This window comes from Vigna unguiculata, chromosome 7 (genome assembly GCF_004118075.2).
Source record: "Vigna unguiculata cultivar IT97K-499-35 chromosome 7, ASM411807v1, whole genome shotgun sequence".
Classification (NCBI taxonomy): domain Eukaryota; kingdom Viridiplantae; phylum Streptophyta; class Magnoliopsida; order Fabales; family Fabaceae; genus Vigna; species Vigna unguiculata.
In genome coordinates this window covers 19,804,405-19,948,583 of record NC_040285.1, presented here as the reverse complement: position 1 = coordinate 19,948,583, position 144,179 = coordinate 19,804,405, and the positions used below count along the sequence as shown (strand labels likewise).

The following is a 144,179-nucleotide window of genomic DNA, read 5'->3' as shown; positions in this document are numbered from 1 at the left end:
CGCGACTTTATTGAAGTATAAAATAAAATGAAACTAGATAAACATAGTCCCACAAATTTCTTTTTATTAAGAAATCGTGTTTGGAAGTTCAATTTACTCATGAATAATATTTTTTAAGATATATTTATTTTAATAATTTTTATTTAAAATTATTATTTTATCGTAAATTTTCTAAATTATAATTAAATCCATTTATATATGACTTATTTTATATATTTATTATAATAAAATTAAAATGGATTGACTCAACTTTTTTTTTTTTAAATCATACAATTTTAGTGTTTATATATTATACAAAACATTATTATAAATATACTAGTAAAAATTATAGTGTCTACTATATAATTGACAAATAAATAACTTAAATATTTAAATTATTTAAATACAATTAAATAATATTATAATATTTTAAAAAATCAAATTGATAATTTAATTTAGTTCACAAATTAAGTGATCCAGTATAAAATATATTTAAAAAATTGATCTTTTTTCAATGCAATCCGATTTGAATCCGTTATCAGTCTCATAAAATTTCAACCTATTTTAATATTTTTAATTTACATATAAAACTTACCTATTATATAAATATTTATTTAAATGTTATTACTGTTATTATTGTTAATTAAACTTGTATTTTAAGAAATGATGAAAGCAAAAGTCATGTGCATCCCGGTCTATGATGCACAAATATGATACGTGTATCGGATATGACACGTATCCAATACGTCGATATATTTATTTTAAAAAATAATAGAATACGATACATGATAGATACGTGATATATGAATATTGAAAAATGTACAATAATTCTTACAAATATAATAAATATATGATTGTTAATGTGTGAATCCAAAATTTCTAATTAGAGACTAATTATTTTGGTAGTCAAAATCTGATAGCTAATGTTAATGACCAATTTAAAAACCAATTCATAATTGAAATTATTTTAATTATTAATTTAGAGACCATTTATAATTTTTTGGAACTATTTTAGTTGTCAATTTGGTTACTATATAGTGACTAATTATTTTTTGTTACTAATATTATTCACTATTCAAAGATTTTATTATAGTGTACTACAATTTTATAAAGTAGATATTTCATTGATAAGTATTGTTAAAGTATCCTAAAGTATCGGACACGATATGTGTCGGATACAAATACGTAATCCAAATTGAAGTATGGGTGCATCATAGATCCCGATAGTTAAGATTCGAATTCTCATTTTTGAAAATGCTAAAATTTAAATTGACATAATTGTATAGAACATCTCTAACCATTCTTAATATTTGACAGAAAATACTTTTTGATAGAAATTTTTAGAGTATTATTATTTTGATATCAACCAATTTTTACATACACTTTACATATACTATTTTATGCTTCAATCTCTTTTTTTTTTCTTTATAAATTCGAAAATTAACTTTTTTTAATCTTTTTTTCTCTTTGGAAATAAGAAAATTAATTTTTTTTAAAGACCAAAATATCTCTAAAAGTGAATTGTCACACTATTATTCACTATCTTTCATATAACTCTAAACCTAAATCTTAGCCTCCAAAAATATTCATAGGTCATATATAAGACTTTTTCTTGTGATGGTTGGATAATAAAGTAACAATCTTCCATCTAATTATGTTTTAGTAATTTGCACATAAAATAGAAAGAGAAGGGCAATAATGAGGATTTAGATTAATATATGTAGTGTGTCTATTTATAACCTATACATAAATTCCTCTAATTTTAGTTTACTTGATTGGTTGTAGGTTAACCATATGATGATCAAAATGCTTCTTCTTTTTTAACTTTATTTAAGCACTCTTCATAATGATTTGCCATAAACTATGTTCCAAAATAGGGAAAATTTTGATTTGGGTTAAAATTCTTAATAATGTGTGCACCTGTTGACACCAAACCACAAAGTGAATACGACGTGCAAGATCACACAAATATCAAATCAAAATTGAAGACAAAAATGGGTGCCCATTCCTAGATGCCAATATGAAAGGGTGGCATTTATACTTCGATTTTGGATAAAAAAAATCCAAAAATATTTTCTACTCATCTAATAAAGAAAAAACATAGTTATTCATAGATATTTTCATAAGGAATAAGTGTTTATAGATATTGCCAAAATTGCAGGGAGACTCTATCTGGGTTCAATGATGAATCTGTACTATTCCTGATCAGGTGTTTTACCTTCTACCTTTCCTTTAATTTTCTCAATTCCAAACCTACAACATATACATGGAAATAAAATAAACTTTACCACCAATAACTATATTAATGCTAACCAATGACTTTTTCCTTTCGTTTTATGACCATTTTTTATATTTTATATTAATAAAAAGAGAAGTGGCTGATTTATTTTAAAATTAACTTTAAAAAGTGTCATTATCCTCATTCTTCATTCTCTTTTTAATTTAGCATTCAAATTAAAATGTTTGATTAAACATGAGTCAGAATCATCAGATTAATTTAAAATTCTTTTTAAAAAAATTCAATAATTTTTTCATTACGTGAGATTAAAATTTGAAAATAATTTACACTATATAAAAGTGAATATTTTTGTTGGTGAGTCTTGAAAAAATATCTCTAACCAATTTTAGTTTGACTGAAAGAAATTGGTAAAAACAAAAAATGTTAAGCCTAAACAGTGTTGGTCCAACTGGCGTACACCTTCGGTAGTAAAATAAATATAATAAATTAGAATTTGAATATTTAACTAAAAAAAACAAAAAAAAATTCTTAATTTTAAAACTGTTATTTTCTATAAGTCTTTATAACTGATAAAATTTACTTTTTTTATTAAATCAATGGTGATACAAAAGTTCCGACCAAAATATAACAAATATATATCTTTTTATAATACATCGCCTAAATTGTTCTCGACATCTATTATTAAGTATTATTGAAACTTTGCATTGTAGTGAATTCTTATCATATTATTATTTATGAATAATTTTTACTTGAAATTGCATCAAAATATCTTAATAATACGTTTTAACAAATTCCAACGTGACAAGAAGGTTTTTAGAATGATTATATTTCCTTTCAAAGAGTTATTTAAAAATATTTTTTCGTGTGGTAAGTAAATCTTATAAAAAAACGTAATGTAAGTTGAATAATGTATAATAAATAATTTGAAATGCTTATAAGTATCAAACACATCCTAGAAATTATGTTAACTTAAAAGATCTTTAAACGGTAGAGTTAGATGCAATCAAGGTGTGATGTCAAGATAAAATACTCTAATATTTTAATAAAAAATTCTTAATGTACGAAGTCGAGTTAGAGATGATCAATAAATGAGATCTAATTAAAGATACTTAAGATGTTAACCTGACTAAAAATGCTTAAGATATGAAAGTTTAAGGTGATGAACTAACTTTGAAATGCTAAAGCATGAGATCAAACCTAGATGCTCAAGGGTCAAGAAATAAATGTCAAACATCCAATATTAGATAACTACAGTTTGTTAGACATAAATCGACCTTGATAAAGTGGGATATTAATCTTTTATATATATATATATATATATATATATATATATATATATATATATATATTGTTTTTAAGTAAAAAAAAAAGGCAAAATAGATTTTGTAATATGCCAAAATAAATTAGTTTAGTTACTTTTAAAATTTAAGCTGTGATTGAGCTTGTAAATGTGAAATGAGTTAGCTACATTAAGTATTAGTTTTTGTATTTCACCATCTATAAGTATTTTATGTACGCAAAACATATGGAGCAATATAAATACATGCAAAGTTTAATAAGGAGATAATTCATGACTTGTATAGTTAATTTCTTTACCAAATTTTATCTTATTTAGCGTACTTTTGAAATCACTTGAGTGTGGTTGTACCCATATAGGTACATGAAACACACTTATAAAGAAAAGCTCCATGTTTACACCTTGTAAAACATAATTTTTACCTTTTAAATTTATATTGTATAGTATTAGAATTCATATAATATAGTGTGATACTTATATGTTATAACTCAATGTTATATTTTAGTGAAGCTTAAACTTTATTTTTATTACATGACCTTTTAATAAAATGAGTGTGTGTGTAAAGTTGAGTTAAATATACTCAAGTGACGAAGTGGTGACGAAGTCAAATTAGAGATGTTTAAGGCATGAGATTGAATTAAAGATGTTCAAGGCATGAAATCCAGTTAGAAAAAAGACTTAAGGAGTTAAATAAAGTGAAAATGTTCAAAAAAAAAAATAGAGTTGAGCTAGAGATATTCAAGACATAAAAATAATCAAAGATATTCAAGGATTGAAAAATAAAGATCAAACATCAAAGAATTGACAATTAGGAGTTTTGTAGACACAAATCACTCGATGTACCAATTCTATATTTTTATTAAATAAAAAAAACAACACATGACAAATAAATTTTATAAAGTACTCAAATAAATTAGTTTAACCATTTCTTAAATTTAAACCGTGGTTGAAAATCAATGTAATTACGAATGTGTAATTAATTTTCTTATATTTTATTTAGTATAAAGTTACAAATTACATACATCCATACATGATTCACTTTGCTCACATAGGTGTCAAAGACATGTTATAAGAATAAAGGAAAATGATTTTTTGACAACTAAATTTTGACAACTTTCTCTTACAATATGAGGTGTAATTTTCTAAGTGGTTTTTCATTTGTTCTTGTTCTCACTTTTAATATTTTAAAACCACTTAGAAGATGACACCTCATGTTATAAGAGAAAGTTGTCAAAATTAAAAATCATTGTTCAAGAATAAATTACATTAGAAGAGTTGCACCCAGCCAGATGGATAAGAGAACTGTGATAGTATAAAAATTGCATTAGAAGTTATCCCACATGAGTGTGGTTGCACCCATTATGGTGTGGGAGACACACTAATGTAGAAAACTAAAAATTAAATGAAATGTGAAATTTTCTTAAGATGCATTTTTACCTATAAAATTTGTGAAATCATCATTAAAAATTTCGAATGCATAATGCGGAATGTAGTTGTCCTTTATGTATTATTGAATTAACAATTGCTAAATATATTGAAAATAAATCAAATAAAAGGTGAAACCGCGATCATTTATTTAGAAGAGATAAAACGTTTTCATTTATGTGACAAGTAAAAGGTTAATTAACGTTATATCGTGGACACAAAAAATTCTTATAGAAAATTGAATGTTTTTAAGTCAAACTCTTTATAAAAGATAGTATCGAAGAAAAAGCAAGTTTAGATTGAGATTTGTTTGAATTATTCTTCTTACTGTTCTCAAGTATTATATAAACATGTATATAAACATGAGTTTTATCTCTTAATAAATTATATGATATCTTTTATAATATTAAGTCATATCAAATTGTTCTAACAAAATAATGTTATATATTTATTTGTTAACTTTTATCCATAGGTGTTGGTTATGTAACTTATAATAATATTAGAAATAATAAATCAGATTCTTGGACTTTATGTCTTACAGACAAAAAGAAAACTAATTATTTAAATATATAAGATAAAAATTAATTATAAAATAATATTCAATTTATAAAATAATTAACTGAATATTTTAAGTACGATTAAATGTTAAAAAACTCATTTGAACAATTATCTAATAGTAAGTCGGACACACACTCAAAGTTACCGTAATTATTATCAAGAAGACTATCATCACAATAAAACACATCTTATTAATAAAATGATAGTCCTCAAAAATTTTTTTATACGCCACATTTAATAATACGAGAGAAATGAAAAAAATTAGTTTGATGGATATAGAAAAAAATCGGAGAAATAAAATTAATTTGAAAGATTCAAAAAGGAAAGTGGAAGAAGTTATGGTTCAACTATCTTAACAAAAGTTAACAAATTTGTCGAAAAAAAAAACTTGTTTTTATAAGATACATGTAAGAACTTATTACAGTAAATTGTCATGAGCTAGTAAAAAAGTATGACTTTTTTGGGTGCTTTCAGACCAAACTTATTTGGAGTGAGACAAGAAAATGGTAAAAGGTGAAGAAGGTAGTCAAAGGTTGCATTGCATTGCATCCTTAACTGTACTTTGGCCAAAGCATCTTCTTCTCTAGGCTGTAATATTGCCTTCTTTCTCTTTCTTTTACTTTTTCATATTTGAAACACCCCTTATTAAGTCACCATTCCCTTTTCTCCTACACTGTCTTCTTAACAGTTTGATTTGAAGCTCTTGTTGGGACCATTTTGTTTTACTTTATTTTTTTTTTCTCATATGTAGTCTAAATCTTCTAAATGCTTATTTTTATCCCTTTACTATTTTTTTTTTTCACAATCTTTCAAAAGACAGATACGCCTCTGAGTCCATTGTACATGAGTACTTACTGATGTAGACATCAAGTTTTCAAACTATGCAGTTCTCTACACTTCAAAATACAAATACAAATAATAATAATGTATACTTATTTATATGAAAATAAAGAAGAAAGTGTAATATTACATTTTTTTACTAAGCCAACAGCACTATACTTCTTTTGTTGGAGAATTTGCTCAATCCATTTAACGACAACAAAACAATTCTCTTGTGTCTGAAGCCTCGTCAAAACATAAATGTTAATAATGGAAAGAGGACAACAAATGTTGAGTTATAATCATATTATAGGACACTACATTTTTGCACACATAGGATCCCACTCATCATTATTTGTCAATTTGGAAACGTAATAGTGTGCAAGTACTATTAGCCTCTTAAGTCTTATAATTCATATCTCATATGGGCCCTTTTGTTTCTTCTTCTATCTCTTAAACTCGTTGTTTATATTTTATTAAAAATTATGATGAGTAAGAAGTGTCCTTGTAAAATCACTGTTTGTGTTGGAATTAGCAGAAAGAGAATTTTGAAAATGAAAGAAAAGAGGCAACATCTCATCCAAGGGACAAAACATTGCAGGAGGCAGGAAGAAAACCAGTAAAGGATAGGAGCAATGAAATGATATCATATGCTTTTTTAAGCTAAAATTAAGAATAGATAGATCATTGGGGTTTTTACCAACACAAGTTGCAGAAATTTCATACGGTTTTGTATGAAAACATGTTGAAGAAGGAAAATAATTTAGTTGACTTTACTTTTTTTATTGGAGGGAGAACTAAAGGGAAAGACTGATATTATTGATGGGAGAGTTTTCACATTGGGGTAGAAAAATTACAAGATTATTGCATTCAGTCCCTTTCCTCATTTCATTGAACTAGCTACAAGGCAAAAGATCTTGTCACTGTCTTTCATATATCATTTTCCGAGCTTTCAACATTTTTGTTTTTTTAATCAATAATGAGGCCAATGGGCCATTTCCCTTTTTCTTTAAACCCATAACAACGGAAGCAGCCTAAAGGCAAAATCTGGCTGTTGTTATCAGTGTTATAAATCACATGCTTCTTTTCTCCTATCATAAATTTTCACAAAACTACTTTCACTCTTCAACAAGGTATGATGATTTTGCTGAAAACATGGCATGGCACGAACATCAGGGACTACAATACTATAAATTTAGTTTCTTACGAGGACTCAGTTTGATGAAACCAGCTTGAGTATAAGTGTGTATCAGTGTGTCCTTTTCTTTCCACACCAGCTGTCACTATTTTTAGACCCAACAGTAGCCATAGGAGAATTCAACTTTTACATTTTCGAGATATGTACACTAAGAATTAATTTGGTCGCAATTTGATACAGTGTAATTCCTAATTAAATGTGTGAAAATTGACCGGTCCATAACCGAGAAGAATTTTTCACAAGTTAACACATTGTCGCGGTCTCAATCATTCCCGCGAGTTAGATTGGTCATTAAAGGCATTGCATAGCACCATGTTATTTTGAATTACACATCTTTTTCATGGACGATGGACAACTTAACTGCACCAGAACATTCCAAGAAACATTTTGGATAATCTTAATAACGACTTACAACTACCAAAATTATTGGACATACCAAAACACTGTGTGGGAACCTCAATGCATAGCAATAGTTCACTATATATAATATTTTGTGTTCATCTATAATATATAAATTGCAGCATGTATCGATGAAAATCATGTAATAAAGGTAAGGAAGAAAAAGAAACCAAGAAACGAATTTAAGATTATCTTAACCTTACAAACTCGGCTTATAAGATAGATTTGTATTCATTTATATATTCTAAACTGATTTTATCACGTGAGACTCCAAGATAAGTGATTTAACTAGAGTATTTATGTATGAGGTTCTATCACAAGTATTGCTAACTAAACATTAACTGAGGCACCGATGTTTCGTTTTTTTCTTGAAGGACCACCTTCACTCTCTGGAAATTTTGTCCACATGCAGTCACATGGGGTGTGACTTGTAAGACTAAAAAACCTTGAGGGACGTAAATCAGAGAGTAATAACCAAACACATCGAACACGATAGTCCCAAGGGAAAATGGGAGCAATAACCAATGCTTGTACTTGTACAAAAGAATATGGCAAGAGCAATTTAGTTTTGTCAGATGAATATTTGTAGGTTTTGGTAATGTTAGAAACTACTACTACCTAGAATCCCAGTAAATTATTTTCTCAATGTCAATCTCACTAACCTGAAGATCTTATTTTACTTCTTCAAACCCAGGCCTTGATTTTTATGAACAAATTTTGGGACCATATATATAGGCTTGTACTGTGGGGTTCTTCATCCAGGTACATTTATGAGTACTGACCAACAATACGCATGGAAGTAATGCCACAAGCAATTCAAAATTTATGTTTGAGGGTGGAAAGTGAAAATTCTCAAGTATATATTCCTATAGCATTTTGTTTCTTCTAATCATGTTCTAAATAGGGAAGATATTGTAGGACAATATGTTTTTCTCCATTTCAGATTTGACCCACCAAAAATACGTCAGAGGAACTAACCCTATAAAACTTGGTGAACTACTTTGCAAGCTGTCAGGTAAATTTCTTTTTTAATAAAAATAAATTCAACAAGATTATTGACAACACTCCTTTTTCACTCCTAAAAGTAAAGATTAAGTATAAGCCAAATGATGTTAAATAATAAGAAATTTAAAGATTGAGAATTTCTTATCTAAGATAGAAAAAGAAATAAAATATATACTTTTAGTTGCAAATATACAAGTTTAAATAAATAAAATATTGAAAATATAACAAAAATAAGAAGGAAGACTCTCTTTGTACACGTTTCTGTATGCATTCTTTCTTCTCACGACTTATACATATCTAACATGGTATCATATTTAAATCGCCTACCATATTTTCTCCTTTCTTGTTGATTTCTTGCTATGACGAATCCAACTTCATCCTTTAGTTCTCCCATAAACCCTGTAAACCCTAACCCATGTTTCGATCATCTCACAAACCCTGCAAATCCCCTATTTCTTCGCCCTAGTGAGAATCCTGATCTTGTCTTGGTGTATTCTCCTCTTTTCAATAACAACTATCCCAATGACGACATGATATGCTCGTTGCGTTGGAAACAAAAAACAAGGATTGTTTTGTTATCAACACCTTTCCATGTCCACCCATTCCTTGCACGAAGCTTGGAAACGTTGTAACAAGATGGTAATTTCGTGGCTCACTCGCTCAATAACGCTTGCCATTAAACAATTTGTTATGTGGATGGAGTTTGCGTCTGATATATGGATCAATCTTCTTCAACGGTTCTCTCATGGTGATAAGTTTCTCATTGCCGATTTATAGGAGGAAATTTAGAGTTGTTGACAAGGTGAGTGACAGAACGACAATTTTGTAATTATGTAGAAATGTGGTGATGTGACCACGAGTTTCTAGGTCATTTTTGTAATGGGCAGCCACTTGTTCTTTCTCATTCTCCATTTTTACGTTTCTAAGCTTTGGTTGGTGACCATGGAGGTGCCTTTTCACTTTTCACGTTTTAGCACTCGTTTTTAGCGTTTTTATACACCATTGACAACACCCAATGTGGGTTTTACGTTTTGAACTCATTTGGTAGCTTGGGCATTTCGTTTTGTGGATTGTATTGACTTTGAACAACACCCATGTATGGGTTTTCATTTTTTTTATATTACAATAGCCATTTGTTTGTTCCATTAAAGCTTTAGAATTATCTTTTGCTCTTGAATTTGCGTTTCAATAAGACCCAAGTTAGGGTTTGATGTTCTATTTTGGTGAATTCCGTTTTGAAGTGTTTAATTGCTCCATTTTCATGTCTTGCTAAATTCGTGTATTGACTCCTTGATGAAAAATGCAATGAAGCTTTAAGGTTGTGCTTGTTTTGTGAAATCTGTCATGTCTTTATCTTGAATTCGTGGAATGCATGTGGTTCATTTGTTTATGCTTAATTTACATATTAATTGCATATGTTTGGGTTAGGTTATGTTCATGCTTAATGTATGTAGCTTGACTGTCACGAATTCATGGATGTATGCATTGCTTAATTGCATAATGAAACTGGATTGTAACTTTTGCTTAGTAGGTTATTATCTAGTGGATTGAGAGTAGGCAGAGATGTTAATTTGGTGGCCTATGATAAGTGAAATTGTGCATGAATCAAGGATGTTAGTACGTTTTTAATCAGTGTTGCATTTAATTTAATCTGTTGATTAACATTGTGAATCTGCCAACCCCCCCCCCTTGTGTTGAATTGCATCTGAAAAGCTTTTTGAATGAAAAGTTTGGTCATTGAGAGACGACATTGGTTGAACTAATGAGTATTACATTTACATGTTTTATTTCAGGTATGACTTTGATCAGATATCTGGATAGATATTTAGTTAAACAACACAGAAAGACAAATATATGAGATAATTTGTATGAAATTTTTCTCCAAGCTAGCTTCTCTCCTAGATTTACACAAGATGCACATTGTTTTTTCTTTCTTTCTTAATTAAGTCATACATAGGTCCCATATATTTGCAGCCAACCTCACAAATCTCCCATTCACCGACCAATTAATTAAGACCTAAGTCAACCAAAGTGATTTTCTCCTTGTAAATATCATGTTTTCCTACATATGAAATTTTTGTGATCATATATGAGTCATTTTTCTCTGTATAAATTTTCTTTAATGATAATTGTTTCATTTATAATGTATCTCATATTTAATGATTTCTTAGTTTAATATGATTTGACCTTAAATAAGAGATCAAGTTGTTACTTAAATGAATTACTATACCATTGCACTTTATACGGAAAAAATTAAGTAAAAATGAAAATTTTGAATATACAAAATAGAAGATCAGTGACAAGGATTTATATTAAAAGTGATATCACTCTTTTATATACATTAGATTCATATTTTATTGATGATTGGTATAACTAAATTTAATATTCAGTGATAATTTTTATTTTTATAAACCTATGTGAAAATATTTTTTTTAGTACAAAACTAACGGAATAAAAATTTATCTTTCAAAAAAAAAATAGCGCAAGGACAAAAGTTTAAAGTAGAGAGACTAAAATCTTTCGTTAAAAATATTTTTACTTAAAAAATCATTGCACACATAATAAAAAGAAGTGAAAAGGATAGTTAGATTACAATACATAATTGGAGATCTAAGAAAAGACCTAATGAACTGGACAAATAACCATTATCTTATTCCCTCAATAATCAATTGCATATAGATGAAGTGTGAGGAGAAAATGAGTGGTTGAATTACCACATGCATTAAAGAATAGCTCTTTCAAAGAACATGGAAATCAATAGCTTTGTCTTGTGGTGGAGTTGAAATCAAGATGAAGCCAAAGTGTATACGACAGGACCTACACAAAAATAGAGTTGCTCATAATATATAAAATTTGGGTAAGAATAACAGGACCTGTGGTATGAAAAGAAAATGTCCTTACCCACTGAATTTGTAAAATATTTATGTTAGTCAAATACCATCAATAAAGTACACGTGCAATTTACCAATTGCACATATAATCAAGAGACAAAAAGTATATATGAAGTGACAACAAATATGTACTTATTTAATTAAAATCAGGTTAATATTTAAGCATGACATTGGTGCAAAAAAACGTATTTGAAAAATCGTTTAGTAAACTTTGATTCTAAGAAAAACAAAAAAATTTTAAAACGCGGTCACATTTTTTAAATTATTTGTATAACTATAAGCTTTGGTTATAAAATAATTTAAGCCTATACTAATATATGCTTTGGTTTTTCATAGAACCAAATTCTATAATTATGCAAATAATTTTAGAAATGTCACTAGTATTTTTGTAAATATTTGTGCAGCTATAGACTTTGAAAGAACCGAAGTCTACTCTTCTGCCAAGAGTTAAATTTTAAGAAAAGTTACTTCCCTGCCTAGGGTTAAGCTCACATGCTTGGTGTTTTTCTATAGTGAATCTTTCAAGATTATGTTCCAAGGTTTGTATTCCCCTCTTTTGAACCCTAAAAATGATATGATGATATGTTTGATTTATTTATTTCCGTATATGTATATTAAAAGCATGAAATTTGTATGAAAATATATATTTCAAGACTAGTTCTCAATTTTTATCTATGCTGCTTGTTTCTGGTTCATTTGGTGGAATTAATTTAGTTTGATTTTCAAGTTGTTTAATACAGTGTTGGAATTACTCAATGATTTTTTTTTTTAAATACAACAATAGCCTTCGGTTGCCCAAAGAACCGACTGAAGCCTATAGTTGAATAGGCTTCAATTGTTTTTTAGAACCGAAGCCTATTCCTTTTTTTTTATTTAAATTTTTTTATTGTTTTGGGCTTCGATTTTAGAGACAATTGAAGCTCAATGTCAAAATTTATGCTTTGACTTAGAATCGAAGACCAAAGACCCCATTTTTATCTTGTCTTGATATGCTTCGGTTTGAAAATCGAAGTACAATGTCAAAAATAACCAATGTCAAAACCCTTTGATGCACTACTATGAATAAGTTTTAGATTGATGATTAATTTTAAGGTGATTAATACAAGGCCAAGGTAACATTAGGAATTATGGAAGATTAAAGATGAAGGGATGAATCACTTTCGTGAGTGAAGATTTGCTTAGACAATGTACGTATGTTGGTGAATTTTATGTTGGAAATATTTTAATATAATTTAAAAAATAAATAATTAAAATAAAATTATATTATTACTAATATTCTTCCTAGACTTTTAATTTTATGGGTTAATGTTATTTATGATTAACGACTATATTTTTATTATAATTTACTCTTGTGTCTCCTTTTTCTACCTATAAATACCACCTAGGTACGTGGGAAAAGACACAACAAAAACAACAAACACTAGAGTTTTCTCAAAAGTGTTCTTCTTTTCTTCTTTATACTATGTCTTAAAAAAATGGTGTTCATAAGGTTTGGAGATCCTTCGTTGCACTCGATCGATGTAACGGGTTGTTGTATCTCGAGAGAGAAGCGCATATGATTTTGTTTTGTCTTGTGCAGTAGGGGCGTTTTCTGTCTAAGGATAGTGTTATAAGAATTATTGGATCTTTGATTAATATTATTTTGTTCATATATATGTCAGTATTATTATTGCTCTAATAATTATATTATAATAATTTTATTATTAATAGTATTATTTGCTTAATCATTTTCTAACATTTTGTACATATTTCCAAAAAACAGTTCACCTTCTTTCACCCCCTTCTGAAGTAGAAGTTGTGCTAGGGCAGCTGCGAAACCCTCCTCCCATCTAGCGGAATTGTCTTTCCTCCATGTAAGTTGAGCTTAAACTTTCGTGTTTCTCCTTTTCCAACTTTGTGCATTGGTTCTGTCATGGGTTCTTTCTTAGAACCTCATCTTCGTTCTTGTGTTAATCTTTTTTTCAGCCCTTTAATTGCTTTTGGACCTGTGGTGTTCTTTTTGTTAGTGTTTTCACCCATTAAGTTTAACTCTTAGTCAAAGTAAGGGAATCTACGGCATTAAAACATTTTATTTGAGTTTCTTGCATGTTTTTGGTTTTAAATCGTGCTTAAAATGCTGGTTTGATGTTCGTGGTTATGTTTTTCTACTTTTTTTATTTGGGATTTTGGGTTTTTGCATGCTAAAACTAGTGAAAAATGCTATTCTAGCTTAAGTGAGAATTTTTGGCTTAAGCGAGATCAGTCTAGCTTAAGTGAGAATTTCTAGCTTAAGCGAGAATAACAGAATTTCACTTTGCTCTCTGTTCGACTTTTAGCTTAAGCGAGATCAATCTAGCTTAAGCGAGACCATTCTAGCTTAAGCAAGCCCATTCTAGCTTAAGCAAGACCAGTCTAGCTTATAGTCTAGCTTAAGCCAGAATTGCTGCTAAATTTTAATTCCTTACTTTAACTTGTGATTGACTAAGTTAATGTTAAAAATATGATGTATAAAGTTATGCATGAATGATGTGGCATTTGACCTGTACTTGATGTGTTTAGCTGGGATGATAATTTTTCTAAGATAACATGTGAAATGTTGAAGGTAAAAGAGTTTTAAGGGAAATTCTTGGTGGTGTGTGTAAGACCCGAGAAATTTAAATAATTATTTAATAAATACGAGTAATGGAAGTCTTTATGACACTAATTATTAGTCTTTATGACATGAAAAAATTACTAGTTTAAGTGGTTGAGAGTACTTAGTTGAATTGAGACGACTTGGGTTCAAGTCCTATGTGTATCAATTGTGTGTTATTTTAATGATATGTTTTACCTTGATGCGTTTGACATTGGAGGGTTGTGTGCTTGAACCTTGGCTTAAGCGAAATAGACTTCTTTTTGCCAAATTTCTTTTGTCATGAAAGAGAAGGGTGAGAAAACCTAGCCGTCAAAATATGAAGCTAGGAGGTCTGTAAAACCATCAAGTTAATGAGAATTGATGGCTAATAAACATTACAATGATTATTTTCGTTTTTTTATTTAATTTAATTAAAATAGAAGTGGAGAAGGGAGAGGGAAGGGAATTAGTTCTGAAAAAAAAAAGTGCAGAGGAATTGGGATTGAGAGGGGAGAGGTTCTAGGTGTGTGGAGGAGTCAAAGAGGAGGAGATTTCTTGTGGTTATTAGAAGTAAAGGGAAGAAGGAGCGGGAAAGGAGAGTAAGGAACTCAATTGGAGCAAGGATTCCAAGTAAGAGGAGTTGTTTCTGTATGTTTTTATTCGTGCATAATGTATTGTACCTTGCTGTGATCAAATTGCATGAAAACCCCTTCTCTCCACGCTGTTTTTCAAAGTTTCTAGGTTTCTGCCTAGAAACCGCCTAGCGGTGATGAAGGTGCCGCCAGGCGACGCATCCTTTGACCCAGTTTTCTGGGTTCTATCATGAACTCCTTGGCGGCGAGATGGAACCGCCAGGCGAGGCATGTTGTTTGTCACTGTTTTGCTGTGTTTTTGTGTATTTCATGATATGTTGATCTTCCAGTTAGACTTCTATGTCTGTGTGATTGCGCAATGCTATGATATTCCTATTATTGGGGTGCTTGTGAATTATAAGTGGGGATGTAAACATGAAGAGTTCAAGTTGGAATTAAAGAATTAATTTAAGTGGTTGGATTTAGGGGTTTATCGAGATGTGATTGTAAGTGTATGGTATTGATTAATGTATATATATAAACGTTGAATTGAACACTTGCGTGCTTCCACTGCTATGAGATAACAAAACTGTGAGAAGTGGAAATGGATTCTCACGGGTGCGAAAAACCTAGGTACTTACCCAGGTACTGATGCACCGCCTGGCGGCAGTCGTGTCGCCACCAGGCGACACTTGCAGACGTAGGGAAGTTGGGAAAATTAGTTGGGTATCAATGATGGAGGCTTTGGGGAGTTAAATTGAATTGTGAGTAGGCTGTAATCATGGAAATATTGCGAATATAGGCCATTTCATGAAGGAAATTTAGTAAGATGGGAAGTATTAATTGAATGGTTAATTTGGTTATTAAATATGGAGGGTAGGGAAAATGGAATGACTAGACTTGCAAGTAGGACTAGAAGTAAGGAATGGTTTGGATTGGGTGTGGTAATTGAGTTATGACTGTGAGGTTCCTAAATTACAGTGGCATGCCTAAGTTAATTGAAGAGAATTAGGTTTGGAAACTTATGTGATAAAAATAGGTTGGTTAAGTATAGGATTTGTTAATGAGCTGAATTTCGTAACAGGAATTGAGTTAAGAGTGTGGTTCTGTCATGAGTTGTAGGTAGCCTATGGTTGTACTGTTTTCCAACTTTTCATTTAGAGTTAAGTTTAATTGGAGGAATAAAATGGGGGTGTACTCGAGACTGAAGCAATAACGTGTGTAAGGCATTGGGAATCAGGTATTGCAAATTGGAGGTGTGTCTTGAATCAATTAAAAGGCATAGGCAATGTGTTAGGGTGCTAAAACCAATAAAAATCACATTACTGGTATGCTACTGATATAGCGCTTGGCGGCATGAGGAGGGCCGCCAAGCGATAGGAGCAATAGGGATGTCGCTGCAACGCGTGGCGCCTAGCGGTAAGGTGTGATCTGTCAGGCGATAGACTTTAAAACAATGGGTCTAGGAGAAGCCTGGTGCCTGACGACAATGGTGTCCCGCCAGGCGGTCTACACATGATTTTTGCCTGGCGGCGCTTAGGCAGCGCCAAGCGATATTGTTGTAGGCAATGGTTTGCGTGTGTTGTTTGTACACAATTATGCGAGACTTGGATCAGGAGATATTGTGTCATGAGCGGGTAGGTTCATGGATTGTGGTGAACACGTGATGATATGAGCCGGGAGGTTCATATCCTGATACTCTCGTGTGGGGATACGAGCGAGTTGGTTCGTATGATCCGTGCTCACACTTGAGAGATGCTGCGAGCGGGGAGGTTCGTAACTGGTGGATCACGTGTGTTGGACTACTAGTGGGAAGGTTCGTAGAGTTGGACTATGAGCGGCGAGGTTCGTAGAGGTAGGACTACGAGCGGGGAGGTTCGTAGAGGCAGGACCATGAGTGGGTAGGTTCGTGAGAGCATCATATATCCTGAGTCCATGGTCAAATTAATTGTGTGAATTGAAGGTTGAAAAGCCTTTGGGTATTAAGGTCTTGGCCAAGAACTAACTAGAATCAAACAGTTGGGTGTATTTTGATATTATTAATTTAAGTGTTAATTATTTATGAGTTCACCCTTTCTCTTTGTGCTTGGCGATGATCGTGTGATTTATCATACGAGAGCAGATGATATTCTAGGTGATATTGTTGATGCATAGCGATGGAGAAAGGGTTAGCTTGGGGGACTAAGTTAGGGATTTTATAGTGTTTTCTACTATTTTGTCGGATTTTGGAACTTGTAGTAACATTATTATTCTAGTTTTATTTAAATTATGGTGCGTTGAATAATGTTTCAAATTTTCCCGCGTTTGGGATTAATAAAAACTTTCAAGTTTGATTTTCAATTATTAATTATTTATTTTAATTAAGTAATTTCCAGTAGGGACGTTACAGTGTGGTTAGTGTATGTCTTGATATAGAAGATGTCTAGATAAGGAAGATATTATGAGATCTAATAATCACTCATACTCACGTAGAGTAGAGTGATTATATGATGAGAGTGGTAGGAGATCCTAGTCTTGGGAGGTGTTTGAGCTTGAGACATATTGGGATTAACCTTGTGATTGATTGGGTGATAACCCCTTTTGGTTAGATTTTGCAGAGTTTAGAAATCAACGTAGGTGCATACTTCCTTAGAATTCTATATTAAGCGCATAATCTGGATATTGCGTCAAGAGTCAGTTGAGTGTTTAATTGAGTGAAAACTTTGTGAGTTAATGTTTCTTTTCTCCATGTATGTGTGTCTTGAGTGATGTACTTAAGTAACTATTATTTACGTATAAATGCTTAAACACACTAGCTTACCCTTCTTTCTTTTTGTGTTTGTTTCCTTGTTGTGTTTTCCTTTTTGCAATGATCACCAAATGTTGGTGTAAGCAAATGTGGAGAACCCTGGTGATCATAAGGACGACAAAGATGTTGATGTGTAGTTTATTCTTGTTGGTTATTACTCTTTTGAGCATCTTTTGAAAAATTGGTCTTACGTAATTCCTTGCTCTTTTGAGCAATCTTTTGCCAATCTGATTTATGTTTTAAGACATGTTTATGGCATTGTTCTGTGCCATGGCATTTCTATTTTAAATATATTTTGGGATGACTGTAATGGTTAAATTCTGATATACTTTCTGGTATTTGCTCTATTTTATTATAATATATGATGTTTTATTTATTATAGTTATTCTATTAAATGGGATGTCACAATCAATATAATATTCCTTGATGAAGATAGATATGATACAAAAATTTAAAACTCGTTAAATATGAAGATGAAGATAAGTTTTCATTTCGAAGGTGAGAATGAGATAGTCGAAACCACACTCCTCCAACTCTGCCTATTGCAATACTAGTCCAAAACCATAAAGAAACGTCAAGAAAGAAATAATATAATCAGTTAAAAGTAATCATTGATAATGTATATAAATATAACACATAATCAATAATTATGTCAATCAATTAATCTTCTTTTGTAATATAATTAATTTTATTATTAAATATATTTTATAAATGAATAAATGGAATTAATTAATTTATGTTTATCAAATAAATTTAAAATATTTTTTCTAATATTTATAATGTTTTATAACTTGCATTATTTTTTATTAATTATTGCATTTTTAAATTAGTTTAATATGAATGATTTCTATATTTTTTAAGGATATTTAAAATAATTTCACACTAATTAGGAACATCTTTCATATACAAGCTAATTACAATTGACAATAATTATAATCCTAATATATCTTTTATTATGTAACAATCCATCATAAGTTATATTATGTAAAGTTAGGAAAAGAGCCTTTATGAAGACATATGTTAATTGTTGATCAAATGGGATAAGTGTTGTTCAAAATTGTCTCTCTTTAATTTTATCTTGTATAAAATAGCAATCAATTTCAACATCGTTTATGAAAAATTGGGTTGTCTGTTATATGAAGAGCAACTTTTTTATCACAAAATAAAGTCGGAGGATGTGGCAGAACGCCTAACTCATGGAGAAAAGTGTGTGTTGATGCTCAAGAAACAATCAATTCTAGCAGGTGTATTGGGTGCATAGTAATATCAAACAAGTATCGTATCTACAAAGATTTGTTAATATTTTCCAATATTTAATTTTGGATTAAATTGAATGGAACAATGTTTATTAAAAGTGCAATGATCATAAAAAAAAACTTTAAGAAGATTTTGAGAAATATAATGATAAAATGTGTTGATGTTGGATTTTATCTCTTCTTCTATTGTACTACTACTCATCTTTTATATTTAGATGCAATTCATTCAATATTCTGGAAGTAATCTAAGGTAATTCTAGACTCATTCCTGTAGTATAGAACCTAAGGACTCCAAACCCAATGTGATTACTCACTCTTGGTTGAAAGAATCCTTGCCTTAAGTGCAAAACTTTATATCTAGCCTAAGCTTTAGATCATATATACTAGTCTCTAACAAGAATGAGACTAAATCTTGAGTAGTGGATGAAGGTGTGTTTACAAATTCTCATTCATGTTGCAATATCATATAGAAGGTTTTGACAATGGAAGACATTAGGTCTATCATCATCATGACCAGAGATTGTAACTACGAGTAGTCATCATTCAAGCCTTGTAGGAATCAAGTAACACAATCATCCTCCCTTTCTTTCTATAATCTCGAAAGAAGTCCGCAAGAGTAGGACATGGAGAATGTACAAACCAGAACGCACCGATACAACTTTATTTCTTTCCATAAGATCTTTAATCTTGTATAGTATTCAGAAACACTCGAGTCACCTTGTTTATAGTTTTGTATTTGATCTTGAAGATCCGCCACACGAAATTTATCTGAATGTGAAAACATTTCTTTGAGGTCGTTCCAAATTTCAGATGCAATGTCCATTAACATCATGGACTGTTTCATGGAGGGCGTTATAGAACGTATCAACCAGAACATGACCATTCAGTTGGAATGTCGCCAACCATCATGGAGGAAATCAGTTGATAAGAGGGTGATAAGTGTATAGTATTAATTAAATTTCATATCATTTAGACACTTATCTTACACTAAATCATTGTAAAAATCATTAAAATTGCCTTAATTTTACATAATTACGTAATATGGTGATGAGAAAGTATAAAAAGTGGAATTTAATACATTTTGTGCTATTTTACAGGTAAAATGAAGTAAATTATAAAGTTGGTGTTGAGCCCTAAAAGTTGCAGCTCAAGCCAAAAGATGAGCTGATAAAGTTAAATTTTAAGCCTACGGTTGAACAATGAAATTTGGCGCTTAAGCCATATTTTAAGAAAAGTTAACAGCAAAATGAAGCTCTAGATTTGAAGCTGAGTACGAAAAGGAAATCTCCATGGCAGGGAAACCTCCATTGCTGGCCTGCAAAAGATGGATGCCCAAGGTTGGGAAGAAACCCACTTTGAAAGGAAACCTCTGTGGCTAAACTTCAAAGATGGAAGTTGGAGCAACACTTGAAAATCTATAAATATAGGGCATGACCCTTGGGTTTTATATGTTGATTTGAACGTTGATTCTAATGTAGTTCTATACTATAGTCTAGAGAGAGAAACACTTATATTAGTGTAGTTTATAGTAAATATATTGTAAAACCTATGGAAGGAAGGATGCTACTCCACATTCATCTTGTAGAGATCATCATGAGCAACTAATTTCTCTATAGATGGAATTGAATGTAACTTATAAACTCTCTCTGTATTACATCTTATTATATATGTATTGTGTTCTTGTTTCTATGTGTTAGTTACTTGATTTGCGTTTCACTCCGTATTGATTTGGTCAATTATCATACCTCATCAACACTAGATGCAGAGACATCTGGTCTAGTGTTTAGATCCAATCAATTCTCCTGACCCTTGGCATATACCATACATGGATATGCAGGATCAGTTGGTTTAAAGAGTCTTGTTCTCAAAGCAAGGGTTCCTCCACCTACATTGGGAAATCTTGTGTCTAACACCCTTAGGTTCACTTTCACAGACATGTAGTTTGATCTACAAGTTAAGCATATTTCCATGAATATTAGAAATAAAGAACATGATATATAGATAATTAAGGGTAATATAGTAGAGTTAAGAGGCCAACTTCAATACCAACGTTTTTATCAGCATCATCTATCTCAAATATAGTTTTATTTATCTTTAGCAATATAAAAACCAAAACTCATCTATTGTTCTATTGCCAAACTTTGAGTCAAATTATAGAGCACTGATCTAGTTACCAAATCTTTGTAGATAAGACCTTGTTGCACTACAACAGACCCAATATACTTACTGGAAAATTTGAACCTTTCATCGGGCCATTAACGGAGGGCAAGGAAGACTTTCATTGACAAATCTTTTCTTGTTCTTGGTTTATAGGGCTACCAACATTTCATGTTGCCTTTGATGGAAATTAGTCTTTGTGCAAAAAGGATAAGACAAGAACAATTGATCGGTTTTCACCAGGGTGTAGGTAGGAGGAGTTTGCTGGATTGATAAGATGATCTGGTGGTATGTTGTTTTGGCTGGAATGAGCCATGGTTGATAACAAGCAGCAAAGAAAGATGTGGAAGCAAGGACATAAATTCCAAATTTGATACCATATCAATGCTTATGGTATGGCCTAAGATTGTGAAACTTTGCGTAGCTCTTTATTGATCAACTCAATTGTATCAGTATAAAGGGAAGACTTTTATAAGGCATAATTTACAAAAGAATGAAGAAGAACTAAAGGATTTAACAAAAGAAATAACTAACGGTATAACATAGAAGAGCCAATAGAGAAAAACAAAAACTGTTTGTATTTCTAACTGTAATAACTCAAGAAGCAATCAATTCTAGCAAGAGTATCGAGTGCATAGTAAGTGTCGTATCCACATGGATTTGTTAATATTTTCCAATATTTAATTTTGGATTAAATTGAATGGAACAATGTTTATTAAAAGTGCAATGATCATAAAACCAACTTTAAGAAGATTTTGAGAAATATAATGATAAAATGTGTTGAGGTTAGATTTCATTCTTCTTCTATTGTACTACTACTTATCTTTTATATTTAGATGCAATTCATTCAATGTCTTGTAAGTACTCTATGGTACTTCTAGACTCATTCCTATAGTCTAGAACCTAAGAACTCCAAATCCAATATGATTCCTCCATTTTTGGTTGAAAGAATCCTTGCCTTAAGTACAAAACTTTATATCTAGTCCAAGCTATAGACCATATACTAGTCTCTAACAAGAATGCGATAGTTTGATTGGACCACAATTTAAGATTAGTTTCCCAACTCAGTCCAAACTAGTGGAATAAGATGAGTAATTAATTCACCCTAGCAATAAGCATAAATCAAACCATAAATATTTGAATACAAGCATACATAAATATAAATGAGGTAATAATACAAAGAATTAGAATAAATTACGTCCAACCTTTAACACATGAGAGTTCAACTTCTCATAATGATGATAAATGCTAAACTCATGGAGTTTGTTGTACCTCCCATATATGCCCCTAACTAAGATATTCTACTTTATTTCAAAGAGAGTGTCTAAATAAGCCAAGAATGAGATGATAAAACTAAAGGCAAGGCCCTATTTTTATAAACTATTTTGGACGGTGCTTAACTTCATTTTATGGTGCTCAACAACAAGGGGTTTCTTCCTATGTTGGGTTTTGTTTTAGCTCAGCCCTCATTTTTGATGATTTGAACTTCAGTTTTCCTTCTTTGGAGGGTTTCCTAGGTAACTCAAGCCTTTTGTTTGGTGCTTCAAGTTTTCTCATGCAGAGGGTTTTATTGTGTGGCTCAACACCAGTCTGTGTCGCTCAACTTCAATGTTATAATTCAATTCCTTTCTTTGTCGCCTTGAGTGCTCAACGTCAATACTTGTGGCTCAGGTACAACATTACTATTTTCTCCCCAAAGTCGTTGCAATTCATCAAAATAACATTAAATTCAAGAACATTTAATTCTCTATACCTCATTTTTTCAAACTCCTATGGAAATTTAGGCATTCTTTACACTTATCAGTGTGCAAACTTGTTAGTTCACTAACAACATTGAAATGACATGAGACTCGACTTTCTGAGATACTAGTGACTATTTCTTGGTTCACATGACACGAGACTTACATCTAAAAATTACAATAACTGATAGTGGATATTTCAGTTGTGGAGCAAGATGTCCAATCCAAATCATTATATGCCCTCAAGTAGATAGAGGATCTAATGAAAGTAGTTTGTCATGGCTTGAGGTAGATTTGATATATCACACCATTCTAAGTGTTGTCTACCAATATGAGTCACAAGGAGAAGACATAAATTGTGATACTAGGTCCATAACATTGACAAATCTTTGATGTTGGCTTAATGGCAAAAGTATCTTATGACAAGTGAAATAATCGATACATAACCTAATGAATGCACTTGAAAAAGTCATAAAATCAAAGTGTACAATTTCTCTTTTAGTCCATAAATTGACATTTTAAGTCGACAAACTTAATTCTTTTCCTATTTGTGAAACCTAGAAAGAAGTCACATATAAACTTCTTATAATTTTTCATGTAATCAATCTAATGAATTGGCTATTTTTTTATTGATGCAACACTACATCATACCTTTACGTGTATAATTATTGTACAAAAGTCATTTCCTTCAACAAATTTGGCATCAGTGAGTATATTTAGTTACTTAAATTTTTATTACTCTCTACAAGTTAAAGATTTGTTGAGCAAAATCTTATTTGTTAGACAAATTATACATAATTTGTTAGGGGAATAATCATTTGTTGAGTAAAAAAGTTTATAACTTATCATTTACTCTCTAAGATTTGCTAGACTCATGTAGAACCTAAAATCCTTTTATTTAGTCCCTATATTTCTTTTTATATGCAATTTATTCCCAATTTTGAGCAATGTTATTTCCTTCAAATTAAGACAAAATTTATTTTTTGTATAAATCTTATGTTATTATTTTTCTTGAAATTAATTTTTTTTATTAAATATTTTTGGAAAAAAAATTAAATTATAACCTGAAAATCTATACCAAATGAAAACTAAGAAATACTTTTTGAAAGCAATAATAATTATAAAAAATGAAATTTTATATATATATATATATATATATATATATATATATATATATATATATATATATATATATATATATATATATATATATATATATATATATATATATATATATATATATATATATATATATATATATATATATATATATATATATATATATATATAAAAGTATGTGAAGTCAAGATTTGAATTTTGAAAAATTATACTATTCACTTATTAATTTTAATTTTTTTTCATGTCGTTTTTTAATTTGGTATAGATTTTAAAGTTAGTTTAATTTTTTTTTTCAAAAATATATAATAAAAACGTTAATTTTAATAAAAATAACAACATAAACTTTTTAAAAAGAAATAAATTTTGTCCTAAGATGGAGAACATTATTCTATTTATAAAAGATTGAGACTAAATTAAATAAAAAAACGTAAAAACTAAGTTAAGATTTGTCAGGTTACACTATTACTTGTCATGTCACATTGATAATATCATACGACACAACTTTAAAATGATAGGTAAAAAAAGTTTTTTAAAAAAATAAAAAAATTCATACAAACTAAAAATAATATATAAATTGACATAGTGTCTTTAACATTTTTTTTACAATATTAAGAAAAAATTTAATCGAATATTTTTCAAAAAAGTTAGAACTAAATTAAAAAAAATGAATAATTAATTTAATATTTTTGAGAAAAAACAAAAATTAAAAGAATAATGAAACCTTAATATTTTTATATAATAAATTTAAATATATCGGAACCACTACAATTATAGTTTTCTCGTAGATTTAATTCAGCTTATATGCAAACTGCACAAACATTTAAACTAGATAATTAAACAAATGACTAATCTATTTTAAACCTATCGGTGTCAAGAAGAAGGTTTTAGTTATTATAAATCTAGTTTCTGTCGTATTAATCATTAATCCTACTAATGACTAAGTAATATTAGGATAAAATTTATAAAGTTATGTGAATTATGGGTCAAAAGACGTGAAAAGAATTTAATGAATTGTTAAAGTAATAAGCCTAGAATTATTACCCTTTTAACTTTTTTATCAATTTGTGGAATTTTAGACATTAAGACCGTGTTCTTTTCAAGGTGATTACTGTTTATAAAAGATAGGAAGCGATGATTTAGAGAATATTTTGTGTTCTTTTTGGTGGAATTGAAAGGGAGAGAAATCGTTCATTTGCGAGATGGATATCCATTTTGTATCGTCAAAAGAGATTTGAGAATGATTTGAAGCACTTTACTATTATACCCTCGTCTAAAGAGAACTATGATGAAACACATGGCACAACACGGAGGGGAGAACAAATCTATAATATTTGGATCTGGATCTGTTGTAGTTAGAATCAGATATGTTTTAAGAAAGAAAGTGTAATCGGATCTGTTTTTGGAAAGGAAAACTAGAATAGGATAAGAAACAAATAGATCCGATTCTCTTTTACTTGGATGTATTTGAACTAAACTAGCTTTGCATGCATGTTTTGTTTAAGTGGTTAGCTTTTCATGCAACCTAATCACTTCTTTTTCTATATTATTTAAAATTAAAATATTAAATTTTTCAAATCAAATATATTATAAACTTTTTTTCAATTAATAAATATTATTAATAATTTTATTCATGATAAAATAAAATATCAAAAATTAATTACAATTTATCTAAATATCATTTTATATTACTTTCAACACCAAGGACAATTAGGTAATCTGACTTTTTCATCTATTAAATTTAATTTTTTTAGTCATATCAGTCAAATTCTTCACAAATTTTCACAAAATTACTCTCAAATCCACCCTACTATCACCTCCACATTCATAAAAAAGAACAACATAAACATCACCTTCTAATCAACCTAAATCAATCATCTTCCTCTTCCTCAAATCATTATTCACATAAGAACACACCCTAAGACTGTGTTCGCTTCTACTGATAGTACTATTACCATAGATTTGTTGCGATGGATTTGTGAATGAAATCATGTTCACATCCACCAATTTGAAAGAGAATGAAGGAGCGGATTCGGAAAATAAATTTTTCATTTCATCCTCTTTAAACATCAGAGATTTGAGTGAATATATTACTGTTTTACAAATATATCCCTATATATATAATAAAACCACTAAATTATTTATGTGAACCCTAAACTATCATATTTTTTAAATAATTATATATATAAATATATTATTATTTATTATTATATTTTTATATATAATAAATAATAATATATGTATATATAATAATAATAATTATTAATAATATATATATATATATATATATATATAAATATATAATAATTAATATATTAATATATCACAATTAATATATAAAATAATTATTATTTTTAAGTATATAATAATTAATAATAATAAAAATTATATATAAATATGTAGAATAATTAATATTAATTAAAATTATTAAAAAATAATAATATATATAATAATTACTATTATTAATTTTTGTATAATTTTTTTTTAAATTTAATTGTATAAATTTTTTCACATTCATAAAAATTTAAACTTTTTTATTTTAAAAATTCATATAATTTTAATATTTGTTTTAATTCGTATTAATTATTTGTAATTATTTTTATAACATCAAATTACAAAACCATTATCTTTTTTTCATCAAGGATATTTTGGTAACTTTTTAATTTTATCTACTTTTACAATTTATTTTATCTATCACATCAATCAAATCTCTCACTAATCTTCATAGAACTTATCTCCAAATTCACTCATTTTATCCTCTAAATCCACTCAAAAAAACACATATATCCATTCATTTAAATCCACACAAATCCATTTTCACACTCTCCCTCAAATCCATCTACACAAAAGAACACGCCCTAAAGGATCTCATAAAATTTTCTCTCATTTTTTATTTTTATTTTAGAGACTTGATTTGACTCTTCATTAAAATTTCTAAAAACCAAAAGGCCATTTTAATTTTGAAATTCTGGATTATTTTAACTAATTATTGCAATTTCAAAGTTAATTGATAATTAGTTTTCCTCTTTGTCACGAGATTAGGTTTTCCTTTTCTTTCTTTTTTACTTACAAAAAGTTAAACCGAACCGCAATTAGGATATGTTTTTATTTTATTTCTTTTTTCTGCAGTGGAAACTGCAGAATTCTAAATTCGCAGCTGAGAAATCCCTAAAAAGGGGTTTATAGCAGAGAGCGTAATCAGAATCCAAATTCCGATTCCGAAAGCAGCCACCAACGACCACCGAACCAGTGTCGGTACTCTCTCACTTCCCTTTCCTCGGTACTCTATTTTTTCAGCTTTTTCATTTCTTTCTTCTTTCCTATTTTTTTCCCCAAAATTCATCACCGTTTAATTCCCCTGTTGTTACTTACGGCACGCGCATGTTTAGTTCTCTGTTTTTTGTACAGTTTCTGAAAATTTTTCATCGGTCTGCGTCTTTGAGGGCAAGCTCAGCTCAGCTCAGCTCCTAATAATTCATCACTTTTTTGTTATCATTTTAAATTTCAAATTTTTATTCTTAGATTGAACGTGTTGTTAGTTTCTGTGGAGCGGTATTTGAGCATGGCATCTTTCACTTTTTAGTTGCAGAGAAGCATCATCGGGGGTTGAACCCTTGTTTGTATCCGTGGTGATTGTGCCGTGGCATTATCCGTACTATGAAGAGGACTATGCCATGGAGTGATGATGACGAGTCATCATCTTCACATTCAGACTCTGAACATGATAGTGAAGCTGGAGCGGAAAACTCCAAAGGTATTATTTAATGTACATCCTCTCTTTTTTGTCTGGTAGTTTTTATCACTCTGCTGATTGCTCAAACTTTGATTCAATGTGAAAGTTATACACTTTGCTTGGTTATGACAATAATTCATGGGGGAGTGACAGGTGCACAAAGTATCTTGACAAATTTGATTCAATTCAGCAATGGATGTACATAGGCTCTTGTTGGGGTTATGTCGCACTCCCATGTTTTGTGTTTTGTGCTGTGGGTGTATTTCATGAAATTCACAACATAAATAGCGATTGGATTATCTTTACTGCTTTTACAGTTATCTTCTTTGTGCCTATAATGTGGATTGATGCTGACGCTCATCCTAGCAATATGAAACTCTGTCATTGGTTTAATCCAATGGTATCGTGTTGCTGTGGAATTTTCTTAACTTCTGGAGAAGGGTATATTGGATAAAAGTCCCTTGTAAAATCACACTGATGAATATCTTTTTTTCTAATAAGTCGTCCTTCATTGGTAGGCATCTAATAGCTTAGAAGTATTGGCTAAAGCAAAAAGATAACTGAGGGATAATCTTATGGTTGAGAGTTGACACAATTTGATCATGCCCTACTTTAGAAGCGATTATCTGTTTTTAACTGATATCGATAGTCTCTACTGACGTAGATTCAGTTGTTGAGGGTTTAAACTCACCCGCAAGTTGAGTTAGTGCAATATAGTTTCTGATCTGTCACTATTCAGTTGCTGATTGACAAAGTCTTTGGCTAGGATGAATTACCCATCCAGGTAATAATACATGGACCCTCCATTATTACAAACACCCATTTGATCCATCCATTTTTCTATATCTTCTTTTTTCTTACCATATATTCTATTGGATCTATCACTTCTCTCTTTTATTTCCATATCTCTCTAGGGTGTCTGCTAACATTACTCTCACCTATCTGTTGCTAGCCTCACTATAGGAGTTGATTCTGATTTCTCTACATCGTACATGCATTAAAAGGGTCGACTAATTTAAGCACACAATTAACCATGTGAACTATTGTACTATTTTGGCTTCACATAAATTGTTGCAAGAATTTGTTTGGCATCTTGAACTGTAATTTTCCGGGAAACAGAAAATGAGAATATCAGAATCGTTAAACCTTATCCTGACTTGACTTGATCATAGTTGGTGGCATGGGGTTATTTCATGAAAATACTGGAGAGTACCATATAGCTTTAAAAGTTGTCTCCCTAATTTTGTCGCTTTATTAAAAATTTTTGTGTTCAGGTAAATCTAGGAAGCAGAAAAGTGGTGTAATTGACTTTGAGGCTCTGAGGAGACATGGGTATAGAGGTGGACCTTCGGTCCTAAAAGTACCAGCACCCAGAGAAGGGGATGAGTCGAAGCAAGATTGGTCGTGGTCCAGTGGAAAAGAAAAGCGTGCAGAGAAGGAGATTGAAGAATCATATGAAGAACGACAAAAAACAAGGGAGGCTATTTCCCAAGGAGAGCAGCTGCCAGCTGCCCTGACTAGGAATGACAAGAAGAATCTTTCTTTCTCTCAGAAAGAAAAGAGGAAGAGAGAGTTGGGTCAAGCTAGCAGGGGCAAAAATTATGTTGAAGAAGAGAAGAGGCTGTTGAGAGAGAATGGTATCTATTCTGGTTTTGATGCTTGATTTTCCACAGAACAATACCCTTCATATTGTTGTACAAAGATACTCTCATTTTCTTATACTCAAGGACTTGGTTGCAACTTGTAGTCAGTGGTTTAAAACTTGACAGAAATTATTAGGGGTTGATCATACCCTTTTATGATGTGGCAAAAATATTAAAAAAAACTCGTATTGTAGGAATTGTTTCTGATGGTTAACTTGTTTCGTTGAGGTGATTTTTTGGACAAAGATTTATTTTTTCAATTTTAAATATTGTGAACTAATAGCATTTTTGTTGGGAATTGTTTAGGGGGTTTCGAACTTGAAAGTTGCTTTTCTAATAATTTTTTCTTTGAACAATTGGTGTTACGGTTGCCATAAACGAACATATATTTTGAAAGATTTAGGACGCAATTTTAAGACAATTCGAGTTTCTTGAAGATTATACTGAACTAACGAAGTAAATACTATCATTTAAAAAAATTACATTTGTTTTTTCAATTAATTTTCTTTTATTTTTAAGTTTTAAATTAGCATTAATCGCTCATCTCATTTCATTCCTCAAGTGTATATATGTATAATATACGTATGGCTTGCATAAAATTAAGTCCTTACATACCAAAATAGGTAAAGTAATTAAAAATCTTTTACTAAAGCATGCTTTTTTAACGGATATATGCACACCCAATTTTCAACTCTCCTCTCCAACCTCATTTGAAAGAACGTTGTAATTTTTTGATACATTTTGCTATTCATTTGTTGCTTGTTATTCATTTACCTAATTTTTAGTTGATAAAGCGTAATTTTTTTTTTTTTTAAATATACCAGATGTCGACATTCGCAACATAGTAGGAGGTATTTGTTGTTTGATATTAACTGGATTTGGACATCCATTACATTTGATTACCGGTTGTCAATATCCAGTGCTCATTAAAAAAAGTGTTCTACTTGTATTGGAGGTGGACATCCGATATCAAACATAATCGGATGTCAACTTCCGGTACACTTTGATGACGAATATCAATTTTACTGAAACATATGTGAACATCTGGTATATTATGGTCACGGATGTCGACATCTAGTAAACTATGAAAACAAATGTTGCTTTTAGCAGGTCACGGATATGGACTTCCGATTAACTAAGTTACCCGTTGTTGAGATCGGATCATGGTTTTAAATATATTTTTTTTTCAAAATATTGTTATTTAATTTGTTGGTGATGATGTTATTTTGTTTGAATACTTTTTTTACGCTACCTATATATTTGTTTGTTGTTATTAAAAAGTTTTATTTTTTAATTCAGTTTTTAATTTGTTTTATAATTTTTTTCATTTGGGCACTTGAATGGTTATGGATGTCCACTTTCGTAATTGTCTTTCTTTAACAAATATTTTTTCTTTTTTTTTATTTTTTTTACTTCTTTTGTTAGTTTTTCCAATAATTATTTAATAATTGTTTTTTTATTTATTTTAATTATTTGATAAATGTATTAAAAAGAATTTAAAAAACTAATTAAAAAAATATGTGATTTGGATATCTGGTAAATGCGCTTTAAACGAATGTGAAATTTGTTGAACCCAATAATCTATAAAGGTTTTGTTAAATTTTGTTTTGAAATTTTTTGTGATTTTCTTTTTTAAAGTATCGGTGTGTTTGTACTTTTTGAGGGAAAGAAGAGAAGAGGAGGAATTTGGATTCTGTGATTTTTATTTTTTTGGTATTATTCTTCTATTATATTTTTATAATACATTCCTTATTATTAGTTTTAATTTTTTAAATATTAAAAAAATATTTAAAATATCAAGTATATTTTTAATGTTCAGATAAGATAAAAAAAAGAACTGATAATTTTAATTTTTAAATATTAAAAAGATATTTAAAATATCAAGTATATTTGATAAAAAAAAAGAACTAATAGAGAATCTGGAAAAGAGAAAGAAGAAAAACTGTAGATTGCGCATTAATTAGGAGAGAGAAGTTTACTTATATTTTAACAAGTTCAACAGAGGGTAATTTGAGAATTTTAAAATTTATTGGAGGTAATGAAGAAGTATTGAAGGTGCATAGAGAAACCCTTAAAATTACTTGCTAGTAATTATAAAGGCTTTGAGATAGTGTGAATTGAGTTTATAAATTACAAATCACGAAAGATGAGCTTATTAAATTATTGGCTGTAGAAGAAAAACAATTAAACTGTGGATACCAAAAATTACTCAATACAGAGCAGTTTCTTTGTGGACTTCCATAACTTTCTTCATGCATTTTCAAACTTCTTTATTTTTCATTTTGTTGTTTTTTGAATTATACAGTTAGAAAGTCATTTTTTTTACTCTCAATCCAGAAAGTATTCTAATTGTATAATTCAACAATTACTTTTTAATTTTCAAACTACAATTTTAAAACTTTTCAAATTGTACAATTTAAAAATTTCTTTTGATTTCAAATTGTGTGACTTTCAAATTGCATAAAAATGACTTTCACATTATATAATTCGGAAAGGGAAAAATGAGAAAAATTTATAGGGTACAGAAAGAAAGTTATGGAGGTGTAGGAAGAAAATGCTCATAAGTTTCTCCATAATATTCTTAGAAGAAAACATGAAAAATAGAAAAGTGTTCCCATGAACTACAATGAGCTTATACATAAATTGATAATCTGATTCTGTAAAAGTTTCTCATACATTTTACTTGAGTATGAACTAACTTTAAGTAACAAAATTATTTAATTTTTTTTCTAAAATTATTTATGTTAAAGTTTGTTATACAATGTGATAAGTTGAAGAAAAAAAAAACAGTTTATCCGGATCCGACGATTAAACACTTGGCTCGGTCTTCAGGTTAAAGTTGGATTTCAGGGGTACTTTCTTTGCAATATAAGAAAAGAGCTCATGCATCTCTGATCTCTATGCCTAAACTCCTAAACAATGTACTAATGAAAATCTCACGCTGTTTGTTGATCGAGCAAGCAATGATCTCTCTCATCTTCGGAAGAAGAAAACATTGTGACCCAGAACATACTCTACAACACAACAGGCATCTGCCGAATGTATCATCACATCACTTACAGTTATAATGACAATATATATATATATATATATTCCAGATTTGAAGTTTCCTCTGAAACTCCAACAAAACATATTCAAATAACAACAGCATGTTTAGGAAATTATGGAGGAAAAACCTATGGTTAAAAATCAATGTGTGATTCTATTATGAGACCAAAGACGTGAAAGTTTAAATTTTGGCTCTTCACTTTGGTAGCAGTGTCCTTGTTTTCCCCAAGACATGGTGGTTTCTGACTATCCCATTATTTTTAGGCGTATGCGCATGGAAAAAGACTGATGGAAGAATATATAAACATGAAGCAATTTGTGGTCTTATTATTTAGTTAGTGGAGGAACTATTTGCATTATTGTAGAGTACATGTCATCCTTTGTAACTTGAAAAATTAAGTTACAAGGACTTCTAAGTAATCAAATTCAAGGCGTTCGGTTGTCCCTCCTCCTGTGTGCAAGCAAGTATCCATTCAGATAGAGGCCCTGTTGCCAAAATCTTGACATAAAGGTAAAGCTGTAATCCGTGTGAGATTTTATTGATCCTGTCCAAGCACCACAATCAGCATTACTCATGATCTAAGAAGTGTGGACACTAACATACTTTATTACCAGATTCAGTAATGTTGAAGAATAATATATAATGAGAAATGCTAATTAAACATATAAATGTTGCAAAAGAATAATTTATTTCAACACACAGTCCACATAAATTCACATTTCCATCTGCATTGTTATTTTTACCTATTTAAACAAGCAGACTGTCTTTAAGTATCATTAGTCATTGCAAAACAAAAAATGAAATAAACATCAACATCATAACAGAATAATATTGAAACAATGTGATACAATTAGATACTGAAACATGAAAGCAAAAAGAATTGGTAGAATAACCTGGCCATGGCTAATGAAAAGAATAACAAAGGTAATTAACTAACCTTTACACTGAAAAGAACACTGCCATCTGAAACCTGTTCACCAACCGTGACTTGAAGTTCATGCACATAACCAGAAGATGGTGCCTTTACAACATGCTAGAAGTACAGAACATTGTTGGTTATATATAACGTTCTGAATATATAAATAAAGCAGATAAAGAGAAGTTTCCAACGTCACAGAGCAATTGTACAAACCTCCATCTTCATTGCTTCTAATACTAACACAGGTTGACCTTCCTCTACTCTTGTCTTGTTCTCCACTAGAACTTTAACTACCAAGCCTGCCATGGGTGCCACAACTGTCCCTCGAGGATTGGCAGATGTTTCAACTTTGGGTTTATCATGTAATTCTCCATCCTCAGATAAATCCAGGCCTAACTTCTCTTTGAAATAATGATGATGGGATCCTTGCCAAATATGAATGTGCCTTATTTGATCCTGAGTTCCAGGAAAATCAAACTTGTCTTATAAGCTGAAGAAATGTATTTGACAATCAAGATGTTTTTACCAAATCAATCCACATAAACTCAAAATTCAACTATGCGGTGGAAAACATTTACCTTTGAATAAACAGCTACATTAACATCATTGATTACACCACCAGCTTCAACTCTAAAATGGCGATCTTTTACATATGATGCTTTGACGTCTAAAACAGGATATCCATTTTCTTCTGTCTGGAAGAAACAAACAATATCATCTTGAATCAACATTTTAGATAATACGTGGCACAATTAAACAGGAAAAAAAATTACTATTTCACACAGTACCTCAATCAGGTATCTCCCAGCAGGCTGACAGGTGATGGTAAGCATCATGGTCTTTGAGCTACCACTATCATATTCATTTTCCCATTCAAGTTCCATTTTACGCTTAGCCTGATGATGAACTCTAAAAGGCGGAGAAGAATACCATATAGGGAGTAAGCTGCTACCCCCTGAAAATACAGATGTAAATATCAAGGAAATAAACAAAAGCAACTCCGTACTTTACAAAACAAGAATGAGACAGTTTACCAGGGGGATTTCTTGCCGATATGAAATGCTCTTTCTCAATGAGACATGCGGCCACTAGAGATGCATTATGTCTAGCAGCTTCGTATGCTTCTTTGACAGACACTGAGTTGTTAGCATCTCCAAAGAGGTCTTCTTTGTAATTATCAATAAAATGAGTCTCCACATTGCCATTTGCAAATGCCCCGTGGTTAGCTAGCTTTAGAATGAAGTTGACATTGGTTGGTAAACCTGCAACCTGTACAGGAAGATATTAGCAATTTAAACATGAGCAAATTTTAAAAAGACATGATACAGCTAGAAAGTGTTTTTTTACTTAAAACTACTTCAATCTCTATTGTATACGGAGAGGGGGATGAAATGTCTAGTGTTTAGGATTTGACTTTTGAAGGGGCTTTTGTTTATTTTTATAAAAAATATAACATAACTACTAATTTAAAAATAAAAGTTTGCCCTTCCTTCCCTTTTTCTCCAAAACCCAACACAAACACCCTTAGTTTCTTACATGTCTGAACACTTCATCACCCCCATCTGGACCATGTCCACCCTTGCCCCAAAGGTTATAAATATAGAATCTAATAAAGGGTAACTAATATAACATCTCAACTTAGAAAAAGTCAATTTACTGCAAAATCTCACCAACATTTCACATAGTACACAGGTAATACAAAAAATTTTAGTCTACCTGAAACTTTGACAAACTATCCTTCAGTTTGACCAATGCAGAAGCACGATTGTCTCCCCACACCACAAGCTTAGCAATCATAGGATCATAGTGCATGCTAACAGTGTCTCCTTGTCTAACCCCAGTCTCCAACCGAACTGCCAAAACAGCAGATTTTAAGTAAGCAAAAAAAGAAAGATCCACAAATCTAAATTGGAGTTTCATGCTCTTCAAACAAAGCACTGAGGAAAATTTCTAGATCCACCATAAATAAATTAGCAATTTAATTTTGCATATCTGACCTTCAGATGAGACTGGGACATGATAATGGTGTAGAACTCCAGTTGCTGGAAGAAACCCTTTTTGAACATTTTCAGCATAGATTCGAGCTTCAAAAGCATGGCCTGCCAATGCCATCACAAAAAGAATTATAATATACAGAAACTTTAATGTCTGCATAATAGATGGATGGAACTTTACACATGTTCTCGCGATAGTATAATAAAGAGTTGACAAACCACAATTCAATAAATAGTGGTTTACAAAAAAAATTCTAATTTTGTTAATTTTCAGAAATACCAGCTCAGTTTGCCTAATCATTGCATACAATTTTAGAGGATGTCACTAAGATGACCTCCAGTAATTAGTCATAAATATTGGTAAGAGTTCTTTTTCTTTTTGCTGAGTATATAACATAATTTAGGCCTATAGTTTACACTCAGATTAAATCAAATATTTAAACCTATTCATACCAGTTATACAGATTATTTTACACATATTGTGACTTTTCTGTCTTCTGGCTTAGTAGCTGAGAAAGCAACCAAATGTATAATCTAAGCACATATTTTAGTTGAACAAATACAGATCCAACTGTCAATTCTAAGACATCAAAAACTCATTATGTTTAATATGAAACTAAGCAAAGCAAACTCTCAAATTCACCCTCACTGCTACACTTAAAAATGAAAAAAGGGTAGGAAGAAAGTAAAGATAGGAAAGGAAGCATCACCTGATATGGGTACCTGTGATTGACTCAATGGAAGAGTTTCTCCATTGGCAACGAGAATTTGCCATTCAACAAGATCCTGACCAACAATCATTTCTGTGACAGGATGCTCAACCTGTATCAAATTCCCCATCTTACACTTCTTGCAAGCGCTGATTCTAAGATGAAGTGACAGCAAAAATTAATACAAGCACCTGAAGACGTGTATTCATCTCCATGAAGTAAAACTCGTCAGAGACTGTATCAACTATAAACTCCACAGTCCCAGCACTGTAATAATTAACTGCCTTCAGCCATAAAAAAAAATATGAAATCAGTGGCTAATATAAAATAGAAAAGAAAAATTGCCAACAAAATTCTAAATCAATCTGGTCATGAATACAAGTTATCTAAAGATTTTCAGACTCAGCCAAAATCAATGAACCAATTACTTGAAATCCTTTAGCACTTGATGAAGCTATTGCATATGGCTGAGAAAGTACAATTTAACATTTTGAAATAAAAGGACTTTACCTTTGCTGCAGAAACAGAAGCCTCACCTAAGTGTGCATGAAAGTCATTTGTATATTTATGCTATTAAGCGAACAAATAATTAATAACTATCAAACTATCCAAAAAGCCTACCAATGCCAATGCATTTGTACTACAACAACACACCTTAGACCTCCAAACATAAGTATCAATTTCATTACAACATAACACGAGCAACCTTTGTTTCCTTTACTTAGACCTTTGCGGGGGTATTTATATTAACATGCTTTTATGAGTCTGACACTAAAATAAATGTAAGAGCTTAAAGTCTTACTAAGACCAAAGCCAAAGGTAAAAGCTAACATATTAATTTTCTTTGAATACAATTTGTGATTCTTGCATCCTTTTGGAATTGGATGGTTCTTAATTTTTTAATATAGGTTTTTTTTTTTTAAATGTCTCAGTAGTGTATTTACGTAAGTGTGGCCTTTACTTGGATCTTTGTGTAGATGTTTATATCAACTTGCTTTTGTGAGTTTGAGAATAAAGCAGATGTAGGAATTCGGATCTTTATAAGATTGAAGCAAAGGGTAAGAGTTAACATACTAATTGTCTTCGAATCGCAAGAATTTGAAATTAAAAGTTGTTGTAGAAAAATGGGATCCCTGCATAATCGGTTAGCCCAAGCAATAGTTGTAGGGCTTCTAGTTTCGTTCAGCAATTTAACTCACTTCAGACAGTATAGGTTATTAAAGGGATTGAGATCAAAATCTGGCTTCCCTAGTAGAATATCTAATATATGCATGATACATTTTCTTTCATTACAACTTCTAAACCATTCATTTATAGGTTTTCCTCATCCCACTATCAAACCTCATCACTTCTTTCTCAACTGCTTCCTGCGCCTACCTATCCACATTCCTTGCAAAATTACCTTCTTACTTTGTCTATGACTATTGTGTTTATCCATGTACTTTCTATCATCAACAGTTAAGGGTCAACATTATATTAGGAAAATTGTTAAATTATCATAAGGTTTGTCATTACTATATTAAGTTTATCAAACTGATAAAGGGAATACCTTTTTCACCATATCGAATTGGGATATGCAAAGGAGTAGTTCCATGTGTTATAAACTTTTACTATAGATTTAAATACAAGTTATGTCACTGAGTTTCCATACATGATTCATGGCCTTTAGATCAAATTCATCTAACAAATGCAAAATTTTCATGTTATTTTTTTGAATTCCATTTCATATAGTCTCATGGTTGACTTTGGTCATTTTGACATTTGTAGGGAGGATAAAGTAGTTTTAGAGTTTCAGGATCAGGTAAAGTGCATACTTCAGGATTCAGTAGTTTAGGAGTTTCTCAAATATAACATTTTTGCTCTGTTTTTTTACATATTGTTCTCATGAATAAATGCATGTATGTTTGACATTCTATGTAATTCGAAATGTTGTTGAAATGTTGCTTCCCTACTAACCTATTTGCACACAAAGGCTAGCAACTTTACTGATATGTTGAGTTTGGTACTGCAATTGTTGTAATTATAATTAAAACCTAGTTATTTATAGGTAATTAGCATGTACTTATTATGCTGCATATTTGTAGGCTAACATGACATCTGCCATGATAAGAAAGGAGAATGTAGGTTTCTGAGGGAAAAAATTAGTAAAGACTCAAACTTATATCATGCACAATTTTAAAAATGCTCAAAAATCAAGGGCAATATATGGTATGTGAACACCCCTACAACTAATTGTTTATTAGTGCAATTGGTATATAGCCTAAAGAAATTGCTAATGTTTCTGGTGTACAAATTTAAAATTATAAAAGAAATAATAACTAGAAGTTATTCTATTTATGCATTGATTGGTACATATAAATTGCATTTTTATTGTCTTAAGAAAATGTTTATTCAAATTATTTTATTAAGTAGTGATCATATTGTTTTTTATTAGATATGATTTGTGTCATGGACTGTTAAAAGTAGACTGTAATTAGAAAATGTTATTTTTAATGTGATACATCCAAGGTGAGTAAGAGTAATGTATACCTTCCATTTCATTGAGGCCTGTAAAATTAGTTATTATTGTGTTCTGTTTTTCCTATTTCTTAATGTGGTGGCGGAGTAATTGGTTGAGAGCAACAAAGTTTTTAATTTATTGGAAGGAAAAACATAATTCAAAGACCACATAATTAATCTAACACAAGCAAAGATTAAGCCTACAAGAGGTAATATAATATTTCTTCCAATTAATTGTTTTAGTTTAAATGTTATGTTAGTTGTGTGTCCAAAACAATTAGAACTATTTAAATTAAACTTTTAGGATCATGGCTAGTTTCTATATCTAACACTCGTGTCACAATTCTAAGTTGCGTTGCAAATAAATGACGATGAAATAGATATCAAAAAATTCAAGGAAAATTTATGGAGTATGTACTATTTTGTTTTCTTTATTTAGTTGGTATAATTTAAATTGAATAAATAATAAATCAAGATTATACTCAATTAATAACTATTTAAATGATATTTTCTACAATTCCTTCGAACAAAATGAGTCAGATTTAAGATCTAAGTCAAATCATTAAAAGATTATAAATAATGATCAAGAAAGAAGTAAAATGATTGCAATATCACAATAGTAGGTGCAATTTAAATTGAATAAATAATAAACCAAGGTTATACTAAATTAATAATTATTTAAATGATATTTTCTAGAATTTCTTCCTACAAAATGAGTCAGAGTTAAGATCTAAGTCAAATGATTAAAAGATCATAATATAATGATCAAGAAATGATTGCAAGATCACTAAGATATTTAAGTAAGAAAAAAAAAAAAAACTTAAGCTTTTGTAATGTTGGTATATAGGTTTCATTAATTGTTTTTGTTTTTGGTATTGTGGAAAGTGTGTTTAATATACTTTATAGACACGAGTAGCCAAAGTTAGTATGTATATAATTGTATTTAAAGTTGCATTCGCAAAATATACAAGGTAATCTTAAATTTAGGGACACATTACAAATTTTTTATATCGAAATTTACTGACTAAAGATGCAAGGCAAGACTATGATCATTTAATTTACTTACATAAATGCAACAAAATTTTAGTAAAAGCTGAATTCGAAAAAGAATATACAATTTTAAAGTTTAAAAAACCAAATCATAAACATTCAAACTTTATTTTAGAAAATATGAATTGAAAATACAACAATACAATCCAATTATTTAGATTTCGATTTATAAAATCCAAATTAGTTTTTTCACAAAATATAGATTTGGATTTAATTTCAATCCAATATTTTAGATTTGGAATGGATTTGAATTTAATTCATTTCCAATAATTGGATAAGATTTTTCAAAATTAAATTCATACATCTCTTAACTAAATACTAAACACCAACATGAAACTGCACAACATATTGTGGTTTTATTAACCTACCTACATCATAATTTTATGGAAATGTCATAATTTATTTATATGAATATGACTCGAGATTTCGCATTTCACCTTTAAAAATTGAAAAAAGTAATAAATTTATTACTTAGGAACAAATATGTAAAATATGACAAATTGCAACTTAATCTATTAAATACTTTTCCTAACTATTTTGATAATTACAAATTTTCAAATTTATTTATTCAAAATAGTACTTAAGTTAAATTTGTAAACAATAACAATACATATTTTAGTTCAAATTAATTTGTTATTAAAATTACACATAATAAGATAAATGGAAAATATATTCTAATATGGGGCCGTAGCAAATCACATTAAAAACTTAAAATGATACTAAAATGTCCATATAATTCCAAAACAGAATTATAAATTACAAACATAACATATAACATAAACAAAACAAAACGCTAATACACTTCTAAAACACATAAAACCATACCAAAATGTCAGTATACTATTATCCTAAATAGAGACAGAACACAGTAATTTATTCCAGAAAATACTAGAATGCAAAAGCTAATTAGGAAATTTTAAAGTAGTTATGATGCAATTATCCTCTCTAGATAACCCCAAATCTAATTTGATGAAGCTTTCCATCCTAAATTCATTATCTACTCATAATGAAAAGTGTACAATAATTCTTAGAAACATAATAAATAAGCGATTGTTATTGTGTGAATTTAAATTAAAATCATATGTACTAAAGTCTTCAACATAAAAAATATAAATTATTGTCATCATAAAAGTACCACTACAAGAAAACTCTTAAACAATGACGAATTTTAATAACAAAAAATGTTAGAGACCAATTTTCTAATTAAAGACCATTTATTTTAGTAGTCAAAACCTTGGTAGCTAATGTTAGTCACCAATTTAAAAACCAATTAATAATAGAAACTACTTTATTTATCAATTTAGAGACTAATTATAATTTTTTGAACTATTTTAGTTGACAATAATGTGTAGTTTATAAATTGGTACCTAAATTGGTCTACTTTAGTTATAAATTTAGAGGCCAATTATAATTTTTTGAACTATTAGTTGCCAATAATGTTTAGTTTATGAATTGGTCAGTATAGTAACTAATTATATTTTGTTACTAAAATTGGTCATTATTCAAATATTTTCTTGTAGTCTACTACGACTTTATAAATTAGATGCTTCAATGGTAAGTATCAATAAAGTATTCTAAAGTATCGGACACGGATATGCGTCTGACATATATACGTGACCCAAATTAAAGTATCAGTACATCATAGCATAAACCAAAGAACCAATTATTCCTAATGCTTGAACACTTGATGAAAAACTATTGAAAGTGGCTGAGAAAGTACAGTTTAGCATTTTCAAATAAAAGGGGTTTACCTTTGCTGCAGAAACAGCAGCTTGACCTAAGTGTGCGCGAAAGTCGGCAGAAATGTTTGGCTGCAAATTGAATTATTACAAGTTCTTAAGTACAGCAAAATTTAAAAAGGAAACTAAATATCAAAGACATGAAATGGAAGCCATACAGCTGGAGCTTCTTCAATTATTTTTTGGTGTCTTCTCTGAACACTGCAATCTCGCTCATTCAAATGCAGAACATTCCCATGTTTATCCCCAAATATCTACATTAACAGAAAGTAGTCTGTAATAAAATCCAAGCAGTGAGACATCACATTCTCTATTGATGCCAGTACTTTAATGCCATTGTTCCAGTAAAATTCTGAAATAGGTAAAAACAGAGTTTCAGGACTAATCTAAAAGACTATCCACCACTAGGAACTTTTAGTTTTCAGAAGAAATGTAAGGAACCAATGAAGCTTCAAGGAGAAATATGACAGTATAGTGATAAAAAAATGAGCATAATACTTGGACTTCTATATGTCTTGGCCGTGTAATATACTTCTCCAGCAATATAGTGTTGACACCAAAAGAAGCTGCTGCTTCCCGTTGTGCTGCTAGGAATGATTCAACAAACTCCTCTGGAGTGTTCACAATTCTCATACCCTACAATATTCACATTGCCCAAATTCAACCGAGTGAAACTGTAAGCTTTCAGCAATAGATATTCTCAGAAATATCTCTCAATCATCTACTTTCCCCATAAAAGAAATCCAGAATTCTCAGAATAAACATTCAGCTCTGAAACAAGTACAAACAAACCTAAATGAGTTACCACACATCATAATAATGATCCGCATTAAGCAATCACCTATCAGTGAAAACGAGATGACCAAGGTCCCCATAAAAAATTTAGAATCACAGCAACTTAAAACCATCACGAGGAATTTGTGATCAGAACCACAGGGAATGCAAAAAACCTACACAGTTCAGACTAAATTCTGGAGGTAACAACACACTTTTTACAGTTCTATTAATAAACATCCAACTAAGAGAGTACTTCTATGATTGAATATGAAATAAAGAAAAGTAGCAAACCCCAGCAACTAGATTAAGGATAAGGAAACGGAATAACTTGTGAATGTCGAGATCGGAAGCACCTTTCCTCCACCACCATGGGTTGGCTTAATTAGGACTGGATATCCAATCTTATCAGCTTCCAACTTCATTCTCTCAATATCTTGATCATCTCCGTGATATCCAGGCACAAGAGGCACCCCTGCAGCTCCCATTATTCTCTTCGATGCACTGCCATCATCAATGCAAAAATAAATAAATAAATAGAATAAAATAATTAGAAAAGGATAAGAAGAAAACGCACTCATAACACATCATGATGAAATTTAACTCTACGGTACCTCTTGTCTCCCATGTCACGAATTGCAGATGCAGGAGGCCCAATAAACGTGAGACCACTGTCCTCACAAAGCTTAGCGAAGACAGCACTCTCGGACAAGAATCCATACCCAGGGTGAATAGCCTAATAACCGAAACTACACGTGTCATCATTGGATTGGCAATTAGACAAAGAGGAAAAACGAAGGGAGTGAAGAGGGTTGACCTGTGCGCCGGAGCGAATGGCGGCGTCGACGATGGTGGTTCCGTTCAAGTAACTGAGGCGCGCCGGTGGCGGCCCGATTCGGATGGCCTCGTCGGCGGAGGCCACGTGTAGCGAGTCCCTATCGGCGTCGCTGTACACTGCGACGGTTTGAATGCCGAGCCTCCGTGCGGTGCGCATGATCCTGCAAGCTATTTCACCGCGGTTAGCTACTAGAATCTTCTCGATGCGATGGCTGTTGCTGTCGGCGTTGGAGAATGCTCGTGCGCACACGTGCGAGTGGGAGAGCGTGGTGCGGGTGATGATAATCTTTCTGCGGAGTAATGCCAGAGAAGCCATGGTGGTAGGTTCGTAGATGTGGCGAATGTAGAGAGTGTGTTGTTATAATACGAATGCGTGCCATGATCGGACACTGATGAGGGTGTTTTTGTCCAATCCAAGTTCCGAACCGATAAGTGTGCTGCGCTGTAATGGAGTGGGACGAGGATCGGATATGGATGAAAAAGACATTCGTTAGATCAGCAATATAAAAGTATGTTCGGATTAATTCAAATTTGTTTTTATTTGGTTAAATGAATTCCTACTTTTATGTAACTGTTATCCTTTAAATTTGTGATGTTAGTTGTAGGTAATTCTTTTTTGGTGTTCAAATTTTAGTTTTTGTAAAGTTATATAAACCAACAGTTTCCAATTTAATAAGATACATCATTTTTTTTTCTCCCAACTTACTCTTCTTCTTGTAGGGCTTACATTGTGGAGCTTATTAGAAGATATAGATTAAAGCATAACAATTGAGTTTTTCTTTTCAAATAGGAGAACAAATATTTGGTAGTCATTATAATTGTTGAATGATGGTAATAGATATTTTTTTTTCACTAGGTAGGTACGACACGACAAAAAGCTCATGAAAATTAGAAGTCGAAAAATTTGAAAGCTCAAGATTATTTATTTGAGGTCTTAGTTTAATTCTGTTCTTGCCAACACGGTAATTGATTTCGCACGCTATTTTCCGTTTATTTACCGATCGAGCACGGGCAAGAGCAAAAAAGATTTCATGCCAATTCATATTTAATTCATCCTTTTTATGCCAGAAATTTTTCCTTTCGACTCTTTCGCGAGTTGTTCCGATGAATCCGACTACGTGACGAAGTAGTTCCGTCAAACTCGACTACGTGATGAGGTGGTTCCGCCACGTACGGAACGAGATTTCCTCCACGTCCCACGTGATCGCTAGATCCACCTTGACGCTGTGATCCTTTGTCATTTTTAATATGGACCCTAGGCATGATTGGGCCGACCATAGATGGGCCACAGATCGCTTTAAGGTCAGGACTCCGAACCGACAAACGATATTTTACCAGAGAAATATTTTAACCTTGCTCGCTGTAATTGTTGCCACAGGTTCGGCCTCGATCCACTTTGTGAAGTACTCAATAGCGACTATTAAGAACTTTCGTTATCGTGATGCCAAAGGAAAAAGGACCCAGAATGTCAATTCCCCAGGTATGAATGGCCAAGGGGTGTTTATGGAGTGTAGGTATTTAGGTGGAGCTCGGTGGAGATCGGAATGTCGTTGACATTGAGGGGATTTCTTTGTGAAATCATGACAATCTTGCCTCAATGTGGGTCAGTAATATCCAGCCCGCAAGATCCTGTGTGATAACGCCCTGCCCCCAATGTGGTTGCCACAAATACCATCGTGGAGCTCGGACATTAGTTTCGCCCTATCTTCCGATGCGACACAGGTTAGCAGTGGTCGGCTGACCCACGATGAAAAAGGCCTCCGTCTATGATGGTATACCTAGCCGTGTTTTTCCTGATCGTTTTAAGCTTCAGTGGGGTCAAATGGGAGGCGACCATCTATCAAGTATGAAAGGTATGGGGCCAACCACGAGCATGGGATACGATCAACCACTTAGTCGGTGTTAATTGAACACACATCCAATCCGACATCTGTGACTTTGGGTGTTACTAGGGTTTCTCGTATGACCAATCTTTAGCGTCTTGGTCGGGATGAGCTCGCCAACTTAGACAATAAGTCAGTGCGCGAATTTTGTTCCCGGGGTACGTGTATTAACTTAAACGAGGTGAAATGGACCGCTAGGGTTCTGACGAAATCTAGATATCTGGAAAGTAGAGGATCCTTAGCTTGATACTCTCCCGAGTAAGGGATCACTTTTCGCTATCAACTCCTTCACGCCTAACTCCTTGGCAAGGAGCATGTCGGCTATGAGGGCCTCGTATTTTGCTTAGTTATTACTTGCTTGGAAAGCGAAACAGAGTGACTGCTCCATCAGAGCACCCTGTAGATCTTCCAAAATTATTCCAGCTCCGCTTCCCTTTGAGTTCGTCGGTCCATCAACTGATAGAACCCATCTGCCAGCCTTATTGTCCTCCATTGTCAGCGGAGTCAGCTCGGCCAGAGAGTCGGACAACACTTGAGCTTTTATAGGGCCTCGTGGTTCGAACGAGATGTCATATTCTAAAAGCTCGATGGCCCATTTCATAAGGAGACGGGATACCTCAGGCTATTGAAGAATTTGCCTAATCAGTTGATCGGTCATAACTTTTACGGAATGAGCTTGGAAGTAATGGCGTAACCTTCGTGTGGAGATCACCACGGCTAAGGCTACCTTTTCTAGTTTTTGATACTGAGCTTCCGCCCCTCGCAGAGTCTTGCTAACGAAGTAAATTGGTCGTTATTCTCCTCCTTGATCTTGCATGAGGGCCGAGCTCACGGCCCTATTTGTGACCATCACGTACAATTTCAAAGGTTGACCTGGTTGAGGTCGGGATAACATCGGAGGGCTCGAGAGATGTTCCTTCAGTTGTGAGAAAGTTTATTCGCAGTCATCTGACCATTGAAAATTCTTCCTCTTTTGGAGACACTCGAAGTATGGGTGTCCTTTGTCCCCGACCCTCGATAAGAATCTGGACAAGGCAGCCATACGTCCTGTCAGTCGTTGTACCTCTTTGACATTGCTCAGACTCCGCATGTTCAAGATTGTTGCGCACTTGTCAGGATTGGCCTCAATTTCTTCTTTCTGTAAGCAAAAAACCCAAGAATTTACCTGCCTTTACTCTGAATACGCATTTGTCCGGATTAAGCTTCAACCCATAGCCATTTATGGTGGCGAATAGCTCGGCAAGGTCGGTGGAATGCGTTTTAGCTTCGGGGGAGGTAACTACCATGTCGTCTACATATGCTTGAACTTTTTGGCGAGGCAACGGTTTCAATATCCGATCCATCAGGCGTTGATAAGTGGTGCCGACATTTTTCAGGCTAAAAGGCATGACTCTATAGCAATAAGTAGTTGCTTCCCCCATGAACGCCGTCTTCTCCTAGTCTTCTGGATGCATGCTAATCTGATTGTATCCAGAGTACGCGTCCATCAAACTGAGTAGTCCGCATCCTGAAGCGTTATCTACCATCATGTCGATGTTGACCACAGATATGAATCCTTCGGACAAGCATTGTTGAGGTCAGAAAAATCTACACACATCCTCCATTTGCTATTTGATTTTTTCACCATGACTACGTTGGCCAACCATTCAGGGTATTGGATCTCCCGAATGTGTCTGACTGATAGGAATTTATTGGTCTCTTCCCGGATTGCCATAAACTTCTCGGTTTCCATTTTCCTTCTCCGTTGCACCCGGGGCTTGGTGCGTGGGTCGATGTTAAGTCGGTGGGCTATGACTTCTGGGTTGATTCCTACCATGTCACTTGCACACCAGGCAAAGGAAGCTTTGTTCTTCTGCAAAACCTCTGTGAGCTTGGCTCAAGTCTTTAAGTTTAAGTCGCTACCAATCTTAACTTTTTTGCTGTCTCCCAGATCGATTTCCTCCAAAGCCCCTACGGGTTGAGGTCTTTTATCGTCGCGTTCGATCCGCGGATCGAAATCCAGTGCACTATTCACCTTTGACCTGAGTAGGGATAGAGCATACATGGGCCTTTGTAGTTTCAAACTGTTTTCATAGCACTTTCAAGCTATGGCTTGATCAACCCTCAGTGTGGCGACACGACCATCGTTTGTCAGGAATTTCATCTTTAGGTGAGTTGTGGAAACCACGGCTTCTAGTCGATTAAGTGATGGTCGGCTAAGGAGAATGTTATATGAGGACGGAGCCTTCACGACTATGTATCGTACCACTATTGTCTTTGCTGCCTCGCCATCCGAAAAATTTGTCCTTATATCGGCATAACCTTTGACCTCTACAGGGTCGCCAGCAAAACCAATTAGAACTCCATCAAAAGGCCGCAATTGATCTTGTGGGACTCCCAATCCCGTGAACGCATCCCAGAACATGACGTCGGCAGAGCTTCCCTGGTCGACCAATACCCGATGGACGCATCTTCCCATGAAGATTACCGATACCAGCATTGGATCGTCATCGTGGTGGATGACATCTTTCCGATCCTCATCCGAGAACGTGAGGGCTAGTTGGATTTTCTTTTGTCACATTGCTGAGGCGGTCATCACACTCCTTGTGTATCTCTTCCTGCTGGCGGACGTGACTCCTCTGCCAGCAAATCCCCCAGCTATGGTATTCAAATCTCCCAGTACAGGTGACACGTGATCGAACTTTCCTTCACTGCTGCTGGATTCTTTACGATGGTCGCGCTCGCGAATGTATTTCCTTTTTTGTGCTCCGCCCTTCAGCCTCTATAGTTGATTTGCCAATGTGAGGCATTGCTTAGTTGGTAGGATCTGGCCATCTGAGGGCCTTCACAGTTTCTTTATCGAGGAGAGCTTCGTCTTGAGTTTGAACCTTGAGCAGTTCATGCCGTCTATCAACCTTTGCTCCCCGACCCGGCCTGGTAGCGGATGCTTGGGCCACATAAGGGGCATACCTTTTGTCGGGCCTCTTGGTCGGAGAGTCGTCATAGGCACGTCGTATGTCTCGTATCTTGGATCCCGTTACAGTGCTTTTCTCCTGTCGATGTTTTTGCCTCATCACATCCTCTAGTTCTATATGGGTGGTTTCTCGGAGTCGTATCTCCGACAATGATAAGGCAGGAATCCGGACGAGCGATTCACTGAACGAATTTGTCGTTAATCCTTTCAAGAATGCATCTACTAGAAATTCTTCATTCAGACTCGTGATGCAAGTGCAAGCATAGCATAAACAGTTCAAAAAATCCCTCAAAGTTTCGTCCAACCTCTGCTTTACATCAAAGAGATCTACCACCTTTGGGATTTTGACCCTGTTAGCCGCAAACTTTTCCAAGAACGCTCGAGTGAAAATCACGAAAGATGTGACAGAGGAACGGGGCAAGCTACTGAACCACTTCAGAGCCGTTCCCGAAAGTGTTTCGACGACCTCAAGACGTCGACCTCATTCATGCTTGTCTCGAGTTTGTATGCGCCGTAAGAGGTTGTCGTTGGCCTGTCGAAGGGCGTCCTGACCCCGAAGGGTCTCGTTCATCTATTGCCTAGCCTCAGCCGTTTCCTAACGAGCTGCGGCATGTTCTGCATTGGCCTCCTCAACACGGCGATGAGCCTCTTCAGCTCTCTGGCAGATCAATTCGTTCTCTCACCTCAATTCCAAAATCTGTTGCAGCAACTTCGTAGTCGTCGATTTTGGTTGCGCATCTTGCGCATGGTTTGTCTGATGAGTTGAACTCGGCTCTGGACTCTCCATCATTGCGTATGTCGGGTCGCTATTTCTTACGTCGGGTTGTTATTTTCTAGGGCCTAGGAATCTGTTTTACCAGGGTCCCACAATGGGCGCCAATTGTTCTTGCCAACACGGTAATTGGTTTCACACATTGTTTTTCGTTTGTTTACCGATCGAGCACCAGCAAGAGCAAAAAAGATTTCATGCCAATTCACATTTAGTTCATCCCTTTTATGCCAGAAATTTTCCCCTTCGACCCTTTCGCGTGTTGTTTCAGTGAATCCGACCACGTGACGAAGTAGTTCCGTCAAACCCGACTACGTGATGAGGTGGTTCTGCCACGTACGGAACGAGATTTCCTCCGTGTCCCACGCGATCGCTAGATCCACCTTGACGCTGTGATCCTTTGTCGTTTTTAATATTGACCCTGGGCGTGATTGGGCCGACCATAGATGGGCCACAGATCGCTTAAGGTCGGGACGCTCCTGGCTATTACAAATTCTAGAAACAATAATCAACAAATACATGTTAAAGAATTTTTGGGATTCCATGAAACAGGAATATTAAGGATAATGTATCAAACTAGCTTATTTGCAATTATTACAAAATGAGTTTGTAGTTTTACACATGAAGGAAAGAAAATATGTTAATGAGTATTTTGTAGGTACTATTATGGTTAACAAAATGAAAGACAATTATTTCAGTGAACAAGTACTATTAGTAGTTAGCTAGAAGCATTCAAATTCAAAAGTGATCTTCATTTTTTTCATCTTCTAAAATATTATTTTATTTTTTTCCTCGGACCTCCAAAATTCCTATCAATTTTATGATTCTAAAAACATCCATTTACTATAATAAAACATGAATAAATTTGGGTGATCTAAAGGTGTTTGAGAATGACCTTTCAAGACGTTTCATCAAAAGAAATTTGAATGACTTGAAGGCACTCGAGAACAACCTTTCAAGGTGTTTCACAAAAAGAAATTTGGACGACCTGAAAGGGCCTAAGAACAATCTTTCAAGGCGTTCCATCAAAAGAATTTGGATGATTTAAAGGCGCTTGGGGACGACCTTTCAAGGCGTTCCACCAAAAGAAATTTGGGTGACCTGAAGGTGTTCGAGAATAACCTTTCAAGGTGTTCCACCAAAAAATATTTAGGCAACTTGAAGGCATCCGAGAATGACATTTCAAAGCGTTCCACCAAAAGAATTTGGACGATTTGAAGGCGACCGAGAATGACCTTTAATGACGTTCCATCACAAGAATTTGTGGTGACCTGAAGGCACTTAGGAATTAATTTTTAAGACGTTTCATAAAAGTGATTTCAAAGAAAGTTCCATCGAGGCAACCGAATCAAATGATACAAAATAACCTTGTGATAAACCAAGGCTTGTATTCAACATAAGGATCTTTACTAAAGGCGACAAGTGTTTCTTCAAATCAACAACGTTTTATAACAAGTGGTAAATCTATGTTAACTCGTTATAAAGCAAAAACGAGAATAAGACAAACAAGAAAGCTAACACAAGTGGATTCAAGGTAAGATTCACAAATCAAGAAAACTAACACCAATGTGTTCAACAAATAAAGTAGAAGAAAGTTATATAACACACGATAAAAAAAACAACAAGTTCATGCTCAAAAGGAAATGGAAATTAAAACAAATACATCATTCAACCGCAATCTTCCCATTAGCGGGTCCATCCAAAATTTCCCATCAACGACATCTTCAACTACATCTAGTTGTGAAAAATCCAAGTCCACAAAGATAAGTTTAGCTTGATCATCAGCATTATCAAAACCATCCATGAAACTGCGCGCAATCGCATCCCAAGCTTCTTTTAAAGATGTTGATAATTTAGTTTTCTCCTCATTCAAATCAATTTCTTTGTTCTCCCAAGACATTTGATCTTGTCATCGATTTTCTCATCAATTTTCTTACTCTTCCAAAGTCCGAATCAGTTTGGTGTAATGTTCGTCACGTTCCTTTTTAGTCTCTTCTAGTTGTTTTTTCAACTTGCCAATACGTTCGTCAACCACAAAAATCTTCTTTTTTCTTTGGGTAGGTGTATTATGACTTTGAGTGAGAGCTTTACCTTGTTCTTCAAATTGCATTTTGGCAGTGTGAATAAAATTTTCCAACCTATTGAAGATGTTAGTATCATTAGAGTCATTAACAACGAGATCAAGGGGAGGAGAAAGCCTTCTCTCACTTTTTTTTTGGTTCTTGAGACACTGATTTCTCACTGCCAACGACTTTGACCTTCTTGTTAGTAGCAATTGTATGATTGGATCTAGGACGATGTTTCCTTAAAGTTTGATATTTTGTTCGTTCTAAGTTAGTTATGAGAATGGTAGTGGCTTGAGCACCAACGTTTTCCTTTTTTAACTTTTGCATGTTCTCGAGTCGACAAGCCACCTTTTAATGAGTCAATGACATCGTGCCTTCTGCAAATAATACAATTGCACAGGTTAAGATACATGTTCATTGTACATGATAAGAATTTAATATAGCAATACCAATATAAGTCTTAAGTTTTAAGGGTTGGAATTCAAACTTTAGGAGACTGGAAGTATGAAAGACTATATCAAGTTGAATTAGCTTATTGTAGTGGTTTAGCTCATTTTGGTCCAAATATTCTTTTTAGTGCGAACTTGTTGAAGATGACGGGAATTTGACTAGTAAAGGGAGAAACCCTCCAACACATCATAATCACTAGTAAAAGGATGAACTTTCAAGAATTTCCTTTTAAAATTTTTATACGAAAACTAGAATAGGGACAATAGCCCCCTGCCATTAATGCTACTTACAAAGGTCCAAGAGGAATGGACATATAGTTTGAATTCAAAAACGAAAAGAAAAGACATGTTGGCAAAGTAGGTAATTCTTAAATGTGTAACATAAAATTTGAAAGCTCCTAACAAAAGCTCAAGTATTTGGGTGAAGTTAAGCAGGATATACATTCATGTGAGTTAAAATTTCTTTTTCAAAGTTGTTAAAGGGAAGGCAAACTCCTAATTTAGAAAATATTGTAGCGTAAATATAATAAAAGAGTTTTCATTGTCACATTTTTTACATATTGGTTCTTCTAGTATGCATGGGTCGACAACGAATAACCTTTCATTACCATATTTACTCAAAGCTTGTGTGAGAAGAAAGGTGTGAACTTTATGAACAGGTGTAGATACTAGTTTCCCTCATAATATCTAAATTGGCCCAAGGATAAAGCTCGAAGTAGTCCATGGCAGGAAACAAGTTAATGCGAACAAGGAAAGCAAAAGGGACACACAAAAATTGTAGTTGACAAATAAAAGATAATGAAGGAGAAATGTACAAAAAGAAAGGTGCAGAAGAGGAGCATAAGAATACCTGGATTAGGATAAAGCTGGAGAAAACGTGTTTTTGAGAAGTTAAGGAAGTTCTAGAAGTGGAAAAGGAAATGTTTTTCCTTTTCAAAAGGAAATTGATTGTTTGACAAAGAGGAATTGACAAAGTTTTGACAAAGTGAGGTGTCTTTTATTAATTTAATGTTTTAATTAAAAAAATAGTTCACGTCTGATTGGAAGTTAAGGAGACCGCAAGTCATTTAATTGAAAACATAAAAGCACGTGATGATGGTTCACGAAATGAAAAGCCTTTCCCGCGCCTGATTCAAAACCCTCAGACACTACTTTACCAAAACCACTTCACCGCTATAGATTGAAAATCTTTCATCCCACCTACACAAAAGTTGTTGATTGCATGAAATCCTTCATCCCATGATGCTTCATCCCACCTGCACGAAAGTCGTTGATCGCAAAAAATCCTTCATCCCACGGTGCTTCACCAAATCGCAACAGAACCAACCCCACGGTGGAAGTGGAAATCATTGAAGTTGGAGGTTAGCTTTTTTGATTCGAAAGCATTTTGGGGTTTAGGGTTTCGATTTGGAAACCATTGCAGCATGTTTTATTTTAAAAATGAAAAAAATTATGGGAATTTGGTTATTTTTTTCGATTTGAAAGCATTCTGGGGTTTAGGGTTTCAATTGGAAACCATTCTGCATGTTTTATTTTAAAAATGCAAAAATTTATGGGAATGACAAAAATTTATTGAGTTTTATGTGGTGTAGTAGTTTCTTCTCCTTTTGGTCTCCACTCTTTTGTCAGAGGGCAAAAAGCGTTTGTGTAATTGTGTTTATATTGACAAGATGTGGTTATTGTCAAGGTTATTATTAATCTCAATTCCAAAATGGCTTACCAAAACAAAAGAAATGCATTGCGTTATCTTCATTTATAAATTCTGGCTTTGGGTTAAAATTGAGGTTGAACATTGCATATCAATGACATCAGTTTCATAGGTCATTATGTCCTTCTTTTCTGGTTTCTTGTCAATTATATGGATATTGAGATTGTACCTTATTTTTCTCTCTATATTAATTTAAATTTATTTGATGGCAAGACCGAAAGAAAATTGTGAAACAAATTAATGATGAAATAAAGGTACTTGAGGTTTATTGATCTATATAATAATAAACTAACTTTAATTATGGTCTGATGCATTTTGGAGCATAATTTTTTAATCGAGAAATATTATACATGTTCCGTTCCTGAAAGTATATAGCATGCATGATTTGTGAACCTTTTTTATCCTTCTTCGTCTGACCTTGTTCTCTTTGAATTGAACTACTAGGGACATTAGGACATTGAAAAGGCTCTTCTTCCGACCTCTACCAGTAAGGCACTTCCAGCTTCGGTAGACAAAAGTTTAGAGTCTTCTACAGTATATAACTACTGTATTTTTTTTATTGAAAACTGAGAATATATATAATAAAAAGAGATATCGTGATATATATATATATATATATATATATATATATATATATATATATATATATATATATATATATATATATATATATATATATATATATATATATATATGGTGTGTGTGTGTGTTAATCACGTGGAAAATTGTATGAAAATATGCGTTATTAGCAAAATTGGTTTATAGTTAAAATAGGTATCAAGGTTAGTGTCACGTGTCAATTTATGGTTGTTTTTTCTTTGTTTAATTTAGTCGATATATTCGTTATTTTTGTTCAATTTAATCTCAATTTTTTTTTTAAAATAAATCAATTTTGTTCATTTCAAATTGACACCAAATTTAATATCTTCTATACAAATTATATTAATATTTTTTCTAAAATTTACATTTTTATTAATTATCTTTTAAATTGAATTATAAATTATTAAATTTAATTATAAATTGAATAAAATTCTTATATTTAATTGTTAAATAGAATATAATTATTTAAAATATTATAAGAATATAATTATTAAATGTTTTTTTTCTAATATTTATATTCTAAAATACTTTTAAAATTGATATTTAAAAATATTTTAAATATTCAAAATATTTTAGAAAAGTAAACTAATATGTGTAAAATTAACATTTAAATATAAAATATTTTAGATTTTAATATCTAAAATGCAATAAAAATATTAAATATTTTAGATTTAATCGTGAATTTTACAAATATTAATATATATTTTAAAAATTTTAATAATTATATTTTAATAATATTTAAACAATTATCTTCTATTTAACAATTAAATCTAAGAATTATATTCTATTTATAGTTAAATATAATAATTTGTAATTGAATTTCAAAAATAAGTAATAATAATGTCCATTTTAAAAATTAAATTATTCTATTTTAGCAAAACTTAAGACTAAAATAAACAAAAATAACGAATATAGGAACTGAACTGAATAAAAATAACGAATATCGAGATTAAATTAAATAAAAAGAAATAATACAACCACGAACTTACGTGTGACACTAGCATTGACATGTGGTATAATTATGACTTAACACATGAACAATTTTTTTGAAATTAGAATTTTTAAAATTAAAAAAAATTAAAAAAAATTAAAAAAAATTAAAAAAATCAGGAGCTGACATGTGGCATGTACTGTTAAAAAACGTTAACTATTTAAACACCATTAGTCAAAAGGACCAAATTGACCAAAATTTGACGAAAATAAAACTTAATTGAACACAAAACGAAAATAAGGACAAATTTGAATAAAAACAATAAAAATAGGACTAAATGTATATTTAAGCCTAATTTAAAAGACTTTTAGCAAAATATAATAAGATATGTTGATCTCAATTAAATGGAGAATACGTTAAAGCTAAAAATTGCAGGACCTAAAGCAGAAAATATAGGATTAATCATGTTTTTATGCTTCAACTTATAGTGAAAATTAGAATTAGTCTTTCTTAAAAATATGGAACCAATTTAATCCTTTATCTTTAAAAATACGTGAATTTAGTCCTTTAAACCGATTTTTTTTAAAGTTTATTTGACATTTTAAATATGTTTATCAACTAACATTGTAGTGAACATGTGCCAAACAATGTAAACAAATTAAAACACTATAATAAAATGTGTTTGAAATAAATAAATCTAATAAAATTTAGTTAAAAGGATTAAATCCTCGTATTTACAAGATTGAAAGACTAAATTGATTTAAAATTTAAAAAAAAAACTAATTTTAATTTTTACTAAAAATTGAAGGACAAAAAGATATTTAACTCGAAAATATAAAACGGGTGATGGTGGAATGGAAGGAGCTGCAGAGGAAGTAATGGTGAAAACATAGAGTGAGATGGGGAGGCGAAGGGCAGTTTTGTCTTTTAAATATTCAATGGAGGTGGAGGAAGAAAACATAGGATGGAAAAAGAAATACCCTAGTTAGTTATCTTCTAAGGACTATTTCGATTGGCCTGACTAGTGGGCTCTATTTTCGGACTCAATAATCATGAGATAGGGTGAAAAATTTAATTTAGGAATCAGCATTGTTTTCTGCACCCGTTCATTTTCTTCTAACTCCCTATCAATATATTTCAGAATTTTGTATCCAGAAAAGAAAAATATGTTTCCGGAAATTTTGTCTGGATATTGTTTTCCAGAAATTTTTTCCATAATTTTTTATTTGAAATTTTCTTTTCGAAATTGACTTCCGAAATTCATTTTTCAGATAATGACTTTCCTCTTCCAAAATCTCCTTTCTGAAAAATCTTCCAAAAGGCAAGTATTAAATGAAATGATAGGGTACAGGAAGAAAATAATAGAGTGCAGGAAGCAATTGTATTTAGGAATTCGACAGATCAACCCATGGATCCAAATCCAAATACCGACTAGGCCTAATTGCCATATTAGTTTAATTTTCTTGCATTCATAATAAACCTCACATTTTAAGGTAAATTTATATTTTTCCATTAAAACTATTTATGTAATATTTATAATTCAATTAAGTAATAATACTACAAATATTTCATGCTAATAGATAAAAGGGTGGAGGAGGGAGCAACACTCCTGTTTTAAAACGTGGGACTCGCAGTTATATATAATATTCTTTCCAATTTTCTAGGAAACAAGAAAAAACATATTTTATTTTCACTCCTGTTATTGGTAATATTCACTTTTTTTATATATAACGTTATTTTATTTTCTAGAAGAAAGAAAGAAAGTAAGTTTATTTCTTTTATTTTTTTATCAAATAATTTGCAGAATTATTTTACTTTTTCGTCTCGCTTTTTCCAGTCCCTTTCTTTCCTTTGAAGTGATTTATAAACCAAACATACATTAAAGTATACGTATCGTCCATTTATTTAATTATTTGCTACATTAAAATACAAAGAACTAAAAAGTTAAAGAGAATCACACTTGAATTTCCTTTATTTAGATAAAATTATATTCTCAGTCCCTCCATTTGTTTTTCCAACAAAATACAATATTGAAATTCATAGTATTATGAAATCAACACCCTATTTTATTTAAGGACTTTCCTATTAACTTAAAGTTGCGACATGAAGTATACATTCGTATGTAATGTATTTTTCTAATCAGTAGAGAATTTTAACAGAAACATTCGATATCAAGAATTGTAACTATAATAACAGTAGAGAAGTTAACATTTAGTCATATTACTTAATTATTCAAACGTCATTAGAAAAACGTTATGAATATGAAAGCGACTTGATATGAAGTATATTGATGCAGTTCATCATGGAAAACTTGGACCATATTTTGAATACATCTTGCTTTCTAATAACATTATTTCATCCACAAACTTTCAACTCAAAGTTTTGTTTTTGAAGCTTAGATCTCAACTAATCAACGGTATATATAGTAACAAAAAGAAACATTCTTAAAAAGATAACATGAGTAACTGGAAGTGGTGGAAGAAGAAGAAACAGTGTTGTTTTGAAGCAAGAGTGACCCACTTGCATATGATCATGCTTTAACTTAACGACATGATGAGAATCACAGGATTTTATGATTAGCTTTCGGCTTTTGTATATACTTGGCTTGATGTTGACCATGCCATGGGGTCATCCCATCATCCATTAATATGGACAAAACACACTCTGTGCAATGCTCTGGCATGACATGCCCATTGCACCGTCCATCAAATAATCAATCATCAATTTAAATACCTATCATCTTCCCACCACTTTATTAGGACCTAGCATTAAAACAAAACACCAAATGTTGTTTCAAAAATATGTGTTACGTCATCATCGTGCTGCGAATAATGTAATACCACATTATTGATGTGTTTTTCTCTGTGGAGTGAGAATGCGGTGTCGTTTTGTGGGTGGAGTGAGATGCAAATTCGAATCACTGGTTAGAGGCTTCACGAGAGTGATGGATTTCTAACCTTTTTCTCTTACCCATCATTTCCTTCTACGACTATCATCATGAATACCATCTTTTGTTTTTACTTTTCTCTTCAATCCCCGAAACCAGTCATCACAATCACAAGGGTTCAACTTGTTTCAGCTCGATAAAGTCAACTGCAAACAAAATTGCTCCAATTAATTAAATTCTACGTCATTTACCAGAACTAGAATTGTGTTGCATTTAGTAGTTTTTTATGTAAAATCCTTGAAAAAGAAAAATAATAAAATAGTATTTTACAAATGAGATGCTGTCATGGAAGGCTTTATGTTTTAAGAATCAGGATGTCAGTGGTCATTGTTATTCTATTTATATTATTTTTTATTATGGAATTTTCAATGATTTAAGATTTACCTAACTGTACCAATATTCATCATAGGATGATTACAATGATAAAATAATTGAAGGAAAAGAAGATTGGAAAATACCAAGGTGAAGTGAGCAAACCATGATGGCATTCACCTAAAATTCATATAATGATTAACGTATATGTTATGTATTGTAGATCACTTATAATAATACAAAATAAAATATACTTAAATATAATTATTTACAAAAGAGTCAAAATAAAAATCTTTGCTCGATTGAGCAAACATTGGATAAAAACTGAGTTAAGTTGCAGTGTTTTTTTTTTAATGAAAAATCCATTGCTTAAGCAAAACTAAGGCATAAAAAAAATCTACTTTTAATTATATTATTGTTGAAGGAAAAAATCTTTTGTTTGATTAAAAATAGAGCAGAAAGTAAGGCCAGTCTGTGTTTTATATTCGTTTATGCAAAAATCATCCGCTTGGAGAAAATATTAAAAAATTAGCATATCAATGGTAGAATCAAACCAAATTTCAAGAGTATTTTAATAATAGAATTTCAAAATAATTTAAATTAATAATCCAAACCATAACTTCTCAAGCGTCATCCTTTATAACATCTCTTTTGAGATGTCATGTGTAATTTTATAAACGTTAAACTTACAAAATATAAAACTCTGATATCACCTATTAAATAGGAAACTTTCCAATATTTTTCAAACATTTGCCAAAAAGGACATTTGAACAAAACTTTATTATTCAAAATAAGACATTAATAAAATAAACCAAACCAGTTTAAGTCGTTAAAACCAAAACTCATTACAAATCATTTCAAATTCAAAACTCGATCAAACTAATACATTTGTCTTATTCAAAAGTAAATACTTCCAAATGCTTTTCATAAAAACTCTTAGAAAGCTTTCCCATGAGCTCCTCACAACTATGCTTCTCCACTAGCATCTCCATCCACATCTTCTCTCAAACATACACGTCAAACGATCATCACACAAACACAAACAACACACAAAAGCAAAGGTGAGCTAACCAATTAAAACATCATACAACAATATATTACCCTCATGTAACTCACCTTGCATTATCACAACATATGCATAAACTTAAACAAATTAACAACCCATCACATGATCCTAGAACCAAAACATGCAATCAACACATATTACCACCAAGTAATATCCAACGATATGTCATTCTCTCATAACCCACCATTCTACCTTTCAGGCACAACAACGCCTCTTGGAAAGAGCCTTTTTTCCCTACTTTTTATAGACTTATAAGCAACAACTCTATCCACTCCCCACACCCTTGGGTAAGAACACTCTTGCTAAGGTCATGCCAAAAACTTAGGTTGAAAGAAACCCTTTTACCATGACTCACCAAAGTCCTTTGGGTAAAAGAACCATCTTGACTTTACAGTTATCAAAGAATACATATTGTCACCTCAAATATGTACACCCATACATATCATATCTCATCACAAGATCAAACATACCTCAACTCATCATGCAATTACATCATATCATGTCACGTCATCATAAGATTAATCATGCATCATCCTTCTATCATAACCCAAGCATTATATTTCCTTACACTTAAGGATTTTAACATACAACTCACCCAAAAATATTGCACCAAATACAAAAACAACCATATATTTAAACCAACAACTACATCATGTAAAGAAAACAACAACAACAACAAAACAACAAGTTCCACAAGTGACCAGTGGATTTTTCCACAACCTGTGGATTTAGCTCCAGAAAACAAAAATATGAACTAGCAAGTTCCACAAATGACTTGTAGATTCTTCCACAACTGGTGGATTTGACTCCAGAATAAATAGAATGCAAACCAACAAGTTCCATAAGTGACCAATGGATTTTTCCACAACCTGTGCATTTAGCTTTGAACATACAAGAGTAAAAACAACGAGTTCCACAAGTGATCAGTGGAATTTCCCACAACCTATGGATTTGACTTCAAACATGCAAGAGTAAAAATAACGAGTTCCATAGGTGACTAGTAGATTTTTCCATAACCTATGGATTTGGCTTCGAAAATGCAAGAGGCAAACCAAGAACTAAAATTCACCCAAACATTTACACAACTCATAAATTCTTAATAAACACAATAGATTTTACTACACTTGAACCCAAATTAACAGTACATATTGGAACCATACTCATTCCACGAACTTTACCCAATACCCCAAATTTAACCAAATCATACTACTCCAACACAGACCATAATTTCATCATCACAAGGAAACATCTCCAATTGCTATTACACCATGGATTTCCCATATGCTCAAGAAAAACAACATAAAAAATTTTATTCCATACAACATTTTACCTCTACTTTTCTAAATGAAAAATTCAATCCATCAAATACTTTAAACAAAATTTTCAATCAACTTACCTCCAAACCTTTACACTTCGCAAAATTCCATAGCCACATCCAAAAATCCATTATCATATCATACTTATTTCAATCATAAAAATTGACAGCAATTATAAACAAAAAAATATTTTTCCTTATCAATAAACTTAATCTCAAACGATACATTTCACACTATCACCATGAATTCAACCATTAAAGAAACTTGTTATCATATTTTATTTTAAGGAGAGAGAGAGGGGGTGTTAGTGGTTTAACTCCCCTAACCTAGTTCCTTTCTCAAAATTGATAAATCAAGAATTCTTTCGTGATGTCCAATGGCCTCCCTTTGCCCCTCCAACCAATAGCTCTCAATCCATTCTACAATGTTACCTTTTTATTCACCAAATAGGATTTTCTGCTCCTTCACATTCATGCCAAAAAGAAATTTGCCAAAAATGAACCCATTTTGCTTAAGTCAAGGTTCGAACACACACACACACACAATTACCAAGCCAATGTGTAACCAACTCAACTAGTTCATGCTTTGTGATAATTTCTATACATCTAGGATTACATTATCACTCATGATCAAGCATATTGTCAAAATAATAAACAATTAAAATAACACACAAATGACATACACAAGACTTGAAGCCAAGTCCCCTCATAATAACCAAGTACTCTCAACCATGTGAGCTAGTACTATTCCAAATCATAAAACCCAGCCCACTACTCGCATTTATTAAATATTTATTTAAATTCCTCAAGTCTTACACTTAACAGTATCATGAACGGGTAGGTTAATGATTTGTAATGGAATGCATGATTAATATGAACGGGAGGTTCATATTAATGGTACTCTCGTGTGAGGATACTAGCGGGGAGGTTTGTATGTTCCGTGCTCACACTTGAGAGTTGCAAGCAGGGAGGTTCGTAATTGGATGGATCACGCGTGTTAGACTACGGGCGGGGATGTCTGTAGAGTTGGACTACCAATGGGGAGGTTCGTAGAGTTGGACCACGAGCTGGCAAGTTCGTGGAAGCATTGGAATCCCTAAGACCCGAGTTGAGTGTGTAGTGATCTTGTATAGTCAGGTTGATGGTATTGAGAGTTTTACACGAATTTTGGATTATGTCTTTGGATGTGAGACATGTTGAGACCCATTTATGAGTGGTGGCTCATAATGTATTGTGAACACGTGTGATCATGGGTGGTGGCCGATGATGTTGGAAATCTTGCGGGAACATACGAGTGGTGGCTCATATTGGCTAGCTCCACTTGATTGTTACAGATAGTGGTTCGTAACGTGATATTTCCACGCGTGTTGATCTACGAGTGGGAGACTCGTAGAGGTAGGACCACAAGTGGTGGCTCGTGGTAGCATGTGCCATCTTAAGGTCATTGTAAAGTGTAAAAAATATAGATGAACATGGTGGAAGGCCATGATTTATGATGCATAAGGATAAAGTTCTCAAAAGAGTTTTAGGTCAAGTTAAAATGATTTGGGTAAGGTTTATGATACGTCTTTCATACTCGTTAGTTCTTTGAACTCACCCTTTCTGTTTGTGTTTGGCAATGATCATGTGACATGGCACACAAGAGCAGTTAATATTGCAGGTGATGTTGTTGATGCATAGGGCCGGAGTGAGGACTAGTTGTGGGGATTGATTTAAAGAAAAATATTTCTTTTATCATGCATTGGTTTTAATTTTGGTCAAACTTTGAAATTGTAATAATTAAGAGAGTTATGGATTTTTGGATTTGAGCGCGTTTAATAAAGTTTTGAAATTCCCGCGTTTTTGTGAACTTTATCATTAATTAAACTTATATGAAATTATGAATCTTTTATTTAAGTAATCTCCGTGGGGGATGTTACAAAATTACCCCTTTATACTTTCATATTTTAAAATGCAACCAATTATCCACACCTAACCACAAAATAATGAGAACAAAGCTTAACACCCCCTTACACCAAAATGTTACCCAAAGATTCATTTCACAATTCCTCAATTCCATAAATCAAGAATATCAAGATAATGGGTTAACACCCCCTTACACAAAAAACGAAATCCAAATATGCATTTCACATTTTCACCATTCCATAAATCAATTTACAATAATTTCTCTACACATAAACACGTAATATCAAGAAAATGGTTTAGCACCCATTACACAAAAAATCCAACCTTTTTTTACCACAAGGATAAACACTTCTTATCTCATTTCCAAGACATTCATCACATAAACAAATAACCATAGATATAATGTGTAGCACCCTTACTTGGAATTCCTGCAACAAGACCACTACCTTTGCTCTACAATTTTTTATTCAACCTTTTTCTAATTAATCAATAACTTAATTCCTATGCCTGTGTCCAGATTCAATGATCTCAACTATGCGCACCACAAAACTACGAAAGAGAAAATCAATATTTCTACCCTTTTTGCTCTAGTCAATGTTCAAACTCACCACCTCTAAGTTCCAACCCAACACTTAAACCATAGCAACTATCCCATTTTACTTATCAATCATACACATAACAACATACAATAACATCCACCCATTTAATGCATTCGAGAAAATAAAATTATAAGCATGTCAATTAAACCATAACAACTACCCCATTTTACTTATCAATCATACACATAACAACATACAATAACATCCACCCATTTAATGTATTCGAGAAAATAAAATTATAAGCATGTCAATTATATTATGAATAATTTACAAAAATACAAATTACACCAAAGCACACTCAATACCTTCAAAACAGATATATAAAAACAATATTTAAATATAAACGCACCAAATGCACACATCAAGAATCAAAACCTTGACCACCAACCCATGATAAGGCTCTAACCAACTATGCTACATTTCACTTCTGTTGAATTATTTATTTATTAATTTAAATGATACTCTTCACACCAAAAACCATTCAGGGAATAATAATTATTTTTCCTAGGTCTTACATCCTTCACACATTTCAAATGAACCTTGGTCCCTTAATTCAAAGTGTAAAAGTTTACGCTTATATAAAAATCAATATATATTTTAAGAAAATGTTATGCAAATTGACTTTACTTATGTTATGCAAGGAATGTCTATACATGTTGTTCAAATATGGAATTGAATTGTCCTAGAAGATCTTGATCAGTCCTGTTGATGTATTTGAGATATCCTTAGCATTTCCATTGAGAGAGTAGAAGGGTGAGGGTATCTGCAAGTACTCTGACTCTCAAGTTCGTTGGAGAGGAATATGCCAGGACAACAAGCATAAGATTAAGTTCTCTAGATTTCACCTGCTGAACTACCTTTTTGTACTAATCTTTCATTAATTAAACTTAATTAAACTTTAGAAGCGTTTGTAAATATCAATAAATATCTTATTGTAATAACCACAACGTTAAGCGAGTTAATTGCTAATTAATGCACTGTTTACCAAATCATTCTCCAACCAATGTGACTGAGATACGTCCAATTCCACAAGTGACGTCCCATATGGCCGAGCACTACTCGATCTTATAAGCCCTCCAGACTTCCAATAAACAACATGGTCGAGTACTACTCGGTCCTATACCACATGCATAATTTACTCAATAGATTATCGATCAAAGTATCAAATTGAAAAAATATATTAAAAAATAATTTTTCAATAACATTTAAACTCAAGCATTCAAACAAAATTTGAATCTATAAAAATCTCTAAATAAATTCAAAGTGCTATGACGACATCAGCTTTGCATTCAGATTCCTAAGATTCTATAAAAACTGTGAATAAATTTTCTTACTTGTAATGTTTATTTTCAAAGCAATTTTAAAACCAAGCAACTGGACTATTCCAAAATGTAGGAACTTTGTTTGAAAATCTAATCAATTAGAATTGATCCTTAGATCCTCAGCTACAACAAGACGTGATCAAATTCTAATAGAGATCGGATTTAAAAAAAAATTAAAAAAAAGGAGAGAAAACAAACTAAAAAGAGTGTTTTTTTTAGAAAGAAGAAATTGAAGGTAAAGCGGATATCTTGTAGAATGTTTATACATATAATTATAAATAATTATAAAGGAATATAGTTTAAACGATGGTATTTAGTACAACATAATGACATGATCATTTAAGGGCATAGCATAATCAAATAGTAAAACACAGACATTCTAATAAATTTTCAAATTATGTAACTTATCAATGATTCACCGACAAGATAATAGATATTATGCATGCTAGAAATAGATTATGTAGGCTTTTTCCTACTCAAATGGATTTCAAACTTGTAATTATAAACCACAATATTTACTGGATGCTAAGTCACAAATTCACAATATATGTGGTAGTTTTTTTTTTATCATCAAATTGTTAGTTTTTCCACAATTTCTCCCACATTTTCTTTCTTCTCCCACCTTTCTTTTTTATTTTTATCATTAAACCAACCTTATAACTCTATATGTGGTAATTAAGTTCATAATGATAGTTTGTGGAATGTTGGCACGTGATAGCTCAGAATGTAATGGCTCATGAAAATGAAAATGTTTAAGTATCATTGTTGGTTTTCCTTGTATTATTGTGTCAACAATATAAGGAAGTTGACTGGAACAGAGATGGCAAATAAATCCGTCATCGTGGGTATTGTCCGAATCCGTTCTCGTTTTGACGGGAAATCCCCGCATTGACTGGATATGGATATCAGTATGGGGAATCTCCAACTTTTTTAATTGGGTATGGGTATGTACATATCTCCACCATAATACCCGTCTCCGTTTAAATTATTAAAATATTCATAATTAATTAAGTAACCCTATATATATATATATTTTTATTTTTTATTTCTTCTAATTATTTGGTTTGTCATTAAACTCATTCGCATCTCCACTATATTTTTCATCTTATCATAACTTTTATGTAATTTATGTAATTATGTTAAAATGATGTATGTCAATTAAAAATATTTTATGTCTCACATTTGAATATTTCTATTATTTTTAATATTTTTATTTATTATATATTTTTCTTTCACATGAGAATGTTTAATACTTTCAATTTAAGTGTTTAATAGCACAAACCTTTCATTTACTAGCTAATATAAAAAAAAAATTCTTACTTATTATTATTAATTTTTGTTTCATTTGAAGAACTATGTTGTTTTGCTCAAACAATTTTTTTTTTATTTCTCAATCATTGAATATATGTATTGATATTTGAAAAGTTTTCTTAGATCTCTAAGGTATTTTTCGTCTTATCATACCATTAATTATACATTTGTTTTTCTTTGTGGGATTTCTTTCAATCGTCTCTCAAATTGTTTCTAAACATTTGTTAATTTTTTTATATTTTTATTTGTTGTTTATTTTCATCATATAGAATATTATTTCGATATATTTTATCTAATTATTTTTTATTTTCTAACTCATTATCAAATATACTAAATTTTTTCACTATAATTGTATAAATAACTTTTATTTACGATAATATAAAAATTTCATGTAATTGCCATGAATATTTTTTTATCACCATCCAACATATATTGGAGTTCAAAAGATACAATATCTATGTTAAAATTTTATTATTATGTTTATTAGTTGTTCTTTGCGTCATTTTGATCAAGTGATGTATTATAACTTCCATTAGTGTATAAAAATGAGATTCATTAGAATTTAAAAAATTGAAGTAAACAAACATTTAAAATATATTTTAATTTGAATATTTTTTTTCCTTTTATATTTTTTTAAAAATATTTTTAAATTTTATCAACTAGGTTTCATTAATGTTTGCAAATTTAATAAATGATTTGGTTTCCATGAAATTTTATTTGGTATTCTAATCTAAAATGAAAACAATTATAATTTATTTCAAAGTATTTGATATCGAAGAAATAATCATCCTCCTAATATTATTGAATATTTGATAATATTATGTTTCCTTTACTGTAAATTTTCATTATTTTATAAAAATTAATTAAAATTAATATTGAAGTAGTAAGAAAACGGGTGTGGGTATGGGTACGAAATTATACCCGTTACCCGGTGGAATGAGGATGAGACAAAAGTTTGATACCCATTAGGTTTGAATATGGGATGTGGATGCATTATGGGTATGAGATAGCGAAATCCATCCCCGTCCCGCCCCGTTATCATTCCTCCCGAACCGATCCTAAAATAAAAGGTATATACCTTTTAATAATTTTACTTTACGTTATAATATGTCATACCATTAATTATTGCCACTATTATTTATTTTGCTAGTGATTCATATGTCATATAAGAGGGATAATGTCAACAAACAACCGTAAACAATCATTCAACAATAAAACATGCAACTTTAAAAAATTATGATAAAATATAGAATATAAAAGTTTAATAAACAATAGAATTGTTAAGGATAAATATTAAAGGTTAAATATCTTTAATTTTTGACGAAAATTGAAATTAGTCCCACTTCAAAATTCTGGACTAATTTAGTTTCTCAACTTTTAAAATACATGAATATAGTTCTTTTAACCAAATTTTATTAAGTTTATAATGAAACATAGTTTGAAATGTCAAATAAATTTAATAAAATTTGATTAAAAAAACTAAATTCACACATTTATAAAATAAAAATTTAAATTAATCTAAACTTTCAAAAAATAACTAATTTCAATTTTCATTTAAAACCAAAAACATATTTAACCTTTAATAAAAGATGCAATTTATTTTAAAATTGAACAAAACATTCCTTAAAAATTTAATAAATTAAACTTCTTAGAGTTATCACACTCTTAAAACATTACATGTAATTTTATTGAATAAATAAAATTTAAAATTATATATATATAATTTTCTTGCTAATAAGTTCTTTCAAAAAAAATCATTGTATCCACTTTTTAATTTTCCAATAACAATAATTTTATTTTAATAAATGATACAAATTTAAAATATTATTATTAATAATGTATATTTCAATTATAATTTTATATATAAAATTCCATGAAATATTAAAGCTACTAAGGCTACTTAAACAAATTATATGAAAAGTTAACATACAACTAAATCCTAATTTATTAAATTATAAGTATTTGATAAAATTGGGATCCTCAACTTTAGTTTTGATCGTTAACATCCTATTAGTAGTTTAAAATTAATAAAATAGAATACATCATCATAATATTTAAAACATATAATTTAGTGTATAAAATATATTAATACAGTCTTACAAAAGATAGGATTATCAAAATACATCATTTATACACTCAAACTATACTAACAAATCTTATACAAAACTAACCACTTACTAACACTCCTTGAGACCTTCCACAAACTCTAACTAATAGTTCATCATCCTCCAAAGATGCCTCTAAACCTACAACATTATCTGTCGAATATGTGATCATTACAAAAGAAAGAGACAAACCACACAAGAAGACAAAATGCACACAAAAATGTAAGCTAGTCTACAAAAGAGTTATCATACATAATCAAAGCATATTAAATACTAGTAAGCATGATTAACATACGAGAGTACATATATACATACAAACCGTTAACATTAACTCAATTATCCATATACATGCAATTGACATCAAACTCACCAATAGTGTGCACCTGTAGTGGTTTCCAAACTTTGCAAAGTTTGGCCTCAAGGAGCTATCACCAAACCACACACAAGGTAAATTCCCTTCGCGCCTAGGACAAAACAAGTCTAGTGACTAGGATCTCTTGCAACTCTCACCACATAACATATTATATACTCTACTTTGAGTGTGAATAGTTATTAGAATATATGATACCTCCATATTGAATCCAAATGCCTAATTACGGTGTTGTTTATTTCTTTTACAATGATCACTTAATTGTGTGAGCAAAGGAGGACACATGTGATGATGCGCCTCTGGTGGGTAGCAGTTAGGTTGTAGAGTAAGGCTTAGGTTTCTTGAAGTTCTATAAAGATAGATATTTTGAAAAAACTCTTAGTGGTCATGGTCTAGTTTATATATATATATATATATATATATATATATATATATATATATATATATATATATATATATATATATATATATTATATTTTATAGTTATTTGTTTTGGATAACTATATTAATATTATATATGCTTGTAACTATCTACTTTCGTAATCAATAACTTTTTCTTTCGTAAATTGGTATTTAAATTAGTCACTATAGTGATTAACAATTTTTTTTTTCACTTAAATTAGTTATTAATAAGATATTTTCTTTGTGGTGTGAATAGTATTAATTACAAAATTTTTAATAAAGGAATCAAATAATAATCTATTGGTTCATGATCTTGTAAACTTTTAGTGGTAGAACTTATAAGGGGTATAAGAATAGTCTTGACCTCTAATTAAAGTCCTTAAACACATAATTTTTTATTTTTTTGGAGTAAAATCAAATTTGTTGATGATTAAGGTGAAAGTGTAATTGTTCCATTTCATTTACCCACATACAAAATGAAAGAATTAAGAAAAGTTTACTTCGGCTTTCACTGGTAAAAAATAGATTATAATAACTTCACATATAAATAAATTAGATACTAAAATTATTCTTTAAATATACTATTTTGATCTCTCAAACATAAACTATTATGCTTCTTAAAGTTTTGATCCCAAACTATTACTCTAATCTAGCAATGAGTTTCAACAATAAACATATTATTCAAATAATTTCATACTTATACTGCTAATTTATATTATCCAACTCTTTAATTTATCCTATTATTGTTACACAACGCATGAAATGTATCTCTTATATAAAAAGTGAGAACTACGTATTGTAGAAGGATAATCAAATTTAATTTTGGTGATGATTTAAAAATATAAATAATATTTTAAAATTTCGTACACTTTTATATTCTAATTTTTTAATTATTTATGATAAGACTATAATGTTAATATATTGTTCTTTCATACACAAAGAAGGTTGGGTCATTTCGTATGCACGTAATCAAGTTATCCCATTACAATCATATATATATATATATATATATATATATATATATATATATACTCATTACCATTGTGCGTTAATAAAATTAATGTAAGATGTTAAAATCTTTAAATAGTTTCAAGTGCAGAATCTAGAATAGTATTAATTTCTTATTCCAAAAATTTCATGGATGGATGTCATCTTTAATGCTAAAGAATAAATTAATTCATAGCTATCCAGACAGCATGCTTGAATCAGCAGCACGTGGATAAAGAATAATATTTTCTTTTACGAGTGAAGTGAAGAACAAGTGGGTTATTTATAATTTTTCGTGTCTTTTATTATATGAACATAAATGAATTTGTAGATATTAAACTCAGATACTGTGTTTGCCCTTTGTATACTATCAAGGATCAAATTGATTTTTTTTTTCAGTACTAAGGAGTAATTTATCATATTAATGTTTATCTTATGTAAGAGTATATCTTTTATGGACATTTCATTTAATTTCTTTAAAGTAGAAATTATATTACTTTATTTAATTTAAAATTACGAATTCACCCACTCATGAAGGATTGACTTTGACATGTCAGTTGTGAGTGTATTTTATTTGTCTAACTCGTTTAGAGCAACACGTGTTGTAAACAGGTTCTGTGGTCGAGAACGAAGCATGACCAGCTATATTATAATATCTAGTGGAAAACCAAAGCATGCATATCCGAGTACATTTTTTATGATAATAAAATATATAAGTAAAAATTAATTATTATACTATTATTAAAATGAAAAATATTACTAAAGTTTATATTGAGAGTGTAACAACATGTATATTTAAAAATGTCACTGTACTTTCATAATTAAATAATACCAACATTTGTAATCCTTAATTGTACTTGTGCCTGTATTTATATTATACTGACCTAATATAAGTTTTAAAAAAAGTAAATAATTTTTAAAAGAATAGAGTTGATGAGTTATGTAATTTTTTTTTGTTGAGAAATTAATCGTTGTTAGTTGTGGCATTAATTCTATCATTTTATAAGCGAGAGATGAGAGGGAAAATGAACTTAGAGCGTGAAAACAAGACTAAATAAAGGTTATAATTTTACTCTATGTATGTTCCATATATATTTGACCTTTTCCCCATACATTTATCTGTCTTTATTTTATGCTTGTTATTAGTTATATTATGTATAATCACTCTCAAAAATGTATATTACATATATATATATATATATATATATGCTTAAATAGTCATTTGGTTCTATTTTTGAAATTTTGTTAAATTGGGTCCTAAATTTCGAAAATATGTTTTCAATTAACTTCTTTAACCTAACTCCGTTAATATTTTTAATAGAAGACTGTGTATGTGTCAGTTTGCCATTGACGTGGACACTATTCAGTTACGTGGCTGTGACTGTGAAATTGAAATTAATTGAAAATGTTTTTAGGGGTTTTTTTTTTTTTTGCATTTTAGGGATTGATTTTAACTAAAAGGGATTTAGGGTTCGTCTTTGGCCGGTTGGTGGGAGAAGATTGAATCGCATCGTTCGCAGACACGAATACGTAATTGGTTCGCAAGATTCGCAAGCTTTAGGTCACAAAATTGATTCACAGGGACGACTGGAGAAGACAAGTTGGCGACAAAAATCGTGTTGTGGTCACAGTGTATCGTCAAAGAGGTTAGGTATTCGTTTTTGTGATTTTTTTGTTTTATATGGATTTTGTGGTTCTTTTTGTTTGTGCATTACCGTTTGTCGCTTTAAATACAACTTTCGTTGTTGATTCTGTCCCCCAATTAAAAATTGTATGTTTGTCAGTTTTTGGTGTTGGGTTTGGTCCAAATTTATATGGGGTTATTGTGTCCCCCAACCTTTAATACAATTTTGATTTTGTTAGTGGTCCCCCATTGAAATTTGTTAATACTTTTACAGGCTTTGTCTTTGTATCGATTTTTGGGATGTGTGACCAAAGATTCGAGGTTGTGGTCCACCACGGTGGACACTTTGCCACTAATGAATACTTTAAATACATTGGTGGGGAAACCATTAATTGGTCATGTGATCCTGACCGATGGTCCTATTTTGAAGTGTTAGGGACAATTAAAGAAATGAGGTATATTAGTATTAAGGGGTTATGGTATTCTGTTGAGTAGATGTTGCACCCATTGTTTGATGACAACAGTGCAATTAATATGGTTAATGTGGCTAACCGATATGGTGAGGTTCACTTTTTGTGGTGCATGGAGTTGATGAGGCAGAAGTTGTGGACAATATAGTTGAAAGTGAGAGTGGTGTCCATGGCCCTTTAGAGAGTGGTGATAGTAGTCAAGTTGGCCATTCCACAAGAGGTGAGAAAGAGAGTGAAATTGTGGACAAAGAGGGAGTGTTGGGTAAAAAAATTGTTTTAAGGGATGATATTGGAGCAATTTTAAAACAGCCCGAAGTTGATGTTGGACGTGAAGGTATAGAACATTGTGAGGCTGAAGTGGGAGATGAAGGTGTGGCTGTAGTTACATATCAATGTGAGGCTGAAGTTGGAGGTGAAGGTATGGGTGCAAGTACAAATCAATGTGAGGTTGAAGTCGGAGGTGAAGGTATGGGTGTAGGTACAGACCAATGTGAGGCGGAAGTTGGATGTGAAGGTGTGGGTGCAGGGACAAAACAATGTGAAGAGAATGATAGTGAGGTGGAGCTGCATAGTTGGATTGATTATGAGGCAGATTCTGGTACTAATACTGATGGTGAGGATTGGGGTTCAGAAGGGCTACATGATGTTAAAATAAATGTTGACTGCAGGAGGCATAAATCTTGTAAAGGTACGGTGGAAGTTGAATGTCGTCCAAATGAAACAAACACTGATGAAGACATGGAAAAGGTTCGTGATGGGAGTCCTGAATTGAACAAAGGTTTGTCTGATAATGGTTTGGAGTCAGAAGAGTTAATAAGTTTGAATGGTACTAATAATGAAAGAGACAAAAATGAGATTGGGAGTTGTGGTCCATTTGGGACATTTTCCAAACCAAAATCTATGGCAAATTACAAATGGGGTGTGGGTACAATATTTGTGAACAAGGATCAATTTGTAGATGGTGTTAGGACCTATGTAGAGCATGCTCGGGGGAATTTGAAATTTACAAAAAATGATAAAGAAAGGGTGAGGGCAAGATGTTTAGGGGCCCAAGGATAGTGTGAGTGGTCCTTATATTGTGCTTTTTTTACTTCATGTCAAACTTGGCAATTACAAAAAGTTATTGACACTCACACCTACAGTAGGGAATTCAACATTCATTTAATGAACTCCAAATGGTTGAATAAGTCAATAGATAACTCTCTAAGGGAAAATCCAAATTTGAAGCTAGTAGATATACGTAACAAAGCGGTGACAAAATGGAATACAGAAGTAACAATTTCTATGGCTCATAGGGAAAAGGTATTGGTAGCAAAGGAGGTTGAATGATCGTTTAGAGACCAATACAAAAGAATTTATGATTACACTCATGAATTGATTAGATCTAACCCGGATCGATTGTGAAAAACAAAGTAGAAGATGTAAATGGTGATAAGATATTCATGAGGTTTTATACCTGTTTTAAAGCTTGTAAGGACAATTTTGTCTCTTGTCGGCCCATTACAGGACTAGATGGATGTTTCTTGAAAGGACAATATGGGGTGAACTATTGACTACAGTTCCTCGAGACGCAAATGACCAAATGTTACCTTTAGCCTATGCCATTGTTGAGGTTGAGAACAAAGAGACATGGAGTCGGTCATGTTGAGGTTGAGAACAAAGGGACATTGTTGAGGTTCTTGGAGTTACTGGTGGAAGACCTTGGGGGTCCTGATATGTGTAGGTCATGCACATTCATGTTTGATCAGCAAAATATACTTTTTTATAATATTTAATTGTGAATTTTTCTGAATGAATCACTGACCCACGTGGTTTTTACAACGATTGTTGCTTGCCATACAAGAGCTCCTACCTGGCGCAAAGCAAAGATTTTGCATACCCCATCTTTACTCAAATTTCAGAAAAAAGTTTGCTGGACAACAGTTGAAAGTGTTGATGTGGAAGGCAGCAATTAGCACACACCCAAGAGCATAAGAAAGAGAAATGAATAACATTAAGGCAATTAATGAAGACAGTATCTGATTGCAATTCCACCCAGGTTTGTCTTCCACATCGATTGGTCCATGTATTTCACTCACAATTTCTGTTAATGACATTTTATTTTGGGTAGATATTGGTCAAGGTCTAGGTTTACTATGCAAGTAAGATGTGACACATTAGTCAACAACATGAGCGAGGCGTTCAACAGTGTTATTGTTGATGCCAGGAGTAAGCCCATAATAAAAATGTTGAAGGAGATCATATTATATATTACGAATAGGTGGGCTTCCAACAAATTCAAAGTAAAAAAGTAGAAAGATGTTATCTGTCCCAAAATACGCAGTAGACTATCAAAAGAAGCAGAAAATACAAAATATTGGCTTCCAAGGTACATATACTGGCAAATTTGTTTATTATTTTCATATTTTAAGATTATGTTAATGTATTTATTCTTTCGTTGCAGCTGGTTAGGTGATAAGCTGTTTTAGGTTAGGCATGTCTCATATATTAGGGACAAGTACATCGTCAATATAGAGAGTCAAGAATGCAGTTGTAGAAAATGGCTTGTCAGTGGGCTCCCATGCTGCCATGCAATTGCTGCCATGAACTTTCTGAATCTGAAGACAGATGATTTCATTCCACACTGGTTTTTACGTTCATCATATGAAGAGATTTACAACTCTATAATATACCCTGTTAATGGGAATCTTTTCTGGGAGAGAACTGAGTTCCCTGATGTATTACCACCAAGAAAAAAAAGGTTGCCAGGAAGACCAAAGAAAAAAAGAAGGCTAAAGGGTTGGGAATTGAAAAAAGATAACACACAGATGAGGAATGGTGGCCATCGAAAAAGATGTTCAGTTTGTAGACAATTTGGCCATAAGAGAAATACATGTCCATCACTCCCTCGCTAAGGCTGTGAAGAACGACCCACTACACCAACAGAACAAAGTCAACCACAAGCATGACCAAGTTCAACAGCCACTCCAGCTAGACATGTCAAAGTGAGCCAACCCGGCTCACACGGATTGGCTCACCACGAGCCGGGTTAAAAATGAGTAAACCCAACCCGACTCACTTTATGGTGAGCCAAAAATTTTGCAACCCTACTCAACCCACCACGGGTTGGTGGGTTAAGTGGGTTGGCTCACCAACCTACAAAAAAAATATTTGTTTATTTATTTATTTTTAAGTATTCAAATATTTAAATAATTTTTTAACCAATCCATGAGATGACAATCACAGTAAAATCAAGAACCAATGTTTTCATCACGCTCATCACCAATATATGATGAATTGTTTCCAAGAAATTGTCCATATAGTCCAAGAAAACATGGGTAATATTACACATTTTCTATCATGCTATTGAACAAAATATAAATAAAAAAAAATACACATTTTTGTCATGCTAATTTAGAATTTTTTTTTATAAAACGGTTGCTTGGGTAATTTACTATAGATTATAGTTAAATATTGAAGTATCAACATATACAATCAACTTAGTTAAGCATTCAAACTATTCAAATATTATTGAACAACATTTTAGCATATAAAAATATAAAATTATGAACATATATAATTAGGAGTAGTAAATAATTATTAAAACAAATTGTAAAAAATTGTAAAAAAATGTTGGTGGGTTAAGTGGGTCAACCCACCTTCCACCCAGCTTGAACCCGTTTAACCCGTGGGTTAAGTGAGTCGGGTTGAGTTCAACCCACTTTGGAAAAAATTGAATTTTTATCAACCCAACCCAGCTCGAACCCATGGTGATTGGGTTGGCTCACGGGTTGAAACCCATTTTGACATCTCTAACTCCAACACCCATTCCAGCACCCACTCCAGCACCAACTCCAACACCCACTCCACCAACTGGAACACCTAAACCATCTTATGGCATTAGAAAGATGAGGCCAAAAATGCCAATCCGAAGGCCATGTCCATGATCACTTGTTGTGAACTATGATCTTTGAAATTATGTAGTGCATTATTTGAAGAAAATTATGTACTGCACTATTTACTTGTGTTATTTCTGTTATGTACTGCACTATTTTGGACGAACTTATGTAATGCATTATTGTGGAATGTATTTTGACAAACAATGTTGTTTGAAATTTATGATCAGAGAATATGTTATCATCACTTCGTGTTATGATTCTGGTTTAGTTTCTGCTTTCAAATATACTTCACTTTTCAATTCATTGAATCAGATAGTTGCATTATTTAAGCTGAACTAGAAATAAATTGAAATTGCGAAAAGGAATGGACTGGACAATTGTGAAAAGGAAAGGACTGAACCTTCGTGCCAAAACAGCTTCATTAACTAAATAACAAACTTCTACTAAAACACCTCATGAAAATTACAGATCACAAAAAATATGTTCACTTAAACCAGAAACAACATCCCAGCTATTGATAACTGAAATCTTTTCTTCCAAACTCTCACTGATTTCTCCAGACCAAAGATCCTTTTCCTTTGCCTAAGGATTACATCATCTCTTTCATCAACACTATCTTCAAAGCACAATCTGAAAAAATTACACTTCACCATATCTTCCCCTCTTCTCTATTAAAAAAAAATTAAACAAACCTTCAATTTAAATAACATAAAGAACTTCAAATTAGACCTCATATGAAACAAACCTTGAAATTGACACAGCCCCAAAATTGTTTACCCAAATTCTTCACAGTTCTTGTTATCTGTACTACGGTAAGCTCTCCGTGATCATAAATGGGTGCTCCGCCTAGAACCCTAGAACCACCACCATGTTGCCCCCAACTGTTGTAAGAGGACAACGATGGACCACAAGACATGACTTTCTGGGGAAAGTTGGATGGCAAGAGAAAAGTGGACAAGCGAGAAGAAGAGCCTTTCTCTACGAACCCTAAACCTAAATCCCCTTTTCAATTAAACCATAGTCCATGTCATAGTGCTTTCACAGCCACGTAACTGAACAATGATCCATGTCAATGCCAAAGTAACACGTACACAATTTTCTATTAATAATTTTAAGGGCGTTAGGTCGAAAGAGTTAATTGAAATACATTTTCGAAATTTAGGACCCAATTGAACAAAAATTTAAAAGTAAGACCAAACTGATCCAAAAGTAGGACCAAATGACTATTTAAGCTTATATATATATATATGTATATATATATATATATATATGTATATATATATGTATATGTATATGTATATTTATGTATATATGTATATACATATATACACACACACACATACATACATACATACATATATATATATATATATATATATATATATATATATATATATATATATATATATATATATATATATATATATATATAATTACAAATCAATGTACACACACTCATCAGAGAACACTATCCTCTGATTCCATAAACCATGGCCACCACCATATTTATCCATGTTCTACGTCTTCGAAATGATAATCTTAAGATATTCTTTAATGCCGCCACCTACAAGCCACAACTTGTAGAACACGTGAGGGAAATCATGCTAGGGACCACACTCCACAACACCAGGTGAATTTCCTAATATGAATCACAGTCCGTACTCTCAACATAAGATTAGTACATCACCGACCACAACCTGTGATTGCTCAATCAAGTGGAGACCCTCCGTATGAGCCATAACTCACACACTCACACTGGTAATACACACCATTTTGAGCCACAACTCAAGGAATGTTTAGTGTTCATCCTCCATCCCGAGCCACAACTCAAGGGATGTCATTCTGAGTCACAACTTAAAGAATGTCACGTGTTTACCCTCCATCCCGAGCTACAACTCAAGGGATGTCATTCTGAGTCACAACTCAAGGAATGCTCTAGCAAAGCCCATCCTTAAGGTATCACACAAAGTCTTGTAAACCACACACATCCAAAGAAACAAGCCACAAGTCGTGTAAAACTCTAAATCTCTTTTTGCACATGAAGCCATTATTCCAAGCATACCAAATGCTTGACCATGGACCCAGGATATTTATGCTTCCTGAAGCTGCCCATTGTGGTCCTGCCTCTACGAACCTCCCCGCTCGTAGTCCAACTCTATGGACCTCCCCACCCATAGTCCAACACACGTGATCCAACAACTACGAGCCTCCCTGCTCACAGTAGTCCTCAAGTGTGAGCACAGAACCTCCCCACTCGTATCCTCACACGAGAGCATCATAATATGAACCTTCCTGCTCATATTATCACGTGTTCACCTCCAGCCATGAACCTACCTGCTCATGACACAATGAAGCATCTCCTGGTCCAAGTCCAACATCCCAAACATGCAAAAAAACAAGCCAATAGAATACACTGCTCTATACGCTATCACTTGGCGCTGTCTAAGCGTCGCCAAGCGAAATCATAGTGCAGACAGCCTGGCAGACACCTCGCTCTGCCAGGCGCTAGTCATATTCTAGCCTTACTCTTTTAAGGCTATCGCCTAGCGGTTTACACCTCACCATCAGATGCCATGCAATCTAGTGACTTCCATAATACTTTTATTGCCTAATGACCTCCCCGTGTCGCTAGGCACTATACTAGAAGCGTACCAGCTACTGGTTTAGCACCCCCAAACAGGTTTTAGCACCCCAACAGTTCAAATACTTATACAAGTTATAAATTTAAGTCTATATGGATTACCTCTACTTTCATAGTTATAATTTCAACCAACATACCAATTCACTCAACTCAATGCACATACTACTCATCCAAGTAACTCATGCCAAGTCTTGAAATGGTTCGATAATGCACAATTCATATATGAATTCCACCATAGTAACCTTCCACAATTATAACCAATAACTGCACCTCCAGAATGCCTCAAGCATAGTCAGTTACTTATTTACAAACCGAGTTTCACCAACTCCTTATGATTTCATCTATACTATACCCAATCCAAGATTTACCATCCAGTCATGCTTTGACTCCTTTTCTTTTTAGCAATTGGTTCATTTTAACATAATTATCATACCAAGAATTTTTAACTTAACCCTCACAAGACCCAATGCTTGTAAGACCCGTGAAATTTAAATAATTAAATAAATAATTATTTAATAAATACGGGTAGTGGAGCTTTTATGGCATATAATTCTGACATGTATGACATGGAAAAATACTAGCTCAATTGGTTAAGAGTACTTAATTGTGTGAGAGGACTTGAATTTAAGTCCTATGTATGCCATTTATGTGCTATTTAATTTATTATTATTTTAAATATGTACTGGATCATGATGAGTGATAATATAATCATAGAATTATATAAATTATCATTAAACATGAATTGGTTGAATGGTTATGCATTGATTTGACAATTGGCATGGTATGGGTTCGAACCTTGGTGAACCCAAGCTAAACTTTCTTTTTGCCAAAATTTTATTTGGCATGAAGGTGGAAGGGCAAAGGAAACCCTAGCAGCCAAGAGGGGCTAGAAAACAGCCACTAATGGACCTTCAATGACAATTAAACTCTAAGTTTAATGCCATTTTTGTTTTCCTTCATCATTGCCAATTAAGACAACAATTGGTGACTAATTAAGGGAGAGGGAGAGTGTTTTTGGTGGCTCCAATTGTGCTTGGAGAGCAGAGAACGAAATTAGAGAGTGTATTGAGAGGATTGAGTGAAGCAAGGAGCTGTATTGGGATAAAGTCAAAGGAGGACCATTGGTGATCAAGAGGTAATTCACAACAAGTCCAAAATAAGCTAAGGAAACCAGGTTAGGGGAGTTGGAACTATACCTTTAATTTTGTATTGTTTGATTGCATGAATTATATGATTATTGGGTTTTAATAATCTGTCCAAATTGTATGAAAATTCACATTTCTGGGATTTTTTCCAGAAATCGCTTGGCGGGTGAAGAAATGTCGACAAGCGACTCATAAGCGTTGTGTTATTTCTGGGTTCCTGGAGAGGAACCGCCTGGCGGTAAGCTCCCGACCGCCAGGTGACGCAAGCTCGTAGCAAGTTCTGGGTTTTCTATATGAACTGCCTGGCGGTGATGAATACCCACCAAGTGACGCGAGTCAAATTCATTTGATTTGGATATTTTTCGTGTAGAAATGATGTTCTAATTGTTGAGAATGATTAGGCATCATATATCCTTGGAAGATTCGTGGAATTGGAGGTTAATTGAGATAAAAATCGTATGAATATTATCTTAGGGTTAATGAATTAGGAATTCCTATAAGTGGCAGCAATGTAAGTGGAAAAAAGGTAAATGAATTCGGGAATGGAAAATATTAGGGATGAATCGTGACCCTAATAATTGGGATTGTATCCTACGGAATCATAAATTGATGGAAAATAAGGTTGTTGTGAATGGGTTAAGGTTCGCAAGTGCAAGAAGAATGTTGGTGTTCCTGGAACAGTAGGAACCGGCTGGCGGCACCTTGGTTGCCGCCAGGCGCATACCAGTGATGCATTGTACTCTAATTTACGAAAAATGTTGTTTTCGTATTTTCATGGAACAGGAACAGCTCGGCACTAGTTTAGTCCCTCCAGGCGCCACCTCCCTCATTTCTGGATGCTAGGCGCCACCATTTTTTTCTCGTTTGTGCAGTTTTTGTAAAACTGCATTTCTTGGTTCGCTAACCGTCTGATTTAGGTGAAATTTTGACAGGTGGTCCATAACATGTAGTTCTTCACTTTGAACGGTGGAGATTTTATTTGGAGGACAGTAGCTAGAGATATACGTTACTCAATTTTGCTGATTTTGGAGTCTTTGAAATACATGAATAAGCTCTTGATAATTTCAAGTAACTTCTAATGAAGCATGATTGGTTTATGGGGTAAGTCTCTAACAATTTGAATGTTTCCTTTGGGTTAGTCACATGTGGAGAATTGGTTATTGGTGAATGCATGTGTGTCAATATTAATTTGCATTGGTGTATAGGATCATGCGCTTAAATTGTTAAAGTGTTGCTGCTTATATTTGTTTGAGCATGCATTATTCTTAAGTTAGAATTGAATGCTAGCATGGATTTAAAGGGGGAATATATATATATATATATATATATATATATATATATATATATATATATGAAATGTGAATGAATTGATTTTACTTTGTTCTGGGTGGTTAAAAACCAATACTGTGCAAGTACTGGTGTAGGACCTGGCGGTAGTGTTTGACCGCCAGGCGATAGCTACAAAACCAGTAGAGAATTGAAGTGTGTGGTGCTTGGCAATAAGGGTTGTCCCGCCAGACGATACCGATAGAAATTAGAGGCGCTTGGCGCCTGGCAGCACGTGTTCTTCGCCAGGCGGTCTGGAGCCTTTTGCGCCTGGCAACTCGTGTGGAGCGGGGCTAGGCAATTTTTGATGAAGCATTCTTTGAGTTGTGGCTCAGAATAGCGAGTGCTCCCGCATGTGTTCTACAAATGGTGGCTTGTAGGTTGGACAACAACGATAACTTGAGATTATCAATCAAAGGCGTAGAACATAGATTACATGGTGGTGGCCATGTGTGATGAGACCAAATGATGGAGTTCCTTTAATGTGTGTGTTTTGTTATATAAATTGTTGCATATGTTTATATTCCTTTATCTCACCCTATCTGCGTGTGTTTGGCGATGATCGTGTACGCGGTACAGGGAGCAGATGATGTTGCAGGTGGTACTGGTGGAGCGTAGAGCCGGAGCGTGGGCTAGTTGGGAAACTTTATGGCAGCATTTTATAATTTTTATGAGTTTTAAGGATTTTCTTGTAATCATTTGAATTACAGAACTTGGCTTTATAATGAGACTGAGTTGATAATGTATTGTGTTTAATAAATATTTGGATTGTATTTGGTTTTATCAATGTAATAAAGTTTTAAATTCCCGCAGTTTTGGGAAAATGATTTATAATAAATGAAGTATTATTATTGTAACATCCCAATTTCAGCAGCTTAAAACTAATAAAAATAGGGAGTTTCATCATAGTTCCAAAACAGATAATCCAGTGTACACAATATAAATACAGTCTTACAAATGATATGACTATAAAAATATATCACTTATACACTTAAACTAAACTAATAAACTCTATACTACTGACCACTGCTAAAGCTCCCACTGGAAACCTCCTCTTCAACACTAAAACGATGGCTCTTCATCCTCCAGAAGTGCCTTTGACACTGCAACCACATCTGCTCCCACCGAATAGGTGATCATCGCAAAAGGAAACATACAACACAAGACAGGAACACAAAAAGCAAGGGTAAGCTAATCTGAATAAGGAATCATGCAGTTCAATTATAAACAGAAACCATGCAATCTTTCTCATTATCACCAGAATCATATAGACCACCACAACACATATACATGACTCTAGACTCAATATCCAGATTATGTAAGCGACATCGGATCTCTTGGTGGCATGCACCTGTGACGGTTCCCAAACTCTGCAGAGTTTGGACACAAGGGGTTATCACCCAACCACTCCCAAGGTAAGTCCCATCACATTTGTGACGGATCAGGTCTATAGACTAGGACCTCCTGCTACTCCCCCCGACGTAATCCATCATACTCTACATGAGTCTTAATGGTTACTAGGAGCGTCAGGATACCAACCAAAATTGAGTCCTTATGTCCTTACATACACTAAAACATTCCTCTTAGAATTTCCCTTGAAATCCTAGTTCAACCACTTCTTCTCATATTCCAACTTCATGCAATTTCACCACATATATTACCAGTCATAACAATTCATGCATATCATAACTAAGTTCATATTTTAACATTCAAACATAGCTTCATCCATTAGAAACAAAGAAATAACACTCAACTGTAGGGGTTTTCGCCCAAGCTAGAAGGTCTCGCCTAGGCAAAAAGGCTCTCTCGCTTAGGCGAGTCATTCTCACCTGAGCGAGGCTCAAAACAGAGAACAACCCAAACTCTGGGCGAATTCTCGCTCAAGCTAAGCTGTCTCGCTTAGACGAGAGTGACTCTCGCTCAAGTGAGACTGGCTCGCTTAGGCGAGATCTCATGCAGAGACAAGGGATGAGTTTCTGGTGTTTTCGCTTAGGCGAGAGCTGCTCGCTTAGGCAAAAATACCACATTCCAAATTTGTTCTCACATGCAACAGTAAAGAAATCTAGCACAATCCAAGCATACACTCAATTACACAATTCAAGCACTCATACAACAATCAATCATGCAATTCAAAGTCATCAGAATGATTTCTAGATGAAATTCAAGTAAAACAGTTAGCTTCCCTTACCTGTTATCCTGTTTAGACAACTTTATAAACGTCAACGCCTTAAAAACGTCAACACCTCTAACTCCACAGGATGCTCTATCTTACGCGAACGGAGAAACTGATCAGTCCAATTTGAACAGCTCGCCGAGAGGATCAATCCTACGGTCTCGATTCTTCAATCAAACGACCAGAGAGACAGAACCTCTAGAGAGAAGTCAGAGAATTATAGAAAAGTGGTTTCTAGAGAGATGATGTGTTTTAAAATAATGAAACTCGTTTATAACAATTCTATTTATACTAAAACCTTATAATATTAAAATAATTGAGTCTCACTATTTTTAAACCACTATCACTTTTAAAACGTCATTTTCTAGGGTCTTACATTCTTCCCAACAACAAAAATTTTCGTCCCCGAAAATTCACTCGTCAGATAGAAAGAAAACCATGCTCTCCTCATGTTCTCTACAACAACCACCTAGACATGACTAACTTAACGATTGCAACAACTAAACTTACTGAAAACTCTGCCTCTGTGCTAAGCGATATATGTTTAACAGTGTAGATTGAATTAGTCACTACTTTCAAAGTAACTTTCCACCTTCCACCTTAAAACTTGAATGATCATTTACACCTAACCAACCCACTTATGTCTGATATGTTGACCCACCTTCCATATGTTCTCCACTACTTCTAGTAGGTATTTACCAAAATTTAAAGATTTACAACCGATTTCAACCTAAAACGCGATTGTTATCACTTCTCATTATCTAGTTTCTTCCTTGAGGTACTACTCATCTGACTTGGTCACACACAACTTCATAACATTCTTGACCACCCTATCCACCACCATCCTCATGACATCATGTTTCTCATACTGACTTTGACCAGGGCAGCAAAGTCCATAATAATGCTATCCCACTTCCAGAGTAAACCCTTCACTTGCGGCAACAACGAACCCAAATTCTGACACTTTCTCAGCATTTTATTAAACCCTTTAATCTTCAACCATCTCTCCACCAATTCTTACTCTTCATTGTCGAACCAACCACTGCAATTCTTTTTCCGCTTAAAACATATACTAGCACTTTTCCACTTCTAAGTTGATAGCACAACTCAAAGCCATAACTCGATTTCTCTCTCGCGTTTCCTATCCATTTCCCTCCATGCAACTCCATACTTCTAGCTGTTGATGATCACTAAACATCTTTAAAAAAAATCTTCATAACACTGACACATCTGTTGTTTTAGAGAACTCACTACCACATCAACCACCAGGTTAAGAGTAAGATACCCCCTCTTTTTCTGTTTTCTCACTATTGATAAGTATATCCCACCATTATTCTGTTGCGTCACTTTGATCAACAACCGTTTTTCACCTATGATGTGTCTAGCCACAAAAGACCGCAAAGGATAATCAATCATTAAAGCGCCGATCATGTTTTTCTTCAACGTCTTGACGAATCTCTTCACACTTGAGAAACTTGTCGCGAAACCTTGATAATAACTTGCTCGTAAAACCTTACTTAAAGTCACTCTTAGAACTTCCTTTTCCTTAACACATTTTCCACTCATCTTAACCACTTACAGTCGTAGATCTTAACATATAATTACTTCTCTTTCCAAACTTTGTTAGACTAGATTACTAATGATGATACACTGCGATTAAACCATTGCTTTTCTAAGGACTCCTCCACCTGTTGTCTTGACTCCACACTTTTAGCAAAACCATCCAATGTAAAACTATTGATACTGGTTACGTTTCATATATCAATGCCATAATGAATCCCACCGCTTGTCGGTGATTGTTCTAACATCTGCTTCATAACATAACTAAAACTACTTCACCATTGAGATCCCTTGCATATGTTCTTCACGGCCTTTACTAGATAAACACTCATACCGGTAACACTCTGTCTTCACTTTTTAACTTGTTCCATACATTGATGCACAACCATTTACTCACCTTCTTGAAACAAGGAACATCACTTCCTATGATACCACATTCCACCAAAATGAGCTTGGAAAACAACCAAGTCACCCTTGAGATTTATGCTCCCAAACATTGTAAAGGAAACAATTTAAGTTAACTTTGAATTTGAATCATTTGATCACCTCGAAACATACCACACGTCTAAGAAATATTTACTTGTTCGCCATAGAAGAAAAACTACTAGCTCAAACTCAAACTCCTCTTTGCAGTTAACCATGACTCATTTACCATATTGACGATACCAAGGTTTTATAATCACAAACGAAACCAAAACTCATATCCCAAACACCACCTTCTAAATTTGATAATTTGCATTAATAGCTTAGCACCAACTATCATAGACACAATTCCAACTATTTAGGATTTTTCTTCTCCTTTCATTATTTACGGTACTCTGCCTTCTCTAGCTTTTATCGCTCCCACAAGATCGAACTTAAAGGTTCACTTCTTCTTCCCACATTTGAATTTCTCTACCTCAGCCCCAAGTCAATGCTTATGCTCATGAATTACTTTTCCTTGAAACATCCTGTTGTCTACTGAAAAGATCCAAGTCTCTCCTTCTGATTATTGAACCTAATATGAAACCTTTATGCCATTTCATTCTCACCCACATATTATTTCTCTTTCTACTTAGGAAACATCATCTTACCTAACTGATCCGCAGACTCTGGTATGTCTTAACCTCCCACTAGGGATTTGTCGTCTTTTTACACTTCACGATCTTTATCTTTCTTAGCTTGCTGGATGCCAAACAATCTCAATATTTTCTGTAACCTAGGATCTACCAACTATTTTTCTTCCACCAATCCAATAAAGCACTAGATATGGTCTTACGACTATATCTAATGACACTTCTCCTAACATTGCATGTACATGGATAACTCTGAACCTCAGAATTGTCGGGATGTAGAGCCGAGTTGATTTTCCCCAAACATTGTTGCGCTGGCATACACTGATATTTTCCATATTTCTAACCTTTGAACTCAACTCCTTTTGAAAAACTTGTGATATTTGATCTCGTGAGCCTGCCCTTGAAGCTTCCTTAGTCTAAACATTGATGTTAAATTTTAACCTCTTTATCCAGTCTACTAACCCAAAGCTTAACTTTCCTCGCTCATCGATCTACTTCATACAACAAACCTATATCCTTGGGATAGAAAGTTATCTCAAAAGCTATATCCAACCCTCGCAAAAGTAAGCGGGTCAAGTTGACGTTGAATCTGCATTCCTCTATCACTATAAACACTAAACGCAAACCACAAAGGTGCAACAAAACAAAAATGGACACAGAAAGCAAAACTCTAACATCTATTGATAGCCAAAACTTTTCTCTATCTCTCTTATTTTCTCAAACTAGTAAAATTAAGAAAGGAAAATAATCTTTGATCTAGTCATGAGTGTGCACCCTCATTACTTTATCAAGACGCTTTATGTTCTTAATACTTTCGGTTTCAAAGACAAACTCTACTAAACTCGAACTCCAACACAAAAAGCCATGACAAACCCACAACCCTCAGGTCATCCTAACGACGAACTGCTCTGATACCATAAATGTAACATCCCAATTTCAGCAGCTTAAAACTAATAAAAATAGGGAGTTTCATCATAGTTCCAAAACAGATAATCCAGTGTACACAATATAAATACAGTCTTACAAATGATATGACTATAAAAATATATCACTTATACACTTAAACTAAACTAATAAACTCTATACTACTGACCACTGCTAAAGCTCCCACTGGAAATCTCCTCTTCAACTCTAAAACGATGGCTCTTCATCCTCCAGAAGTGCCTTTGAGACTCCAACCACATCTGCTCCCACCGAATAGGTGATCATCGCAAAAGGAAACATACAACACAAGACTGGAACACAAAAAGCAAGGGTAAGCTAATCTGATTAAGGAATCATGCAGTTCAATTATAAACAGAAACCATGCAATCTTTCTCATTATCACCAGAATCATATAGACCACCACAACACATATACATGACTCTAGACTCAATATCCGGATTATGTAAGCGACATCGGATCTCTTGGTGGCTTGCACCTGTGATGGTTCCCAAACTCTGCAGAGTTTGGACACAAGGGGTTATCACCCAACCACTCCCAAGGTAAGTCCCATCACATCTGTGACAGATCAAGTCCATAGACCAGGACCTCCTGCTACTCCCCCCGACGTAATCCATCATACTCTACATGAGTCTTAATGGTTACTAGGAGCGTCAGGATACCAACCAAAATTGAGTCCTTATGTCCTTACATACACTAAAACATTCCTCTTAGAATTTCCCTTGAAATCCTAGTTCAACCACTTCTTCTCATATTCCAACTTCATGCAATTTCACCACACATATTACCAGTCATAACAATTCATGCATGTCATAACTAATTTCATATTTTAACATTCAAACATAGCTTCATCCATTAGAAACAAAGAAATAACACTCAACTGCAGGGGTTCTCGCCCAAGCTAGAAGGTCTCGCCTAGGCAAAAAGGCTTTCTCGCTTAGGCGAGTCATTCTCGCCTGAGCGAGGCTCAAAACAGAGAACAACCCAAACTCTGGGCGAATTCTCGCTCAGGCTAAGCTGTCTCGCTTAGATGAGAGTGACTCTCGCTCAAGCGAGACTGGCTCGCCTAGGCGAGATCTCGCGCAGAGATAGGGGATGAGTTTCTGGTGTTTTCGCTCAGGCGAGAGCTGCTCGTTTAGGCGAAAATACCATATTCCCAATCTGTTCTCACATGCAACAGTAAAGAAATCTAGCACAATCCAAGCATACACTCAATTACACAAGTCAAGCACTCATACAACAATCAATCATGTAATTCAAAGTCATCAGAATGATTTCTAGATTAAATTCAAGTAAAACAGTTAGCTTCCCTTACCTGTTATCCTGTTTAGAAAACTTTATAAACGTCAACGCCTTAAAAATGTCAACACCTCTAACTCCACATGATGCTCTATCTTACGCGAACGGAGAAACTGATCGGTCCAATTTGAAGAGCTCGTCGAGAGGATCAATCCTACGGTCTCGGTTCTTCAATCAGACGACCAGAGAAACAGAACCTCTAGAGAGAAGTCAGAGAACTCTAGAAAAGTGGTATCTAGAGAGATGGTGTGTTTTAAAATAATGAAACTCGTTTATAAAAATTCTATTTATACTAAAACCTTTTAATATTAAAATAATCGAGTCTCACTATTTTTAAACCACTATCACTTTTAAAACGCCATTTTCTAGGGTCTTACAATTATTATTTCTATTTTATTATTTAAAATTCGTAATATCCTGGCGGGATGTTACAATGCTCACTAAAGCATCCAAAACCACAAAGAGCTTCCATTGCACCGACTATCGCATGGCGGTAAGTACGCACCGCCAGGCGGTGTATCAGTTTCTGGACAGAACCCAAATTCTTCCTGCACCCGTGATAAACCTTAAACCCCCAAATTCCATTCTAGTCCATCACAAGCATAAAACTCACATCAAATCAATTTTCCATCATGTATTTTCGTCTAGTAAAATCATACAATTACCAATTTCATCATGATTATACTCCCAAAATCATATTACCAATTCACCCTAAACCAAACATGAACCCTTCATGTTATACACGTCCATTCAATCATCGTGAAAACATCAATAATGGCAATTATTATCAATTATTCAGTATCACCCATACAATTATACGTAGGGATTTTACAAGAACTCGCATTATATCACATAATTCAAATGAAATCATAGGAACATACACCATAGTATGTGTCGCCTGACAACTTCATCTGTGCCACCTGGCGGTTCAATTCAAAACCCAGAAATTGTGTTCAACGCACATGCATCGCCTGACGGACCTTCAAAGCCGCCAGGCGATTTTTGGAAATACTCCAGAAACGTGAAAACAGGTAAACGTTTGATCATGTAGAGGCACCATAGTCACACATCATGCTATGAAAAACATCATGAAATGGATACACATGTAAAGGAGCTCACATAACCTGGTTTCCTTGTTTCCAATTACCAAAACGTGTAATCCTTGTTGGTAGCAATGTCCCCCTTCTTGACTCCTTCTACTGTTCCAACGTCAATAGGCTTCAAAATTACCTCTTAACTCTCTTTTCCTGTGCAGATTGATTAAGAATATCCAAAGGAACTCTGCATCACCCTTAACTCACTATTATTCTTCCTAACAACTCTAATTTTAATGGTCTTGATAGCTAAAACGAAAATTCCATTAAAATGTGTTTAATGGTTAATCAATGGCCATTCTAAAGTGGTTTTCTAGCCCCTCCTCTTAGACGGCTAAGGTTTCTACTTCTTCACATTCATGCCAAAAAGAGATTTGGCAAAAACAAACTTATTCGCTTCAGTCAAGGTTTCAACACACAACCACACAATTACAAGGCCAATGCACAACTAATCAACCAATTCATATTTCGTGATAATTCTTATACTTCTAGGATTATATTATCACTCATCATGCTCAAGCATATTATCAAAATAATAAACAATTAAAATAACATACAATTGGCATACACAAAACTTGAACCCAAGTCCCCTCATAAAAACTAAGTACTCTCAACCATATGAGCTAATACTATTCCACATCATAAAAACCAACATCAATGCCATAAAGACTCCCACTACTCGCATTTATTTAATAATTATTTGTTTAATTATTTAAATTTCTTGGGTTTTACAATGGAGACCAGGTATCAAGAACATGCAGATTATGTAAATCAGACGATTACCCAGATTACCGTGCTAAAGAAGATACGAGTGAGAGACAAATCGGCTTTGTACAATGTTGTCAACGAGTCGAGCTTCGAGAAGATTGCAAATGTTGCATCTTTAAAGGAAGCATGGGATATTTTGGAGGTTGCATACAAAGGGAATGACAAGTCTGGTTTCAAGCTTTCAAAGAAGAGTTTGAATGCCTAAAGATGGAGGACAAAAAGTAGATAATCGAGTATATAAAACTCGGGTAGAGAAGGTGACCAACCAACTTGACAAGATGGAGAGCCAATGCCAACAAGTCGAGTTGTAGAGAAAATCTTGAGATCACTAACATATGATTTTGAGAGCATCGTATGCGCCATCGAGTAGTCGAAGGACTTGTAAATTCTCTTAGTGGAAAAACTTGTCGGGTCACTTGAGGCCCACAAAAAAAAAGGAAGAAGCACGAACCGCATGATCAAACACTATAGACGCAACTTGATTTGAATGAAACTCGGAATACTCAGGGTCGAGGTCCTAAAGGTAGAGGACCAGGTGGACATGATCGAGATGATGTTGAAGATGACATGGATTAGACCAGGCTACAGAACTGTCATGGTCGTGATCAAGAAAAGGGTCGAGCAGATCGATCCCTGTCAGAAATGGAATGCTTCAAGTGTGGCAAGCACGACCACTACGCAAGAGAATGTAGATCGGCAAGCTACTACAACTATGGCAAGACTGAGCACATAGCATAGTTTTTAGTGTGAGTTTTTTCCAACATGGACAACATATCTATTGGAACAATGGAGTTAGGACCCACAATACCATTAGAACTTTTTTCAAAAACTTTCTTGGACAACATTTTCCTGATGAAACTTTTAATTTTGTGTTAATTGTAATAGTTTAGACACTTTAGTAATATTAGTTAAAATTGTAAATCCAGAACTTTGTTGGAATATATGTGAACTATTATGAAAATTTTCTACTTTTCAGGTTGGAAAATTGTAATTACAGCAAAATAAAAAAAACAGCAGCTTTTAATATCTGTCGTTTCACTTCTAGACATCAAAGGGCGTCGACTATTGTAGAGTCCATCGTCCTTTGACATTTGTCAGTGCAACGACAGACGTCAAAAACTACTATTTTTTAGCTTTGAAAAGTCAGGTTTTCTAAGAAATCGATGTTAAGGGACGTCGGGGTTGCACTCCGACGTCAATTTTGATGTCACCCGATACAACATCAGAGTTTGAGAATACTTTAAAAGTAAAAAATAACTGACATTAAAAGCCTTTTTGTATTAGTGTATTATGACCTTCATTGCGACAATAAAACATTTTTGTGGTTTAGGCTGAAGTGGTTGATCCATTTCATTATGGAAACAAATAGTTGTTGACCTACTAAATGAGTTATGGTGCATTCGTGGTTTTGAAATAAAATTTGGTCTTGCATAAGTGGACCTATAATCTCCATTTCTCAACCATCTCATTCATCCTATCATCTCTCAACATAATTTCTCATCTCAATCATCATATCAACAAGTACCCTCCACTTACATGGTTTTTCCACCTCACCAAACATTTGGTCCAAGCTCGTCAAATGTGTTCGCCACCTCTACCATGACACCATCATCTGCCTACAATCCAGGTTCTTCATCCATGCATTATTATCGACAATAATGCCTTCCTAGGAATCACAAAATCCAATTGAGATTACTCAAGCTAAACACAATGATGAAGATAATGCACCACCCGAACAGAACCACAAAAGATGACTAAGAAGACTTAGAAGAAGACCACCATGTGATAATGGTTCATAGAGATAAATGTACTTATCTTAAATATATAATAAAATTTTGGGTTAAATATGTTTTTGGTCCCTCAAGTTTGAGCAAAATTTGGGTTTAGTCCCTCATCAAAACTTTTGACCAATTTAGTCATTCATCTTCCAAAATGCGTGACTTTAGTCCTTTTAACCAAATTTTGTTAAGTTTATCTGACATTTCAAGCGCATTTCATGATAGTATTTAAATTATTTATACTGTTTGACACATTTTTGCTTCAATGTTAACTTAAATACTATCATGAAATGCGCTCGAAACGTCAGATAAACTTAACAAAATTTGGTTAAAAGGACTAAATTCACACATTTTGAAAGATGAAGGACTAAATTGGTCAAAAGTTTTGATGAGGGACTAATTCCAAATTTCACTAAAACTTGAGGGACCAAAAACATATTTAACCCTAAAATTTTTATAAATGTAGACAATGTAACATCCCTTCTTAATAGCTTAAAACTAATAAAATCAAACACTTCATCATAAAATCAAACACTTCATCATATCAATTACTAACCATCAAAGCCATATAATATGCTTAGCATCAATCATAAAACATTTAAAAATAACTAAATAGTATAAACAAGCAAAACAAGGCATTTAGCGCTCAGCGCCATTTGCCTCGCGAAAATTGGTGCTCAGTAACATCATGTCACCGCTTAACGCTAGAACATTCAGAAAAGCTGACGCTCAACGGCAAAGACTGGCACTCAATGTCACACTAATACTACTCAACGTTGTATTAGTTGACAACATGTGCATTTGATGATTTTTGAGGACCTTAGACTTGTTCCATTACTTAAATTGGTACTCCTTCCTTAGTACATTGGTTCAAAATAATTTTAATACATGAAAGAGGGTACCAATTTGTTTAATTTCTTAGATTCAAAATCTCCCAATCAACACATAAACACACAAAAATGTCAATACAAGATCATTCATCCAAAATACATCAACATGAAACTGATTCATCATAACAACTCAATTTTATCTTAAAAAATACAACCAATCACAACATGCAAAACATTAATTTATCAAACTCACGCACAAAAAAGAAAACTAGCTTCCATTACCTAACCAAGCAGCTTAAGAGACCCAACGAATATACGAACCCTAAAACATCTTTATAGCTCCACAAGATGTTCTATCTATACCTAAGAATCACACAAGAACGATCAGGACATACCGTTATGATTAATGATCAACAGAGACTCAAATTACTAATCAAAACCTCACATGCAACCAGAAGAAGGGTCACATGCAAGCCAGGATGGAAAACCCACAAGAAAACAAGTTGAAAACAACTTACACGGTTGAAGAAATTGATCGGTCCAAATTGAATAGCTCGCCATGAGGATCACTCCTACGATCTCAAATCTTCAATCAGACAAAGAGGACGAGAACTCCTATAAAGAAGTCAGATAGAAAAGTCGCTTTTAAAGAGATTGTGTGTTTTAAAATAATGCAACTTATTTATAACAATTCTATTTATACTAAAACCTTTTAATATTAAAATAATCGAGACTCATTATTTTTAAACCACTATCTCATTTTCTAGGGTTTTGCACATGAGTATTTTTACTACTATCTCATTTGCTTTTTCCAACAATTATATTCTTAAAATTAATGAAATGTAAATTTTTAAAAAATATTGTATTAATTTTATAATAAACCATATTATTATTATTATTATTATTTTCTCATCAACTTTAGATGCTTTTTATTTATTTAGTACATGATTTTTGTTTATTTAATTCAGAAAAATAATTAAATTAAAAAAATAGTTAAATGCAAACAAACTAGTAACTTGAGTGATAAAAGTGAAAAAAAAAAGAAGCCAAAAAGGAGAATCCTTTTATATATAGGTACAGATAATACATGTAATTTTTTAGTTAAAAATTCACTACAATTATGTCATTTATTCAAAACAAAAACTATTTTTTTCATTAAAAAAATGTAAAAAAACCTAACTAAATTAACTCGTAACCCGAATAACTCGAATTCAACTAACTTATAAATTAAACGACCAAATATGAATTTTAAAATATTAAATTCAAGTTACACTGAATTGATCAAGCTGGGTTCGAATTCAATCCAACCTAATTGATGCTCACCCTTGTTGCTAACGATTGCTATCATAATAAAATATTATTTGTAAATAACTATTCGTAAAAAAAAACATATAAAACGAAAGTTGTGTTCATACATAATGACATAATCAAAATAAAATTTATGAAAATTGTACTTTATGAGCACAACTTTTGTGATTCTAATTTTAAATTGGAAGTTGTTTTCACATATTATGATTTTAGTAAACACCTGATGGACTTAGAACACGACTTCTAATTCTAAAAACTATTGAAAGTCGTTTTCCAATTTCATGACTTTAGTAGACGATGGTGTATTCCCTCTATACATTTTCTTACTTTTGATTTTGAAAATTAAATTTCGAAATCGTCTTTCAAACCCATATTTTTGCGAAGTTGTCGACGAAGTGTTTGCCTTGGACATGACTTACCCCAAATTGTGTAATATTTTTTGAAATCTGCTCGTTCTAAATTTGTAATTTATGTACCAAAAATACATCATCTATTATAATATATGGAAATATAATAAATATAACAAAAAATATTAAATGAGTCCATTGATACATCGATTAAACAAGTCTAACAATATTCATTAAACGAGTTTATCCATACAATCAATAGGCAAGTATAACAAAAAATAAAACTTAAACAAGACATTTCACACATTGATTACATGAGTCTAGGAATACTCATTAGAAAAGTCTGTTCAAACACCGATTAGACGAGTTTACCAACGACATACATTAATACATTAGATAAGTCTATTTATACACATATTAGACAAGTCTACTAATACAATGATTTTGTTCATTCACTAATTAGACAAGTCTTACAATACACTTTAGACAAGTTTGAAGAACCACTAATTAGATAACTTTGTCCATACCCTAATTAAATGAGTTTAGGTAAAATCATTACATGAGTCATTTCATACATTGATTAAATAAGTCTAATAATACTCATTAGACAAGTTTGTCCATACACTACTAAAGATGAGTCTATCAACAAACACTACACCAATTTGTTCATACACTAATAAGATGAGTTTAGCAAAATACATTAGATAAGTATTTTCATACACAGATTGAACAAGTATATTAATACACGTTAGACGAGTTTGTCCACTCAATGATAAGACTAGTCTTGTAATACACATTAGACGAGCTTGAACATACACTAATTAGATGAGTCTAGCAATACACATTATATGAGTGTATCCATATACTATGAGATAAGTATAGCAACACATAATAGAAGAGTTTATAAATGCATTAATTAGGTGAGTCTAGAAATACACATCAAACAAGACTTTTCATGCACTTATTAAACGAGTATAGTAAAAAATATTACATGAGTCTAGCAATACACATTAGACGAGATTGTGGATAAATTAATTAGAAGAGTATAACAAAAAGATATTAGACAAGTCATTTCATACACTGATTAGATGAGTTTAAATACTTTGATTGGATGAGTTGTCGATGAATTGATTAGATCAGTCTAGTAATATACATTAGACAAGTAATTCATATATTGATTAGATGAGTCCAATAATATATATCAGGCAAGTTTTTTCATACACAGATTAGACGAGTCTATTAATAAACATTAGACGAGTATCTTCATTCGCTAATTAGATGAATATTGCAATACACATTAGATGAATTTGTTCATACACTAATTAGATGAGTTTAGCTACACATTAGACGAGTTTTAACATACACTGATTATATGAATCTAATAATGCGCATTATATGAATGTGTCCATATACTTATGAGACCAAGCTAACAATACATATTAGAAGAGTTTATCGATGCATTGATTAGACGAGTTTAAAAATATACATCAGACAAGATTTTCCATGCACTTATTAAACGAGTATAGTAAAAAATATTACACGAGTCTAACAATACACATTTTACGAGATTGCAGATACACTAATTAGAAAAATATAATAAAAAAGATATTTGACGAGTCATTGCATACATTGATTAGATAAGTTTACAAATACTTTTGTTAGACGAGTTGTTGATGAATTAATCAGATCAGTCTAGCAATACACATTATACAATTCATTTATATATTGATTAGACGAGTCTAACATTAGATATTAGATGAATTTGTTGATGCACTGATTATACGAGTCTAACAATACACATTAGACCAATATGTCCATACAGTGATTTGTATTTATAACGAATATATTCTACATATTTCTACATAGTCTATCATTTATATTTTTAGAGAGTTTACTCTATGTTTTTTAACATGTTATATCCTTTGCATTTTTACAAAATCAACTCTTTACATTTTTATATATTTTTTAACATGTTATATCCTTTATATTTTTACAAAATCTACTTTTTACATTTATATATATATATATATATATATATATATTATAAACTTATGAATAGTTTTCACATTGAATTTATTCAAAATTTAATTATAATTTTAAAAATGTTAATATTTTTTAATATAATACATATTTAAATAATTTTTAATATAATATATATTTACTAACTTAAAAAGACATACACAAAATAATATCAACCCTCGTATTTAAAACTAGTTTCAATAGAAAAAAAAATGATTATTTGACAAAGTATTTTTTGACAAACTTTGACAAACAACCATTTTTAATAAAAAAAATCCTAAAACTTTATTATTTGATTCTCTTAATTTCTATAAAAAAAATAAAAAATTACTTTATTTGATAACTTTGTCAACCAAATATTTGTCAAAACATTATTTTCCTAAAAAAAAACTTGTCTTTTAGTTTCACACCCAGTGCTATAACAAAAAGCTAGTTGTATTAATTTGCTAGGTTAAAACGAGAGTGCTAGGCTACTCGCACGATACTCTTGATATATTTTTATTAGTTAAATTTATAAAATCATGAGTTAGATTTATTAACATAAAATGAAAATTGTATGCTTTTATTTTTTATAAATGTGAAGTGATTATAATAATGTAGCTGAGAAGATGTGTTTGAAAAAAAAATGTGATTGTGTAAAATGAGGAAAGCAAAGTCATATTTTGCTCACGCTCTGAATAGAATTGTTATACAGCAGCAGTAGTCAACAATATGAGGTGTCTCATCTTCCACTAATTTTCCAACGACAAGAACGGGACGTACTTGATTATAAACGGAATTTGTTTGGGCGGTGATGGCGTTTTCGTGAATGAATGACATCACATTGGATTGCACCAATCCCTTAAATAAAACGACGCCGTGTCACATCATCCCATCCTCATCAACTATGTTCAATTCCACGCCCTCAAACATGCCTCCTTCTTTTTCTTCACATTCATTTACTCTGTTATTTTCTTCTTTTGTATGTATTTATTTTTATTTTAGTTAACGTTTTATTGATATAGTAATTAGAAAACAACAATAGTTTATTTAGAATAAAACTTAATTAGATGAAGTTATGTCACCGGTGCTTTAATAAATTTTATCAATCAAAATTAAAACTTTGCTTTTTATAATTGGCGCAATAATTTTTATTAAAAGTCAATAGAAATTATGAAAACATTGTTTCCAGTTTGATTGATGAGCATCATTAACATTTTAGTGTTGTTCAATTTGTTACGCTTGAGATTGTTGCGAAGAAGACATGTTTATTGGAACTACTTATTTAACATGGTTTAGAGAACTTTAATACTATTAACGTGTTTTAGGGACATATCAATAAAACTATAAGGATGAAATTTATTAATAGTAATAGGAAGAAAACATAGCACCTGAATAATGAGTGTAACATAAAATGAGAGAAATGTATGTGTTCTTAAACATAAAGAAAAAGGACCAACAAGTCTCGCTCAACAAAAATAGAAAAAACAGAAGAATAATATGCATTAGACCAATAAATACGAATTGGAACATTTTATTAGTATGTCTAAACATAATCTACTTAATATAAGTAAATTGTGTGATAGTAAACATAATGTCTCTTATCAATATTTATGTATATTAAAAAACTATGATGAAGCTATCATTTAAAGGACAAAATAAATTTACGTGAAACCATCGTATAAAAAGGTAATGTTAATAATAAAAAAAAAAAAAAAACACTCAATGAGCATGACATAAGTGTGATCATATTAGCTTGAAATTAATCTCAAAACGGCAAAATTTTAATCTTATAAGATACTCACCTAAATGTCACTGAAAAAGTCTACTCTATGTGAGACATGGATGAAATGCTAAACAATTAAAATATATTTTTCTTCGATTAAAATATAGTTTTTCATCTAGAAGTAGGAGAGTGGATAATGATTATATAATGAACTCTAAGTTTATTATTTTGGTCGTTTCAGCAAAAAATCCTTGAAGATTTTATTTCCTTTTTTTTACACTCTTATAGTAGAGTATTATGAGGTTTAAATTAAATGTTTGCTTTGGAAATTGTGAATGTACTTGGAATCAAAGATCATAAGAGTTGTTTATGTGGTGTAAAAATGTTCACATACGATTAGTTTCTAGTTGTTATAAGATAATAGTAATGATTTTTCTCAATTTTGAAATTTCCTTGTTATTTATCTATTGATAAGATAATTCTCAAGAGTAGAAGGGATTGATGTTCTTCACAATAATACTTTTTTTTTTTCTGATGAAGAAAGTCCGTCTACAAGAGATAAAATATATTATCTAGTCATAATATACCACAAAACACAAGATCAACATGAAATATGTTCCTTATCATAAGAATAAAACATTCAAGCGTTTTTTTTTTTGAATTTTATAAAAACATTTGAAACAAATACTTATCTATTATATAACTGAAAATTTTGAAGAGTGCATAAATAGTTGTTTTATTAATTATTAAAATTTATAGTAAAATTATAAAAAATAATTATTTATTAATTTTTATAATATTATAATTACTTAATAAAAACACTTAGTAATTTTTCATGAAGATAACTACTACTTACTTATCACCCATTATAAAATCAAGGGTTAAATATGTTTTTGGTCATTTAACTTTCAGTAAATTTTGAAATTAGTCAATTTCAAAACTTTGGACCAATTTAGTCATTCATCTTTTACAATACATGGATTTAGTCCTTTTAATAAAATTTTGTTAAATTTATTTGATATTTCAAGCGCGTTTCATACTAGTATTTGACTTAACATTAAAGCAAAAATGTGTCAAACAATATAAACAACTCAATTACAATCCTAAAATGCGTATGAAACATCAAATAAACCTAACAAAATTTGATTAAAAAGACTAAATCTACATATTTCGAAAAATGAAGGACTAAATTGGTCTAAAGTTTCGAAATGGACTAATTCTAAAATTTACTGAAAGTTAAGGACCAAAAACATATTTAACCCTAAAATCAATAAAATTAGTTTTTTGTGTTTATAAGAATAACAATGGTAAAAAAAATGTGAAAGAAAAATAATTACACAAATGAATATACATTATGAATTTTTATAAATAAATATAATTTTTATGAGGAGATAAAGTTATAATAAAAGTACAAATAGAAAACTAATTAAGGTAACAATTACAAATAAATTTGATGATACCATCATGTAAACTAAATTTATTATGTTTTATAATAATGATCTTAAAAATATAAAAAACATTAGTGTTTTATCCATGCGATGACAGCCATTAAACTCAAATAAATGCAAGTATCATTATCGAAATCTTTCACTAACATAATAGAGAAAGGTTTTGGAAGAATGTTTTCAGCCTAATCTCAACATTGCATCAAATAACGTTTTCACTTTTTATATTTACAATTTAATTATTATCGTTTCACGACTTTTATCATTTAAACTTTTGATCATCTAAATTTTCAAATTTAATACACTTTATTATCCGTTAAATTTCTAACACAATAATCACATTTCATTGAAAAAGATTAAAACAAAAACCAAAGTCATGACAATTAAGAGCATCTCCGATACAGTTTCTGCAAAATCTTAATTATGATTGTTGCCAAAAATATATATTTCTAAAAAAATGTTATTTTAGTTTTTATAACCAAAGTATTAAGCAAACTTAACTTCTTATAAGAATCTAAGGATAATTGGTGTTTAAGGTGTAAGTGAATGCACATGTGGAAGGAGAAAACGCTGAAATCCGAAGAGGTTATCCATAAATAGAAAATGTTAGTGAAGTCACAGTCTACAAAATTAGTTATACCGTAATGGCACAATACCCGGTAAAGGTAGGGCAGTGAAGACAAAATAAAAACTTACCTAATGCGTTGAAACCATTAATTTCATATTATTAATATTAATCAATTATCTAACGCCCAATCTGTTCTCATCAATGTGTAAGGAAACGCCACCTAGCCACTAACATTTCATACATAGGGTTAAATAATAAAGGAATATTTTAGCTTTTAACCTTTGGTAAAACTACAAGAAATTTCTATTTTCATATATTAGTTCAATATTTTTAAATTAAGTAAAAGATTAAATATTAAAAATATTTATTTATTGATAGCGATAAAGTTATGTATTAATGTATGTGATGTAATATATATTTATTGCCAAAATAAAAATTCTATGTATTCAAACAGATAAATTAAAGAAGTAAGACTTTAGAAGTAAAAAATTATGAAGTAATTAATTAAAGTAGATATACTTTTTTTGGTATGAATCACATCACATTATTATTATTAGTACATATTTGGGATAAAAATTCAAAAATCAGTAAGTAAAATCATTCATGCCAATTGATGCATGCGTTTGCTGATGTTGATATATTTTTATATTGTCTCCTATAGTGAATTATTGTCATAAAATTAATAAATATTAACTTTTGTAGTAATAAATTTTAATTTGTTAATAATATAATACACTAATAGTTTATTAAAATAAAATTTAATAGTTTGATTCTTAAAACATGTTTCATATAATGATTATTTGAATGCATAATTAAAACTGTGAAAATAGTTTTTTTATGCAATTAGAGATAATTGCATATAAATAACTTCTTCATTTTATGATTTTGTTAATTAATTAATTAATTAATAATATAAGATTTTGTGAAGGAAAGGTATGAAAGTAAAATACTTGATGGATTTTTTTATTAGTTGTTTTTACTTGTGTTTTGACAATTTGGCATTTCTCTCATCCCTGGAGAGGTCAGAACAGGACAGTATGCCACCAACCCACAAAAGAAAGCTAAAACTGAAAGGCAACACTGCTTAAAACCAGCAACCAGCAGGAGAGAGAGAGAAAGACACAAAGATAGAGAGAGAAACACAAACACACAGACAACATTGTGTGTTGTGTGTGAGCACAAAACACAGAGATCCAACCAACATGGGGTGACACACACAATTTTTAGCAAATAATAATAAAAAACACACCTTGCCTGAACTAGTTCATCGCCGCCACTGGAAATCAGAATCTAATACATAAAAGTTTCAATCTTTTACCGTCATTTTTGGTGAGTAGCTTCATATCTCAATTATTCGCTTTTTTGTTTTTCACTCCTTCAGGGATTGATCTCTTTCCCATGCCTCTTCACAATTCAATTCAATTCAATTCAATTCTCCTTTTGTATTGATCTTCAGTTTTTTCTTTTTTTGCTCTATGCTTTAATTTTAAGTTTAATCATCTGGATTTGATTGATCAGGTAGTTTGGGTTATATGGGAGCCATCTCACGAATGATCATCATAATTCTTGTTCAAATTTGAACACGGATTCATGAGAATTCATCTTCTGAAGCTTTGAAATATTTCATTTTCTTGTTAATTTGCCAAATTCTGATATATTTTTACTTATATTTTAGTTTTGGGTCTTCTGTTGTTTTAATTGGATTTTGTTTTTTGATCAGGTAGTTTGTGATTATTCCGGCATGTCGGGAGCTATTTGGTCATTCAAGTTTGGAGGTTGATTGAGTTGGAATTGATCAGGTATTTTTGTTCTGTTGCAGATCATTTTTGAAAGGAGAAAAAAGACACGGCTTCGATTTGTCTGTAACTGAACGTCTGTTTTCCTTTGGTTTTGTTTGTTGTTCCAGGGAAAACACAAGAAGAAACTGTGTGGACTTCTTTGACTTTGCAGTTACTTCTTCGAAACTTTGAAGGGTTAAGTTCCTGTAACATCAGAAGACAAAGTTCTGCTGTCCTTTTTCTGGAGCAATGGCGACTTTGTCACATGCAAACTCTAGGAGAATGTATTCATGGTGGTGGGACAGCCACATAAGCCCCAAAAACTCAAAATGGCTCCAGGAAAATCTGACAGGTAATTCCTTTTATCTCTCTTCAGCTTTTGGAAGTAAGTATATTAAACATGTTAACTATTGTTGTTCATGACTTGACACCTTCACTCACTCAAACCATTTATTGATTTGTTATATAAAGGGGAAATATATGTATCTGACATGGAGTAGAAATCAAATCTATTCCTCTTTCATTTCTGTTTTTGAAAATCTCTTTCATTTCTTTGATATCTTATATATTTATTGAGATTGTTATGACTAGAAGGCCTTCAAAATTACAGTCCATAGATGTTCTCTCTGCTAAAACCTTTATAAAGCACTGGCCAACAAAAATATATATCATCTTCGGTGATATCGTCCACAACAACATAACTCGGTTTAAATCTGTTTTCAGTTTCACTTCAAAATTTACTGGCACTTGTGTGATGCACTAAAGTTGAAACTTCATTGGCATATAATCATTTTTCTCAATCTGCAAGGGTATATATATTTTCAAATCATATTTGTTTGTTGATATCTTCTTCAAAATAGTTTTCTATGTATAGCTATAGATGTTGAAGCATGAAGATATGTGATTTATTTTTTTACCAAAATATTAGTTCTTGTCTCTGGGGACATGTTACATGTTCTGTAAGTGCTAGTTTGCTGACACAGGTCTATTTACTTTATTGTCAATTGTGTCATTTATTTGCTTAATCAAGTTATCATCCATTTGGTGGTTCTGTTTTAAGGACATTTGAACTTAATACAAGGATATTTCCTCTTGCTCAGATATGGATGCCAAGGTGAAGCAAATGATTAAGCTTATTGAAGAAGATGCAGATTCTTTTGCAAGGAGAGCAGAAATGTATTATAAAAAACGGCCAGAGCTTATGAAAATGGTTGAAGAGTTTTACAGGGCATATCGGGCATTGGCTGAGAGATATGATCATGCAACTGGAGTTATCCGCCATGCCCATAGGACCATGTCTGAGGCATTTCCTAATCAAGTTCCTATGATGCTGACAGATGATTTACCTACAGTTTCTCCTCCGGATACAGAGCCACACACTCCAGAAATGCGCCACTCTTCACGTTCCTTTCTTGATTCAGATGAACCACAAAAGGAGGCTTCTGCTCACTTCCATGTTATAAAAAAGAATGGTGGTTATTCTGGCGAACCTGATTCTTCTTTGAACAAAACAGGTTTGAAACAGCTCAATGATCTCTACATCCCTGGAGAACAGGAAAATCTTACACAGTTTGCAGAAAGGAATGCCAGAAGGGGGCTCAATTTTTTTGAGACACAGGAGAGTAGTGAGCTAAACAATGGAAGCAACAATACTAGGTCTCACATCTCGTCTGAGTCTGAACGTGTGACAAAGGCTGAGACAGAAATTTTGGCCTTGAAGAAAGCCATTGCCAAATTAGAGGAGGAAAAGGAAGCTGGCTTGCTTCAGTATCAACAGTGTTTAGAGAAGCTGTCTAATCTCCAGTTAGAATTGTCTAGCGCACAAGAGAATTCTAAAAGACTTGATGAGCGAACAAGTAAAGCTGAAGCTGAAGTTCAAGCCTTGAAGGAAACCCAAATTAAATTACAGGCTGAAAGTGAAGATAGTCTTCTTCAGTATCAGGAGTGCTTGGAGAAAATAGCAAAGCTAGAGGAAAATATTTCTTCTGCGCAGACAGAAGCCGGAGAACTTAATGAAAGAGCTAACAGAGCAGAAAATGAAACTGAGTCCCTAAAGCAGGACCTTGCTAGAGTAGAAGCTGAAAAGGAAACTATCATTGTTCAATATAAACATTGCTCGGAGACACTATCAAAGTTGGAGGAGAGATTAGACGAAGCCGAGGAAAATGCAAGAAGGACTAAGGAGCATGCCACTGTAGCTGAAAATGAAATTGGGGCCTTGAAACTACAAGTTACTAAACTTAATGAAGAAAAGGAAGAAGCTGCTCTCCGTTATCAGCAATGCTTGGAGATAATTTCCGGTCTGGAATATAAACTCTCTTGTGCTGAAGAGGAGGTGCGTAGGCTAAATTCCAAGATAGATGATGAGGTAGAAAAATTACAGAGTTCTGAGAAGAAGTGTCTTCTCTTGGAGACATCAAATCACAATCTGCAGTCTGAGTTACAATCTTTGGCACAACGAATGGGGTCTCAAAGTGAAGAACTTAATGAGAAGCAGAAAGAATTGAGTAGACTTTGGGGTTGCATGCAGGAGGAGAGATTGCGCTTCATTGAGGCTGAAACCGCTTTTCAAACTCTTCAGCAGTTACATTCTCAATCTCAGGAAGAGCTTAGATCTCTTGCTGCTGAACTTCACAGTAAAGTGGATACACTGGGGAACGTGGAATCACGTAAGCAGGCTTTAGAGGATGAAATACACAGGGTCAGTGAGGAAAACAAAATCCTAAATGAGGTCAAAATTTCTTCATCGTTGTCAATAAAAAATTTGCAGGATGAGATTTTGAATTTGAGGGAGACAATAAAGAAACTTGAACAGGAGGTGGAGCTGCGAATTGATGAAAGAAACGCACTTCAGCAAGAAATTTACTGTCTTAAAGAGGAGCTTAATGATCTGAATAAAAAACATGAAGCCATGATGGAGGAAGTCAGGTCAACTGACTTAGATCCACAATGCTTTGGACCATCTGTTAAAAAACTGCAAGATGAAAACTTAAAGCTGAAGGAAACATGTGAGGCTGACAAAGGAGAGAAAGAAGCTCTTTTGGCAAAATTGGAAACCATGGAGAAAATTCTGGAGAAAAATACTGTCTTAGAAAATTCCCTTTCAGACTTGAATGCTGAGCTGGATAGTGTCAGAGGAAAGGTAAATGTGTTGGAAGAAACATGTCAGTGTCTACTAGTTGAGAAATCCAATCTTGCTGCTGAGAAGGCCACCTTGTTTTCTCAGTTACAATCCACAACTGAAAAGCTGGAGAGGCTCTCAGAAAAGAGCAACCTGTTGGAAAATTCACTATTTGATGTGAATGCTGAACTTGAAGGGTTAAGGATGAAGTCCAGGGTGTTAGAAGATACATGCCAGTCACTTGACCATGAGAAGTCCAGTATCTTTCAAGAGAAAGAAACCTTAGTTTCACAGATGAACATCACTCATCAAACACTGAAAGATCTTGAGAAACTGCACAGTGAATTGGAGTCAAAGCATTTGGAACTAAAAGGAGAAAGAGAGTCTGCACTTAAAAAGGTAGAAGAACTTCTAGTTTCCCTATATTCTGAGAGGGAAGAGCATTCCAGAGTTTTGAAATTGAATGAAGATGAATTGGCTGAGAAGGAATTACAAATTCATATTCTACAAGAAGATAACAATTGCAAGAAAAAGGATTATGAGGAGGAACTGGACAGAACTATACATGCTCAAATTGAAATTTTCATCTTGCAGCAATGTATTGACGATCTGGAAAAAAAGAATTTCTCCATTCTGGTTGAGTGTCAGAGACTATTGGAGGCTTCCAAAATGTCAGACAGAATGATATCTAAATTGGAGACTGAGAATGTTCAAAAGCAGGTTGATGTGAATTCTCTGTCTGAGAAAATTAAAATACTAAGGGTTGGGTTGATTCAGGTGTTGAAGACTCTTGACTATAACAGTGGGCATTTCTGTGAAGATATGCTTGAAGAAGATCAAATGCTTTTGAACCAGATATATGAAAAACTTCAGGAGAGGCAGAAATCTTTTGACACAATTTTCAATGAAGGCCAAAAACTGGCCATTGAGAATTCAATTCTGATTACATTCCTTGAGCAGTTAAAACTAAAGGTAGAAAATCTAGTGACACAAAGAGATGACCTTGATGAGCAGTTCAGTATCCAGTCTCAGCGGTTTTTGGCGTTGCAAATAGAGGTTCAGAAGATACTGGAGAAGAACCAAGAGTTGAAGTTGACAATAAGCAAAGGAGAAGAGAGAATGGAAGTAATGACAGCTGAAATAGGCAACCTACAGAAGAAGCTGTCAGACATGGAAAAAAATCACAACAATTTACAGGAGGATAGTCACAAAATATTGGAAGAGAAGAAGTCCTTGATGAGAAGTTTTCTAGATCTGGGTGAAGCGAAAAGTAACTTGGAAGAAGAAATGTGTTTCATGATCCATGAGACAATAGCTCAGTCCAATATTTCCCTTATTTACGAGAATATTATCTTTGAAAAACTCCTGGAACTTAAAGAGCTAGGTGAGGATCTTGATAAACATTGTTCAGCAAATAATGACCTCAAGGAGAGATTAAAAGTTATGGTGGGAAAGTTAGAGAATGAAGAAATGGAAAATTCACATCTTAGAGAGTCATTTATAAAGTCAAATGTTGAACTGCATTTAGTTCAATCTATCAATGATGAATTAAGTTGTCAGATTAGGGATGAAAGGGAAATGTTGAATCAAAAGGAAAATGAGCTTTTGGAAGCCGCTGAGATGTTTCATGTTTTACATGCTGAGAAAACGGAATTGCAAAGAATGGTGGAAGATCTGAAGATTAAGTATGATGAAGCAAGGGTGACGCTCGAAGAACAGGCTAATCAAATTTTGAAATTGTCCTCAGACAAGGACCGTCAAGATGAAGAGGTAATTTGCCTGTGTGAAGTGAACCAGAAGTTGGAGTCTGAAATACGGCACCTACGTCAAGAGCTTGGAGAAACTAAACTGAGGGAAAATAAGCTAAGTTATGAAGTACTTGAGGGAAGAAATGAGATTGAACAATGGGAAACTCAGGCTTCAACACTCTTTGCTGAGCTGCAGATTTCTGCTGTCAATGGAACATTATTTGAAGGAAAGGTCTCTGAGCTAGCTGATGCTTGTGAGAATCTTGAACACAGAAACTACTCCAAAGACATGGAAAGCGAACATCTGAAAGAAAGAGTTAGCAAGCTGGAAATCGAAAATGGAAGACTATCTGGTCAATTAGCTGCTTATGGCCCTGCTGTCAGTGCTTTGAATGACAGTATAACAGCTCTGGAGATGCAGACTCTTGCACATGCAAAACCTGATGACTGTGAAGAAACAAAGGTATTGAAATATCATTTTAGTATTTGGTCGCAACATTATTATAGCTTGTCTGAGTGATTCCCTTGGGCCATAATTTGACAGTTTCGGGGGTGGGTTAGATACTCATTCTTCTTTCACTCTATGAGCTTTGAGGCACTTTAATGGATTCTTGAGCTAGATTCCAAATTTCAACCAAATTATGAAGTATCGCTGTCTTTACTTTCTTGGATGCACAAATATGACTTCGTAATACCTTTTATCTCATGAAATTGGGTGGAATGGCGTCTGGTTTTGTAACTACTTTTTAAATCTATTAAGTAAAATAAACTAGTCTTTTTCTCCATGAATTCTTCATGCAAAAATTTGCTTTATAGTATTCAATGCTAGAGAACATTGTAGAAAGATAAGCTGCTTTTTTGGGTCGGTGCCAGATCATTGCTTTTGCTTGGTGATTGCGTAATCATGTGAAATGAATTTCTTCTCAAACTGGAACGAACTATTATTTCATTTATTTTATTGATATAATTTTGTTACAATCATCATTTTCAGGCTAAAGTATTGGTGGGTAATGAATTCACTGAAGATGGTCAACAAGCAGACCAAGATAAGACAGTTATGGCACCAGAGGCACTCCCTGGCTTCCAAGATATGCAGAGAAGGATCAATGCTATTGCAATGGTAGTAAAGCAGTTAAATGAAAGTTTCAAACTGAAGAATCAAACTAGAGAGATACAAGAGTTAAAATCTGGAAATACCCGGCATGGAGAGAATATTCAAGCAAGCAAGCATGTTACTCAAGACCAAGGAAAGACCCCGGTTACAGAGATTGAAGTTTTGCCTAAAGACATCATGCTAGATCAAATATCTGAATGTTCATCATATGGGATAAGTAGGAGGAGAGAAATTCTTGAGGCTGATGATCAGATGCTTGGGTTGTGGGAAACAGAAGATAAGGATGGCGCTGTTGGAAAGCAAGTTGAAAAGACACAAAGGATGGCTTCTGAAGTTGGAGGCAATCATCAAAGAGGAACAACCAAGGAACCCAAAAATAAATACCCTTCAAAAGATTCCTTGGTGGAAAAAGAGTTGAGTGTGGACAAGTTAGAGATCTCGAGAAGATTGACACTGCCACGGGATGAAGGGAACCAAACAAAGATTTTAGAGAGACTTGATTCTGATGCACAGAAGTTAACAAACCTTCAAATCACCGTACAAGATTTGATGAAGAAGGTAGTGGTTAATGAGAAGAACACAAAAGGAAAAGGTGTTGAGTTTGATGGAGTAAAAGGGCAACTTGAAGCATCCCAGGAAACCATCACAAAGTTGTTTGACACCAACAAGAAGTTGATGAAGAATGTGGAAGAGGGTACCTTGTCATCTGTCGGGAAGAGTGCAGGAGAGTCAAATGAAAGTGGAAGTGTCAGCAGAAGGAGAGTCTCGGATCAAGCAAGGAGAGAATCAGAAAAGATAGGACAACTGCATTTGGAGGTGCAAAGGTTACAGTTTCTACTGCTGAAACTTGGTGATGGAAAAGAAAGCAAAGAGAAAACGAAAAGCAGTGATCGAAGTCCAAGAGTGCTTTTGCGAGATTATCTTTATGGTGGGACGAGAAGCAACAACCAAAAGAAGAAAAAGCTACCATTTTGTTCATGTGTGCGACCTCCCACCAAGGGAGATTGATTGTTAATTTGTTACCTTATAGCTTTCTTGTTTGTAAAATTTTCTCTCTAAAGATGCATTGAGACCCTCCTACATATTTTGATCTTTGTACATGTTGTGCCTCATTTACTCATAAGAAGAGGCAAAGGCTAGGACGGAATTTTCACAATTTTTTCTCTGTAATATGAAATTCTGAATAATCACCTCCTTTTTTCTACCTGGTTTAGATGAGAAATGAGTGTTTAGTGTTGTACCCATTTCCGTGTCTAACATTGTGGTGCAAGATACTATTATTCCTTCGTAGAACCAGGCTTACCAATTTGCTTTCATTGATTTCCTCCATCTCCATCCCTGAGATTTGAGCTAAACTATTTATTTTTCATAAGCTATAATTAGCTTATTTATATGTTAGAAATCAAATTTAAACTTTTTATTAGAAATAAATGAATTAATTATCTTCCTTTTTCTTCTAGAAATGGTTATGAAAAAGATTTTCGTGAATTGCACCGAATAATCAGTTTTCTCTCCCACAATCAGTTCTAACTAAGGATATGACTCGAGTACTTTTCATTTTCTTATGCCTCTAAAACTTCTCATGTCACATATTGGAGTGGTAACGTAACCCTCTGATTCATCTTTCTTGAGATCTATTCTTGCACGGAGATTGAAGTTGCATGCTCCGTAACTGCCCTAAATGGTTTTGGAACATGGTTTTGCTCAGTTTATTCATCACCTCGCTTCCAGGATTGACCAAAAAAAGCTGAGTGCATATGAATGGAACATTAGAAAAAAATATATATCAAGCATGCTAAATTGAATATGTATAAGAAAATATTGGTTCCTGAATCATAATTAGCAAATACGGGGAGGTAGATCAACGGCTCATGCAGTGGTACCTCTCAAAGGAAAAAAAAAATACTATAGAGAAAGTTTAATGTAGAGTATTAATTTCACAACTTGGTAATGGATGGTAACCTTCATACAAGATTTTATTGTATTATTTTGGTCACTTCTTAGATCTCTTTGTATGTCACTCAACTTTGTATTTGTTTGTGTCAATAGTTTTTGTGGTGTAAAATTTGATGTTACCTGAACATAAACATTTTTTTTGGTGGAGGCACCGATGGAAAGTCTACTGGAAATTGGATACAAAATGTTGTCGAGGAAAACTATATTAGAATTTAGAATGAATGTTCTAGTTGAAAGCTAATGTCACTAATCTCAAGTTTGTTGACCTTAAAACGGAGTTTTAGGATGTTGAGACTATTTAGTGTATCGAAATATAAGCCTAGAATTGAAGTTTAAAGGGAATAATAGTTCATTCCGAATGAAGGACTTAAGGGAAGAGATGAAAGTTGCTAGGATCGATCATCCCATCTAAGGTAGTTTGGGCTTCATCACAATTTTATCCTTGAAAAACACTTCTAAAGGTTGAATGAGTATTTAAGCTACCTTTTATCTCGACTCCTAAGATATGTGAGACTATTGAGTGTACTTGAATACAATACAAAACTTTGGACTACTTTTCTATTTATAGTCGATAAGGTTACAAGTTGAATAATAACTTTTATCGGATCTATTAAGATATGAAAAGATATAAAATCTTGAAAATATAATTTAAATTATCCTTTATTAAAGATATTAAAGACTAAATTTGATACCCGACAAGTTTTTAATGTTATGACTGTATACAATCTCTTAGCCTTGTTGTGTCAGGCAGTCAAGGCAAAAAGGTTTAAAAGTGGCATACGAACTTTCACTCGTTTTTCAAACATGGTATCAAATTAGGAAGGAAACTCTTAAATCATCATCTCATATTCGATGATCAATTTCTTTAATGGATCAATGTTCCCTACTCGATATAAAGACATTCAAGCACAAAACATCCCATTAATAAGCATTGTGTATATTTCTTAGTTTAACTCAACTAAAAAACGACTTATAATCTCACTAACCTAACTCGACATTTAAACATTTTATGCATACGAGACTTACTCAAACATTTCATAGAACAAGTCGTAATGAATAAAATATTTAGAAATATTATATATATATATATATATATATATATATATATATATATATATATATTTAAAGAACTAAATTTTTTGGTTACACATAATTGATGATATTAATTTTAAAACAAAACAATTTAAAAATAATAATAATTAATCAAATACTCAATCTTAATCTAATATTAAATACATTAAAATAATTTTATTTTATTATTCGAAATAATTATATTAAAATTTTGAAACAACATTATATTACATTATTTTTTTTTCTATATTACTTTTTAGAAATATCTCACTTAAAACTTCTAAAAATATAAAATGTTTTCTGTTAAAAATAATTTATTTAATAATATTATTTAAAACAAAAAAATATTAAATCTGAAAATATATTTTAATTTAAATAGCATAACATATATTTCATAAAATATTTCTTCCAAAGAAAAAAATGTTTTGAAAAGAAATTTTATTTTTATATTTTGAATAATTAAATGGAAAATTAATTTATTAACCTTTTATGATTCATCAATTTTACTATTTTATTTTTTTATGATAAGATAGTTAAGAATAAATTTAAAGAAAAAATAAACACTTGAAACTTTAATCATAATTAAAAACGGCCTTGGGAAAGCTTCACCCAAATTCATAGTTACTAACTAGAGATGACAAATAAACCCATCCCCGTGGGTATTACTCGAACCCGTCCCCATTTTGATGAGAATCCCCGCATTAACTGGGTATGGGTATGGGTATGGGGAATCCCCAAATTTTTCAGCAGTTGGGTATGGAGAATCCCTGACTTTTTCAGTTGGATATGGAGATGAGTATGGTGATATACATATCTTCGCCATAATACTCGTTCCCACCATATCTCCGTTCTCATTTAAATTATTAAAATATTCACAATTAATTAAATAACCCTATATATATATATACTTTCTATTTTTTATTTCTTTTAATTATTTGGTTTGTCATGAAACTCATTCGCATCTCCAATATATTTTTTATCTTATCATAACATTTATGTAATTATGTTAAAATGATGTATGTTAGTTAAAAAAAATTTATGCCTCACATTTGAATATTTCTATTATTTTTTAATATTTTTATTTATTATATATTTTCCTTTCACATGAGAATGTTTATACTCTCAATTTAAGGTAATATAAAAAAATTCTTTAATTATTATTATTATTATTAACTTTTGTTTAATTTGAAGAACTCTTTTGTTTCATTAAAATAATTTTCGTTATTTTTCAACCATTGAGTATATATGTTGATATTTCAAAAGTTTTATTCGTTCTCTAAGGTATTTTTCATTTTATCATACCTTAATTATACATTTGATTTCCTTTGTGCGATTTCTTTCGATAGTCTCTTAAATTATTTCTAAAACACACATTTGATAGTTTTTTAATATTTTATTTATTGTTTATTTTCATCATGTAGAATAATATTTCGATATATTCTATCTAATTAATTTTAATTTTATAACTCATTATTAATCATATTGTAATTTTTTTACTTTAAATTATGTTTGAAGTGGTTAAAATTATATATATATATATATAATGATATTTAGGAGTAGTATATAATAATTCACTACAAGAAAAACATGAAATAGTGACTGATTTAGTCATTAACTCATATCAATCACTATTTTTTGTCATTGGTGGTAGTAGTTGATTTATTATCTGAATCAGTGATTAAATTAGTGACCGATTCAATGATCGAATCGGTACTTGATTTAGTGACTAATTTAATTACTAATTTATTTATAATTTAATGACAAATTTTTTGGTCACTAATGATATTTCTATTTAATTTTAACCACTTCAAACATAATTTAATAATTAGTTCTTTAAGGTATTTTTCATCTTATCATACCTTACTTATACATTTGATTTCCTTTGTGTGATTTCCTTCAATAGTCTCTCAAATTATTTTTATAACACACATTTGTTAGTTTTTTAATATTTTTATTTATTGTTTATTTTCATCATGTAGAATAATATTTCGATATATTCTATCTAATTATTTTTTATTTTATAACTCATTATTAATCATACTGTAATTTTTTCACTTTAATTGTATAAATAACTTTTATTTACTACAATATAAAAATTTAATATAATTACTATGAATATTTTTTTTGTCACTATCCAACATATATTGAAATTCAAAAGATACAAAATCTATGTCAAAATTTTATTATTATGTTTATTATTTGTTCTTTGTGTCATTTTGATCAAATGATGTATTATAACTTTTATTAGTGTATAAAAAAGAGATTCATTAGAATTTAAAAAATTGAAGTAAACAAACATTTAAAATATATTTTAATTTGAATATTTGTTTTCCTTTTATATTTTTTTTGAAATATTTTTTAATTTTATCAACTAAGTTTCATCAATGTTGTAGTTTGCAAATTTAATAAATGTTTTGGTTCTCATGAAATTTTATTTGGTATTCTAATCTAAAATGTAAACAATTATAATTTATTTCAAAGTATTTGATATGGAAGAAACAATCATCCTCCTAATATTGAATATTTGATAATATTATATTTTCTTTACCATAATTTTTTTTTCTTTTATAAAAATTAATATTGAAGTAGTTAGAACACAGGTACTGGTATGGGTACGAGATTATACCCGTTACCCGGTGAGGATGGGGATGGGACAAAAGTTTGATACCCGTTGAGTTTAGATATGGGGATGGGGATGAATTTTTTCTGCGGGGATGGGTATGGGATAGCGAAACTCGTCCCCATCCCGCCCCGTTGCCATCCTTATTAGTAACGAATGTTTAACAAATATTTTGGAGTCAAAATCTTCTTCATATTTTGAAAGACTAAAGTCCCCTAAAATATAAAGAAACTACGCTCTTATCTACTGCATTTGGTCTAAGATTACTTCAAATTAGAGAATTTAAGTGTTGATTATATTTAAGTTAAATTATGCCTTTGATCTCTCTATTTTCGTAAGAAAATATTGATTGGGTCCCTTTATTTTTATAATTCTCAATTAGGTCCCTATTTTTTAAAAATGGTATCAATCATGCCCTTTCTGTTCAATTGGGTTAAACGACGTTTGGAGAATAGTAAGTAGGCATGGTTCTGTCTCATTAAACAGTGACTAGGCAACATGAAATTACATATGTAATTTTTTTTAATAATTAATATATTAAAAAAGTGATAAAATCGGTTTTTTGTAATAAATAGAGATTGACAATCTGTGAGATTGGGGTTTTCTTTAGGAAGGAATGAGGATTGAAGACTGATTGAAGATTGAGGTTTTTGGTTAGTATCATTTTGTTATGGTTTCAATCATCTATATAGGAATCTGTTTGGTGAAATTGTGGTTTCGTTGCAATCGAAGGTTGTGAGGTAAGTAGATATTCTAACCTAGATCTCCCATGTATCATTTTGTCCGGTATTTTTTGTCGGCATTTATTGTAGAATCTTTGTTTTGGGAAATCGAAGTAGTTTTGTGGGGTATGAGGTGTTTAATTCTTGAGGTATGAGTTGTTTGAATATGGGGTCTGTGTCCCACCATCTTAAAATTTGTGTTTTTGTTATGGTCCCCCCATCTCAAAGTCGTATTTGGTTATCTGTTTCAGTGTGCTTTTGTTTTTAATATATGTTTATTTTTTTCGGTATATGAATATTGTATAGTTGTATATGTATTTGTATGTGTGTGTGTGTGTGTGCGTGTGTGTGCGCATCATGGGCGATGACAAGTTTGAGGTCTCATGTATCATTTTGTTCGGTGTTTTTGTCGGCATTTATTGTAGGGTCTTTGTTTTGGGAAATCAAAGTAGTTATGTGGGGTATGAGGTGTTTAAATCTTGAGGTATGCGTTGTTTGAATATGAGTTTGTGTCCCACCATGTTAAAATTTGTATTTTTGTTGTGGTCCCCCATCTCAAAGTCGTATTTGGTTATCTATTTCAGTGTGTTTTTGTTTTTAATATATATTTATTTTTTGTAGGTATATGAATATTGTATAGTTGTATGTGTGTGTGTGTGAGTGCATCATGGGCGATGACATGTTTGAGGTGGTGTTCCACCACGGAGGGAAGTTTCTCAACGATGGAAAACTTAGATATGATGGGGAAAGTTCTACTTTGTCTTGTGACCCAAATCGTTGAAGTTATTTCGAGATTATAAATATACTGAGGGAGATGAGGTATGTCAGAGAGAATGAATTGTGGTATTGTGTAGGAGGTGGTTCAGTATTGGAGGATAGATTGGAGATTTTGGGTGATTGTTGTGGTGCGATGCATATGGTTAAGATAGCTAGGCTAAATGGTTAGATTCATCTTTTTGTTGTGCATAAAATGATTGGACTCGAGATAATAGAAATGTTGGAATATTTTTCTCATGATGGAGATAAAGCTGAAGTTAGTGGCAATGAGAATAATGTTATGGACATTGGGAACGAGAAGGACAGTGAGGGTAGTGGTTGTGAAGGCCAAATTGAGTTAGATAAGGGGGTGAGTGTGAAGGTGAAGAACCTGAGTTAGATAAGGGGAGTCAATGTGAAGGTCAAGAACTTGAGTTAGATAAAGGGGTTAGTCTGAAGGTAAAGAACCCAAGGTGGGTAAGTATGCATGTCAAGGTCAGTTAAATGAGGTGGGTGAGTGTATTGCTGAACCTGAGGTAGATGTTACTGCTAAGTGTGAACGTGCAAGTGAGTTAGATAAGGGGGTTTAGTTATAGAGTGTTGGTTAGTGTGATGGTCAAGGCCAGCCTAACTAAGAGGAGGGGTTGAATGTGTAATTGATACAAAATTTCATGTAGAGAGTTGGAATGAGTCTAGACCATATGGTAGTAGTAGTGACGAAAGTGTTGATGATATTGACGTTGATGAATTAGTTGATGTTAGTATTAATTTCAATATAGAGTATGAACCTGAAAAATGGGAGGGTAATGTGGAGTTGAAGTTGGAAGTATTGAACAAGACTTTACTGGACCATCTACTAGTTATAGGACAAATGATACAACAAATGAGGAGAGTGATGAGGGGCCTGTGGGCTTAGACAAAGAGTTGTCAGATAATGAGTGGCAATAAGAAGAGTTTGGAAGTGGTAAAGATATTAATAAAGTATGTATTGATGAAGCAAATAATGATAAATAGGGTTATGGGAACTTTCCAACATTTTTAATGCCCAAACATATGGCTATATATAAATGGGAAGTTGGAACCTATTTTAGTGAAAAGGCGAAATTTGTAGAAGTCATCAGAAGCTATGCAATGGAAAATGGGAGATGTTTAAAAATTGTTAAGAATGATAAAAAAAGAGTGAGTGTGAAATGTCTAGGTGCAAAAGGAAAATGTCCCTAGTATGCATATTATGGCTATATGCAAGCAGTCAAAACAAGACAAATGTAGTAGAGAATTTAACCTTCGTTTAATTAATGCAAAGTGACTTAGTAAGAGGTGTGAAAAGACAGTAAGAGATAATCCAAAAACTAAGGGGTTGAGATTCATGATAAAGTGAGTAGGAAATGGAACATTGTTATATGGTTTAATTAGTTGGATGGTACCCATTTTTGTTCAGATATGTCAGTTTAGTACCCGTTTTTAGAAATGTGTCAACCTAGTCCTAACTTTTGAAAAAGTGTCTTAATCAAATCCCTTTCAGACAAAAATTACTAAAGTCTTTAACTTAATTCATGACTTTTACCACTAAATTTTGATATAAATATCAATACTTAATTTTGTAAGTCATTTTAAATATCAATACTGTTAACGGTGTAAATAATTTTTTGTTGAAAATGACCTAATTGAGACATATTTTCAAAAGTTGGGACTCAATTGACACCTTTTTAAAAGCATGTACTAAAGTGACACATCTAAACGAAAGAGGGTACCATCTGACTAATTAAACCTTGTTATATATAGGTGTATGGCTTATAGGGCAAAGGCAATAGCAACAAACGTTGTTGATGGATCCTTTACAAAACAATATAAAGTATCAATCCTATTCACATTCCATCTGTCCCAAAATTTTGAAGAGATTTGAAAAGGAATTAGAGTTGAATATAAATTGGATACCTAGGTACTTACACTTTTGTTTGTTTACTTGTAATAATGGTATGTAATTGATTGCTAGTGTTTTTGCTTTAACCTCACACTGGTCAGCATAGAAGATATTTGAAGTCACACTGGACCATCAGTGGGATTTCATGTTGTCATTCCTTTGCTACAATGAGGCTTTTAAATATAAATGGAGAAGACTTTATCTCCAATTGGTTCAGGAAGTCCACATAAGAAGAAACATACTCCTCAATCATATTCCCTATCAATGGGCAAAAAGTGTAGGCATTACATCATATCCTGATTTGTTGCCCCCAACAAAAAGAATATTGATAGGAAGACCAAAGAAGAAAATAAGATTACAAGAATAAGAGCTAAGAAATGATGAAACACAAATAAGAAAAACTAGTTTACACAAAAGATGTTTTTATAGGTAAATTGGACACAACAAAAGTAATTACCCCCAAGCATATCAGGCACAATTGAACTTAAGTACATCAGGTCAACAAGATGAACCTACTTCACAACAACCAAACCAACCAACACATTTTTCCTAAGAATCACAAGCTTGTACTCAATCAACCCAACAACAAGACCAAGCAACACAACCTTTTACTAAGTCATCCCACCAACCTTCCCAAGCATCACAGGCTTGTAATCAATCATTTGTGCAAGTAACTAGGGCATCAAAGCATTATACTCAATTATCTCAACAACCAACCTAACCATCACGTGGAAGAGCAATCATGAAGCCAAAGCTTAATGCGAGGACGCATATGGAAACCATGACATGCAACCATTTCTATATCATATTATTTTGTATTAGTTGTTAGAACATTAATCACAGACCAAACACCTGTTTTATTTGCTTTTTGAATGATGACATATCAAGTGGATGACCACTTTATTTGGTGATGTAAAATTGTTAAGTGAAGAATAACTTTATTTTGTCATGTAAAATTGTTAAGTAGTGGACCACTTTATTTTGGGATGTAAATTCGTTAAGTGATGGAGCAACTTTATTTGGAACAAGACAATATTTCATTTAGGCTTATCAATATGAAGCATGTGATTTATATTTTATGGATCAATTGTGTTGCAGAATATTTGGAGAAAATAATGTTCATTTATGCTTTCATTATTTCATTTTGTTTGATATACATCATTGTTTCACTATTTGACTAAAAGAAGACAAGGTATAGACAACACAAACCACCAACTGCTGCAAATATTGTAAACGAAGAGTACCAAATTTTATTCATTTTCAAACATTACATAAACAACACAAACCAACCTTGTCAACTACAATACAAGCTCTTACAACACATCATGGATTTGTCATTGAAAGTATAATTATGTTCATTACACATACAACACAAACCACCCCTGCTAACACCTTAATCCTTTTTTGAAAAGACTTGATAGATTTCTCCAAATTAAATATTTTCTTCTACCATCACGAAACTCCTCCCCATTTCTTGTGCACATACAATGCCACCACCCCTTTCTTCAATCTTTATAGTGCCACAATCCTCTTTCTTCAATCTCCACAATGACACAACGCCTTTCAATTATCATATCTTTAGTAAACCACTTGAAGTAATTGCACCCACCACAATGTTCACTTCCATTTTGTTCGAAAAACACTAATCGCGTGACCAACAGTGAAGACTATTTTCAAAAACAAATACAGAAACACCAAGCCAAAACAAAGTTTCCATGTATTTTACCTTGCACTTAGGGCAATCCCAAAAAATTTTCCCTTTGTTCTTCGTAGTTCTTGCCATTTTCAACACTGATTTCTCCCCACAATAGCAAATGGGTGTTACAACCATACTTCTACACCCACCTCTACCACAAGATGACACACTAGGGCTTTGCATTCCCCAAACATTGCAAGTACAAGATGAACAAGACTGGCCGAGAGACATAACTCACCTACGTACACCACAACGTCAGAGAAGAAGAAGAATGAGCAAGATTGACACCAACATCACAAATTTAGGGCTTGAACCAAATGACACATATGTTTTCCACAAATTACATTATGTTCCATTGCATTTCAATTATAAATGACACTTATCCATTATAGAAATCCACCTCAGCATCTCCAAATGTTGTTTAACCCAATTTAACAGAAAATGCATGATTGATACCATTTTTTTTCGAAAATAGGGACCTAATTGAGAATTATTAAATGAATGGACCAAATCGATATTTTCTTATGAAAGGCTAAAATACTCCCATGGTCCACGTTTTCGTTGAGACATCTCAATTAGGTCCATAGATTTTTTTTTAATTTCAATCGGGTCCAAAATTCTGCAAAATTAATACAATTAAGCCCAAATCGTTAACAATGTTAAATTCACTAACGATTTTTTGTATAGAACTGTACATGTTGCAGTGGATGGCTGATGTGGATTTATTTTTTAATGTGAACAGTAAAATGTGGAAATTAATTTTTTAATTAAACGGACATGTTTCTTTAATTGTTGGTTTAAGGTCGTCGTTTTGTTTACTATTATGCTAATTAAAATGTCGTTTTGGTTTGATTTTAAAATTAGGGATTGCGAGGAATAGATATTGCAAGGAATAGGATTGCAACTGAGTGGAACGCAAGGCTGAGGAAGACGCTTCTATGTGTGATCGGGAAGGTTGTTTGCAATCTTGTTTCAGATTTTGAATGTGACTTCATTAGTGAACGAAGGTGATCTGCAGTGAAGGTTAGAAGTTCGATTAGGAATTTGGTTGGTTATTTTCGTTGATTGGGAATTAGAGTTTTTTGGAGGTTGTTATTTTATTTGGTTTGTTTTCATCGATGGAAGTGTGGGAGTGTTGTGTGATTGGGGTTTAAACAGTTACATTATCCATTTTAGGCGTGGCTTTGTGGTCCCCCATTTGATTTGAGCAGTGTAGTTTATATTATTTGTGGTCGTCCATATTAATTTGTCGGTTTGATGGTGGTATGGACGGTAATTTGTGTATTATTTTGTGGGCATTTTAATTTCAGGTTGGATGTCTCAGGATCGTTTCAAAGTGGTGGTCCACCATAGTGGACATTTTGTCAATGATGGCAAGCTGTGGTATGACGATGGGGAAAGGGTATCGTGGTTCTGTGATCCTGATACGTGGAGCTATTTTGAGATTCTTCAAGCACTAAGAGAGTTGGGACATGTTAATCCGAAAGAGTTGTGGTACTCTGTTGGAGGTGAGTCAGTGTTGGAAGATAGGTTGGTGTTGTTGGTTGATGACAAAAAGGCTATGCATATGGCCATCATATCTATGATAAATGGTGTTATTCATATTTATATGGTGCACAAGATGACTGAACCTGAGGTTATTAACATGATCGAAGGGGTTGTGGTTGATAATGAAGGGCATAAAGAAGTGGAGGGTGATGGTGAAATTGAAAAGGAATTGGATGATGGTGAAGTAAATGAAGAAAAAGAGATAAATAACGAGGATGTGTAGGAGGCTGATGCTGAAGTTGAAAAGGAGTTTGATGATGGTAAAGTAAATGGATCCAAAGAGATAGATAACAAGGATGTGAATGAGGTTGATGCTGAAGTTGAAGAGAACTTACATGAGGTGGATGGGGTTGAGGTTTATGATGAAACCGAACATAAGTCAGATGAGAAGGGTGAGGATACAACGACTGATACTGTTGCTGAGAAGTTTTCTGATGAAGGGCTTGTGGATGTGACTGTTGAAGGTGACGTGGAATGTGAGTCCTAGGATGGTTACGTGGAATGTGAAGTTAACATTGCAGGAGCATGTTTTTCCAGTCAACAACAGTGTAGTAATTCACATGAGGATGAGGTTGGAGGAGTAGGATCTAGTGATGAATTTTCTGATATTGAGTGGCACTCAGATGAATTCTTTACTGCTACAAACAATGATAAAGAGGGTTATGGAAGCTTTCCAACCTTTTCAATGCCAAAAAGTATGGATCAATACAAATGGGAAGTAGGTACTTATTTCAGAGAGAAAAAAGAAATTTACAGAAGCCATTCGAACCTATGCATTGACAAATGGAAAGAATTTAATATTTGACCGAAATGACAAGAATATAGTTATTATCAAATGTTTTGGTGCCAAGGGAAAGTGCAATTGGTATGCTTACTGTTCATATATGTCTGTAGTGAAGTCTTGGCAACTTAGGAAAATAATTGATGAGCATAGCTGCAATAGAGACTTTAATGTCAAGTTAATGAATGCAAAATGATTGAGTAAGAAGATAGAAAAGACTGTTAGAGAAAACCCACATTTGAAGGTGATGGATATTCGTGACAAGGTCTCTAGGAAGTGGAATGTATGTATCTCTAGAAATACGACTTTCAGAGCTAAAGCTATTGCAAGAGATGTTGTTGATGGGTCACTCACATAGCAGTATAGAAGAATATACAATTATGCACATGAGCTATTGAGAGGAAATCCAGGTTCTACAGTTAAGGTTAAAGTCGAAAACATTGTTGGTGAAGTAATATTTAGTAGGTTTTATGCATTCCTGAAGGCATGCAAAGATAATTTTGCCGCATGTAGACCTATCATTAGAGTGGATGGATGTTTTTTGAAACGCAAGTATGATGGAGGGTTATTGACAACAGTTGGAAGAGATGACAATGACTAAATTTTACCAATAGCATATGCGGTTGTAGAAGTTGAGAACAAGGACTCATGGAGATGGTTCATGGAGCTTCTAATAAATGATTTGGGTGGGGAAATAACTTCTTATCCAAATGTCATGCCTCCAAAGAAAAAAAGCTTGCCTGGAAGACCTAAGAAAAAGAGAAGATTGGAGCCCTAGGAGTTAAAGAAAGATGATACTCAAATGTCTAATGGAGGGTTTCGTAAAATGTGTAGTGTATGTAGGCAACTTGGACACAACAAGAATTATTGTCCTATTCGACCACAACAAACTGAATCACAATTTGGGCCAGCAGGTGGTCCAACATAATCTGGCTCAACAGGTGGTCCATCACAATCTGGTCCAACTGGTGCTTCATCACAATCTAGCCTAGTAGGTGCTTCACCACATTCTGGCCTAGCAATTGCTCCACCACTATCTGCTTCATCACAATCAGCTCCACCACAATCTGGGCCAACAGTCGCTCCACCACACTTTGGTTCACAATCTGGTCCACCAGGCCAACCAACAACAGGGCCATCAAAATCACTCCCACCAGGTGCAGGCCAACTAGTGAGGAACAAGCTGAAGGCTAGAAGGGAACGTGTTTGGAAGTCATGAATTTGAAGGGGATGTGTTTTAGTTCACCATGCATGTTTTAGAAGTGTTGATCCCATTTTGATTTTGTGCATCTGTTGTAATGATGAAACCAATGCAAATATACTCTGTTGTTATTTTGTTGATTTTGTGCATCTGCTGTAATAATGAAACCAATTGTTATTTTGTAGTTATTTTGGCTCTGTTATGAGCAACAATATGGTGTAACTCTGCAGTACATTCATTATCAACACCTATATAATAGTTTGGATATTATGTTCTAAAATTGGGTTTGTTATAGCACCACTTTTTTTTTTTTCAATTATTCAATAGTATGTGATGCAATTGGCTCTGATATATCAATAGTTTTATTATCAATTCTTCAATATCAATGTAAATTAGAACAACCGACATTGGAATTGGACACCAAAATGTTGTGCATAAACTTAATCAAACTTTTTCATTCAATACACAATCAAACTTTTTCAACAACGAAAATAAGATTACATTCAATACACAAACAAAACAAACCCCCCAAATTAACACCTTTATCCTGTTTTCCAAAATGATGACAAATTTTTCTAAACTCATAATTTTCATCCTTTGCCCATACATTTCTTTCATATTTAGCACACTAACATCCCTTTCTTCATTCTTCGTTACTGGACCAACAATTTCTTCATTTTCATCTCCACTGAACCAACTAAAGTAATTGTAGCCAAGCAATTGTTCAGAACCCCTTTGTCCAAAAAGCAAACATTACCTTAAACGAAAAAAAAAAGTTCCATGGATCTTACCTTATACTTAGGACAACCCCAGAATTGTTTCTCCCTATTTTTAGGGGTTCTAGCAGTTCTCAAGACAACTTTCTCACCACAATAGCAAACTGGCATTGAATCCAACCTCTTTGACCCATCTCTATTAGAAGAACCACTTCGATTTTGCACCCCCCCAAACCCATTATAGGAGCACGACGACCATGAATGATAAGGAGCCATAGACAACCGGGGAAGACAACCTCTTCTCTTCTCTTCTCTCCTTTGAGTTCCTGCCATCGAAAATGCTAGGGCAAACTACTTGATGTTACTAAATAGGAGAACACCACGTCATTTATACTGCTTTTCAAATTTAAATGACACCAATGCATGTAGAAAAGTCTAGATCATCAGGTGTAAACACCGTTTATGAAAAAAAATAACGAAATGGGTTTAATTGTAACAATTTTGCAGAATTTTGGACTCAATTGAGATTAAAAAAATCTATGGACCTAATTGAGATTTTTGAGACCAAGGGAGTATTTTAGCCAAAAATAAAATCTTAAAAATATAATTGAAATTATTTTTGTTAAAAATACAACTGTCTTATGATAGTTAAGAGTTCTCAACATTTATTATGTATTTGGTTCAGCATTAACGTATAATCAATTTTTCAGTATAAAATGTGAATAAGTTTGGCTTTTAAAATCAATTTGAAAGAAAATATTCGCGTCTAAAGAAAAACAGCAAGTTGCTTCTTCGTCCACAAATCAATTCCTGTAAAATCAATTTTGAAATGTATATCCAAATAAACTCTTAGTTGATTTCGGCTCAAAGGCTGAATTCGATAATGCTGATGGTACATTTTGCTTGAAGTTTATGTAAATGAATATGGGTTTGAAAGCATGGAAAACAAATAACAAAATGCAAAATAATGAACCAACTTTTACATAAAAAAGTTAATAGAGCGGATGGATTTGAAAATAAAAACAAGGATATAATAGATTATCGAGACACTTTTTAATAAAATATTTATAAATAAATAATTAAAATATAAAATAATATAAAATAAAATAAAATAAAATAATATTTGATACATATATGTTTTTAAATGTAAAATAATTAAATTAGCAAAGTTTAAAATAATAAATAACATAAAATAATTTCAATTTCAATATTTGGCAAATCATCTTAGTTAATTTATTTTTTTAATATAACTTCCGATTTAAAAATAATTTTGTTATTTTAATTTAAAATTTATTTAACTTTAATTTATATTTTAAAAAAATTATTTTTGTTGAATAATTTTTAAAATAAAATTATAAAAATTTACTTATTAAACATATATACAAAATTGATTCTGTTATATCTATCCTGATATCTAATATATCATATAATCTCTCAACTCACTTTCTACCTTGTTTCTGTTAATCAAACTTCTTTTACTTCCTTCTAATCCAAACAAATAACAAGCCACTTTCTGTTCTGTGTGGAGCCACTGCTACTCTTGGATCGCCTCTAAACGACCATGAATTCATCGGTAATTACAATTCTGTCGCAAATACCGCACACAAACTTCTTGATTTTTCTTTCCGTCCTTCTCAACCCTTTCTCTCTTTTCCTTCTTCTGTGTCTGCATGTTGACGACTGTTTTGGGATATGGAACAGCAGAAAACTCTCTCCGGTTCCTCGCAGAGCCCTAGATCTCCTTCCTCCTCGCAACCGTTCCTCTCTGTCTCCGTCACCGATCCCGTTAAGCTCGGCAATGGCGTCCAAGCCTACATCTCCTACCGCGTCATCACCAAAGTACTTCAATCATTCGCCTGATTACACTTCCTTTCTTTCACTACGCGTTATCTATTAATTGTTTATTTTATTTTACTTTTGGTTTTGGAATTTCTTGTTGAATCTAAGTCGAACTTTGGTTTTCTAGTTGATGGAGGTCGTAGGAGTTTTTCTTTGAATTCAACTTTGACCGCATTGTCAATTTCGAAGAGTTTATTGCCAGGATTAGATTTTCAAGGAATTGTGATTATTGAAATTTGTTGAACATTGCGATTTAGAGAAATTAGTTAGAAGCTGAAATTTGTTGGATTGCTTGAGTTAATTGAGATGTGCATTGGTTTGATGTTGATCATTCTCTTGTTACTATTTAGGGTAGTTCGTAGAGTTTCTCATTTCCTCCCTATAGTTGGGTGCAGTCCTCGTGAGCGTGGAGTCGGACATAATTAGCACAAGGGTGGGTATTAGGAAAATACATTTTGGTCACTTAAGCTAATAGGAAGTCTCCATGGGAGGTGAGAATGAAGAATTGTGTGTCCTATTCCACCTTTAAGTGGGATCCTTCTTCCTCTTCCGTATTAACTGTGCGGGCAAGTGTCCATCCTTAAAGCGCAATGGCCTTGTTCACCTGTAAAATGCATTCAAAATGTGCGGTCCGGGTGAAACGGCCGCAACAATTGTGACCATGAATGAAGAGGGGGTGTGCTTGTTGGTTGATGATTGAGCTTGACCTTGATTACTGCTTGTTGTATTAAGTGCCTTGTCTCTTTGATTCTTATTTTGCGTAAGTAGGTTAGTTTGTAAGTACTAGCTGCCACTTTTTATGATCTGTATGAAATAAATTGAACAGGTATTTATGAACTTTCAAATGCTACAGTAATTAAGGAAACAAAAAAATATAGTGTTTTATGTTGAAATAAAGCATTTATCACATGAGAACACACAAACAATGGTGACAGGGTTTTCAAACTCGCGGTAACCATAAAATGTTAGAAATATTAATCTGTTCAACTCGTTAGGAAACTGTTTTCTTAGAGGGCATTAGTTAGACCCTTGTTTATTACTCCCTTATTTTAAACTGAAAAATATTCTTTTCATTATGAGTTATAGTTTTTTCCTACCACCACTATAATACACAAGATGTGCAACTTTGGTTTTTTGTCATCTGAAACAATTTGGCAGACAAATTTCCCTGAGTACCAAGCACCTGAGAAGATTGTTATAAGACGTTACAGTGACTTTGTCTGGTTACGTGATCGCCTTTTTGAGAAGTACAAAGGCATTTTCATTCCCCCTCTTCCAGAGAAAAGCGCTGTAGGTAAGATCTCGTGTACGCTAATGTTATTGTGAATTTAGTATTAGTTTGAAAGTAGCTACTGTCATTGGAATATGTATGCTAATGCTGCTACCTTGATACTTGTTCAATGCTCTATCTTCCTTTGCGACTTCAGCTCATGTTAATTTTGGGTAGTTGTGTTGCCCTTTTCATTTATTGTCACAAAAACAATTTGAGTGAGGAAAACTGCTGCTTTTTAATACTACTTTTCGCATGGTCAAACCAAAAATATTATCATAGGTTTCTTTTATGTTCAGAATTAATTTTGGAGATATCAAGTCATCTGCTTTACCTTTTTGTCTATTTCCCAGTCTCAGGTTTCTGGTGGAACTTAGTAGCTTGTATTAGTAACTTAATTCTACTGTTTGATGTCTGTGGTTTCTTTTATGTTCAGAATTAATTTTGGAGATATCAAGTCATCTGCTTTACCTTTTTGTCTATTTCCCAGTCTCAGGTTTCTGGTGGAACTTAGTAGCTTGTATTAGTAACTTAATTCTACTGTTTGATGTCTGTGGTTTCTTTTATGTTCAGAATTAATTTTGGAGATATCAAGTCATCTGCTTTACCTTTTTGTCTATTTCCCAGTCTCAGGTTTCTGGTGGAACTTCGTAGCTTGTATGTGAGAGCTGGAATGTCCTTGTCAAGATTAACCGTGCATTTAGTTAACCGTGCATTTAGTTGGTGGTTCACTAACATGAGACTTTCATCGCTGATATGTATTTTAAGTTGATTGAGATCCTAGAAGCCATGCTTTGTGCTTATATAAAATTCATTCTTGACTTGATATTATTGCTTTTTAATGTTGATCATCATCCTAAATTCCTGTCATAAACTTTTGCATTTTTGATTTTAATTTATTCAATAGAACCTTGAAATGTTGTTGCCACTTAAAGTTCTGTCTTGGCTTCTCTTTTTGTTGTTATTGCAGAGAAATTTCGTTTCAGTGCTGAGTTTATTGAAATGAGGCGGCAAGCATTGGATGTATTTGTAAATAGGATCGCATCGCATCGTGAACTTCACCAAAGTGAGGACCTGAGGTTGTTTTTGCAGGCGGAAGAAGAGGTGATGGCTCACTTGCAGTAGACTTTATTTCTATGTGGAGCTTTGTCCATTTTAGATTCAATTTGCTCTGTTCTCTTTCTACTCGCTTTTTTACTGCTTCTATCATTGTGCTGTTACTGCACTGTATTTTTGTCCAAAGTTGAATTATAATTATTGTCACTCATTTTGTAAGTATTTTGCAACAGTAGTTCATACTAGAGAGTGGAATACGGAATGTACAAGTGTTGTTAGTATTGTTTCTTTTGTATAGTATTCCTTACTCTTGTCTCTATATTGTATTTTAAGTGCTCAATTTCTGTTCTTTTTCTCATATTTGACTTTTTTAAAGAAGGGAAATATGAACTTAGATTATCTTCATTTCATTACACATATTATGCAGACAATGGAACGGTTAAGGTCACAAGAGACTGGCATATTCAAGAAGAAGCCAGCAGATCTAATGCAGATTTTTAAGGTAAGACGTTTTATTTCTTTGACAAGTTCTAATGATATTCAACTATTTTTGTTTTAGAATCAATAGAAGATGCTATTATAATGAATTTCACAAAAAAGATAAATGAATGTTATTAGTTACTATGGGGTTTCTTCTTTTAGCATAAAATTCAGGCAAGGATAACTAGCTGACATGAAACTGTTGGTGATTGTAGTCTTTATTTTTTAACCGATCAGCATATGTAGACCATAGATAGGGCAATCAACTAGGAAATGACCTGTTTTTAGACTTTTCCTTGAAACAGCTGCAGGCTTGTTAGTTGCATTTTGCTAGATTATTGTGAAATTCTGCCACTTCCGTGCTTCATTCTCAGATAATTTCCTCAGATATGAATATGTTCATGCAAACAAGCTCTCAGATTGCCTTTTTGCTATTCGATCTGGTTGAGAGTGCTGTTTATCCAGCTTTCTAAGTTTGTTGTTTATGTGAATTTTGACAGGATGTGCAGTCTAAAGTGAGTGATGTTGTCCTTGGGAAAGAGAAGCCAGTAGAAGAAACAGATCCTGAGTATGAAAAAATGAAACATTACGTCTTTGAGCTTGAAAACCACTTGGCTGAAGCTCAAAAACATGCATACCGTCTTGTGAAGAGGCACAGAGGTATATGACGCAATTTAAGATTCTGTTTTGGTTCATATTATTGCTTTCTGTTCTGTATCTACTTTCTGTTTTATAATTTTGTTCTCGTTTTATCCTCTTTTCTGACAAGATAAATTCATAATTCATTATGTTCGTGCAGAATTGGGGCAATCACTGTCTGATTTTGGAAAAGCAGTAAAACTTCTGGGTGCTTCTGAAGGAAATGCTCTTGGGAAAGCATTCTCTGAACTTGGGATGAAGTCAGAGATTTTATCAGTCAAGCTGCAAAAGGAGGTAATTCTCACGTGTTTGTTGTTGGACATCGTTGTACTGGTTATTCATATGTTTGCATGACGGTATTGCCTATTATTGACGGATCAAACTGAGACAAACTATCCTACTATAATAGGCCCATCAGCTCTTGATGAATTTTGAAGAACCATTGAAGGATTACGTCCGTGCTGTACAATCTATTAAGGTAGTCCCGGTCTTGTTTTCTTTCAGTATTTAATTACTAATTTGTCTAACTTCATTGAAATATTATGTGTGTTATGCTTGAAATATATTTCCAGTTGCCTTAGTAAAACAATTATTCAGTTATGCGAATCATATAATTTCTGCTCCTCCTACTGAGATCAAAAAATGGATTGTTATACCTTTTTTTTTTTTAATCTAAAGCTCTTGGTTTACATTCTGAAACAGGCAACGATAGCAGAGAGAGCCAATGCCTTCAGAAGACAATGTGAACTGGCTGAAACATTGAAGCTCAAGGAGATTAATCTGTATAAACCTGGTTACCTGTTTTTATTATTTGCCTAATTTAATTTTTATTGCAGAATAATTCCTTTTTAATATAAACATCATTCTATGGCTAAGGTCCCTTTCCTGCAAGGAAATTTGTTTTCTGCATATGTGAAATCAAAATAAAACCCTTATTTGTGTCTTGTATTCTGTGATATGATAAAAGCCTTAAAAAAGTCTTGGTGCCATATATTTTGATACATATGTTTGCAATGCAGTGACAAGCTCACGCTGATTCGATCAGATAAAGTTGCAGAAGCTGAGCATGAATATAAAGAGGCAAGCAAGTTTGGTTGAATATTAACCTCCACTAATGAGAAATATATGCAATTTCTTTTTACCGGACTGACATGATTTTGCCATGCAGTTGAAGGCAGAGAGTGAACAGGCGACGAATACATTTGAGACGATTGTGAAACTAATGAATGAAGAGATGGAGCGTTTTCAGGAACAGAAAACATTAGATATGGGGATTGCTTTCCATGAATTTGCCAAAGGTCAGGCTCGTCTTGCAAATAGTATTGCAGACGCGTGGCGAAGTTTTATACCGAAACTGGAAGCATGTTCCTCCCTCGTGGAGAATTAATCAATTAGTTCCGCAGAGCATAGATAAAGTACTCTTTGATGGGTTGTTACAAGGACCAGGGTATGGCAGACGCAGGTCGCAGCTCTTGTTTTGTAAAAGAGCTTTCGAATTATTATTATTATTATGCTGGAAAAGGTGTGTTTTTCTTTTTGGTCCATCTTGTACTAATCTTAAACAGAGTAAAGGGGTTACCTATCCGCACTTTTGTCTTCAATTTTGCTGCTCTTGCTGTTGCTATTTCTCTATCTTCCTCCATTGTATATAGTCACAGTGGATTTACAAGCAGAAAAGAAAATGTTATTATTTTGGACAAGCTTTTCACTTAACAAATTACATAAATTTAATTAATATTTCCCACCAATTATACTTGCTGGTAAGAAACATGCGCGAGTGGCAACTACTACATTCTGTTGCTGGAAATGGTGTCGGATTTGCATGATAATAAGGAAGGTAGAGCTACCAATAAACTCTTTTTACACATTGTTTCCAATTTAAAGTTTATTTATTGAAAGTCTGAAAATTATGAGTGAGCTCCATCAAAACAAAAATTTGTATAATTGATCAGTACACTATACTAGTTTACTATTTGAACATGAACAATATTCTTATGGAGATCTTGCCACGTAGTAGTGGTTTTACATTCTTAATTAATTGTTATTATTTTTTTAACATGAAAGATGACGAGTCCCTAACTCTTAGGAAGAACAAAAATGTTTAGAAGGGAAGTATCTTCATCTTTCTTCTCTTATTAGATTTAGTTTTATATTGACTTTTCTTGTATTGACTTAAGTTGAGTTGATTTATTGACTTAGCTAGAGTTGATTTGTTTACCTTTGACCTTGATTGTTTGTTTTTTCGATCAAACTAGTGTCAATTTGAAGGAGGATAACACTATTTGGAGTGAAGGAAAACCTTAACCTTGGAACCATACATGCCATATACACATTTGGAGAGTTGGAAGAGCTTGGAGTTGACCTTCATTTTTGAAGGTCAATAGGCGCATAAGGATAAGCTTAGCCACCAAGCTAGGTCACTCCATTTAAAGACACCACCTTTAGTTGACCTAACTTCTAGAACCATGCTTTTGTGTTTTTGCTTCTTAGTCCTTAGCTTTGTCCTTTTGCAAAGAGACCCGTCCCAGCACTTATAAAGAGGCTCTTCTAGACTTGTATAATGGTTGAGTATTTTGAGTAAAATTACCTTATATTTGACCATTTGTGAGAGTGCTCTCTTTGATAGTATCATCTTCTCTAGTCTTATCTCTAGTCTTATATGATCGGTCTTTGTCGAGTTCACTTCCAAAACTCAAATCATTTTTTAAATAGTTTTTTCAAGTTTTTAAAGAATTATGTAACCCTAATTTCTCATTTTGAATGATAATATGTGGGAGCAAGGTCAATACTTGTCTAGCCTAAAAAGCCAAAAAATAATTTTTGTCCATTATTTTCTTATTTCATTTATAGGGAAAATTAACATTTTGAAAATCACATCAACTTCACACATTTGATTAAAGGTACCGCTCGGACGGACGCTATAGGGTGCTAACACCTTTCCTATGCGTAACGGACTTCCATATCAAAAATTTAATTTTGGCAGACTATGCTTTATCTTTACAGTTTTTCATAATAAACTGTGGTGGTGAATCCAAACCGTCCTTTTAAACCGTTTCTTTTTTGTTTGTCGTCCCGTTGTGATTTCAGTTGTGACACCTGCGTTGTCCTTTCTTGAAGCGTTGCCAAAGGAGTTGCAGGATTATCCCCAACCATCCCTTCTAGGAAGGAATGTCCTCGATCAGCACCAAAAACTTTTGGTATACATCCTTCCCAACGTCAAAGTGGTCATCATAAATTGAAATGTCATAGAGAAGCGTTGTCTATCGCAAAGCTTTACAAAAGCCCAACTCATGCTAGAAAATCACTATTGCCTTCAAGTTCCAAACCTACTTGTCGAGGTTGTCATAAGAAACCTTCAATTCCTTTAGCTCACAGGTCACCTCGACCAACTCTTCAGAAGTCTTCTTCTCATTCTCTTCTATTTCATGCATCTGTTCTTCCAGGACCTCTTATCACTTTGGGCCTGGGTTTGTTACTTGCGAATCTCCACCAGCTAAGAGGATAAAGTCCTTTTCTCCATAGTTAATGATGACAGTTGTTGTTTCAACGAAGCAATCTTAGCCTCGAGCTTCTCAATACGTTGAACCTTTAGTAACTCATGACCAAGCAACCTCCCAATCACCAATGCTCTTGATTGGTGCTCCACGAAGGCATTTACCAAGGAAGAAAGGGGAGCTAAGGAGAAGATCTTGACCTCATCTTGGGAAACTGTAATACTAAAGCCATCAAAGATCTTCATTTTTGTCCGTTTTAGTCTATTGAATGCTCCACCTTCTTCAATGTGATAACGTTTTGGGGAAGGACATTGAGATGTACTGCCCCCCTTGCGTCTTCTTCTTTATTTTCTTCTCATTAGGTTGGGGAGGTCGAGGACTTCTTGTTTCTACATTCGAGGTCACTGTGACCAAGTTATCAGATGGAGGGTTGGAGGTCTCTTTTCCTTTGCTACGAGCATTCAGCTGGTCTCGCAGGAGACGGAAACAAATTTTATGACCAACACCAACACCTTCATGGGGAGCCATCATAGCTACAAAAACAAACAAGAAGTAAGTCGAGTTAATAAAGACCTAGTAAAAGCGAAAAGGCGAACACATACCATGCATTTCATTGCGTGGACAAGAAGAATTAAATGCAACCTCCATATATTTAGTTAGAAGTCGTTGACGGAAGGTATCCAAGAGGCTAATAATTGTGCAATCGTTAGCAGTCATCAAGGTCCTCAGCCAATCATCATAATGAAGAGGATAACGAGTCTAAAAGAAAGAGAACTTAGGCTTATCTCCATTGTAAAAATTAGAACAACTAGAAGGGTTTACCCCTACCTTGAAGAATTTGTTTTCATAACTCTTGAAAGAGAAGGTATATGGTGTAAGGAGACACGACTTCGACCGACCAAACAAGGATAGCCAGCTAATTGAGTCTTTAGGATGAGTGCTATAATGGTGATAGAACACAAGTGGAGAGGGTGTCATACCTAAAAGCTTACAAAGAATCCTAAACGCATGCAAAGCCGCCCAATAGGTAGGGTGACGTTGCGTCGGGGCCACGTTTAAAATACGCAATACCCCCATAGTGAAGTCATCAAAAGGAAGCAAAACATGTAGGTGGATTATTAAAACCGAATACATGTAGAAGAAGTCACCATCAGACCCCTCTTGCCTATGACAGACATTGTCTACTTGCCCTACCTTGTTCACAAAAATAACATCATCTTGGGCATTCTTCTCAAGAGGGTAAGCATCAACAAACCTATGGACCCACGATGACCACTTATATCTAGAAAAATACTCACGCACACCCCGATCGACCCATTCATACCTTGTGCGAAAGTGAAGGTCCTTTAACACTTCCGTCAAAGAGGTAATGGCACTATAAGTGCTACTAGAGGAAATTATCGAAGACATACCTATACGCTTTATATGGGCTTTACCAACCAAGGAATTACAATCAAAAGAGGACGAGGACAAACACACACCTGTAGAGTAGCAACAACACATGTCTCACTCCCAATAAATTGTCATATCACTTTTGGCTAGGTCCATCTCACGTTAAACATCTTCAACCTTTTAATCCCTTATGTATCTTCAAGACTAGGGGGCTACTATACTAGTATAGCCTAAGACTATTAGGCAGCCCAAGATAAACAAGAATTTTTCTTACTTAAAATACCCTGGCATTCATAAAGGGTTGAGGACGACTCGACCCACTATTGTAGGACCATCAAAACCCCAACCAGCACATCTTAGCATTTAAGTTTAGATTACGCAAATAAGTAGAGGACATTTCAGGTCACAAAACGGGCTAGGATACCTCGACTGACTCTGCCACAATTATGGGATGTTGTGCATCAAGGTAGAAGACACTTCAGCCTACAATAACATATACATCAAAGACTATCAACCAACACATCTCGACTTTGGGAGACTAGTGTATATGCATAAGTCAAGAACATATCAGCCTAGTATATATGTGTAGGTCGAAGACACCTCAACATGCACTAAGAGACTAAAGACATGTATGTCACTGCTCTAGTATGGATCCACAAGACAAAAGGATAAATCACATAGTGATTAAGGACACGTAAATGCATTAGGAAACCCTAAGACGAGTTAATCATATGTGAACTGTAGGCCCAATAAGCAAGGCCTATCCAGATAATATAAATAGCATTGTTGACGAGATAAGTCAATGATCTCATTTATAACAATATCTTGATTTACTACTAGTAACTAACTTGTGTGTCAAAGTGTCGTTTTAGACTTTCTCACCGAAGTCACACCACCTTCATTGGAAGAAAACATCTCGACTGAAGTAAGGAAGAAGGCTTGCGATCTGACGAATAGGAAGAAGGATGGACTCTAGAGCTACCTAATACATCTCAATAATAGAAGATTTGTGTCTCTCTGCCTACATCTCAACCCAACAGGAAAAATATATTTACATTATTAAATTATAAAAGAGAGGAACTTTTTATACTTTTTCTAGACCCTTCTTTCTTCTTTTTTCTCTCTTCTTCTTTGTTCTTCTAACTATGCTCAACTTTCTTCATTTATGTTTGTATATTTATCTTTATTTTTTTTCTTTATTAAAATAAATGTACTTGGATTTGTTATGACACACGTGTCGAAAGGTTGGACTTTGTCAGCTTCAACGCTTCTTGGAGTAGGACTGTGTTTGCTCTGGTGTGTCCATTAACAGAGCCCTAATAGGCGTAAAGAATGTAATAAAATTATTAATATTAAATTATACAATGTAAAGAGAGTAACTTCTTTTTTAGACCTTTCTTCCTGACAAATCGTTTTTCTTTTTCTCTATTCTTTTTTTTTCTTCTAATTATCCGAAAGTTTCTCCATTCTTCCTTCAACTGTGCGCAAGTTTCTTCCTTCTTCCTCCAACTGATTTTTTTGGGCCGTTCAGGAGGAAACTCAAACAACACAACTTGTTTCTTACGTTTTTATATTTATCTTTTGTTTATCTTTATTTTCTTTCTTTATTAAAATAAAGTTTTATGGTTTTTTTATGACACATGCGTCAAAGGTTGAACCGTGTCAGCTCCAGCACTTCTGACCGTGTCAAACTAATGTGTCGGATACTGCAACGTACCCGCACCTTTGTGTCCGTGTTGGAAGTAGGGAAACCTTATCAGAGCTTCGTAGAGCAAAACTTGTTTATGTTTGTAATGATTCAAGGTAAAGAACTCGTGATGAACATGAATCCAATTGATTGGTTGTTCTATCTAGTTATAAGACGTTTCCAAAGGATTCTTCAATTCTCATGAAAATGACTTTACATTTGAATAAATTATAAACCATGATACAAATGATTATTAAAGGGCCTAAGTTGTTCTAACTAAGAACTAGACTCCTGCATCTTTCATTTTCCTATGTTTCTAAAAACTTCTGCGGCATGATTTTGGATATTCTCATGCCACATATTGCAGTGGTGACATAACTGAGACGAAAATTAATCAGCTCTCGAGAATATTCTTTTGCTTATATCCTCACAGTCAAACATTATCCCAATTCTCTGATTCATCAATCTTGAGATTCGTTCTGGCACGGAGATTGAAGTTGCATGCTCCAACGGCCTCTTCAACAGTTAGATAGATCCATCTCTGTCCTAAATGATTTTGGAACTTCGATTTGTTCAGTTTCTTCATCACCTCGCTTCCAGGATTCACCAATACAAGCTGAATGCATAGGAATGGAACGTTAGAAAAAATATATATAATTTCTTTGATGATTAAAAAAGTAATTGATGATAACAGGAAAGAGAGATTACTTGAAGTTCTCTTCTCTCAGTAATCTTCTTCACCTCTTCGAGCATACTTATTCCACTTGTATCGATGTTTCCAACACCTGCCAATAAAATTACACTGCAACTCAGACTGAAAATTCTAAAACAAAAAGTGTTAACACATTCTTTATCAGTCCTATAATTAAATTCACAACATTAGACCTCAAGATTTTGTAATTTCGAAAAAGTTCGATAGTGCAATCAAAACATCGTGTTTGAGATTATCTGTGGTGAACGTTTTTTCGTTTACTAATAATTAATCAAATGTGAGCTACCATAGTTTCCAGGTCCATCACTCACCACTCATATCCATTATAACATACTGCAAACTTGTCTCTGCAGTAGCTTTGATTCTGTTTTCTTCTTCATCAATCCACCTTGTGATCCTATGCAAAACAACAAAGTTTTGTGGTAAGTATTTACTATACTTTGTTTTTGGCATGTGAGAAAAACACTCCAAATTTGCAGGTAGATTACCTTTCTCGTAAATAGCCTGCATTGGCAAAGTAAATGGGTGCATCAATTTCTAGGATGAGGATTCCAGGAACATGTTTTGCATTTGGATATTGTTCAACATTTCTGTAAATCCCAGAATTTGGAATATTTCCCAAAACGAATGTCCTTGGCCTTGCAATGAATAGCAGTACTCGAAGCACAGAAATTGCAACCTGAAAACATATATACATGCACATGAAATCCCATATTAAGTTCATAAATCTTTATATTAATCTTATAATGAGTAATTCAAAATTCACCACACTGATACATACAGCTATGACTAAGCCAATTTCAACACTGCCAAACACCACGCCAATGTATGCACTCATGCACACAACAAAGTCAAATTTGTCAATCTTCCACAGATGAATGGCTGCTTCATAATCTATGAGGCCAAGCATTGCAGATACAATAATGGCTGACAGCACCACCAGGGGAGTGTAATGGAACAAGGGTGTGAGGAATAGCAATGTTAACATCACTGCAATTGACATTATAATGTTGGAAGCTGCTGTCTTGCATCCAGCATTATAGTTCACCGCTGAGCGTGAAAATGGCCCTGAAACAAATTCATTTTTTTAACCAAAAGTCAGCAATTGATGCAGAAAAGAAATAATTCATTCATTGTTCTTAATTGTGGCAGAGAGTTCGTGAAATAAGGCTAAACAAGAATATATAGAGTAAATATTTCATGTTGACGCTTAACAGTTAAAATATTTACCTGTTGTGAGGTAGCAAGAGGTGAAAGAACCAACTATGTTCATGGTACCAATAGCTATCATCTCTTTGTTGCCATCAATATTGTAATTTTTATACATTGCAAAGCTTCTTCCCACTGCTATTCCTTCCTGAACAATATATATCATCAAACTCAACATCAAGATCTTGTTGAAATCTAAACTAACAAGGATAGCAGTTGTAGGATTTTGTGTTGGATTATGAGATTCATTTCCTTTTCAATGGGAAAATAGGTAAAGTAGGAATTCAGATGTGGTTTAATCTCTAGTTAGATGTGTTTTCCATATTGACTTCTCGCAAGAAAAATTAAAAATGATTTTTTATAAATTGAAATTAACTAATACACAAAGAAAAATAAAAAATTTGGAAAACCTATGAGAAAACTTTGTGTTAATTGTATGTTAAAAAAAATTAAACTAAATATTTTTTTTTATAAATGAATTTATACCTATTCTAATTTGAACTTAATTAATCTTTTTTATTTTCCTTTAGAAATTTTTACGAAAAAATCTTCCAAAAGTCTCAAATGGTTAAAATGTAGGATGAAAATAAAGAATATCTTTTGTAATAAGCTATAAGCTTTTAGGGTGTCTCTTGTGACTTTAATCTTTCAATATGAGTACTTAGTCTCTTGCCTTATATCAAACTCTAGAACCGAGTTTTAGATCTAACTGGGTTAAGAGGAATTTAAGGGAAAAAAAAGGTCCAAATCAATATGTAAAAAATTAATCAATTTGGATTCTTTAATTTTCAGGCACTTTATCACATTTAGATACTATGTTTCTAAATTTCTATCATGAAAAAAATAACATACAAATTCTTTGAAAATAAATAAGTTATTTCCGAGTAGTGTGCAAAGGTTTGATTTTAAAAATTTTCAACTCTAATCTTCAATATTAACAAGAGAATTCCAACCCCACCTAACCTTTTGTTATAAGGCAGCATAATAGCTACTACGAAATACAATATGGATAGATTTTCATTCTATGCTTACATTTTAAAACAGTGTTATTTGTAGAAGTAAAATAGATGAATATCTCACTTGCATGTTATCATCACTCTATAACAAGATTTTTCGATCCAACGTTTTTTTTTTTTTTTTCATTTTACCCAAGGCACAACCATGTTTTGAGTATCCATTCACAGTAAAATCAAAGAAGACCATACCAGTAGCTAAAAACAGAAACGTCACTAATGATGATAGTGCTATGTTTCTTTTTCTCTTAATTATTTAGAAAAATGTGAGCTTTTATAGTTGTATTTTGTCTTTTTTATGGTGATTAGGCATTTTGGATTGCGTGTATGAAAAGCATATTAGGCATGCATTCCGACAAAGTAATAGAGTTTGAAAGGTACTCACTGCTAGTGATATGATGCCAACAACAATGCCAGTTTTCACAGCTGTGGTCATATAAGGTGACACAAAAACCAGCTTTGTTACTGATGCTGGATTTAAACCCTTCTTCAATTCTCCTATCTGATTCCATTTCACAATTCACAAAAAAACATTACTATATCAGATACCTATCCTTTTCTTCACACCAATATTACCAAATTTCCACTGCAGGAAACTACATGTTTCATCTATAATACTCATAGTAATAATAGTAACTTTTGTAAACATCTGTATAATTAGGTTAAATACATTATCCATGCATCTGACAAACATCAACAGTGTCAACCTTGTACCCTTGCTTATAAATGATTCCTCCACTGCTCCAACCAGAACAGAAAGTTCATGATTATGGATGCTAGGTAGGACCCAATAGTGTTTGGTTGTTACAGAAAAAAACTCTGGAAATCACGTTTTATCTACAAAAATATATTTGATCCAATCATGGTTCTAAAGAAAATCTGAATAATGATAAATAAGTTTAATCAGTAATTTTCAAACTCGTAACACACTGACTGTGATACAAGACTCACTTTTGTACCTTCTTTATCAGTAGTTTTGGAAAAAGAACAAGATTTTCTTAGTTTTGCACAACAAAATTTAGGTTGTAATGCTTGATATTTGCATGAAATAGATGAGATAAAAATAACACTCACCACTTCAACTCCGTGCTTCTCAGCATGAGTGAAATAAACTAACACACTTCCCAATATAACCGATGTTAACGGCGCCATTGCTGACACCCAAAAAAACCTTGGTTGTTTTTTGCTCTGCATGAAATCACAAACTGTAATCACTATCAATTTTTTTTTATTAACTGATAATCACATTTTTTCTGCTATTCATTACCGCTAGAGACTTGAACTAATTTAAGTAAAAATAATCTAAACATCAATTTATATTATATGATGTCAAACTTTTGTTGTTGAGAAAATTTGCTAGGTTTTATTTGGGTCAAAAGATAATAAAGTAGCTGGGTTAGGTTAGGACTGAAAATACGTTTCAGTTAATTAGGTTGATTTTGATATAACCATAACTGGCATACATACAAGAAAATAAGTGATAGAAGGACATATGAACATATCATCTGGCTATGTGCTTATTTTTCTTTGTTCAGAAAAGAGAGTAAAAGATACGTAACATGAATCTCTTAAATTGTATATCAAGTTAATAAACAACTTTATATTTTTGGATAATATATTAGACATTTTGTGCAAAAGAATATGGATTAGGTATACTTACAAAGTATCTAGTGATAAGGAGGAAGAAGATGAAGACAAATCCTAACACAGAACTTTCCCACCTCCACTGCAATAAATAAAAAAGGAAGACAAACTTACAATTAATTTGAGTTGGGTCAAAAAAATAATTGCGTGAAGGAAACATAAGTGAGCTTTTCACATGCAATTATATTACTATAATTTTGAAGCTGGTAGGTGAGGTGAGGTAGCTAAATTCAGTGGAGTGTTTCAGTATAAAAATTGCTTACCTCATGAGTTTGGGTGAAAACAGAGCGCATCACTGATATGATATCAGCTCCATGGGTGAAATGCACAAGACCAAGAATCGATTTTAGTTGCTGCAGACAAACCACTGTAGCTGCTCCACCCATGAACCCTACTATGGTTGCATGTGACAGAAAATCAACTATCAACCCCAACCTGCAACCACCATGCATGTATTGTCCTTATTAATTATAACGTCACTATTTCACAAAAGCAATATCCCATTGTTCTTGAATTTACTTTGATTTCTATGTAACATGTTAGTAGTAATATGTTGCATAAACTTACTCCTGAAATTTGATATAAGAGTAGATAACATGCGTTAATCTCATTGATAAGATACTTATTGCTTCTATTATAATATTTTTGTATTTTACATTTTTTATTTATTTATATTTTGTATTAAAGAAAACCGAAGCAAGGGTTAAGACAGGAGATACAGTACACATTAAAAAATATTCATTATTTAATATTTGAAAAGGTGAGTAGCATTAAATTTGAGTTTGAAAGAATTAAGATTGTACCTAAACAAACCCAAAGCAGCCTGAAAAATTCCAGCAAATAATGTAGCAGTGAAAGCAAGGTGCAGGTAAAGGATTGGGTCTTCATTGGGATTAACCACATCACTCAACATGGAACCCATGAGAAGCGATCCAACCGCCACCGTCCCCACCGCCAAATCCCTGGAGCTTCCCATCATGGCATAAATCAAAGGTGGTATAAAGCTTGAATCTGCAGAGAGAGAAAAGCATGGTCCATTTAGTTTTTGTTTGTCATAGGTTTGAAAGAGAATGAATATACGAGAAGATGAAGAGAATGAAGAAGAGACATAGTCCGAGGATAGGAGGGAGGTTGGCGAGCTTGGCATAGCTGATGCCTTGGGGAATGGCCAAGCTAGCTATGGTGATGCCAGCTATGAGATCAGCTTTGAAGAAGTTGAAGGTGTATTTGGGTGCCCATTGGAAGATGGGGAAGAAATACTGAATACCAAGCATCAACTTCTTGGAGGGTGGTTTGTTCTTGAACTGTCTCAAAGGATCATCTGGGAAGAAGGTCTCCTTCAAGGTCATTTTTAGAGACTTGAAGAAGGGTTGGTGCGGAGGAACTTCTACCTGCTGCTGCTGAACACTCTCGTGATCTACACTACCCATGATGATGATGATATTGTAGTAAAAATTTATGTTTTGGTGTGTGTGAAGAATGGGTGAATAAGATTGGTTTATATAATGGGGTGTGTGAAGGATTTGGGCATGAGGTGAATTTGTGTACGTGTGGGGGAGGATTGTTGTGAGGGTTGTAGTGCGCTATGTGGACCACCAATGAAGACAAAAAAGGTTATTGGAGAGGAACCCAAACGTGGTCTTATGTTCTCCAAATGGAACTCAAAACTCTCAAGCTTTAGTTTTCCTCTTCTTATCAAAATTACGGAAAGTTTATTGCTGTATTATGTGTTTGCTGCCAAACACGGTGTAAGCAAAATGAAGGAAGATCACGCAACTCCTGTCTTCTTAAAAGTTTTTTTAATTATTTTGCGTTTCACTCCTCAGATTATGACTATTGCAATCATTGAACCTTTCACCAATTTAGTGACGTGTCCTCCCTTCGGATCATATGGCTGGATTTGTCGGTTTCAAGTCTCACCCTTTTCTTTTTCCTTCAATTCTTCATGTTAAAATAATATTAAAAAGTTATAAAAGTGCTTTTTACTTATTTTTAAAAAATTATTATTTATGAACCTGTTTCATATAAAGATAATCAATACACCATTATACTAAAAAATAGTACACTACTGACATAATTAGAAGCTAGAAAAATCTATGAATCCTACCTACCGATCCTCAAGATTTTTAGTTAGAGGATTAAAAGTTGAAGTTTCAAGAAACAACATAGAAGATGCATTGAACATACTCAATGTGTGTTTGGGCATATTAATGTTACACCCTAAGGATATATGTTAATTGTATTCAGATTGAAAAACACGGTTCTTTTTTGTTTTCTTTTTGGAAGTTCAGCTTATAAATATGGTCCGTGCATTATTATTAGTGGTTGAATTTAAATTAAAAACACATGTGAAAAGATAAGTTAATTTTAACATGTGAATGACAACATAAACAGAGCACAGGAGCATCTTTCTTTACTTCAGCTGTTAGGTATGAATGAACATAGTTCATTTAAGAAATTATTTATTTTTATTTTAAAGTCAAAGGATTGTCTGACCCTTACCGCAAAAGTTTGAAACCAAAGTCAAACATACATATATCAGTCTTTTTAGACTCTTTTTTTCTTATAAGCTAAATTATATTAATCTAAAACTTATATTAAGCATAAATGTTTTCAAGCTCGTGAAGATGTTATTTAAAGTTTTGTCAAAAATTTTTAATACTTTCTGAGTTATCTTAGAAAAACATTATGTTATGAAGTCATGTGAGAGAGACATATAGAATATCTCCTAATGATATCTACATAATTCTTATACAATCATATGTAAATAATAATACAAATCTTACTATTACTTTATGCTGTCATTTATGTTTAATTTAATTTGACAATGATCTACGTCAATATAATTTTTTTTTCTCATTTTCCTTTCAACAGTTTATCTAAATTAAAAACACAAGAAAAATCATTAAGAGTTATTTTATTATCAGTACTACTATTATTAGAGTAAACACGTGCGGATATGTATGTTTTATATTTCTATAAATAATATAATTGTGAAAAATATAAAAAATTTTGTTGTCAAAATTTTGAAAACTATGTATAAGCAGTATTTGTTATCAAATTATATTTCATTATCATTACTTCCGTAAAGTTTAACTCAATCTCTAGTAGTACCTATCTTTATTATCTACTTAAAGTGGAAATGTCAAATTTAAATCACTCAGAAAAATCAAAGTCTTAACCCGCAAAAACTAAACTCCCTCGGTCAATATCTTCCCACGACACGAATATTTAAAAAAATATATATTTTAATGACACAAATTTACCAAATATAATAAAAACTTTATGTACATGATGGAAGGTTTACAGTCCTTTTTGACCAAAGTACTAAATATCAAAGAATCACACGTTTGCGTGTTTTTTTTTCTTTTTCTCGAGTGTGCATATTCATAAAGAAGAAACTGAGAGTTTTTGTGATTGGAGTGGGGAGGTTAGAACTGGTGGTGCATGCATGCTACCTGAAAACGCCCACACCCATGGCTGCGTAACTTCGTCATTTTCAAACACTTCTTTCAGACTTTTGCATGTTTCACTGTTCTGGCCACCACCATTCTAATCAACATTTATTCACAGTCACACATTAAGAAGGAATACAATAAAATAAGAACTCCTTTCATTAATTTGTTCCAGCCAACTTTAATTTATGTCATTCAAAATAAAAGTTGTGTTCTAGAAAAGACATATATTATCAACTTTGCATTGTGTTCTCTTTTTTTAATATTATGAGTTTTCTTGAAATTAGTCACACTTATCTTCAGCTAATGTGACACCACCATCTGTTGTAATTATGTTGTCGTGATTGGGTTAGTGGTGACATCAATTTATTAAATAATGTAATGTGATTATATTTAATTCAATCTTTAAATAAACTTCGCATCCTTTATGTAGTACCTTTATTTGATTAGAAACTTATATTTTAATGTATACTATAGTGTTTAAGTTTAGAATTATAAGACAATTTCAAAGAGAATATAAATATCCAAAAATCAGAACTAAAATCATTCTTTTTTCAATATTTGGTTCATCAACTTACACAAACATATATTTATGTATTAGTACAATTATAATAATATTTTATCTAATTATGATGACTTATAACATAAGAAACATATAAATAATTGGATTTGGCGTTTCTTTATTTCTTATTTTTTTTTTACTTCTCAATCTCTTAATTAAAGATATAATAAAAATATAAAATATCCAAAATGTTATTATCTGTCAATATCATATTATCATCTCATTATTGAACTATAATTCATGCAAACACTATATATTGATTATTGGTTCATACTAAACGAAATGTTGATAAGATGTGAGAAGAAACAAATCACATTATTGAATAGGTAAAACAATAATATTTACACAAAAATAATTATATTTATTATTAGTTTTTTTTTGAAAACCTAGAAAATAATCCAAGACTAGTGGTGGTTTTTAAAAAATGATATTAAAATATTTTAAAAATATAAGGTTGAAACTAAAAATAAGTTTTCTATTAACATAAATTTATTTTACAAAAATCATTATCTCTCTAAACTTCACCTTTATATTATATCTAGTTCTCTAAATTCATCCTTCACATGTTTGAAGATCGGAGTAAGTTATAGAACTCATGGCATCAAGATCTACATTAACCCTACCCGATCAGAATCTTGAACACAATAAGTTTTTTTTTTTTTTGCCATTTTAGAGACATTTGGGCTTAGGTTATTGCCTGACGGGGTTCTTGGGGTTACATGTGTCTAGTCTAGGAGTTTTTGATGAATGTATGTTCAATTAAGATTGTTTGGGTATGATCATATCATTGATCTTAGTTCTACGTGTGCAAATAATGCCTTTCTTTGTGATAAATGTGCTTAGAGACAAAGGAGATTGTGTTTGTGCTCATAAATTAGGTCAGGGAAGTTAGTTATTTAAAAGTTTATTATATTGTTGAAAGAGATTGTACTTAAATTTCTGATTTATGAATGAGAATTGATGCATGAAGTGATTTTGTTTGCTTGGTGTTGAGAATTAGTGAACTAGTTGAATTGATGAATTTAAATACAAATAATATATGTAATTAGGGTTTTGATGGGAAGTTTATTCCAAGGATTCGTATATGTTACAAACTTGGCAAGTGTACCAAATCGTACAAGTAATAAAGTGGATAAGTCCAGATATCGTTTCCCACAGAGACTCGCATTGTTTAGAAAAACTATGATTATTTACTAATTTAGGCTAAACAATTTAAAATAATAAAAGAATAAATTATTAAAAAGATAAATTCTAAGTTATAGAAAGTAATTAAATAATGAAATTAACAAATGTAGTAGAGACTTCACCGGGGTTAGATTTCATCTTCCAATTCAATGTGAACAACAAACAATATACTCTTAATCTTTACTCTAGCATTCACATCACTATTTAAAAAGTCATAATGTCTTAGAGATAAGTCTAAACTTAATAATAAAAACCCTAATGTCTTAGATTTGTTTTATTAATAAATACTTTTCTATCCTAGTCCAGGTTCTAATATCGTGTCCAATGATCAGATACCCAAAAATATGCAATTAATCAATTCATGCAGTTAAAAACAAGAATAGAAAACAAAAGTAATGGAAATGAAATATATATTGAATAACAAAAATCACAAAAAAGTTAAGATACCTTATGTCTAACTCCCGTGAATAAGGGAGTTAGTTACTCCTGTATATTCTGAACACTAGAAAAATAAGAATGATGAATGCCTCAAGTCTCTCCACCAAAGAATTAAGTTCCCTTTCTCCCTCAAAAGGGGAGGTTCCCAAAGAGGGGATTAATTTTTAACTCTGTAAAGTCTTCTATTTCAAGACTTTTAGAAATGGAGTGGACTTTGTACTTGAATTTGTAATTAAAGTAACTCACTCTATTAATAATGGATTATGTTGATAACTTCTTAAATTTTTGATATTTCCACTTAAATATAAACCAAATACTTATTTTTTCAATTTATTAAAAATAAAACCTTTATTGTCTAATAAAATATAAAATACTTATCTTTTCCAAAATTATCTAATAAAA

General features: G+C 32.7%; 5 protein-coding genes across 12 annotated transcripts; 3 read left to right on the top strand and 2 right to left on the bottom strand.

Annotated features, from left to right (window-relative positions):
* The first annotated feature begins 27,118 nt into the window (after positions 1-27,118).
* LOC114190021 lies at positions 27,119-29,621 on the top strand. 3 transcript variants are annotated; one of them, XM_028078768.1, is made up of 3 exons: positions 27,119-27,311; positions 27,615-27,785; positions 29,039-29,621. In XM_028078768.1, the coding sequence occupies exons 2-3, from the start codon at positions 27,689-27,691 to the stop codon at positions 29,425-29,427; spliced, it is 486 nt and encodes a 161-aa protein (XP_027934569.1). In that variant the 5' UTR covers positions 27,119-27,311; positions 27,615-27,688; the 3' UTR covers positions 29,428-29,621. The 3 variants fall into 3 exon arrangements, with proteins under 3 accessions (XP_027934569.1, XP_027934570.1, XP_027934568.1); XM_028078769.1 differs by having other exon boundaries at positions 27,132-27,282; XM_028078767.1 differs by having other exon boundaries at positions 27,133-27,286.
* Positions 29,622-32,589: 2,968 nt separating this feature from the next.
* On the bottom strand, positions 32,590-43,341 carry LOC114191025 (methylcrotonoyl-CoA carboxylase subunit alpha, mitochondrial). Its single transcript, XM_028080163.1, has 16 exons — positions 42,959-43,341; positions 42,756-42,877; positions 42,498-42,645; positions 41,866-42,003; positions 41,526-41,621; positions 41,380-41,439; positions 36,271-36,363; positions 36,080-36,191; positions 35,373-35,474; positions 35,092-35,228; positions 34,410-34,644; positions 34,164-34,330; positions 33,954-34,070; positions 33,589-33,831; positions 33,394-33,489; positions 32,590-33,000 (listed from the first exon to the last, which is right to left on the bottom strand). Exons 1-16 carry the CDS (start codon positions 43,292-43,294, stop codon positions 32,992-32,994), a joined length of 2,211 nt encoding a protein of 736 aa, XP_027935964.1. The 5' UTR covers positions 43,295-43,341; the 3' UTR covers positions 32,590-32,991.
* Positions 43,342-100,014: 56,673 nt separating this feature from the next.
* On the top strand, positions 100,015-107,956 carry LOC114191027 (protein NETWORKED 1D-like). 3 transcript variants are annotated; one of them, XM_028080166.1, is made up of 5 exons: positions 100,015-100,282; positions 100,674-100,752; positions 100,860-101,083; positions 101,832-106,063; positions 106,592-107,956. In XM_028080166.1, the coding sequence occupies exons 3-5, from the start codon at positions 100,981-100,983 to the stop codon at positions 107,720-107,722; spliced, it is 5,466 nt and encodes a 1,821-aa protein (XP_027935967.1). In that variant the 5' UTR covers positions 100,015-100,282; positions 100,674-100,752; positions 100,860-100,980; the 3' UTR covers positions 107,723-107,956. The 3 variants fall into 3 exon arrangements, with proteins under 3 accessions (XP_027935967.1, XP_027935968.1, XP_027935969.1); XM_028080167.1 differs by having other exon boundaries at positions 100,025-100,282; positions 100,678-100,752; XM_028080168.1 differs by lacking the exon at positions 100,015-100,282 and having other exon boundaries at positions 100,660-100,752.
* Positions 107,957-123,134: 15,178 nt separating this feature from the next.
* Positions 123,135-128,683, top strand: LOC114191514 (sorting nexin 1). 4 transcript variants are annotated; one of them, XM_028080724.1, is made up of 11 exons: positions 123,135-123,275; positions 123,404-123,541; positions 124,700-124,835; positions 125,782-125,915; positions 126,295-126,369; positions 126,848-127,007; positions 127,147-127,280; positions 127,396-127,464; positions 127,689-127,768; positions 128,006-128,066; positions 128,155-128,683. In XM_028080724.1, the coding sequence occupies exons 1-11, from the start codon at positions 123,264-123,266 to the stop codon at positions 128,371-128,373; spliced, it is 1,218 nt and encodes a 405-aa protein (XP_027936525.1). In that variant the 5' UTR covers positions 123,135-123,263; the 3' UTR covers positions 128,374-128,683. The 4 variants fall into 4 exon arrangements, with proteins under 4 accessions (XP_027936525.1, XP_027936523.1, XP_027936526.1 ...); XM_028080722.1 differs by having other exon boundaries at positions 124,628-124,835; XM_028080725.1 differs by having other exon boundaries at positions 123,143-123,275; positions 123,407-123,541.
* A 5,053-nt stretch (positions 128,684-133,736) lies between these two features.
* LOC114192222 (sulfate transporter 3.1-like) lies at positions 133,737-139,621 on the bottom strand. The gene is made up of 12 exons (XM_028081865.1): positions 139,246-139,621; positions 138,941-139,148; positions 138,401-138,572; positions 138,154-138,219; positions 137,568-137,681; positions 136,879-136,995; positions 135,502-135,628; positions 135,053-135,339; positions 134,760-134,950; positions 134,583-134,668; positions 134,268-134,344; positions 133,737-134,175 (listed from the first exon to the last, which is right to left on the bottom strand). Exons 1-12 carry the CDS (start codon positions 139,565-139,567, stop codon positions 133,993-133,995), a joined length of 1,950 nt encoding a protein of 649 aa, XP_027937666.1. The 5' UTR covers positions 139,568-139,621; the 3' UTR covers positions 133,737-133,992.
* Between the last annotated feature and the right edge of the window lie 4,558 nt (positions 139,622-144,179).

Excerpts from the sequence above, each read along its gene's own strand:
- LOC114191514 (XM_028080722.1), top strand. Across the intron at positions 127,465-127,688 it reads GTGCTGTACAATCTATTAAG|GCAACGATAGCAGAGAGAGC; the intron begins GTAGTCCCGGTC and ends ATTCTGAAACAG. Across the intron at positions 127,769-128,005 it reads AAGCTCAAGGAGATTAATCT|TGACAAGCTCACGCTGATTC; the intron begins GTATAAACCTGG and ends TTTGCAATGCAG.
- LOC114192222 (XM_028081865.1), bottom strand. The coding sequence starts at position 139,567 with ATGGGTAGTGTAGATCACGAGAGTGTTCAGCAGCAGCAGGTAGAAGTT. Across the intron at positions 134,951-135,052 it reads AAATTGGCTTAGTCATAGCT|GTTGCAATTTCTGTGCTTCG; the intron begins GTATGTATCAGT and ends ATATGTTTTCAG. Across the intron at positions 134,176-134,267 it reads CTGAGAGAAGAGAACTTCAA|CTTGTATTGGTGAATCCTGG; the intron begins GTAATCTCTCTT and ends CTATGCATTCAG.
- LOC114190021 (XM_028078768.1), top strand. The coding sequence starts at position 27,689 with ATGAAGAGGACTATGCCATGGAGTGATGATGACGAGTCATCATCTTCA. Across the intron at positions 27,786-29,038 it reads TGGAGCGGAAAACTCCAAAG|GTAAATCTAGGAAGCAGAAA; the intron begins GTATTATTTAAT and ends TTTTGTGTTCAG.
- LOC114191027 (XM_028080166.1), top strand. The coding sequence starts at position 100,981 with ATGGCGACTTTGTCACATGCAAACTCTAGGAGAATGTATTCATGGTGG. Across the intron at positions 101,084-101,831 it reads GCTCCAGGAAAATCTGACAG|ATATGGATGCCAAGGTGAAG; the intron begins GTAATTCCTTTT and ends CCTCTTGCTCAG. Across the intron at positions 106,064-106,591 it reads ATGACTGTGAAGAAACAAAG|GCTAAAGTATTGGTGGGTAA; the intron begins GTATTGAAATAT and ends CATCATTTTCAG.
- LOC114191025 (XM_028080163.1), bottom strand. The coding sequence starts at position 43,294 with ATGGCTTCTCTGGCATTACTCCGCAGAAAGATTATCATCACCCGCACC. Across the intron at positions 36,364-41,379 it reads CTGCTGTTTCTGCAGCAAAG|GCAGTTAATTATTACAGTGC; the intron begins GTAAACCCCTTT and ends TTATGGCTGAAG. Across the intron at positions 35,475-36,079 it reads ATCACAGGTACCCATATCAG|GCCATGCTTTTGAAGCTCGA; the intron begins GTGATGCTTCCT and ends TGGCATTGGCAG.